The sequence below is a fragment of the Corythoichthys intestinalis genome, chromosome 21, assembly GCF_030265065.1.
Source record: "Corythoichthys intestinalis isolate RoL2023-P3 chromosome 21, ASM3026506v1, whole genome shotgun sequence".
NCBI lineage: Eukaryota > Metazoa > Chordata > Actinopteri > Syngnathiformes > Syngnathidae > Corythoichthys > Corythoichthys intestinalis.
In genome coordinates this window covers 36,189,270-36,324,232 of record NC_080415.1, presented here as the reverse complement: position 1 = coordinate 36,324,232, position 134,963 = coordinate 36,189,270, and the positions used below count along the sequence as shown (strand labels likewise).

At 39.1% G+C, this 134,963-nt stretch overlaps 1 protein-coding gene across 1 annotated transcript; it reads left to right on the top strand.

Moving 5' to 3' along the window:
* Positions 1 to 40,189: 40,189 nt before the first annotated feature.
* On the top strand, positions 40,190 to 132,126 carry LOC130909272 (glucagon-like peptide 2 receptor). The gene is made up of 12 exons (XM_057825530.1): positions 40,190 to 40,271; positions 113,252 to 113,356; positions 115,144 to 115,271; positions 115,767 to 115,873; positions 118,232 to 118,388; positions 119,687 to 119,846; positions 122,659 to 122,719; positions 122,806 to 122,872; positions 125,900 to 125,988; positions 126,443 to 126,581; positions 129,009 to 129,050; positions 131,055 to 132,126. The coding sequence occupies exons 1-12, from the start codon at positions 40,190 to 40,192 to the stop codon at positions 131,424 to 131,426; spliced, it is 1,509 nt and encodes a 502-aa protein (XP_057681513.1). The 3' UTR covers positions 131,427 to 132,126.
* The last annotated feature ends 2,837 nt before the right edge of the window (positions 132,127 to 134,963 follow it).

Genomic DNA, 134,963 nt, shown 5'->3' with positions numbered 1-134,963 from the left:
TACAGGTATATTTAGCCGTTTTTTTTTTTTTTTTTTTGTGGGAATATGTGTCTGAACCATTTGTTCAGAGCGTTGTAAAACAAAAAAAAAGTTTAGCATTTTATAGCATTTAAGCTAGCGGACCTTTTCTATGTAAGTTAGCCAATTGTTCTTTTGTTGTACATAGATCCTCATTTAGAAACAAAAAATTATACCGTTTGAGGCTCAGCTAAGGTATTTTAATTTTTCATGTTCGTTATCCGATTACTCGACTATTCGAACTAAATAGTCCATCGATTAATCGACTACTAAAATATTCGATAGCTGCAGCCCTATTTACTTCAAAATAATATTACTCAAGTAAAAGTAAAGGTAGTCATCCAAAAAATGTACTCAAGTACAAGTAAAAAAGTATTTGGTGAAAAGAATACTCAAGTAAAGAGTAACATTGTGAGTAAATGCTTACATTTTTGTTGGATTAAAAAAAATTTTTTAAACAAAGGTATTTTTTTTTTTAACCTCAAAACAAAGTTATCTATATGAACTGTTGTTATAATGATACTGTGCAATAACCCATTCCATAATCACATTAAGCCAAAGAAAAAAAGACATTTAATTCTTAATAAATAAAAATGACAGAAATGAAGCATTATTCGTCCAAAGAGCATGAGTGCCCACTAGTGGAGAAAATAGTTCCTAGTTTGAATCGTGAATAGTTCTTTCATAGTTACTATTATGAAATTAAAAGGATCATATCTCCAGTTTTCCGTGGTCAATCGGCACCACGTAAAAACTGGGAGGGAGGTTTAAATCCGCATTTTCGAGTCCTGTTGAGGGCAGCGCTCTAAGTCAAATATTTCATTTCTTACGGTGCTGTAAAGACATCACGTGGTTGAGGAGGCTGGCGTGATCATAGAACAGCAGTGATGCTTTGCATCCCAAAGGTTATTGATACGCTCACACTAAGAATCGAGATATCGTTACAAAAAAGGTGTCAATGTTTATCAAATTAAAAAAACACGCACAAAAAAATTAATGTTTCAACCAAAATCATAATGGTGCCTCAGTTAACTCTATGGCTGCCATTGACGGCGTTCAATGCCCAATCCATTAGGAGTGAGAAAGCATTTTTGTTTTATCGTTTCTTATTTGCATGCTAGGACGGTACGATTAACTCGCGCTAGCTTAGCCACTCCGGACCCCTGAAATTAATAAATGACGAACAAACTGCATGGAATTTGTTGCCACCTCGAAGATTACAGTGCCTATGACAGCAAAAATCATGTTTATTTCTTATTTCACGCAGTATTTTATGCTCCTGTATGAAATTGACTGCTTGGATCTGTGTGGATGCAATCAATATATTTCATTCAATTTTTTCGGGTTGCGAATGTGACGTCGGCGGTAGAGATTATCTTCACAATACAGCCATTACTACAGCATGCGGAAGGACTGCGGATTCAGCTGATTTTGTGGATAATTCGTTCATTTTTCCAGCTCAATGTGCTGCAGGCTTTTGTTGCTACACCAGGGAAAGTGATGTGGGACTTTTTGGATTTTGGACTTTTTGGAAAGATTGCGTTCATCACGAAGAATGGGCAAAACAAGTAATCTAGAGACCATTGGACGGTATACGAAGTGAGTAAATTACGTGTTTTATGTTGTGTCAAATACTGGGATCAATTCAATTCAATTCAATTCAATGTTATTTGTATAGCCTAATATCACAGGTGGCTTGCATTTTGTGGGTGACAATGCTCCCTATCCACCGAGAAGGCCACTCGGCCGACGACTGGCGGCTTGTCGCGCACGATGGTCGCCGGCCAATAAAGGCATGCCCGCCTACAAAGTGCTTTCCTCGGCTTGGCCCCGAGCAGACCCCCGATCTCATCTCCGGTTCTTGATTGTGTAGACTTCCACTCCCCTCGGTCCTCTTCGCGTGCCCTACAGACCACTTTCCTTGGCTTGGCCCCAAGAAGCCCACCGCTCCAACGTAGGCCAGTTTGTCCACCTAGAAGGCGCTATTTTCGGTGTTCAGTCCCCGCCGACGAGTACTGCCTGCTGGGGCCGCAGCAGAACGACGAGCCATAACTTGCTCGCCACCGGGGGCTGGCTGATCGGTGAAGACAATCAACTCCGCTACCGTGTGTGACATGAGTCGGGGTAGTTGTGTGTGATTTTTCTTTGTCGAAAAGCAAGAAAAGCCTTGTAATCGCTGCTCGGTTTGGGTTAGCATGTCGCCCAGCTGTCACGCCTGCTGTTTTGTTTATTGTTACTCTGCTGACATCATCACCCAGCTGGAGGCGCTAGAGCGTTATAATGGCAGGCGGGGCTAAACGGCAGATTGAAGGACTCATTTCTCATCATCTGCGCTTTGCCAAATTGTATGTAATCGAATCGTCTCGAAATTTTGATTTTAATTCACATAATAATGCTATTTAAGATTTTTTTTAAGCCTAATGTAAAAAATTCTGTACCTCTGCTTTTAGATCGCATTGCATCATGTTATTCATTTCCATCATGACACCCCTTCATAGTAAAATGTCTGTCAAAATGTCACCACCCCTATTTGTCTCAGGGCTGATTAATTGCTGACTTATGGTTGCCTGTTGGGTCCGACTTAGCCAATAAAGGGATCATACTTCATTTTGAACTTGCATAAACTTGCTTAAGTGATTATTCTTTACATAGATCTCATGACATTATGTGATTCATTTCCATCGTAACACATCATCTCATAGTAAATTGCCTGTAAAATGACACCATCTCTATTTGGGCTCCAGTCCAGCAAAGCAGTTTGTCACCTCAGTGGACCTATAAGGAACATTCTACTAAAGGCATTGTTGTCAGAAAGCTGTTTTTACTAGAATGTTAGTACACTCACAGCTGCATAATGTATGTGGTTTCAAAGACTGGCCTAGACAGAGAGAAGAAAGTAACAGCTCTCCATTGCACAGGACCTCCATTATTAATGACTCCATAAAATACTTTGAACAAATTAAAATCCAGTCTTTTCTATGCAGCGGCTAACGCCAACAAAGGCTAAGGAGATAAGTTCCTCAGAGCTGTGTGGATGAAAGTTCAAAAGAGGCGACAGAGTGCTGCTTCTCAGAAATCAGAAAGGCCATAAAAAGCTCAACCAAATGATACAATTCAGCATGGAACACATCCTGATCATTAATCTCGCACACTAAGCAAAAATTTTTTTTTTGTGTGTGTGCAGCTGTTCCATTATAATGAGACAGGATATCTTTATGCATGTTATTTTTGTTCTGGCAAGAAGGTTTGCTGCCATCTTTGTCAATTCTGTCAACCCCTTATTAATATGGCAGAAAACATACACAAGGCTGAAAAAACAGTTTCTGTCCTTGCACCCACCTTTTAAGTAAACTTCTGTACTTCAAGCTACATATATAGTATATACAATGGGGCAAATAAGTATTTAGTCAACCACTAATTGTTCAAGTTCTCCCACTTGAAAATATTAGAGAGGCCTGTAATTGTCAACATGGGTAAACCTCAACCATGACAGACAGAATGGGGGGGGAACAAATCACATTGTTTGATTTTTAAAGAATTTATTTGCAAATCATGGTGGAAAATAAGTATTTGTTCAATACCAAAAGTTCATCTCAATACTTTATTATGAACCCTTTTTTGGCAATCACGCCAAACGTTTTCTATAACTCTTTACAAGCTTTTCACACACTGTTGCTGGTATTTTGGTGCATTCCTCCATGCAGATCTCCTCTAGAGCAGTGATGTTTTGGGGCTGTCGTTGGGCAACACGGACTTTCAACTCCCTCCACAGATTTTCTATGGGGTTGAGATCTGGACACTGGCTAGGCCACTCCAGGACCTTGAAATGCTTCTTACAAAGCCACTCCTTTGTTGCCCAGGCTGTGTGTTTGGGACCATTGTCATGCTGAAAGACCCAGCCACGTCTCATCTTCAATGCCCTTGCTGATGGAAGGAGATTTACACTCAAAATCTCTCGATACATGGCCCCATTCATTCTTTCCTTTACACAGGTCAGTCGTCCTGGTCCCTTTGCAGAAAAACAGCCCCAAAGCATGATATTTCCACTCCCATGCTTCACAGTTGCTATGGTGTTCTTCGGATTCAGTATTGTTTCTCCTCCAAACATGAGAACCTGTGTTTCTACCAGAAAGTTCTATTTTGATTTCATCTGACCATAACACATTCTCCCAGTCCTCTTCTGGATCATCCACATGCTCTCTAGCAAACCGCAGACAAGCCTGGACGTGTACTGGCTTCAGCAGGGGGACACGTCTGACAGTGCAGGATTTGAGTCCCGGGCGGCGCATTGTGTTACTGATAGTAGCCTTTGTTACTGTGGTCCCAGCTCTCTGTAGGTCATTCACTAGGTCCCCCCGTGTGGTTCTGGGATTTTTGCTTACTGTTCTTGTTATCATTTTGACGCCACGGGGTGAGATCTTGCATGGAGCCCCAGATCGAGGGAGATTATCAGTGGTCTTGTATGTCTATCATTTTCTAATAATTGCTCCCATGGTTGATTTCTTTCCACCAAGCATTTTACCTATTGCAGATTCAGTCTTCCCAGCCTGGTGCAGGTCTACAATTTTGTCTCTTGTGTCCTTCGACAGCTCTTTGGTCTTGGCCATAGTGGAGTTTGGAGTGTGACTGACTGAGTTGTGGACAGGTGTCTTTTATTCCAATAATGAGTTAAAACAGGTGCCATTAATACAGGTAACAAGCGGAACCTCGTTAGACCTCGTTAGAAGAAGTTAGACCTCATTGACAGCCAGAAATCTTGCTTGTTTGGAGGTGACCAAATACTTATTTTCCACTCTAATTTGGAAATAAATTCTTTAAAAATCAAACAATGGGATTTTCAGTTTTTTTCCTCCACATTCTGTCTCTCATGGTTGAGGTTTACCCATGTTGACAATTACAGGCCTTTCTGATCTTTTCAAGTAGGAGAACTTGCACAATTGGTGGTTGACTAAATACTTATTTGCCCCACTCTATGCTATCTGGGTATTTACGTTTTGCCAAAAACAAAACAAGAATTAGAAACTGTTTGTTTTATTCCTATTAAAATTATAATGATTAATATTTAAATTTGCAAACAATTACCTAATGTTCTAATTTTCCTTGTGGGCCCCATGGGCATGGGCCCTTAGAATCAATATCACTTTTCAGCCCTATACGGGGTCCCTGCTGAGTGTTCAATCCCAAGGTTTAAATTTCTACACATTAATGCTACAATGAAAAAAGTCTAAATCACGTTTCACTAAGTGGCAAAAAACACTTGCAAAGAAAATTATCTTTCCAGCTCATTAAACAGGTAGGGGAAACCTCCTATCTGACCTGTAACAAGCTTGCTTTCAGACCCTCGTTAAATCATCTCAGCCATGCACTGATGATGATGATGCTCGTTCCGCTAGCTGGTCGTGAGTGACTAACGACCCACAGCTCTGATGTGTCTCATTTGATAAAATGGTCAGTTAGGCGGCAAGGTTACAAATGCAGTTAAGGCTTATTTGCGATGGTTTGTGGCGCATAAATCACAACAACAAAGTGAAATACTTTGCAGTATTATTCGCGGCTTTTAGTCACTCTCTCACTGTCATGGCTAAATGTCAGACATTAGCTTGCTGATAAAGTCACCTGAAGTGGAAACTAATTCTACCTTAAATGTGATTTATAGCCGACTTTGGCCAAGGTGCATCTCCAGCTTATTAGGTTGCATTGCGAGCAAATGGAGATGCTGAACAGGCTCTCGCCGATCCAGTTTGCGGGAGTCATTATTTCTTTATTCCCAGCGAAATTTAACACAACTCATGAATCAGTTCGAAAGAGACAAAGCCTGTAGGCTATCACAGTACAACGCTATTAACAAAGGAATCAAATACCCATTTGATGCGTTTATTGGACCAAGAAATCACACCTTAGAGGCAAACTAATATATTTTCCCGATAATTTACATGCATGTTTGAACAGTTTCATTTTTACTTTAAACCAGACCTGCCTGGTCAGATTATGGGTCGTGTACAAAATCCATAGTTTTTTACTAAAGATGTCCCGATCATGTCATTTTCAAAGTATCGGAATCGGCAAAAAAATATCGGACATGCCTTTTTTTGGTTATATATTTATAATTTTTTAGAAAATTAAATCTTTTTCTAATTGTATTTAACGTTACAGACAAAATGTCTTACACTCATCCAGAGTCTTTAGTTTTGGCTCGAAATAGGGCTATCAAATTTATCGCGTTAACGGCGGTAATTAATTTTTAAAAAATGCTCAAAGTAGGGCTATCAAATTTATCGCATTAACGGCGGTAATTAATTTTTAAAAAATTAATCACGTTTAAAATATTTAACGCAATTAACGCATGCGCTGCACGACCCACACACGCATTGTCGCGTTCATTCTATAATGGCGCCGTTTTACCTATATATAGAGCTAAAAGGCAGCGTAAAATGAGGAGAGAGAATTTCTTTGGAGCCACTTTTTAGTTGGCTAAAGCCTTAAAATCCCTCTCTCAACAATTTGAAATATCGTGGGAAGCAATGGGGGAAGAACGGTAGTGGTTGATCTTTTCCTTAACACCCTAGGTTACTTCCCAACGCAGAGAAGATTTAAAAATTGGTGCCACTACGCAGAGTCATGGTTGCACTTACCATCATGCATTTGGGCAGAACAGTTAAATGGCTACAGTATCATTTACTGAAAGCTCAACAAATACACTAGATGGCAATATTTAGTCACAATATACAAAGTCAAATTTATCCTTTAAGAATTACAAGTCTTTCTATCCGTGGATCCCTCTCACAGAAAGAACGTTAATAATGTAAATGGCATCTTGAGGATTTATTGTCATAATAAACAAATACAGTACTTATGTACTGTATGTTGAATATATATATTCGTCCGAGTTTTATTCATTTTTTTCTTAATGCATTGCCAAAATGTATATGATCGGGAAAAATGATCGGGAATGATTGGAATTGAATCGGGAGCAAAAAAACATGATCGGAACAACCCTAATTAATATGTGAACATTTCTTAATAAAGAACTGAATATTTAATGGGGTGTCCTAGTTTTTTCACATGACTAAGTCAGATCCAAGGCAAGCATTCTCTTAAACTCTCACTCTTTTGAATCTTGTCGTGGCATCCTGGCAGCTTTAATTAATTGAATATAATGTACTGTTCTAGCTGAGTGTGCATGATCATAAAAAGAAGCTCTGTGTTCGTTTAAGCAATTTTTTAAAATTCGTATTTCATAATCTACGTGCAAAAAAAAAGAGTATAACGGCCTAAAATATCGGCTTACAAAATCAGTTTTGGATATCTGCATCGGCATTTGAAAATCCCATATCGATCAACCTCTACTTACTTATAAACACGTTACTCCCTACACTTCATATGATTTTCTCCTTTCATTTAACACTCCTATCAGGAATCTTGTCGATAGCAATTCATCTCCTCTTTGTGTGATACACAGCAGTGTTTCTCAATAATCCCTGAGATTTTCCGACTTGATGCAGTGACTGCGCCTGACACAGCGTCAGGCTTGCAACGTAGTGTTAAAATTAAGATCGAGTGATGTGGTGTTTTGGGGTCAGGCCAGCGTCATCTCATTTTATCATTTTTAGCCTAAAATTCTGAGTGATTCTCATAGTGGTTTGAGGTGTGGGGGGAGCAGAGATAATGTACCAGCAAGCTTATTGCATGCTCACATACAAATACAGTGGTCCCTCGTTTTTCGTGGTTAATGGGGATATACAGGGATGGATAAGTGAAAAATTGCAAACTACTGCAGCCCCCAAAAAACAAAAAACAAAAAAAAAAAGTTATTTTTTTTTGTGTGTGTTCAATGGATTTGTTCAGATTTAGCATTGGAAAGAGATACATATAAGACATGTTTCTTCACTTTTTTTCCTCAAAGTATAATTTGAAAAAGTATGTATATGGCGGAAAACACAGACAAAGCTGAAAAAGCAGTTTCTGCTCTTGCAATCCTCTTTAAAAGAAACTGCTGTATTTTAAGCCAAAACAACTGTTGTGTTTGATAGAACAATATGTTTATATGCTGCCATAGCAGATTCATGGCGCATGAAGCCCCCGAACTATTTTTATTTTGTCCGTTTTACCCTGAAAACCCCCGTTTACAGACGTCGCGCAACCGTTTTTGTTTCAAACCAGCCTTAAAACGAAGGTAATTAATTATATTAATTATTCAAAATATCTGTCGTTTTTAGCTCAGAATCATTAATTGGTGTCTCATATTTCATAAAAAAAAATGACTTGAAAAAATTATTCACTCACATATTTTAAACTTTTAAACAAAAAATTATGTCACCATGAAAAAAATGGCGTCTGTAAAAAAAGTCACGGATATCTCCCTCATGACTATCGCTTAATTGTATTTTTTTTGTTACTGTCGCATTTTCTCCGATATGTTAGATGATAAAAAATCGATCCAAACAAAAAAAAAAAAAAAAGGGGGGAAAATGTTTAAAAGGGTAAATATATGAAAAAGACTCAACCACTCCTTGATGTCTGCGATTTCTGCATCGCGACCCTTGTTATATTACCATGTTTCACCCATAAAATCCCCCAAAAATCCAGGTGTGGCCATTCACAGCTGTGTCTTGACACTCAGTGATACATGCTACATGGAGTTTTTGGATCGAAACAAGGTAAGTACGCGATAATATCTCGCTAAAGTCGTGGCGTCTGTAATTCTGCTCTCGCGTGCTCTCACCTCCAGATAGGGTTTTGCTGTTTAAAAAAAAAAAAAATGTATTTTTAAAAATGCCCTCCTGTTCAAACTTTTCCTTCCCCCAGAAAATTGAGATTTTAAGCTTTCCAATGATGTATCACACAATGCTTATCGGACAATTTTGAAAGTAGGCTAAATTGGGGGTCTCGGAGCAGAACTTCAAGTCACCTGAGTGTTTTCTGCCATATGCAGTGGGGCAAATGTATTTAGTGAACCAATAATTGTGCAAGTTCTCCCACTTGAAAATATTAGAGAGGCCTGTAATTGTCAACATGGGTAAACCTCAACCATGAGAGACAGAATGTGGAAAAATCTCCAGAAAATCACATTGTTTGATTTTTAAAGAATTTATTTGCAACTCATGGTGGAAAATAAGTATTTGGTCAATACCAAAAGTTCATCTCAATACTTTCTTATGTTCCCTTTGTTGGCAATAACGGAGGCCAAACGTTTTCTCTAACTCTTCACAAGCTTTTCACACACTGTTGCTGGTATTTTGGCCCATTCCTCCATGCAGATATGTTCTAGAGCAGTGATGTTTTGGGGCTGTCTTTGGGCAACACGGACTTTCAACTCCCTCCACAGATTTTCTATGAGGTTGAGATCTGGAGACTAGCTAGGCCACTCCAGAACATTGAAATGCTTCTTACGAAGCCACTGCTTTGTTGCCCTGGCTGTGTGTTTGGGATCATTGTCACGCTGAAAGACCCAGCCACGTCTCATCTTCAATGCCCTTGCTGATGGAAGGAGATTTTCACACAAAATCTCTTGATACATGGCCCCATTCATTCTTTCCTTTACACAGATCAGTCGTCCTGGTCCCTTTGCAGAAAAACAGCCCCAAAGCATGACGTTTCCACCCCCATGCTTCACAGTTGGTATGGTGTTCTTCGGATGCAATTCAGTATTCTTTTTCCCCGAAACACGAGAAGCTGCGTTTCTACCAAAAAGTTCTATTTTGGTTTCATCTGACCATATACATTCTCCCAGTCCTCTTCTGGATCATCCAAATGCTCACTAGCGAACCGCAGACTGGTCTGGACGTGTACTTTCTTCAGCAGGGGGACACGTCTGGCAGTACAGGATTCTAGTTCCTGGCGGCGCATTGTGTTACTGATAGTAGCCTTTGTTACTGTGGTCCCAGCTCTCTGTAGGTCATTCACTAGGTTCCCCCCGTGTGGTTCTGGGATTTTTTCTCACCGTTCTTATCATTTTGAATCCACGGAGTGAGATCTTGCATGGAACCCTAGATCGAGAGAGATTATCAGTGGTCTTGTATGTCTTCCATTTTCTAATAATTGCTCCCACAGTTGATTTCTTTACACCAAGCGTTTTACCTATTGCAGATTCAGTCTTCACAGCCTGGTGCAGGTCTACAATTTTGTCTCGGGTGTCTTTCGACAGCTCTTTGGTCTTGACCATAGTGGAGTTTGGAGTGTGACTGACTGAGGTAGTGGACAGGTGTCATTTATACCGATAATGAGTTAAAACAGGTGCCATTAATACAGGTAACGTGTGGAGCCTCGTTAGAAGAAGTTAGACCTCTTTGACAGCCAGAAATCTTGCTTGTTTGTAGGTGACCAAATACTTATTTTCCACTCTAACTAATAGATTCGTTAAAAATCAAACAATGTGATTTTCTGTTTTTTTTCCACATTCTGTCTCTCATGGTTGAGGTCTACCCATGTTGACAATTACAGGCCTCTCTAATCTTTTCAAGTAGGAGAACTTGCACAATTGGTGGTTGACTAAATACTAATTTGCCCCACTGTATCTACAATACCAATTTTTTAAAATTTGACTGACTGAAAACAATGCATGTGTGTGTGCTGCACCCAAGATTACTAACACCACACACATCTACTAGTATTTTCAATAAACCGGATTTGTGTTTAGTACCTGTGAAAGTCATTTGTTCCTATAATTAAGGCTTTTGGTATTGTGAAAGTCAAATTATGTGCAGACTGGTGGTTTTGCGATTTCCAAACCCTGGGTGCGGAGCAATCTTTTGATGAATCGCTCTGTTTGAGGATGTCCACTCCTGTGACAGCTCACTATTCTCTGGTATCTCTCCCCGCAGACTTCAAATCTATCACTTCATCAGAAAGGAGTCTCTTGCTGGCTTGCTATCTTTCAAAGAAGTCCACGCAATCAATAGCTCTTTTGTAGCTGTAGTTCAACCTTTCAAACTTTCTTACTATGTACCGGGAACCTTCTAATGAACTTCTTTGGTTGCCAAAATGTACGCCTTCTCATTTGTCAAGTTCAAAAATAGATCCTTAGGTAGACATTGTAAAATTACCCAAAAATAAGGAGAGAAGACACTCAGTTTTCTTGGCCAAGGAGAGCAAAAGAGTGACTAGTGACAGTAACCAAAATTGATCTAAATAAAAAAATCCTCCTTGGTATTTTATTTAGGGGTTTGTCCTTATACAGAATGGATGCCGCCCTGAGGGAGGGGGATGCAAGCTGGAGACACCCATGTGATTTTGATTGGATATGTGTGTGCATGTAGGTGGAACTAAGTGAGTACACGTGTGTAAGCAAAGGCTCATGTAAACAATCATGTAAACAGTCAAAATGACCCAGACACTTCAGTTATGCAACGCTGCGGCCATGGAAAATGTCCTCGGATGGAAAATTGTCCTCGAAGGTCTAGACGAAAGTCCAGATGCCAGGTGCTGAAGATGTCTCGGAAGGTCTAGTTACGCAATGATGTGGCCATGAAGCAAGGCAGTTGTCATCCCGACCCTCTTTTACTCTTTGTAACACTTAAGCATTATACTACAACCTAGTATATAGCAAGCAATAATCATTTACTGGTTATATTAATAAGAAAAATATGGCAATATGTATTATTTATGGAATATATGAACACAAGCAAACATTCAATCAATCAATCAAGCAAATATTCAATCAATCAAACCTCGATAATTAACTCAACATCATTGATCAACCTTCTGCAAGAAAATTTCGACTTTGTTTTCAGTTGTTTGGATTCCTAGGTAGAGAATCTTAAGGGTTCCGTGACGGGTGTCGTGTATTTGTTTTTTTCTGAATCCCATCATCGCCATGCTGGTGGTCTGTTATTAAAGGGCGACTGAATCCATGGTGTCGAAACCGTTCTATTTAGAATATGTGTGTTTTGAAACAATTCTGATACTGCTTATGATCAATCACAGTATCAATGAAAATGAATAGTAGCGAGGCTGATACCCAGTCACCAGGCTACAACGAGTTAATTTGTCTGTTATATCCAATCAGACAAGCATTCTTTGAGTAGACACTGCTTATAATCAATTACAGTATCAAATAATATAATAGTCACAACTCATAATCAATTGCTATGACTTATTATTAACCTCAGGATCGCGGATCGTCGGCGACTTACATGGACAGCAAACAATAACACTTCACTGCGTTAAACAAGCGGCACATTTTATTTAACCCACAGTATAAAGTGTACAAGCAAGCAAACAACAATTGTATTTCAGCTCATAGACTACATGCAATAACATAAATCTCATTACCGTGTGCTGGAAGGACGGAGAGCCGGGCGTCCTCGGTAAAGCGAGCAAGGAAACACCAAAACTGGACGTCCGCGCGCGTGAACTCTCAGCAGACTCTAATGAGATTTATGTTATTGCATGTAGTCTATGAGCTGAAATACAATTGTTGTTTGCTTGCTTGTACACTTTATACTGTGGGTTAAATAAAATGTGCCGCTTGTTTAACGCAGTGAAGTGTTATTGTTTGCTGTCCATGTAAGTCGCCGACGATCCGCGATCCTGAGGTTAATAATAAGTCATAGCAATTGATTATGAGTTGTGACTATTATATTATTTGATACTGTAATTGATTATAAGCAGTGTCTACTCAAAGAATGCTTGTCTGATTGGATATAACAGACAAATTAACTCGTTGTAGCCTGGTGATTGGGTATCAGCCTCGCTACTATTCATTTTCATTGATACTGTGATTGATCATAAGCAGTATCAGAATTGTTTCAAAACAATTTTGGCGTCACGGACAGGATCAATAGTATTGATAAACTGATTAGTATTGATTGAAATTGGTCATTGTAATTAAGTAATACTGAGAATTTGTTGTTTGGTAAATTGACTTGAGTAATACTGGGATTGTGTTGTTTTGGGATTTACGTATTACTCGATAAATCGAGTGAACATTCCGGTATATTTTTGGTTTAGCGTTATCAGTAGCGCGGGAAGTGTCGTCGGCGCACGGGTTCGCGGCCCAGCCAAGCCAGAGAGGTGGGAGTGAATAGCGGGGCGACGCTGAACGACTATAAGACGTTCATGGTGACACTGAACGCTGTCGAACGCGTGAAACGGTATAGCGCGGGGACCGGAAGGGACCGGAAATTTCAAAGTAATACTGAGTGAGACGTAACAGAATAGCTATGTTTCAGAAATTGCGGCCATTTATTCATTTATTTGCAATTTCTAATTAATAAACATTGTCTATTAAGCAAAAGTGTGCCTGTTGCTTACTCACTGCGAACCTGGAAAATTTCAAAACAATGTGTTTATTTGAAAGATACACAAATAAACAGCTATTTTTCAGACAAAGTCGCACTTGACTATAAAAAATGCGCAATAAAGAGGAAAAATTATCCCCCGGTGACCAAAATTGTCATTGCATGTAATTGACTTTCCAATACATACATTTAAAATTAAGAATTTGCCAGTATAATGCTGTCAATAAAAGTTGTAAAGCAACTACAAAAATAACAACAAAAATGATTTTATAATGGGTGAAGGAATCTGACCTTTTAGCCAGACCGCCGGAATTGCGCCAGCCGAATTGCCGGACCCGCGCTGGCGCAGCTCCAACAACCCGGGCCCAAAAAACACCGTATATTCTTTAATACTAAGTTTAAAAACAAAAACAAAATGCCAATTCCTACCAAGCTTTGCCAAGAAGGAGGATTTTCTAAAAGTGCCACCACGAGCTCTAGCGTCTTACCGATGCTTCGTTCATGAAATTATGGCAGAACATGATAGAGTTTGTGAATGAATGTGCTGATGTCTGCTTTTCAGTGCTGCATAAAAGCAACTATAACACAGTTTTGCTCACATGGACAATCAATGATGTGTCTGTCAGACAAGCTGCAAATTGCTGAGCATCGACTATTTCCTCTCAAGAAGAGGCATTCATTTATTTTCTGTCATTGAGTATCTTTCTACACAGCACATTGATGCACAGTGGGATGGAAATAGTGTATCATATAGCACAGAGTGTTCTATGCAAAATTGTATTATCTCGATTTTGTTGATTATTTGATATAATGTTTGTCATATATGAGGTACTGACAGAACAGTGTTTTTCTACTTTTTCGGCACTACAGTTATTTTTAAATGTTTCATTGGATACCATTATAAACCAAATAAGGAGTGTTTTGTACTGTATGTACAGTACAGTATATTCGACTTAAAGCTAGCACACAAAGAATCCAGTTGTCATAGTTCAATCATTTTCGAGATTTGCAATTCAAAAGTGAAGCCATTCATTATTTTCATCTGTATTATTATCCCTAAAGGAAAGATGCAGCACGCTCAGCATAATTGATTTATCCGAGGAGCGAGATTGGTCTCAGCAGGGCCTATATGCTAGTTTCCAAGTGAACCATAACTAAAAGCTTATTGACCAGCTCTGGCTGCTATATTGGTTGATATCTCATGCACAGCGAGAGAGCAACTGTGTATTATGAAGCGTTTAAATTGACCACATGAACCTTTGATTAAAGGAGAAACATAATACAGAGAAAGACAAGGCAATGCAGACTGGAGAGAACCTATTTATCAATGCTATCAGCCCACTGGAGCTTACATTTTTTGATTCATTTCATCTTCATACTATTTCTTTGTAGGAGTAAGCAGTATCAAAACTTTAGCTTTAAAAATATTTCAGTGAAGACTGTCTAAATGTTTGATATTTTCTTTTTTCTAATATGCAACATTCCATTTAGCTCTCTTGAGCCCCTTTCACACATGCCGAAACACCATGAAAATCGCGGGATTTAAACGGGCAGCCCTTGTTAGTAAACGCAATTTCCCGGGTCGACTGACACGGAGATTACTGGGACATTTCACGGGTCGCGTCTTAGTATAGTTCCCGTGAAAGTTCCGGGCTGAGGCTTATGTGAAAGCAAGCGTTCAATTACCGTGTCACTGCACGTAAATATCATGGAGAGCCGATCGTCACTTCCTTTTTCTTCGCAGTAACAAGAAAACGGTAAACAAACATCGCAATTATCAACGTAGCAAGCTGGAAATAGCTAAATTGCTACTGGATCGTAGAGTCGAGGAAGAGTCCATTGTCCATCTTTGGAAATGTGTGGTTTATTTTGTTGCCGATGTTAGGGTCCGCAACTGCAGAAAACAACAGAGGGAACCGTCAAGGGTTTATTTAATGCAAACAAAAATACACACGATCGCGGAAAAGGGGTAATAACGCAATGGGTCCGTGACAGTAGGTCGACGGGGATCGATATTACTAACTTAAGCGGTAGGCAGAGAGCTGATAAGACAACAAAACAAATACACTCAAATACCAGCACAACGTAGGGGATTTCAAAACAAGGGCGGCAGAGGTGTCGAATGGCGCTCAGCAAGTTAATATCTCGGCACTCTTGTCTTGGATCGCCTGGGCTTAAATACAGTCTTGATGAGTTTGACTTGGTTGCAGTTACAAAGTTGGGAACGCTCCAACAAACGACTCTGTAAAAAAAACCTGATTTGACCAACATTGTGATGGCCGATGCCGACCAAAAAGGACGTAATATCCAGGTTATAAAATTGCGCCAGCAGCCGTCCACCCAAACTGTCAAATTTGGTTTGATTAAGTATGGACACAAGTGTTGTTTTCGTCAAGGATGACTACAACGAAATATTTCATCAACCAATACTTTTTTCATGACGATGATGAGATGATAACAAGCTAAAAACATTCAAACTAAAAAACAAACTAAAACATGATGAGTCTAATGCCAGTTTTCGTCTGATGAGAACGAGACGAAAATGCGCAATAGTTTCCGTCACATGTTTACAACGTGGGATAATTATATGTGTAATAAGCCTGCAACGTAGCAGTGTTTGGTTGTGTCACTTATGTGATGGTCCTGAGGGTCCTGCCATCAAAGCCATCTAGTCTAGCAGCCAGTCTTATTTAAGGGCCATGTTTCCAAGCCAGGGTGAGAAGCTCGGTCATCCAGGAGGGACTTGGTGTCAAGCTGCCACTCCTCCTCATTGAGAGGAGCCAGTTGAGGTTGCTCGGGCATCTGGTTCGGATGCTTTCTGGATACCTCCCTGGAAAGGTGTTCCGGGCATGTCCCACCGGCGGGAGGAGCCGGGGATGACCCAGGAGACACTGGGGCGACCATATCCCTCAGCTGGCCAGGGAATGCCTTGGGATCCCGCCGGAGGTGCTGGTTGAAGTGGCTGGGGAGACGGAAGTCTGGGCTTCCCTGCCAAAGCTGCTGCCCCCGCGACCTGACCCTGGATTAAGCGGCAGATGATGGATGATTTGATGGATGGATGGTTTCCGAACCATATGGCAGAATAGAAAGTACTTCAGAGTTGTAAATCCTTTGCTTTGTCTTGTGGGGGATTGTCTGGTGCTGCCAGAGTGGTTTCCAGAGACGCATAGCTGAGGCTACCAAGGCTCTTCTGCGGGTCATCTCTGGTTTTAGGTGATCGTTGTTGGACCCTAAATACACAAAGTTCTTGACTGCTTCTACAAAGTCATTGGCAAGCCAAAGGGGAGGTTGATCTGATCCATCAACAGCATGGAGGAACTTAGTTTTAGTTTCTGCCTTTTCACTGTATATGCCCATAGCATCTCTCAGCAGACTGTGGGAATTGCTGAGCATGATGGTGTCGTCAGCGTACTCCAGGTCAGTTAGATGGTTGCTGCCAAGGGACACTCCAGGGATCTGTTCACAGACCCTAAACATCAAATGGTCGATGATACAGTTGAAAAGATCAGAAGCAGCCATACAGCCCTGACGGACGACACTGGAGATGGAAAACCAGTCTTGGCTGTTCACACGGACACAGCTCTGTGCGTCGCTATAAAGCAGCGTTTTTAGGGCGATGATCTTAGATGATGTTTCAAGGGACTGCGGGATACTCTAGAGCGAGGAGGGGCAGACGGTGTCAAAGGCAGGCTTAAGATCTACAAATCTGCAGAAGAGATGGCGATCCTTTTGGATTTCGTAGGTCTTTTCTCTCAGCAGTCGAACGACAGATGTGTGGAGCGGTTTGGCATGGAGCCAGCCTGCTGGTGGCAGCGGCTGCTTCTAATCTTCTGATCCTGGTGAAGCGCTTGCCTGGGATGGAGAGTAAAGTACTACCCCTGTGATCACCACGGACAAGCCTGTCTCCCTTTCGTTTCCAGAAGGGCAGGATGACCCCTCTGGTCCAGTCGCTAGGAAGCCGCTCTGCTCCACACATTGACGAAGATGTGGGTCAGACATTCCACCATACTGTCCCCGCCTGACTTTAGCATCTCGGTGCTTATGGAATAGATGCCGAGGCTTTTGTGCTGTTGAGGGTCTTCAGGGCAGACTGTCTCAGGTGTGATCGGGTCAGTAAAGCAGGGGTTGTCAGCAGAATGGATGGTAGGATCGGTAGAGTGGTTTTGTGCCGCAACAAAAGACTAAAATGCTCTTTCCAGTGCCGGAGGCAGTCAACTTCTCTTGTCAAAAGATTGCCATCAGAATCTTTCACTTCAAACACTGGCAAGTCTAAATGTCAGTTAAGCCAAGCTGTCTTTAGTTTGTACAATCTATAGGTAAGCGATCTATGTAGACGTGTGTAGATATCTGTGGTGCACACAATAGCAGGCTTTGTCCGATCCGTCTGCTGACAATGCAGTCAGTCCGAGCCCCCTTAATTTGATTACCAGCTCTAAGAAGATGAGACAAAATAATTTATCACTCTCTCTCTGACATTTGACTCTCAATACCTCGGTCATTTTAATTAGGTAGCGTTTCTAGTCAAAGAAGAAATCATTAAGAATATCCTTTTTGTATCTTCCCAGATTGGTGCTTCTCTCCCTACTGATATTTTGCCAGTGTATATTTCAGATCCAAACTTCCTCTCCTGTCAGATCCGTTTGCCTTTGGCATACCTACTTTGTCACGGTGGAGGCTATATGGGATGTTTTTCTTTTCTCAATCTCGATGACTCTCCCCTTCTAGAACTCCCATCTTCAGTGTAATTGTTGAGTGCGCCTCGCCACCTGAGACCCACAATCACATTCCGAAAAACAAGAGTTGTTGATGAGATTTTTCACGCAAACATCTTGTTTTGAAAGTAGGTCACTGAACCTCATTCTGTGATCTCAAAGTAGAAATGTACGAAATTATTTTTCCTCAGTGTTACGATTAAGAGCGACATTACAAATAGGATTTGGTATGATGCGTGTAAGATTAAACACTGTAAGTCAATCTTCAATTCACCCAATCTCTATGGTCAAACACAGACATCATCTGTCCAACGCTTATCCTGATTCAGGGTCACCGGAAATCGGAGATCAACCCTGACTTCAGGTGACGTGGTATATACAGTAGCACTAGACCTTGAACTGGTTGCCAGTCCATCACATTTTGACAGGGTACTGTCTAACAGACGAACGCTAATGATAACACTGTTATTGAGTAGAAACTGGACTCACTTCTTCAGAGCAGTCAAGCCAGCAGACCTCAGTGAGTGCAAACCAACTACATGATCACAATTGATTATGGATACACAAACCATTGCTGAGCAATCACTCCAGAGTTGACCGCACACATTAAACTCATCCGAAAGACTGCTCTTGGCTAACTACTGAGTCAGTATTTGACAAAGGTGACTGCTTGAGCAGAAGCATTTCAGTGAGCCACCAGTTTAACTTATTGTGTGCCTGCTTTATAAATGCCTGTAAAGGAGGTGATTATGGATAAAACTAGTCTTCTGGAAGTGGTTTAATTCTAGTATTTTGTATTGGGAAAATTAATGTTTAAATTGATCTGATCAACCAAGTCCACCATGGTTCTCCTGTACTTTTATACCAGTAGAGGTGGTCCCCGGTTTACGAACGAGTTCCGTTTCTGGGCTGGCGATGTAATCCGGATATCCACGTAAATCGGAATTAACCCTTGAAGGGAATAGTATCTTTTCTCGTATTTACTTTTTGACTGTTGGTATTACTCTAACCCACCCAATATAAAATAAAAAGCATTTATATCATAGTTTAAAAAAACAAGCAGAACATACAGTGGGGCAAATAAGTATTTAGTCAACCACTAATTGTGCAAGTTCTCCCACTTGAAAATATTAGAGAGGCCTGTAATTGTCAACATAGGTAAATCTCAACCATGAGGGATTGAATGTGAAAAAACCCCCAGAAAATCACATTGTTTGATTTTTAAAGAATTTATTTGCAAATCATGGTGGTAAATAGGTATTTGGTCAATACCAAAAGTTCATCTCAACACTTTGTTATGTATCCTTCGTTGGCAATAACGGAGGCTGAACGTTTTCTGTAACTCTTCGCAAGCTTTTCACACACTGTTGCTGGTATTTTGACCCATACCTCCATGCGGATCTCTAGAGCAATGATGTTTTGGGGCTGTCATTGCAGAACACGGACTTTCAACTCCCTCCACAGATTTTCCATGGGGTTGAGATCTGGAGACTGGCTAGGCCACTCCAGGACCTTGAACTGCTTCTTACGAAGCCACTCCTTTGTTGCCCTGGCTGTGTGTTTGGGATCATTGTCATGCTGAAAGACCCAGCCACGTCTCATCTTAAATGTCCTTGTTGATGGAAGGAGATTTTCACTCAAAATCTCTTGATACATGGCCCCATTCATTCTTTCCTTTACACGGATCAGTCGTCCTGGTCCCTTTGCAGAAAAACAGCCCCAAAGCATGGTGTTTCCACCCCCATGCTTCACAGTGGGTATGGTGTTCTTCGGATGTAATTCAGTATTCTTTCTCCTCCAAACACGACAACCTGTGTTTCTACCTAAAAGTTCTATTTTGGTTTAATCTGACCATAACACATTCTCCCGGTACGCTTCTGGATCATCCAAATGCTCTCTAGCGAACCGCAGACGGGCCTGGACATGTACTGGCTTCAGCAGGGGGACACGTCAGTGCAGGATTTGAGTCCCTGGTGGCGCAATATGTTAATGATAGTAGCCTTTGTTACTGTGGTCCCAGCTCTCTTTAGGTCATTCACTAGGTCCCCCCGTGTGGTTCTGGGATTTTTGCTCACCAATCTTGTTATCATTTTGACGCCACGGGGTGAGATGTTGCATGGAGCCCCAGATCGAGGGAGATTATCAGTGGTCTTGTCAGTTGATTTTTTTTACACCAAGCGTTTTACCTATTGCAGATTCAGTCTTCCCAGCCTGGTGCAGGTCTACAATTTTGTCTCTGGTGTCCTTCGACAGCTCTTTGGTCTTGGCATAGTGGAGTTTGGCGTGTGACTGACTGAGGTTGTGGACAGGTGTCTTTTATACTGATAATGAGTTAAAACAGGTGTCGTTAATACAGGTAACGAGTGGAGCCTCGTTAGACCTCGTTAGAAGAAGTTAGACCTCTTTGACAGCCAGAAATCTTGCATGTTTGTAGGTGACCAAATACTTATTTTCCACTCTAATTTGGAAATAAATTCTTTAAAAATCAAACAATGTGATTTTCTGTTTTTTTTTTTTTTTTTTTTTTCACTTTCTATCTCTCGTGGTTGAGGTTTACCCATGTTGACAATTACAGGCCTCTCTAATCTTTTCAAGTAGGAGAACATGCACAATTGGTGGTTGATTAAATACTTATTTGCCCCACTGTATGTTCCAGTTTATGAACACCATCATAAATATAGCCAACTGCGGGCAAGGGACAATGAAATGGGCAAGAAAGCAGATATAAAAAAAGGGGGGAAAAAATAATCCTTTCCTCACTATGTCATAATTCAGTTCAAAATTGGCATTCCTATGTGCATGCGGCACAAAATGGGCAGACTTATGACTTGCCAGCACTGTTGAGGTGGTAAAGTCAATCATATTTTGCCATGTATGGGATTGGCATGGTTTATTATAGCTGCAATATCAGCTTGGCAGGCATAGCCATATTAGTTAGGTGGACGTGCCTTCATTCAGTTCCCGAGTGAATGACCAGCTTACTGAATGTGGCGCCTGGATGATTGCCTGACACCCTTCAATTGGCCGTTTTTTCACGCCTGCACCAGAATAGGATGTGGGGAGGCAAGCACAAACATGCCGCAAAGAAACCCACTTTCTTTCCACTGCTAGAACTTCTAAGGACTAACATAGTATTCCTTATTAAAGCCCTCAAAATATGTAGCGTGTCCCGGAGGAGAGGGATGAGCCGCATGTTTTGTTAAACACCCCTCATGCAAGTGAGGATTTTTTCTTTTTTTTCCAGCAGAATGGCATCGAACAGAGGGATGCGCGGCATGCTCCCATCGACCGTGGTGTGAAACAAAGATAGAGAGGCGTAAAGATCTTGGGAATTAGAATATGATCAGAGAGGCGCTCATACGTCCTGTAAGCATGGGAGCTGGAATGTTGTAACCCCGGGGTTCACTCAAGCGCTGACCTAGATAGCGTGCGGCGCTGGGGTAATCACTAAATAGAAGATTCCTGAGGCACAAACGCTTTAATTAGACATGAGCTTTTAACAGAAGAATGATAGGGGAGAAAATAGCATGAATAAAGAATGGGATGATGAACAACTGTTACAAGAAAGCTGTGTTCTATATTGTATACCTCTATTTTATAAAGAAAACTGGATATTTTTCACTTTCATTTTGCTCACTCTTCTATCTTTCTTCGGCGTCCTTTAACAAGCAACAAGTAGCTGTCAGCTCTAAGTAGGTCAAGATCTCTTTTCAGACTTTTTTTCCCATAGACAGGCTCTCATCTGTCATACTTTTGCGCTAGATGCTTTATCTTTTAATTTATTGAATGCAATTCTGTTTCAAAAATGAAAGATTGAGGATTATTTAACCAAAATGTTCACTCCGATCCAGGGGTGTCACTAGACCTAATATAGTACTGGGGCAAAGCAGGGCACTGGTGAACAGTGTTGTTTTGGTCAATGATGACCAGAGGTTAATTTGTGCCAGATCCTGCCGGAACAAGATCCAGCACTTGTTGATTTTGGCCTTCATGTGTTCCAGGACTTACAGTGGGGCAAACAAGTATTTAGTCAACCACTAATTGTGCAAATTCTCCCACTTGAAAATATTAGAGAGGCCTGTAATTGTCAACATGGGTAAACCTCAACCATGAGACAGGGACTCAAATCCTGCACTGCCAGACGTGTCCCCCTGCTGAAGAAAGTACACGTCCAGTTCCGTCTGCGGTTCGCTAGAGAGCATTTGGAGGATCTAGAAGAGGACTGGGAGAATGTGTTATGGTCAGATGAAATTAAAATAGAACTTTTTGGTAGAAACACAGGTTCTCTTATTTGGAGGAAAAAGAATACTGAATTGCACCATACCCACTGTGAAGCATGAGGGTGGAAACATCATGCTTTGGGGCTGTTTTTCTGCAAAGGGACCAGGACGACTGATCTGTGTAAAGGAAAGAATGAATGGGGCCATGTATCAAGAGATTTTGAGTAAAAAATCTCCTTCCATCAGCAAGGGACTTGAAGATGAGACGTGGCTGGGTCTTTCAGCATGACAATGATCCCAAACACACAGCCAGGGCAACAAAAGAGTGGCTTCGTAAGAAGCATTTCAAGGTCCTGGAGTGGCCTAGCCAGTCTCCAGGTCTCAACCCCATTGAAAATCTGCAGAGGCAGTTGAAAGTCCGTGTTGCCCAATGACAGCCCTAAAACATCACTGCTCTAGAGGAGATCTGCATGGAGGAATGGGCCAAAATACCATCAACAGTGTGTGAAAAGCTTGTAAAAAGTTACAGACAACGTTTGGCCTCCGTTATTGCCAACAAAGTGTACATAACAAAGTGTTGAGATAAGCATTTGGTGAATACCAAAAGTTCATTTTCCATCATGATTTGCAAATAAATTCTTTAAAAAAATCAAACAATGTGATTTTCTGTTTTTTTTTTTTTTTTTTTTTCACATTCTGTCTCTCATGGTTGAGGTTTACCCATGTTGACAATTACAGGCCTCTCTAATATTTTCAAGTAGGAGAACTTGCACAAATAGTGGTTGACTAAATACTTATTTGCCCCACTGTAATAACAGTTCGTATAGATAAATGTGATGAGAAAAAAAACAATGTTTGGGGGAGAAAAAAAAAAATCAAACATCTTAAGCAGTTACTCACAATGTTACTCATTGAGTATTTTTCTGAACAAATACTTTTTTTTTTTTACTTGTACTTGAGTACATTTTTGGATGACTACTTTTACTTGAGTAATATTATTTTGAAGTTACATAACTCTGACTGAAATACATTTTTTGGCTACTCTACCCACCTCTGCTTATAAGTTTATGAAACAGAGACAGAAACTAGTAGTTGGCCAATATAATTGTTTTTATTGGTATAGTTTTACGGTAAATTTCAACATAAAGTTTCATAAAACAAGTTAAAATCTTTCATAACAGCTTCTCCTTCCCTGCCAAAGTACTACTTTTTGTGAAGTGAGTTCATTGCCAGCATGTTTGCTTCTCACATATTTATTCATATGTAAAAGGAAAGTATATGATCAAAGGGCACATATATACAACAAAACAAACTCATAAGTCATCCATATTTTAGGGCTCCACAACACATGAAAGTAGTACTTTAACACTGTTAAGCTTTTATAATAACATGTTCATGGAGTTTGAAAGAACTGAAAACCAGGACAATATATATTTCTAAGAGAACAGGCAAACAGAATTTCTTCTTCTTCTTCTTCAGAAATTCCTTACAGCATTGCTGAAAATCAAAAAAGATTTATTTCTCGACTTTATTTGATCATGTTTTGCTAAGGTAAGTAAACAAAAGTAACAAAATTTTGGTATATTTAGAATGTTTTTATGCATCCTGAAAACAAATCTACACTACAGCAAGTCGATCAAAATTTTCGCTTTCCAAAGTTTTAGACCTAGGCATTTCTCTCTTTGGAATTCAGAGGGAGGACAAGTAAAAGTGGAGCACAGGTGTGAGCAGGTCTGCCGGAGGGGTTCAAACTTCCCCTCTCGGGCCTCATTCATCTCTTTCTGTCACGTCCAGCTGTGGCGCGCCGATACTCCCTCATTGTCATTCTGGAGGGATGTCTGTCCTCCAAACCTGCCGACAGAACTGCTCTGCTCTTAGACTGATTATAACGATCGTCTTGTCTGAGCAACCTGCTCCACACCGGACGAGGAGGTACACCTTTATACAAACGTCAAGCAAACTTTCATATGCCTGAAAATCTTTATTGGGTGCATATTTATGCAGGAACTGTGATACTTACAGACTTGGTGCTATGCTCGAATTTTCGGACTATAAGGCGCACCTGAATATAAGCCGCCACCCACCAAATTTGACACGAAAACAGCAATTGTTCATTGATAAGCCACATTTGACTAAAAGCCGCCGCTGTCCTCGCTATATTAAGCGATATACATACCAAGAGATATGAACCAGTAACACTATATTTGACAGCAGCATCATAAGACTATCATAGAACCAAATGAACCGTAATCAAGCTTTGATTCAATTGGCTGCAAACCTTCATTGCTTCAAGAAGCTTCATTTTGCCATCACTGCTCCCTTAGGGGAGACAGTCAACCTCTGCTCCCACCTGCTGTCAACACAGTTGTCGCCCAACATGCCTCCTAGCATGCATTGTAGCGCAACAGATTTAGATAACAATTAAAATTCATGATCTGTGCCAATTATTTCTTCAGTTACTGTTCCAGTTGTTTCATTAATTGCTAGTTATGGTATTTGGTAACACTTTATTTGACAGTGGCGCCATAAGACAATCATACTTTTGACTTGACAGTGTCATGAGCATTATGCTTATGGCAGATGTCATTTTGTGTCATCTAGAAAATTATCTCACTTTTTTTTAATGGATGTAAAGATCTGAGCTGGACATGAATGGAGTTACTGACATAATTTATAATGTCATTAATGCCGATGATAGTGTCATGTCTTGATTATGACGATCTTATGGCAGTCTTGAGACGCAGCTGTCGAAGAAAGTGTTACCTAAATCAACAAATAAGCCGCACTGAGGCTGATGCCACAGGATTCAAAATGATGGGAAAAAGTAGTGGCTTATACAGTGAGGCAAATAAGTATTTAGTCAACCACTAATTGCACACGTTCTCCCACTTGAAAATATTAGAGAGGCCTGTAATTGTCAACATGGGTAAACCTCAACCATGAGAGACAAAATGTGGCCTTTGTTACTTCGTAGCCTTTGTTACTGTGGTCCCAGCTCTCTGTAGGTCATTCACTAAGTCCACCCGTGTGGTTCTGGGATTTTTGCTCACCGTGCTTGTTATCATTTTGACGCCACGGGGTGAGATCTTGCGTGGAGCCCCAGATTGAGGGAGATTATCAGTGGCCTTGTATGTCTTCCTTTTTCTAATAATTGCTCCCACAGTTGTTTTCCTTACACCAAGTGTGTTACCTATTGCAGATTCAGTCTTCCCAGCCTGGTGCAGGTCTACAATTTTGTCTCCGGTGTCCTTCGACAGCTCTTTGGTCTTGGCCATAGTGGAGTTTGGAGTGTGACTGACTGAGGTTGTGGACAGGTGTCTTTTATACCGATAATGAGTTAAAACAGGTGCCATTAGTACAGGTAACGAGTGGAGCCTTGTTAGAAATCATTAGAAGAAGTCTAACGTGCCTCTGACAGCCAGAAATCTTGCTTGTTTGTAGGTGACCAAATACTTATTTTCCACTGTAATTTGGAAATAAATTCTTTAAAAATCAAACAATGTGATTTTCTGTTTTTTTTTTTTCATTTTCTGTCTCTCATGGTTGAGGTTTACCCATGTTGACAATTACAGGCCTCTCTAATATTTTATTTAATATTAATAATAATATTAAGTAGGAGAACTTGCACAGTTGGATGTTCACTAAATACTTTTTTGCTCTACTGTAGTCGAAAATTACAGTACCTACGTGAAGGCCCCCCATCAGACGCAAATTTATTCCAAAACAATGTCGATCGTTTGTGCTGTGCTTTTTATAGGTCAGTGTGAGGTCCACAAGTCCCCCCACTTTGATTAAAATTTGCTAAAAATTGTGCCAATCATTTATGCTGTTAGTTTTTTTTTTTTTTTTTTTAAATACTGACATATTAATTTCGAGTGACGACGTTAATCGCAGCCCCTCTGTCGTAGCTGAAAGAGCATACCAACTCTCTTAATAACAGAGGGGTGTCTTAACAACTAGCGCAAACGTGGCACAAAGTAATGGCACCCGTTTGGGTATATTTTGCAGTAAATGTGGTGCTGAAATTTCACCCTTATCCATATTTTGCTCCCAAAGCTTTTGTGGCGATGAATAAGCACTTTTACATTCAGTCACGCTATCAATATTATCCAGAGGTGCTAAATAAACAAGTGACTTTCTGAACATACATGTGCAACATGAATACGCCGTAAATAAATGCTTAATGGCACGGGGAAGACGTTAACAGTCAGAGATCGGCGTGCAGTCTAGTTGAACGCAGACACATAGTAGGATTTGTGTATGGAAACCTTTCCTTTGTAGGCGTCCATAACCAAACTGTAGTGGACCAAACATACACGAGGACACTGGTGTTTCAACTTAGATGAAAATTCAATTTAATTAAAGTCACAAAAGAAACAGTTTAACAACATATCTTGAGGCCAACGTAACATAGGGCTTCAACCAAACTTGACCTCCAGATACATCTCTGTGGCCGTTTAAATTAGGGCGGACTCAACTAACGACCACCTTGAAGGAGGTATGACAAATTAACCAAACATTTTCAACTTAATAAAATGACAACAGATGGAAAATATACATATATTCAAACAAACATTAACTAATGTACATTCAAACAAACAGTGAAAACTTTACTCCAAACAGTCATAATTAAATCAACTAAAATATCCTCCCTTCAGAATGGTAGGTGCCAGCTCTTCCACAGCTGTGGTCGTTACCTCAAATTGGCAAATAAAATCCAGTAAGCTTCAGACAAATATTAACTAAAGTGTGCACCCATTAGAAAATACATGTCCAAAAAAATATCACATAAATAATTAACTAAATCTTGAAACACTCAATTGTGGCAGGAGTGGTAGCCACCACACAAACGTAATTAGATATTTCTTTCTTTGTAGAAAGTTTGTTGTGTTTACTTTGGACCTGATGCATTCGTGGCCATTTGTGGCATTACACCCATAGGCAGAACCGTAAAGTTGCAATTTCTGATGGGGTGGAAAATCTGACAGAACACCAGTTGTCTGGAGGGGCCTGCAAAAAAAATTACACTTGCACCCCCAAGCCCCCCCATAACATAATAGGAAAATGTGCTAATATATGCACATACACAATTAAAATTTAACTGATATGTCGTCAGTGTGAAGTGGAATATGTCTGCTATTGCTTCCGCTGACCCAAATCAATGCTTTCCCTTCCCGCTTGCTTGACATAACCCGATAGATGTAATCAGCAAAATGGTGTCAGTGTCTAGTCAGCACTTTTTTGTTGCACTTGGGGATTTATTCTACATACACGTACTTTGCTCATCACAAATGCACAAACATTTTCATTACTCGCGGGACTATAAAGATGACATATTTCATCGCGTGAGAAACGTAGGCAAGCCGCTTTATTTCTTTCAGTTCCATGCAAGTAATTGCGAAGGAGGAAAAACAGTTACAAGCCCTTATACGGATCAATAAAGATGATTATTGCCGCAGTTGTTTTTTAACAAGCATCAAAATCATTTATTGTTACCCAGTTAGTGTTGTTTTCGTCAACGTTAACGAAAATATTTTGTCAACGAACACTTTTAAAGTCAGTTCAGTAGTTAAAGTCACTTCATGATGAGACGATAACGAGATACAAACGTATTTTGGGAGACTAAAACATAACGAGACGAGTGCCAGTTTCCGTCTGACGAGACGAGAACGAGACAAAAATGCGCTATAGTTTCCGTCACATGTCCACAATGTGTGACATTTTATGTGTAGTTCAGTTATGTGCATCATAGCACTGTCTGGTTGTGCCACTCATGTGACGTGCTGCACCCCCCAACTCGCCAGTGTCCTGTCCTCTCAAGGCTTGCACACATGGTAAGAAGTGGTTTCTTTCCTTGCCCAAAGAGAATATGCAATGTTGTTTTAACCATTAAAAGGTCTGTCCGGATTGATTATTACACATAGCATTCGCGTTAGCATCCTCTTAAACATTGCATTATCACCAAGTTGGCGTCATCCTTGTAGACGCTACAATATGTGTCCATCTGTCAATGTTCTTTCGAAAATGTTAGAAACCTTTAGTTATTCATATTTTTTTGGAGTAAAAATGTTTACTTTTACAGACAAAAACATTTTTAGTAAACGTTGACTAGACGAAGTTATTCTTGGGTTTTCGTCAACAAAAACTAAACGAAGACAAACACATGACTAAAATATGACTTTTTAGGGTTCTAAGTGAGCGGCGGACCCAACAGCAGAGAAGGCAGGCAAAGTGACATTGGTAACAATAGTTTATTGCATATTACGAGAGCAGTCTGTCCAAATGGTCAGGCGGAGCAATGCAGGATCTGTAAACAAAGACAAGGTATGCTGAATAGAAACAAAATAAATCTTGGATCAAAGTGAATGCTAGAGTCACAAACTTGTGGGGTAGAGTTGTTGATCTGGTGACGAAGTGAGGCCAGGGACTGGCTTAAGTAGGATGTTAACGATGATCGGCTGCGCCTGGTCCCAGGCCTCCCCCCTCATACACACACACACACACACACAAGGCTCAGGCAGTTGTGACCCTAACATGACTAAGGAGTCTGGCTCACTTTTCACTCTTCAGTTTTCTCCGTAACCACCCAGGTCATGCACATCACAACTAGATACAATCCTGGTGTAGTAACCCACCAATGGGAGCGTCGCATTGCCGTATCAAACGCACCAATAGGAGTGTCATGCTGACACATCAGTGAGGTGCCGACAGTAGTCCTAGTGACGCTACAGTACGTTTCTGTTAAACTTTGTGTGCTGCTTAGATTTTCTTGTGCGCTGAGTATGTGCAATTGCACACGTGCACAGTTTGGACGGAAAATCGATCCCAACATCAATATATTTACGTATCTATATCTACATTTACATCTTTTTTTTTTTTTTTTTTTAATTTTACAGACGAAAATATTTTAAGTAAACGTTAACTAAACGAAATTAGCCTTGGGTTTTCGCCAACAAAAACTAGATGAAGACAAAGACATTTTTTGATGACTAAAATATGACTAAAACTAACTAGTATTATCGTCCAAGACTGAGATGAAACTTAAAAGAGCTGCCAAAAACAGCACTGTGCCCAGCTAAATGCTGATGATGCTTTCTGACGCATCACTTCCCTGCCCTACCCATGACTTATGACGCATTATGAGTCACATTTTTCCCAGAAATTCCCTCTGGTGGTTTAAAAAAAAAAAAAAGAAAAAAGAAAAAAAAGGGAGGGCGTAAATTTTTACAGTTTCATGCTCCATCCACTGCCTTCGGCCATAACACCATATTTACTATATTTCCTACATCTTTATTACGGTTGTTAAATATGGTCTCATCACTGCTCTACAACCTACCTGCTAGCTCGGATCCGATAGAATAATACAACATCGGTCCAATATCATGAAGAAACAATATAAAATGAGGGTTTCGCATCATTTTAAAGTAGTCTGAAATTGCATTGGTGCATTTTAAGTTATTTAAGAGTGTCTGCAACTGCCTTTTTTTAAGCAGGTAATATTCTAACCTTTAACACATCTGATGCTGTAAGTCATTGATAAGTATTTTTTTATGCATCTGGATTTTTCAAGGTCATGTTTAAGATTACTATTACAACAAGTTCATCTGTCTACTACACTGTAGTGTAGGGAGTTATTTAGTGTCTGACAAGATGCTTGGAAGGGACTGCTGCTTGCTGTGTTATATAAAATAAATGGAAGTGATATGACAGGGATGTGTTGACAGGGGCTTTAAATCTATGTGTACTTTAAGCAATTGCTCTTTGGTGGTTACAGTGGGGCAAATAAGTATTTAGTCAACCACTAATTGTGCAAGTTCTCCTAACTGAAAATATTAGAGAGGCCTGTAATTGTCAACTGGGGTAAACCTCAACCATGAGAGACAGAATGTGGGAAAAAAACAGAAAATCACATTGTTTGATTTTTAAAGAATTTATTTGCAAATCATAGTGCAAAATAAGTATTTGGTCAATACCAAAAGTTCATCTCAATACTTTGTTATGTACCCAAACGTTTTCTGTAACTCTTCACAAGCTTTCACACACTGTTGCTGGTATTTTGGCTCATTCCTCCATGCAGATCTTCTCTAGAGCAGTGATGCTTCGGGGCTGTCGTTGGGCAGCACGGACTTTCAACTCCTTCCACAGATTTTCTATGGGGTTGAGATCTGGAGACTGGCTAGGCCACTCCAGGACCTTGAAATGCTTCTTACGAAGCCACTCCTTTGTTGCCCTGGTTGTGTGTTTGGGATCATTGTCATGCTGAAAGACCCAGCCACGTCTCATCTTCAATGCCCTTGCTGATGGAAGGAGATTTTCACTCAAAATCTCTCGATACATGGCACCATTCATTCTTTCCTTTACACAGATCAGTCGTCCTGGTCCCTTTGCAGAAAAACAGCCCCAAAGCATGATGTTTCCACCCCCATGCTTCACAGTGGGTATGGTGTTCTTCGGATGCAATTCAGTATTCTTTCTCCTCCAAACACGAGGACTTGTGTTTCTACCAAAAAGTTCTATTTTGGTTTCATCTGACCATAACACATTCTCCCTGTCCTCATCTGGATCATCCAAATGCTCTCTAGCGAACCGCAGACGGGCCTGGACGTGTACTGGCTTCAGCAGGGGGACACGTCTGGCAGTGCAGGATTTGAGTCCCTGGCAGCGCATTGTGTTACTGATAGTAGCCTTTGTTCCTGTGGTCCCAACTCTCTGTAGGTCATTCACTAGGTCCCCCCGTGTGGTTCTGGGACTTTTGTTTACCGTTCTTGTTATCATTTTGACGCCACGGGGTGAGATCTTGCATGGAGCCCCAAATCAAGGGAGCTTATCAGTGATCTTGTATGTCTTCTATTTTCTAATAATTGCTCCCACAGTGGATTTCTTTACACCAAGTGTTTTACCTATTGCAGATTCAGTCTTCCCAGCCTGGTACAGATCTACAATTTTGTCTCTGGTGTCCTTCAACAGCTGTTTGGTCTTGGTCATAGTGGAGTTTGGAGTGTGACTGACTGAGGTTGTGGAAAGGTGTCTTTTATACCAATAATGAGTTAAAACAGGTGCCATTAAAACAGGTAACGAGTGGAGCCTCGTTAGACCTCGTTAGACCTCTTTGACAGCCAGAAATCTTGCTTGTTTGTAGGTGACTAAATACTTATTTTCCACTTAAATTTGGAAAGAAATTCTTTAAAAATCAAACAATGTGATTTTCTGTTGTTGTTTTTTTCCACATTCTGTCTCTCATGGTTGAGGTTTACCCATGTTTACCCATGGTAATCTTTTCAAGTAGGAGAACTTGCACAATTGGTGGTTGACTAAATACTTATTCGCCCCACTGTACGTAAAGTACAATATATAGCTGTAGTAGTTGACATTTGTGGTTATATAATCTTGAGGGATGTTTAAATGAATTTTCGCAATTAATAACATGTTTTGTTCGTGCTAGATATTCTTACTCTTGACAAAGATGGGCGCTATTCTCTTAGCTCCCCTCCTGTTTTATCCTCTCTGCTTGCTGTCTTTGTTTTGTGCAGTCTTTGCCTACATACATACCAGGATGGATTTTGCTTGCATTGACTGGATTTTTCAACACGGATTCCATTTAGACAGGTCCATTCATACAAACGTCTTGAACACTCTCATTAAAGATTGGAATCTATTATGATGACGCCAAGGTTATAGGACGTTCGCTCACCATGTAAAATAGCCACGTCCAGCTCAGCTTTTCTCTACTTTGTCGAAAACTTTAGATGGGAATGCATGTTTATGTGAATGAGTACACATATAAAGGGAACATATTGCTTGAATAGTTATGAAAGAGCACAGTGCAGGCTCAATGAGGTGGAAAAACAATCCAAGAGTGTCAACTGCAGACTAGGCATCTGACGGTTAGCGGTTTCAAGGTTTACCGTGGTATGAAAACATCACGTTTTCAAAACCAGTAAAATTTTCGTCATACTGAGCTGTTTTTTTATGTCTCAAAAATACAGCAAAAAATGTGTGGCTTGGAGCGGCAACACTCACCCCTCCCGCTCCGGTTGTTGCTTGTCCTGTGTCTGTCGGTGACACTACTCTTTCACTGTGCTGTAGAGTAGACACAATGCGTGAATGTGGTGAAACTACACCTGAGATTTTTTTTCCCCCTCAAAAAAGACAAAGTCGCTAGTATGGGAGTACTTCAGCTACCGAAAAGAAACAGACGGCCACGGCTGAGAGGAGGAAGTGCAGCCGACGTGCAGACAAGCTTGCGGAGGGTGGTTGCCAGGGGAGGCAACACCTCCAACATGATTTCACATTTACGTGACCATCATCCGTCACTTTACACAAAATTTAAGTAAATGCTGTCATGAACGTTTCCCACCACATAGGAGTTCACTCCAGCGTGTTTAGTGTGTCTAGTGATGGTAAAACAATTGCTATAGCGTAAGATTGTTAATGAACTGCTGTTACCTTTTCTGTTGTAAAAAACAACTTTAGTGAGGCGGAAGTGTAAATAAATGACAGAATTAAGATTTGTTATTAATGAAAAAATTAAAAATCTTTGTATGCTGTCACTGAGTAGCATTTGCAATCGCCACACAAATTACCCCCAAGAACGGTCAGAGGCGTAAGGCAACCAGAGGATATAATATATAAGAAAGAAAGGGCATATGGTGGTAAAGGATAGATTGTTGAAAGAGGAGAATGTCATTGAAGTAAGGCAATGCACACAAGAAAAAGGTGTCGATAAAAAAGCTACCTCTGGATCAGGTCAGTTCTTTATCCCGTCTTTTTCAGCCCTCGACACTCAAGCCCTCTTTTGAATTGAACATTTGTATGATCTTCCACATCTTTCCCAGTGAATTTGGCACCAGGGACATGACTTTCGGACAGAATTGGTAGGTTTAGCTCTGTAAACATTTCGCTCATACACTATTTACATGCATTTTAGCACAGGGACAAACGTGGCACGGTGGCTGAGTGGTTAGCACATCTGCCTCACAGTTCTGAGATTAAGGGTTCAATCCCGGGCTTCGGCCTTCCTGTGTGGAGTTCGCATGTTCTCCCCGTGCCTGCATGGGTTTCCTCCCACATCCCAAAAACATGCATGGTAGGCTGATTGAACACTCTAAATTGTATGAGTGTGTGCGTGAATGGTTGTATGTCTCCTTGTGCCCTGCGATTGGCTGGCAACCAGTTCAGGGTGTCCCCTGCCTGCTGTCCGTAGTCAGCTGGGATAGGTTCCAGCACCTCCGCGATCCTCGTGAGGAAAAAGCGGCATGGAAAAATGAATGAATGAATGAACAAACGCAAGCTTGGCCCGCCTAGCAACAACTTAGCCAACGTCATCCAAAAATGGCGTGTTGCGTACGGTACGCCATTGTAAACAACTGTTCAAAATAACATTTTCATAATGGCCCCTGTGGTTTTTTTTCTCCCTGGCGACTTTCTGTGTTGAGAGAGAGAAGGTGTGAGTGTATCATGTGTAAATAATGATACAAGTCATACACACACACTGGTCTCCTGCTCTCATTCTCCATTAATATTCACTAATTACTATTAATTGTAGCAGTGGTATGTGTTTTACATGAAGTCCATTTCTATATTACCAAGGGTTCTTGTTCTAATGTTAAGCAACTTGAGCTGTAGCTGTGGGTTTAGTCTACAAGTTCTATTTATTTAAATCTTATTTATTTCAGGTATTTCTTTTTTGTTATTTTCATTTATTTCAACATTATATTCACATTGATGTTCCAATTTGCAAGTATGTTGTGGAAAAATAAAGCAAGTACGGGCATGATGAAAGAACATCAAGGAAGCCACCAACACACTACCGAATGTCTGAAGTTTGGGTGTTGCGCAGCAGCACTGGTCAAATATTCAGTGGCCAGATTCAACCGACATATTTGAGAGAAACACACGAAAAAAATAGCACAGCACATCAAAATCAAAACCTTATCCCAGTGTAGAGGGACAGCTTTATTATACTGCACACTAGATTTCTCCTTCAGTACATCAAAAAATCTTTCAGTTGCTGGCCGATTGATTTGGAGGTTCCAGTTCAATTCCTGAACAGACGTTGGAAAAAGACTGCACTCAAAGATGACCTCCATTTAGAATGTCAGCGCCATATTGGTTAAACGTAACTCAAGTCCCATCCCATCAAAAGATTCCTTGAAGTCTAATTGCACACAGTCTGCTTTTGATAACTGGGCTCTGATGAACTACAAATCAAAGGATATAGGAAAGAGTTGAAGAGTGCAAAGTGTCCAACTCTAGAGATGATTTCAGTCAATCAATACTTGCAGGGAGCCAGCGTGACAGTTCCGCAACACGCGAAATGAACGTCGTACCATGGTGGTAGTGCAACAGGAAGCTTGTTTTTCCAGACACTGCTGGAATGTGTGAATTCATGCTAGCTTTATTTGAAATAGAAGAACTCTTAACATTGGCGTAATCCTGTCTCGTGGTGTGAGAAGGCTCCTTCAAGCCGAATTTCACCAATCATTTTCTACACCAGGGACAGGCAATTCATTTTACAATGTGAGAAATTGGAACAGTACTTAAGAGCCCCAACATGCCAGCCTCGATTTAATTAATTGTCATATTTTCTTTTCCTTTAGGGACACACCTTTAGGAGTGTCCATGGAGAAGCTTTCTCATACAGGCTTTTCTACTGCAAGACAAGGCAAATTTGTATTCAACTCAATTTAAGTGTGCAGTGTCTAAGGGCGTATTCAAAGCAGGAAAGTCTATAGTTCACTTTCTTTGGTCCGCACCAAAACACATTTGGTCCAGACTTTCTGGATCCGGTTCCTTTTCACTTTGAATAGAATAGAACAGACATGTCCAAAGTCCGGCCCGGGGGCCAAATGCGGCCCGTGGTCAAATTTCATCCGGCCCCCAGCCTCTGTCATAAAATCAATAACGTCTGGCCCGAACACAGACTTGATGAATTCGTCAACAGTACTGCAACCAGCATATGAAGTAGCTTACACACAAAATGCTGCTCCTCATTTACCCACTAAAAGGCAGCAGCACTTTAACCCTTTATTGCCAAATGTATCACATTTCATACAACTAAAATTCCATGATTTTGAGACTTATTTAGAATTTTGACATTTCATTTTGGAAAAAAAAGAAAAAATGATGGATGCAGGTCAACACATCATCTGCAGGTTCCATGAGAAAAAAGACACATGATTTAGCATGGGTTATAGACATAGAGCGCTTATTACACATATTTATTTTGACTTTTCTTTTTACAAATTTGAAAAATAGGTTTCATTAGGACCTTATTTAGGGATTCTCTGATACTTGCTTCATGTTGGAGGTATTTAAGGGCTAAGCAACATTACTCCGTGTGACCCATTACTTCCATTTTCTAAAAAAGTGACAATCAACAAAAAAAAAGAAAGTTGACTGTGATGGCCAACGCTTCGAGGATAGGTGGAAATTGGACTATTTCTTCACTAAAATACGCAACAACTGTGTCTGCCTCATTTGCAAAGAGACAGTCGCTGTTTTTAAAGATTTCAATGTTAGCCGATATTACCAAACAAGACACGCTGACATGTACGGCAAGATTACAGGGAAGATTCGCAGCGAGAAATTGAAGCAACTTGAAGCTAGTTTAATATCACAGCAGCAGTATTTCGCAAGAGCCCGAGAGTCGAAAGAGAACGCCACAAAGGCTAGTTGTAAGATTGTTGAAATTATTCAATTTAAAAAAATTATGTGACACACTGAATGGCTTGCTAAAATTTGCTTAAATATATTGTTCTACATAAAGGACGTCAGCCAAGGTCGGCCCCCCACATTTTTACCGCATCAAATCTGGCCTCCTTTGCAAAAAGTTTGGACACCCCTGCTTTAGGGGCACACCTTTAGGAGTGTCCATGGAGAAGCTTTCTCATACAGGCTTTTCTACTGCAAGAAAAGGCAAATTTGTATTCAACTCAATTTAAGTGTGCAGTGTCTAAGGGCATATTCAAACCAGGAAAGTCTATAGTTCACTTTCTTGGTCCGCACCAAAACACATTTGGTCCAGACTTTTTTGATCCGGTTCCTTTTCACTTTGAATAGAATAGAACTTTATTGTCATTGTCAGCAAGAACGCTGTCAACAAAATTTGATGTAGCACTCCAGTACAAAAATATGTATAAAATTTTAAAAGAATAGAATAAATAATACAAAGATAGATACGTGAGTAATTATAACTTGCTTGAACTGAATACTGTCTGTGCAACACAGGAATAGTGCAATATGGTCCTGAAGTTAGCAGCGTCATTTGTGCAAAACAAGAATAAAATGTGTCTAAAAATTGCAATTTGAGTAAGCGACCCAGGATTTGACAACAAACTTACGCATGTGCAAAAATAACACGGGGTAACACACTAAAATAAAGAAGTAAACTATTACAGAGCTGTCGAGTACTTCAAATGAGCTTTTCTTTTAATTTTGAGAAAAACAGGTCAAACACTGTGAAGTTTAAAGGTTTTTTTGGGGACAATTGGCAGTAGCCCAATTCTTTACCCTAAACTTAACTAGACAGAGGGGTATTGCGGAGATTGCGATAACTAGATAACCTTTGCTATGTGTGGAAGTCTTTTATTGTTGTGAATCAACCGTTAAAGTGTTTCAAATTGCTCCCGTTATTGCATTAGTTCTCTTCTGTCCACTTTTGACATGTGTAAGTTTTAAAACTATTTCATCATTTAAAGATAGATTTTTGTCAAAATTTTGCCGATTGAGGAGCATTTTAGATAAAAAGTTACTTAGGTTCGCTAGGAAGGTCCTCTACAACAGAGCCTTCCTGAGAAGTCTACTGCTTTAAGATGGCGGCTGTTTACTAATGCATCTATTTCTTTATTATACATGTGACTAATGCAGCCGTGTCTGTCATTTGCATCTAGTTCTGTATATATGTGATATCTACTGAAGCATCATGTGGGCATAGTTTGGAGGCTATCGGCTACAGTCAGGTACTATTGGAGCCACTTAGCATATTAGCATCGCGTTTGGAACGGCGTCACTCTCCCTTGCCTCCTCCCCCCTCCTGCTCTGCTCGCTCGTCTCCGAGAGTCCGTCTTTCTCAGACTTTTCTCATGTCAGTCAACCAACATAGTAACGCACACCTTTCCCGCCTCAGTAACGGTAACGGCGTTGCCAAGAAAAGTAATTAATTAGATTACTCACTACTATATACTATAATGCCGTTATTAACAACACTGACGATGACACATTTTCATGTCGTTGTCGTCTCGTCAGACGTAAATTGGCAATCTTTTCGTCACGTTAGAGTCATCCAAGGCGCGTTTTTGGCGCGTCATCATGACGTCATCGTAATGAAAAACATGTTCGTAAACGAAATGTTTTCGTTGTCATTGTTGACGAAAACAACACTACTGGCGACCTTTGAGCGGATCAAATTTCCGGGGCGGGGCAAGCCACAGCAAACAGACAGCGGAGTGGACCAGTCAGCGATGGAGGGACGGGACGTTGGTAAAGCGACAAGAAACTAGCGCGAGCAGAGAATGGAGAAATTTATTCAGAATGGCTAGCGCGAGACAGACTGTTGTCAATGACCAGTGTCAATGTGTTTTTGGTAATTTAAACTAATTTTACTGCGGATTGGAACATAATCTCGGCTCTTCCTTTCGCCATCTGTGTTGTTGTGGAGACGACTTCCGATGCGCAAGAGTGACGTTGCTCCTTAAGAAGACGTCACGCAAATAATCGAATCTGATTGCACGGATGATTTCGTTCGGCTCGAGAGGCCGTTAAGGAGCTGGGTCCAAGACTATTCTCACAGTGTTTGAAAAATACAGGGAGAACAGTCTGGCCGTGCCAGGCAAACCTCACCCTGCTTCAAGTCAAAGCAGACTAAACTGTCTGACATTAATACATTGACATTCATGGTCTCCCATAGATTAGGGACTTTTGACAGGGATATGGATAAGAATACTGTCAACCAATTCCTGTAAGACATGGAAGGAGACACTGCAATAATCCTGGGAGTTCAACATAAAGTCTTTTACATTATACATTAAAAAAAAAAAAAAAAAAAAAAAAGTGCTGTCATTTTGACTTTGACATTTAGGTGATAGGTGTAGAATTCCTTATGTGAGAGAGCAGCGCAATTCTCCTTGGAGAACATGGTTGGTGCTTCTAACATGTCAGCTGTCACAGCGTTGCAGTGGTCAGGCTATTTCCACATTCCAGGGTATGATGTGCATGTTATGACGTGATGTATAGGTAGATGTACGGTGGGGCAAATAAGTATTTAGTCAACCCCCAATTGTGCTAGTTCTCCTACTTGAAAAGATTAGAGAGGCCTGTAATTGTCAACATGGGTAAACCTCAACCATGAGAGACAATGTGGGGGAAAAAAACTAACAGAAAATCACATTGTTTGATTTTTAAAGAATTTATTTCCAAATTAGAGTGGAAAATAAGTATTTGGTCACCTACAAACAAGCAAGATTTCTGGCTGTCAAAGAGGTCTAACTTCTTCTAACGAGGCTCCACTCGTTACCTGTATTAATGGCACCTGTTTTAACTAATTATTGGTATAAAAGAGACCTGTCCACAAACTCAGTCAGTCACACTCCAAACTCCACCATGGCCAAGACCAAAGAGATGTCGAAGGACACCAAGGACAAAATTTTAGACCTGCACCAGGCTGGGAAGACTGAATCTGAAATAGTTAAAACACTTGGTGTAAAGAAATCAACTGTAAGAGCAATTATTAGAAAATGGAAGACATACACGACCACTGATAATCTCCCTCGATCTGGTGCTCCATGCAAGATCTCACCTCGTGGCGTCAAAATGATAACAAGAACGGTGAGCAAAAATCCCAGAACCAGACGGGGGACCTAGTGAATGACCTACAGAGAGCTGAGACTACAGTAACAAAGGCTACTTACTATCAGTAACACAATGCGCTGCCAGGGACTCAAATCCTGCACTGCCAGACGTGTCCCCCTGCTGAAGCCAGTACACGTCCAGGCCCGTCTGCGGTTCGCTAGAGATGGGATGATGATCCAGAAGAGGACTGGGAGAATGTGTTATGGTCAGGTGAAACCAAAATAGAACTTTTTGTTAGAAACACAGGTTCTAGTGTTTGGAGGAGAAAGAATACTGAATTGCATCCGAAGAACACCATACCCACTGTGAAGCATGGGGGTGTAAACATCATGCTTTGGGGCTGTTTTTCTGCAAAGGGACCAGGACGACTGATCTGTGTAAAGGAAAGAATGAATGGGGCCATGTATCAAGAGATTTTGAGTGAAAATCTCCTTCCATCAGCAAGGGCATTGAAGATGAGACATGGCTGGGTTTTCAGCATGATAATGATCCCAAACACACAGCCAGGGCAACAAAGGAATGGCTTCGTAAGAAGCATTTGAAGGTCCTGGAGTGGCTTAGCCAGTGTCCAGATCTCCACCCCATAGAAAATCTGTGGAGTGAGTTGAAAGTCCTTGTTGCCCAACGACAGCCCCAAAACATCACTGCTCTAGAGGAGATCTGCATGGAGGAATGGGCCAAAATACCAGCAGCAGTGTGTGAAAAGCTTGTGAAGAGTTACAGAAAACGTTTGGCCTCCGTTTTTGCCATCAAAGGGTACATAACAAAGTATTGAGATGAATTTTTGGTATTGACCAAATACTTATTTTCCACCATGATTTGCAAATAAATTCTTTAAAAATCAAACAATGTGATTTTCTGGTTTTTTTTCTCCACATTCCATCGCTCATGGTTGAGGTTTACCCATGTTGACAATTACAGGCCTCTCTAATATTTTCAAGTGGGAGAACTTGCACAATTAGTGCTTGACTAAATACTTATTTGCCCGACTGTACTTCCAAATTTAACCATATCGAGCTACACAGCAAACAGGGACTTACTGTATGTGATTTTGACACGACAGCTATTACAAGCATTACAAATTGCTCGGGTCTGAACTAATCTTAGACACAATATGACCTGCTTGGCTTTGTGCCCACATTAAAATACAATTATGACCTTTGGCCTTGTGGCCATGAGAAGTCTGAAGCGGCGATCAGCCGCCGAGGAAATGGCCCCGTGTCAAGGAGACAGAGGTTCAGCAACAATGGCTGACGACAGCTCATTCATCATGACCGAACGATACGTTCCGCTGAATACGGCGCATTCTCCTCTGGCCAAGACTGCATCTGGCTCACTTAATTAAAAAGGGGAACACGGTAAACAACTTCAGTGTCTTCTATGCCTCGCAGCGTTAAGTACAGTTTTAGAAATTTAGCTCTGAATTTTGAGGACCTGCTTTGATTATTCTTTTTGTTCCAAGATTTGGGTTTTCAGTAAGGCACAGAGTAAAACTGATTGTGCATGAATCAGTGAGATCATACACTCTTGTTTTAAAATAAAGATATGGTTGAATATTTAAGTGTCTGATTTTCCTTGGAATAAATTGTCTTTGCGTCACAAGTGGCTCAAATTTTACTATTGTATAGAAAATTGGCTGAAGCTGAAACTGTATACGGCACAATAGAAAAAAGATATTCAGAAATCAGTTCATTCATTCATTTTCCATGCCGCGGAGGAGGTGGAGCCTTGAACCCTTGAGCTCAGGACTGTGAGGCGGATGCGCTAACCACTCAGCCACATAACTCATAGTACAGTACACAAAAAAATCTGACCAGCAGCAGAATGTGACAAAACCAAAAACACGAAAAAAACAAGGTAATGATGCAACTAACAACAAAGGGATCTACAAACTGTCAATGGAAGCAAGTCAATGTCTTGGCAAGCCGCCTAGGATCGGTTTAAAGACACTACGGATGAGCTGGAATTGGATGCAGGTACGACATCGGGAACTCATTCCACATCTCTGTAACAAAACAATCTGACCAGCAGCAGAATGTGACAAAAACATGCCAGTCGTCATACTGGCTTCGCTTGCTAGCTAGCACAGCTATTCTCCCAGTCCAGCCGACCACGTCATCACTGCCAGCGTGCATTACACACGTTAAACATGGCGCCCTCCGGAGGTCAAAACATGTACTTGTTTTCCGGATTTCCAGGTTCGCGGTGAATCAGTAACAGGCACACTTTTGCTCAATCGACGATGTTTATTGATAAGAAAATGCAGAATAAATGAGACAATCCCACAAGAGCAAGCAAACAAGTATCACAAACAAGTATAACAAATAGGGTTGTTCTGACCATGTTTTTTTGCTCCCGATCCGATCCCGATCGTTTTAGTTTGAATATCTGCCGATCCCGATATTTACCGATCCGATTGCTTTTTTTTGCTCCCTATTCAATTCCAGTCATTCCCGATAATTTTTCCCGATCATATACATTTTGGCATTGCATTAAGAAAAAAAATGAATAAAACTCGGACGAATATATACATTCAACATACAGTACATAAGTACTGTATTTGTTTATTATGACAATAAATCCTCAAGATGGCATTTACATTGTTAACATTCTTTGAGAGGGATCCACGGATAGAAAGACTTGTGACTTTGTATATTGTGACTAAATATTGCCATCTAGTGTATTTGTTGAGCTTTCAGTAAATGATACTGTAGCCTTGCCAAATGCATGATGGGAAGTGGAACCATGACTGTGCGTAGTGCTACCAATTGATATATCTTCTCTGCGTTGGGGAATAACATAAGGTGTTAAGAAAAAGATCAATTGCTACCTTGCTTCCCCACATTGCTTCCCATGATCTTTCTAATCATAGGGAGAGGGATTGTAAGGCTTTAGCTAATTAAAACAAGGCTTCAAAGGCTGCCAAACGTCACTCTACTCATTTTACGCTGCCTTTTATCTCTCTATATAGGTAAAACGGCGCAATTATAGATTGAGCGCGACAATGCGTGAGTGGGCTGTGCAGCGAATGCAGTAATTGCCATAAATATTTTAATGTGATACATTTTTTAAAAAATTAATTACCGCCGTCATCGGGATAAATATGATAACCCTACCTAAACCCTAAACTAAAGACTCTGGATGAGTGTAACATATTATGTCTGTAACGTTAAATACAATTAGAAAACTATTAAAAAAAATATATATATATATATATATTTATATATATATATATATATTAAAAAAAGGCATGGCCGATATTTTTTTGCTGATTCCGATACTTCGATCGATCAGGACATCTCTGATAACAAATGTCAACGATGACGCTAGATTTGAGTTTGTCAACCCCAGAATCCCCGCGTTCCCGTTACAGCAAAACAAAATGTCCCTTTAGCAATGAAAATCGCTTACCGTGACAAGTCAGTGGGAAGTCCGCTGGTGGATTAAGCGTACGGATCACCCAGCTTTGTCCTTTTGCCGCTTTACTGGAGTGTTGCTGGCTTCCGACTCACTTGTCACGGTAAGCGATTTTCATTGCTAAAGGGACATTTTGTTTTGCTGTAACGGGAACGCGGGGATTCAGGGGTTGACAAACTCAAATCTAGCGTCATCGTTGACATTTGTTATACTTGTTTGCTTTCTCTTGTGGGATTGTCTCATTTATTCTGCATTTTCTAATCAATAAACATCGTCTATTGAGCAAAAGTGTGCCTGTTACTGATTCACCGCAAACCTGGAAATTTTGGAAAACAGTACGAAATATTATACATTTTCAAAACAATGGCTATATTTTATGTGTTTCTAAAACATATTTGGGTAAAACAACAATTGCACCTTATTAGAGCCTAAAAGTATTTAAGACTGAGGTTTCCTTTCAAAATAAGTTTAACAATGGTTTGCAAATCTGATCAAAGGGACATCAAAAATCATTTCTCAAAAATATTTGAAACATGAGCTTTTTAAAAAAAAACATTACATTTGTGTTGACAGTATTAATATACATACCGGTAGTTTAAAAAGTTGCAGAGGTATTTGAATCAAGACAAGGCAGTGATCATTCAACTGTGCATTAATATTCTATTAATGTAATGAATAGGAATAATTAGGGTTTAAGCCGGGATATACACTTGCTCGATGCTGACTTGTCAAGAATTTTCAATACAGCAAACTACAAAAAAAATAGAAGCTACAAAGAAAAACATTATGCAAGTTCTTTAATTACTAAGAGGGGTTATTTGGGGTGAAGGAGGAACAATGTACAGAAAAAAAAAAACACGGCTGTTTCTGACCTAGTTAAAATTACAGCTAAAATAAGCCCCTGGTCATTAAGAAATAAAACCAGAATTTTACAGCAGACATTTCATATTGCATATTCTCCGTAATCACCAACCATTCCTAAATGTCTGTGTTGTAAAAATAAAACATTAATTGACTTGGAGTCACACTGCACTGGCAGTCCTGCCAGTACAAGATGGCTAGGTCAAAAACTCAGATGGCTTTTCAGTTTAGTCTGAAACGAAATGATTTTTTTCACTGTTGTTGTCGAATTCTCATTAACGTGAACTATCTCTTACATCGCACTCTTACAGTCTCTTAAGAAGAATTTCGTAAAGAGCAAAATTTTGGGTTCCAGCAATCATAAGTCATCCAGGTCCTGAATTTACAAAGCAGCCCCAGACCTTGACATTACCACCTTGGTTGATTTATTGGTAATTTTCATGGCTGTCAAACGATTAAATTTTTTTAATCAATTTAATTACAGCTAAAAAAATTAATTAATCGTAATTAATCGCAATTCAAACCATCTATTAAATATGCCATATTTTTCTGTAAATTATTGTTGGAATGAAAAGATAAGACACAAGACTGATATATACATTCAACATACAATACATAAGCACTGTATTTGTTCATTATAACAATAAATCAACAAGATGCCATTAACATTATTAACATTCTCTTAAAGCGATCCGTGGATAGAAAAACATGTAGTTCTTAAAAGATAAATGTTAATAAAAGTTATAGAAATTTTATATTAAAACCCCTCTTAATGTTTCCGTTTTATTAAAATGTGTAAAAATTTCAAATCAAAAAATAAACTAGTAGCTTGCCATTGTTGATGTCATTACACCATGCTCACTCCCCAAACCCATAAAATCATTTGGACCCAAGCGCCAGCAGAGGGCGCCAAACAACAAAAAACAGGTAACAAGTAACAAGCGGACATTACACTGCTGTCATTTTAATCTGAGCGGGGCATGTGCGTTAATTGCGTCAAATATTTTAACGTGATTAATTTTAAAAATTAATTACTGCCCGTTAACGCGATCATTTTGACAGCCCTAGTAATTTTCTTTTCATGAAATGTTGTGTAAGATTTCCGCTGTTTACACGTCAATGCCAACGGGGGGGACAATACAAACTTTTCCCGAGAGCCCCATCGTTTACACGGCGTCAGCGTTTTGTAAGGCTGAAAATGTTATTTGCGTTATTGCGTAAGATTGTTGTCGTGTAAATGGCCTCAAACAGATCCGTGAATTATCTTTTCCTGTAGTTTCCCAACATTTTTGGGAATTAGATGTTTAACCTTTATGTTTGATTTTTATGTCTGCTTTTTTTTTGTTTTGTTTTGTTATTTTGATTTATGTTGTGGGTTCAAAAATTCCAAAGTGTGAACTTTCTATAACCTAACATTCTATACCAGACTCAAGATAGCAGAGGCATAGCTTCAAGGTTTAATAATGATGGTCATTTTCTAATGATGGATTGTTTTCGTATTTTTTGATCTTCCACTTTCTCTTCCTCTGTGCTAAGTTTATAATTACTTTTCAGAAAAGTGCACTGCAGGGCTCCATGTTGCCTGACATGGCTTTGTTTTTTCCTGCCCACAAACCAATCTTTCTTTGATTTATTTCTTTTTGTTTGTCTCAATCCGTCTCTTCTTTTATGTTTCGTCTGTTCAGCAGCTCATCAGTGTTGTGTCTGCCCTTTGACAACTGAGCAGGGTAAGCCATGACTGCAATCCACATTTCTGTTAGTGAAGGAAAACTAGTTTCATCCTTTCCTCACTCCACTACTGACTTCCAAGGATGCCAACCTGACATCAAAGTTATTGCAGAAGTTATAAGATATCAAATCATTCTACAATATATTAGTGCTGCAACTATTAACTTGAGTAATTCGATTACAAAAAAAGCTTCGAATCAAATTTCGCTGCTTCGAGGATTCGTTTTGAGTGACGTTGTAATGGTTTGTTTTGAAAGTTGCATTTAAATTTATTGATTTGGGTGGATACACTGCCTTCTAGTGGCAACAGTGAATATGCCATAACTTGTCGAACATGGCTGAATCCAGCTGCTTCTAACATAAAGGTATAGAGATGTCCCGATCGATCATGTCATTTTCAAAGTATCGGAATCGGCAAAAAAATATCTGCCATGCCTTATTTTTTAATTAAAATTTTTATAATTGTATTTAACGTTTCAGACATAATATGTTACACTCATCCTGAGTCTTTAGTTTAGGCTTAAGCTAGGGTTATCAAATTTATCCCGATAACGGCGGTAATTTAAAAAAAAATGTATCACGTTAAAATATTTAACACAATTAACGCATGCGCTACACGACCCACTCACGCATTGTCGCACTCAATCTGTAACGGCACCGTTTTACTTATATAGAGACATAAAAGGCAGCGTAAAATGAGTACAGGGAATTTTGGCAGCCTTTGGAGCCTTTTTTTAATTGGCTAAAGCCTTACAATCCCTCTGCCTACAATTAGAAATATCATGGGAAGCAGTGTGGAGAAGCAAGGTAGCAATTGACCTTTTTCTTAACACCTTATGTTATTTCCCAACGCAGAGAAGATATATCAATTGGTAGCACTACGCACAGTCATGGTTCCACTTCCCATCATGCATTTGGGCATGGCTACAGTATCATTTACTGAGAGCTCAACAAATACACTAGATTGCAACATTTAGTCACAATATACAAAGTCACAAGTCTTTCTATCCGTGGATCCCTCTCACAGAAAGAATGTTAATAATGTAAATGCCATCTTGAGGATTTATTGTCATAATAAACAAATACAGTACTTATGTACTGTATGTTGAATGTATATATTCGTCGGAGTTTTATTCATTTTTTTCTTAATGCATTGCCAAAATGTATATGATCGGGAATGATTGGAATTGAATCGGGAGGGAAAAAAAAAAAAGCAATCGGATCGGGAAATATCGGGATCGGCCGATACTCAAACTAAAACGATCGGGATTGGATCGGGAGCAAAAAACATGATCGGAACAACCCTAGTTCTAAGCGTTTTAACTGGTTGTTCAGAGACACAATTTTATCAGGAAATGTAGAAGTAGACAGAAAATCTCATGATTAAAAAGTCAAAATCAATTTGAAGTGGATTATAGAAGTTACCGTCAGACAATAGCAATATGAATTTGGACGTGTGATTCATCCCTCCATAGTGAGAGTACATTAAATGGTTCCGCCAACCTGGTAAATGTTCAATTATAGCCTATCTGGGCGTTGAATGTAACCTCAGCGTCTGGTTCACCGAAGCTTCAGAAAACAAGCCCTGTGGCTGCATAGCAATTAACACCCATTGGCCTGTAAACAATTTGCTACTACTCTGATGTGCCTGTGAACTTGTGATAATTGTATTCAGTGTAGAATATATACATTCATCTCAAAAATAGTTAAAATGACAGTTTGGCTTCATTGGAGGTCAGTAGTTGAGTGAGGGGTGGATGAACCTAGTTTTCTTCCATTTCCAGAAATGAGGATTACTGCAAAACATTTGCTAGAAGTACTTGCTGCTATAGGAGGGTCAAACTGTTCTTTAACTTATCCTCCTTGTCTAGTGAATATGCACAAGTGATGCGCTATGTGATTATTTGCGTGCTATAGTTTAGCAGACTATTCTTATACAGTGGTATAAAAAAAGTATCGGAACCTTTTGGAATTTCTCACATTTCTGCATAAAATCACCATCAAATGTGATCTGATCTTTGTCAAAATCTCACAGATGAAAATACAGTGTCTGTTTTAACTAAAACCACCCAAACATTTATGGGTTTTTCATATTTTAATGAGGAAAGCATCCAAACAATGATAGAAGGGGGAAAAATAAGTACGTGAACCCTCTGCCTAAGAAGACTTAAAGAGCTACTGAAACCAATTTTTACCAAACAGTTTAAGTCAGGTGTGTGCCCAATCACTGATGAGTGGTTTAAAGCTGCCCTGCCCACTATAAAACACACACCTGGTAGGAAATATCTTGATGAAAACCATTGTTGGAAGTGCATCATGGCTCAGTCAAAAGAGCTGACTGAAGACCTGCGATTGTTGATTTGTATAAAGCTAAGAAAGGATACAAAACCATCTCTAAAAGTCGTGATGTTTATCAATTGACAGTCAGAGAAGTTGTCTACAAATGGAGAGAGTTTGGCACTATTGCTTCTCTCCCAAGGAGTGGCCGTCCACCAAAGATGATGCCAAGAGTTCAGCGCAGAATACGCAGAGAGGTAAAAAAGAACCCTAGAGTGTCTGCTAAAGACTTACAGAAATCTCCGGCACAGTCTAATATCTCAATTATATGTAGAATTATGGACAAGAATGGTGTTCATGGGAGGACTCCGCGGAGGAAGCCACTGCAGTCTAAAAAAACATTGCTGCTCGTTTAATGTTCGCAAAAAGGCACTTGGACACTCCACAGATGTTTTGGCAAAATAATTTGTGGACTGCAAACCAAAGTTGAATTGTTTGGGAGTAACACACAATGTTATGTGTGGAGGAAAAAAGGAACAGCTCACCATCATCAACTCCTCATTCCCACTGTGAAGCATGGTGGGGGGAGCATCATGATTTGGGGCTGTTTTGCTGCCTCAGGGCCTGGACAACTTGCAATCATTAATGGAAGAATGAATTCAAAAGTTTATCAGGACGTTTTGCAGGAAAACCTGAGGCTGTCTATCAGACAGTTGAAGCTAAAAAGTGGATGGATGCTGCAACAAGACAGAGGAACAAAATACACGATCTGGAGTGGCCAAGTCAAAGTCCAGACTTGAACCGTATTGAGATGCTGTGGCATGACCTAAAGACAGCGATTCATGCCAGATATCCCAGGAATCTGACTGAACTACAGCAAAAATGTAGAGAAGAATGGGCCAAAATTAGTCCTGATCGATTTGCAACTACAAGAAACGACTGGTTGAAGTCATTGCTGCCAAAGGGGGGGCCCTAAAATATTAAACGTGATGATTCACTTACTTATTTTTCCCCCTTCTGTCATTTTTTTGTATACTATCCTCATTAAAATATGAAAACTTATCAATGTTTAGGTGGTTTTAGTTAAAGCAGACAGTTTTTTTCATCTGTGTGATTTTGACAAAGATCAGATCACATTTGATGATTTTATGCAGAAATATGAGAAATTTCAAAAGGTTCAGATACTTTTTCATACCATTGTATTCATGTGATTTGAATGAAGAGTAGAGAATAATTTCTGATCACATCATATTTTCGACCATTTTAGCCGAGTTTCCAATATATCACTCTTGCGTTAATGTTCTAAGCAAAAATAATAGGGATTTTAAATTATTTTTTTATTAAAACGTGGCAGATGTTTAATTGTGCTCTTTATTCTGCGGCAAACGTCTCATCTTCTCTCTTCAGCTCTTTGACAAAAGTGACACTTCTCAACTCCATCTTAAGTGGGCACCTGACAGGCGCCATGAAAGGCAGCTGGCCGGGCAACAATTGAAGAAGGGAGTGAATAATTTATCCAAGCATCTGTGCCTGTCCCTCATTCATTCTAAGATGCACTCATCTTCCACATCTCACCCAGCCCCATCTGCCTTTCGCCCTCCACCCACTCACTCACTGTTATCAACAAGTTTGGATTCGAGAAATATCAGACTCTTCTGTCTTGCTCGCTTCCAATTGTCTACTCTCTCCACAACGCACTCATTATTTTGTTGGCTGATATTGTCAAAACGAAAAATTGCAACAAGTAAATTCAACAAGACAAGGGTGAAACTAGTGATGATTGCAAGAAGAAGGCATAAGAATACAAACAGGGAATGACGATTAGCAAGGTAATAACTCAGCACCCTTCTCATGGCTCTCCTGCATCTAAATACCCTGCTAACGAGATGGGACGCAGGTGCGCCGCAGGAGACTCCGCCCACCATCACATACCTGGGTTGCGCAACACAAGGAAAAACTAACGGGCCACTGTTACAGATGGGGTGTAATTTCTGCTTTTGATAGGTTTACTTTTAGTTTATGTTGGGTTCATCTGTATTTTTCCTTTGATGTAGTTTCCAACTGTGTGATCAGAGAGGGCCTTCACAGCTGGAGCCACTTCATCAATCAATCCAATCATCTGTCTTTTCATCGGCTTATACAGTGGGGCAAAAAAGTATTTAGTCAACCACTAATTGTGCAAGTTCTCCCACTTGAAAATATTAGAGAGACTTGTAATTGTCAACATGGGTAAACCTCAACCATGAGAGACAGAATGTGGAAAAAAGAACAGAAAATCCCATTGTTTGATTTTTAAAAAAATTATTTGCAAATCATGGTGGAAAATAAATATTTGGTCAATACCAAAAGTTCATCTCAATACTACTGTTATTAGGGCTGTCAAAATTATCGCGGTAACGGGCAGTAATTAATTTTTAAAATTAATCACGTTAAAATATTTGACGCAATTAACGCACATGCCCCGCTCAAACAGATTAAAATCACAGCACAGTGTCATGTCCACCTGTTACTTGTGTTTTTTGGTGTTTTGTCGCCCTCTGCTGGTGCTTGGGTGTGACTGATTTTATGGGTTTCAGCACCATGAGCATTGTGTAATTATTGACATCAACAATGGCGAGCTACTAGTTTATTTTTTTAACTGAAAATTTTACTAATTTTAATAAAACGAAAACATTAAGAGAGGTTTTTATATAAAATTTCTATAACTTTTACTAACATTTATCTTTTAAGAACTACAAGTCTTTCTATCCATGGATCGCTTTAAGAGAATGTTAATAATGTTAATGCCATCTTGTTGATTTATTGTTATAATCAACAAAAACAGTACGTATGTACCGTGTTTTGAATGTATATATCCGTCTTGTGTCTTATCTTTTCATTCCAACAATAATTTACAGAAAAATATGGCATATTTTATAGATGGTTTGAATTGCGATTAATTACGATTAATTAATTTTTAAGCTGTAATTAACTCGATTAAAAATTTTAATCGTTTGACAGCCCTAGTTGTTATGTACCCTTTGTTGGCAATAACGGAGGCCAAACGTTTTCTGTAACTCTTCACAAGCTTTTCACACAGTGTTGCTGGTATTTTGGCCCATTCCTCCATGCAGATCTCCTCTAGAGCAGTGATATTTTGGGGCAGAGAGCAAACTTCAATCACAAATGTAACTTAAGTAAATAAAAACATGACAGGTTAAATGTATCAACACAACAAAAAATAGAGAGCTGCCATCACCTGTTGTGAACAAAACTATTCCACTTACAGAGGGGCAAACAAGTATTTAGTCAACCACCAATTAGAATAGAATAGAATAGAATAGAATAGAATAGAATAGAATAGAATAGAATAGAATAGAACGCCTTTATTGTCATTATACAAAGCGTTATGACTTCAAAAGATTAGAGAGGCCTGTAATTGTCAACATGGGTAAACCTGAACCATGAGAGACAGAATGTGGAGGGGAAAAAAAACAGAAAATTTATTTCCAAATTAGAGTGGAAAATAAGTATTTTGTCACCTATAAACAAGCAAGATTTCTGGCTGTCAAAGAGGTCTAACTCCTTCTAACGAGGTCTAACGAAGCTCCACTCGTTACCTGTATTAATGGCACCTGTTTGAACTCATTAACAGTATAAAAGACACCTGTCCATAATCTCAGTCAGTCACACTCCAAACTCCACTATGGCCAAGACCAAAGAGCTGTCGAAGGACACCAGAGACAAAATTGTAGACCTGCACCAGGCTGGGAAGACTGAATCTGCAATAGGTGAAACGCTTGGTACAGCGAAATCAACTGTGGGAGCAATTATTAGAAAATGGAAGACATACAAGACCACTGATAATCTCCCTCAATCTGGGGCTCCATGCAAGATCTCACCCCGTGGCGTCAAAATGATAACAAGAACGGTGTGCAAAAATCCCAGAACCTCACGGGGGGACCTAGTGAATGACCTACAGGGAGCTGGGACCACAGTAAAAAAGGCTACTATCAGTAACACAATGTGCCACCAGGGACTCAAATCCTGCACTGCCAGACGTGTCCCCCTGCTGAAGAAAGTACACGTCCAGCCCGTCTGTGGTTCGCTAGAGAGCATTTGAATGATCCAGAAGAGGACTGGGAGAATGTGTAATGGTCAGATGAAAGCAAAATTGAACTTTTTGGTAGAAACACAAGTTCTCGTGTTTGGAGGAGAAAGAGTACTGAATTGCATCCGAAGAACACCATACCCACTGTGAAGCATGAGGGTGGAAACGTCATGCTTTGGGGCTGTTTTTCTGCAAAGGGACCAGGACGACTGATCTGTGTAAAGAAAAGAATGAATGGGGCCATGTACCGAGAGATTTTGAGTGAAAATCTTCCATCAGCAAAGATGAGACGTGGCTGGGTCTTTCAGCATGACAATGATCCCAAACACACAGCCAGGGCAATGAAGGAGTGGCTTCGTAAAAAGCATTTCAAGTTCCTGGAGTGGCATAGCCAGTCTCAAGATGTCAACCCCATAGAAAATCTGTGGAGGGAGTTAAAGGTTTGTGTTGCCCAACGACAGCCCCAAAACATCACTGCTCTAGAGGAGATCTGCATGGAGGAATGGGCGAAAATACCAGCAATAGTGTGTGAAAAGCTTGTGAAGAGTTACAGAAAACGTTTGGCCTCCGTTATTGCCAACAAAGGGTACACAACAAAGTACTGAGATGAACTTTTGGTATTGACCAAATAGTTATTTTCCACCATGATTTGCAAATAAATACTTTAAAAATCAAACAATGTGATTGTCTGTTTTTTTTTCCACATTCTCTCATGGTTGAGGTTTACCCATGTTTACAATTACAGGCCTCTCTAATATTTTCAAGTGGGAGAACTTGCACAATTAGTGGTTGACTAAATACTTATCTGCCCCACTGTATATTAGCTGAAACAACTTACAGCCTTATGTGTGCCAAACCACAGCGTAGCTGTCCTTTATAAATTTCAGTCCGGCATGATTCACTTTTAAATAGTTTTGTGTTTGCTCATATGGTACTTGTTAGGATTTGATCAATTCCTCCCTTTTGACTTTGTGCTCTCCTCTTCCTGTCCCCATGTTTATCCTCAGTTTGCCTTTGTCTCGTGTTTGTGCTACGTGCGCGTGCCTGTGTGTTTTCGACCTGCACACCTGCTCCCACGCAGCTGTCCAATAACAATCTCTGGCTCAGATTGTTCAGTCTACTGTGAAGTATAAATGTCAGGCCTAATTATCGATGTTGTTAATCATACCTGCTTTCTCGAACACTTTAGCTGTAGGTGTCTCCGACAACTGCTACCTTTTTATACAAAATTATACATCTCGCCCCGGTTCCTAGGGGGTAAATTGGAAATATATTTGTTCTCTACTATGCAAATGTCATTGAGATGGCTTGCATTCATTAATTTGTTTCTATCACAAGTGCGACATTCTAATTTTCCAACACATGGGTGCTATTGTATGTGGATTGGTGCCATTGTGAATGATGAGCCAGCAGAAGCAGAGTAAACAGAAGCACCTACGCTGCCAGTAGACAAGGCTCATTAAATAGGGGCCTTGGCTGAAAGCTTAGCCATGAAGAAAAGCCTAGTTGGATTTGCTTTGTGACAGGCAGTGCTCCGTAGCTATTAATCAACAGGCTAAGAAATGGAAAGAACACAAAGACATTAACAAAACAATTTGCCTCACCGTGAGGAATCATATTTCTCTGTGCCGTGGTTTACAGCATCATCAAAGCCACTTGGAGTCATTTTGCAGAACGGCCTTTTTTCACCTGCGCAACATAGCCAAATTAGAAATATTTTATCTAAAAGCGATGCAGAAAAATTAATTCATGTGTTCATTACATTGAGATTTGATTACTGTACCTCCCTACTTGCAGCTTGTCCTAAAAGTTCTCTAAAAGGTCTTCAGCTTGTCCAAAACGCAGCAGCAAGACTTTTAACAGGAACCAATAGATGAGAGCACATCACCCCTGTGCTCCAGGCCCATCAATGGCTTCCAGTCAAGTTTAGAATTAAATTTATAATCCTCCTTCTTACATTTAAGACCATTAATGGGTTGGGGCCATCTTATCTCACCGATGCTCTGGTTCCATGCCGCTCCAACAGAACACTCCGCTCTCAGAATGCAGGTCTACTGGTAGTTCCCAGGGTTTCTAAAAGTACTGTCGGAGCTAGAGCCTTTAGCCACCAAGCCCCTGTTTTATGGAATCAGCTTCCAGCTAATATTAAAGAAGCCGAGACAGTCTGCACATTTAAGATTAGATTAAAAACGTTCCTATTCAACAAAGCTTATGGTCAGGCTAGTTGAAGTCGGAGTAGACTCACAGTTTAGTCTAAGCTGCACTAGAAGCTATAAAGCTGGGGGAAGTACAGCCACTGAGTTCTATCTCCCTTTTCTCACTCTACCTACCACTTAATTTACTTTATTTCTATTTTCCAATGTTAATATCTAGTTGTCTAGTCTCTTCATCACTAGTCACCCGGTGTCCCCTTTCCCCCCTCTCCTCTGGGGAGGGGCTATTTTTCAGCTGCAGCCTCCTGACTGTCCGGACCCCTGGCTGGATGGACGTCCTCGTTGCTACCCCCGTCTCATCTGGCTAGATGGACCTCTTCTTGTTCCTTTACTCCATTGCATCTTTACGGACTGTAACTTCGCCTGCTAATTCCCATTAGCAGTCCTGGGGCTTCCTGTCTATCCGTCCTGGGAGTGGATCTCTCCTGACTGTGGTACTCCCCAAGGTTTCTCATTTTCTCCCAAAAGACTCTGGAGTTTTTGGAGTTTTTCCTTGCCGACATGGAGGGTCTAAGGATGGGGGATACCCAGGACTTGAATTTATTTATTCATCTTTGTTGCATCATTTGCTGTTTCTGATTGTGTATCATATTGCCTCTGCAAAGCCCTTTGAGACAACGTTGTTGTGATCCAGGGCTATCCAAATAAAACTGAATTGAATTTTTTTTTCAAACTTGACTTTTTCTCTGCATACTCCGGAAAGAGGGTGTCTCTCACAGAACAGTATAGGAAGCAAGTGAATTTAGTGGCAATCTCTATAATGACCCATTTTAATGTTTCATCAAGCGACTTCTGCTTTATCACTTCAGATTGCGTATTCATTTCAAGTCCTTCATTTGCTAAGAGATTAGATCAAGGGTCTGCAAGTCCGGTCCTCGTGAGTCGCTGTCCATCTTGTTTTCCATGTCTCCCTCCTTTAACACACCTCAATCAAATGATCAGCGTCCCAGCAAGCTCTGCATGAGCCTGATAACCATCCTGATTATGTGATTTAGGTGTGTTAAAGGACAGTGACACCAGCAAAAAATGCGCAATGAAGAGGAAAAAACATACAGTGGGGCAAGTGGACGTGTACTTTCTTCAGCAGGGGGACACGTCTGGCAGTGCAGGATTTGAGTCCCTGGCGGCGCATTGTGTTACTGATAGTAGCCTTTTTTACTGTGGTCTCAGCTCCCTGTAGGTCATTTACTAGGTCCCCCCGTGTGGTTCTGGGATTTTTGCACACCGTTCTTATCATTTTAATGCCACGGGGTGAGATCTTGCATGGAGCCCCAGATCGAGGGAGATAATCAGTTGTCTTGTTTGTCTTCCATTTTCTAATACTTGTTCCCACAGTTGATTTCTTTATACCAAGTGTTTTACCTATTGCAGATTCAGTCTTCCCAGCCTGGTGCATGTCTACAATTTTGTCTCTGGTGTCCTTCGACAGCTCTTGGCCATAGTGGAGTTTGAGGTGTGACTGACTGAGATTGTGGTGCCATTAATACAGGTAATGAGTGGAGCCTAGTTAGACCTCGTTAGAGAAGTTAGACCTCTTTGACAGCCAGAAATCTTGCTTTTTTTGTAGGTGACCAAATACTTATTTTCCACTCAAATTTGGAAATAAATTCTTTAAAAATCAAACAATGTGATTTTCTGTTGTTTTTTTTCACATTCTGTCTCTCATGGTTGAGGTTTACCCATGTTGACAATTACAGGCCTCTCTAATCTTTTCAAGTAGGAGAACTTGCACAATTGGTGGTTGACTAAATACTGATTTGCCCCACTGTACAAGTTTACAGCTACAGTTTGTGTGTTACGTTACGTGTGAGCGATTTGCTATGAGAATTGTAAATATGTTAGCATTCGTAGCATTTAAACTGGCGGACTTTTGTTAGGCTAATTTAATCTACCAAAATTACATATTGATCAGACTACAGAGATGTTTGAACACCAATTGTTTTCTGTCAAGTGTTTTATTGTTAAAATGTGTGTCGTTTTGATTTGGCCACTCCAGAACGTGTGTTTTGTTCTTCTGAAGCCATTCTGAAGTTGATTTACTTCTGTGTTTTGGGTCATTGTCTTGTTGCAGCATCCTTCCTCGTTTTACCTTCAACAGTCTGACAGATGGCCTCAGGTTTTTCCTGCAAAACATCCTGATAAACTTTTGAATTTATTCTTTCATTAATGATTGCAAGTTGTCCAGGCCCAGAGGCAGCAAAACAGCCCCAAATCATGATGTTCCCTTCACCATGCTTCACGTTGGGGATGAGGTGATGATGTTGGTGAGCTCCATTTTTCCTCCACACATGACGTTGTGTGTTAGTCCCAAACAATTAAACTTTGGTTACATCAGTCCACAAAATATTTAGCCGAAACTTTTGTGGAGTGTCCAAGTGCCTTTTTGCGAACATTAAATGAGCAACAATGTTTTTTTTTTCTTTTCTTTTTTTTTAGACAACAGCAGCTTCCTCCATGGTGTTCTCCCATGAACACCATTCTTGGCCATAGTTTTACATATAGTTGATGTGTGCACAGACATATTGGACTTTGCCAGTGATTTCTGTAAGTCTTTAGCAGACACTCTAGAATTCTTTTTTTTTTACCTCTCTGAGTATTCTGCGCTGAACTCTTGGCGTCACCTTTGGTGGACGGCCACTCCTTGGGAGAGAAGCAACAGTGCCAAACTCTCTCCATTTGTAGACAACTTCTCTGACTGTCAGTTGATGAACATCCAGACTTTTAGGGATAGTTTTGTATGCTTTCCCAGCTTTCTACAAATCAACAATCCTTGATCGCAGGTCTTCAGACAGCTTTTTTTACCGAGCCATGATGCATATCGGAGAGGCTTGTCATCAAGACTAATCTTACCAGGTGTGTGTTTTATAGTGGGCAGGGCAGCTGTAAACCATTCATCAGTGATTGGGAACACACCTGACATAAATTGTTTGGTAAAAAATGGTTTCAATTGCTCTTTCAGTCTCTTTAGGCAGATGGTTCACTTAATTGTCCCCCCCCCCCCCCCCCCTCCTGCCATTGTCTGCATGCTATCCTAATTAAGATATGATAACCGATAAATGTTTGGGTGGTTTTACATAAAGCAGGCACTTTTTTTTTTACATCTGTGTGATTTTGACAAATATCAGATCACATGTTATGGTGATTCTATGCAGAAATGTGAGAAATTCCAAAAGGTTCAGATACTTTTTCATACCACTGTATTTCAACTTTGAATGCTCCCTTCTATTGCTGAACGCAATATGTGAAAAGGTTTCTTACAGAAGACACAGTTTGCAGTTGGGACTAATTCAAGAGAAACACAATAGGTGTGGTGTCAACACTTTATTACTAAACTGCCACTGATTACTTTCGGCTGAGTCGACTTACTTGCTGGCGGATTGCAAACAATTGTTTTTCCCCTTGACAACAAAATGGGAAAAGCGCCATGATTGATTGCAGTAAAATATAGCCACTTGCTAGATTGAACGGACTGTCATGCACAAATAAACTCCTTTTACAAACTGGAATGGGAAAACCATTGAACAAATAACAGGCTTAGAAAAGAACAACAAAAGAAATAGGGATAAAGTTGTCATTCTCTTAAGGAAAACGTATGGGCCCACACCCCGCCCAACCCCCACGAGGACTGCCATGGAATTGCATACAGTGGTATAAAAAAGTATCTGAACCTTTTGGAATTTCTCACATTTCTGCATAAAACCAGCATCAAATGTAATCTGATCTTTGTCAAAATCACACAGATGAAAGTACAGTGTCTGCTTTAACTAAAACCACCCAAACATTTATAGGTTTTCATATTTTAATGAGGATGGCATGCAAACAATGACAGGGGGAAAATAAGTAAGTGAACCCTCTGCCCTAGGAGACTAAGGCCATGTCCACACGTAGCAGTTTTTTTTTCTTCTTTTTTTAAAACGAGGATTCTGCCCTAATACGTCGGAGAAAAATAATTGCGTCGACACCTGCACGTTTGTGTAGAAAAAAAAAAAAACTTCCACAGCCAACCGCTTTCATTCATTTTTAAGAACATTCAAAACAATAAAATAATTGTCCAAAATACCCATTATTCAATAAGAAGCACAGCAAGAGTGTGTAAAAAAAAATGGAAGCAAAAAAGCACCTATTTAATATACTCCAAATGTAAAAATTGGTCTCATGTGTGACGTAAGGACAAAATTTGTCGCAGCCAGTGACGTAAATCTTCGGTTATCAGTGTCCACATGATGGAGCCACAAACGCAGAATTCACAAATCTTCACCTTCCCCGTCGTCTTTAAGAACCCTGGTTTAAATCTGCGTGCACGTGTGGATGATAGGTCAATCCGTAGAAAAATATCTTCTTTTTGCCAAATACCCTGCTTCGTGTGGACATGGCCTTAAAGAGCAATTGAAACCAATTTTTACCAAATATTTCAAGTCAAGTGTGTGCACAATCAATGATGAGTGGTTTAAAGCGGCCCTGCCCACTATAGAACACACACCTGGTAAGAATTGTCTTGATGAGAAGCATTGTCTGATATGCATCATGGATCAGTCGAAAGAGCTGTCTGAAGACCTGTGATCAAGGATTGCTGATTTGTATAAAACTGGGAAAGGATACAAAACCATCTGTAAAAGTGTTCATCAAACGATAGTCGGAGAAGTTGTCTACAAATGGAGAGAGTTTGCTACTGCTGCTTCTCTCCCAAGGAGTGGCCATCCACCAAAGCTGAAGCTGAGAGTTCAGCGCAGAATACTCAGAGAGGTTAAAAAGAACCCTAGAGTGTCTGCTAAAGAATTACAAAAATCACTGGCACAGTCCAATATCCATGTGCACACATCAACTATATGTAAAACTATGGCCAAGAATGATGTTCATAGGAGGACTCAGCGGAAGAAGCCACTGCTGTCTACAAAATTGCTCATTGTTGCTCGTTTAATGTTCGCAAAAAGGCACTTGGACACTCCACAGAAGTTTTGGCAAAATATTTTGTGGACTGATGAAACCAAAGTTGAATTGTTTGGGAGTAACACACAACGTCATGTGTGGAGGAACAATGGAACAGCTCACCAACATCAACACCTTATTCCCGCCATAAGGCATGGTGGAGGGAGCATCATGATTTGGGGCTGTTTTGCTTCCTCAGGGCCTGGACAACTTGCAATCATTAATGGAAGAATGAATTCAAAAAATTTATCAGGATGTTTTGCAGGAAAACCTGAAGCCATCTGTCAGACAGTTGAAGCTAAAAAGAGGATAGATGCTGCAACAAGACAATGATCCAAAGCACAGACTAAATCAACTTCAGAATTGTTTCAGAAAAACAAAATACACGTTCTGGAGTGCCCAAGTCAACGTCCAGACTTGAACCCCATTGAGATGCTGTGGCATGACGTAAAGACAGCGAATCATGTCAGACATCCCAGAAATCTGACTGAACTACAGCAGTTTTGTCGACAAGAATGGGCCAAGATTAGTCCTGATTGATGTGCCAGACTGATCTGCAGCTACAGGAAGCGTCTGGTTGAAGTTACTGCTGCCAAAGGGGGGGCATAGAATATTAAATATGACGGTTTACTTACTTATTTGTCGCTCTTATGTCATTGTTTGCATACTATCCTCATTAAAATATGAAAACCTATAAATGTTTAGGTGGTTTAAATAAAAGCAGACACTGTTTTTTCATCTGTGTGATTTTGATAAAGATCAAATTTGATGGTGATTTCATGCATAAATGTGAGAAATTCCAAAAGGTTCAGATACTTTTTCATACCACTGTATACTCAGACTATTGCTTCAAACCTATTTGATGTTGCTCCTTTCCCAGCATATTGTCAGGTATTGAATATTTTCATCTTGGTAACAGTGTTTCACTTCACGTGAGTAATTTGTCATGGAGCTCTTACAAATTGAATTGGTTTGCAGAGCAGTGTTCCATGTTATCAGCATGCATAAACCAGACCCATGTTCGTATGGGAGTCTATAGAAATTTGCTCAGACCGTTCAGTCTTAATACTGAAACTCTTGTATTGTGTTTAATGTGATTAAGGCTACAGTGGTCTTGGGAACATATGTTTATTAATAACAAATGGGGAAAACTAGTCTGCACGGATATTGTAGTCAAGATTCACAATCATAAATTTAATGAAGCAGGTTGCAAGCAGGACAATGCATTGCCTCAATAACCTGTGCATCCTAATGAGCGTCAAAATGTCACATGGCCCGACAGTGGATGGAAAGCTGAAAAACACAGTCGCTGCAGCCATACAATATATTTAGTATGCATCAGATGTTCTCCCACTGGAACGGGGACCCTTCTCCTTCCAGTGAAGGAGAAGGAACTGTAAATAGGGTGCACCTATTTCCACAAGGAAAATGACAGCCCCGGGTGAAGCAGAAAATAAAAATCTTTTTGCTCGTAGAGTAAGAAGTTCACTCTGTGTGTTGTTGCCACATGACTAAACTAATAATACTCACGGTGTTAAAGTGGAAACAATTTTTTCAGAGAAATTAAGAAGCGTGTTGTAGTTATTTGCAAGGCCGGCCCAGGCCATTTGGGGGCCCTAAGCAAAATAATGCCAAGGGGCCCATATTTTTGGCTAACTATTTCGTCACAGTGTACTGTGAAACCCATACATGCAATCCAACCCATATGTCCATATTTTGTATATTAATCATATTTTGTTGCACTGCATAATTCAAACTTCTCACCCCAAATGACATGTAATGACAAGAAAATGGATGTTTTCATGGATAAATGGCAATGCGCGCCACATTATTGACGATGCTGTATTAACAACGTATAAAATGAGGTTGCCAGATTAGGGGCCCCCAAGTGGTCAGGGGCCCTAAGCAGCTGCATAGTCTGTGTATAGGCTGGGCCGGCCTTTATTGTTTGTTTTGAAAGTGTTTTCATTTTTTTTTCTTGATTTGGGTGGTTACACTGCCCTTTAGTCGCAACAGTGAATATGACATAACTTATATAACATGGCTGAATCCAGCTACTCCCTGTTAAGACCAACATAAGATACGTTTTTGTTTGTGCTAATCTGTTTGTTTAATGCATTCGTAATTAAGTTTATAGGTATATTTAGCAATTTTTTTGTGGGAATGTGTGTTTGAACGATTTGTTATGAACATTGTCAAAAAAAAAAGTTTGCATTTTATAGCATTTAAGCTAGCGGACATAACTCATAACTCATTTAATTTTGCTGAATCCAGCTGCTCCCTGTTAAGACCGACATGAGGTGATTTTTCATTTGAGCTAATATGGTTGTTTAATGCATTCGTAATTTAGTTAATAGGTATATTTAGCCGTTTTTGTGGGAATGTATGTTTGAATGATTTGTTAAGAGCATAGTTAAAAAAATAGTTAGCATTTTATAGCATTTAAGCTAGCGGACATAACTCATAACTCATTTAATTTTGCTGAATCCAGCTGCACCCTGTTAAGACTGAAGAAATAGTTTCTTTTCACGTATTTACTGTTTGACTGTATTAACCTAACACACTTAATATAAACAGGGAATAACATCTTTTCTCTTATTTACTGTTTGAATTCCTCTAACCCACCCAATATAAAATAAATAGCATTCATATCATATATATATTAAAACAAGCAGAATATATTTGATATTATAAACAGTTTTACTTGGAATGATTACAGCTTGCACGCAAGCCCAACGCGTGCGTCATGCAGCTGACTGAGCTTGAGATTGACGCTGACTACCATGTGATAGGCAAGAGATCTACAAGCCCACGTCTGCAACTTCAGGACAGTTCAGAACAAATGGCGGGACGTCCTGCACTACCACTAACCCAATAACAAAAAGAACTCCCAAGTTTGATAGCTCAACGTCTCTCAGACGGTGAGGCGCGCCGAACCTCCCACATCAGTTACCTCATTAACAATGTCCCAGCAATGGTGATATATGAACTTGACCACCCGAATCTGCAACAGAAAAGGACCCAAACACACCCCTCTTCCTGCCCACGGCCCGCCCCGGGAGAACCTTGAAAAAGTCTGAATGTTTAACTAATTGTTATCATTTTTCTCTGGAACCTTTTGCTGACTTGTGATAAGGTGACCCCGGAACGAGTCTGCCTCCTCGCCTGGGTCTGTTGCTGTTTTCCCTTGCTGTTTGATTGACCTGAATAAATTTTCAACTTGTGTGTCGAAGTCTTTTTCTAGCTTTCAAAATGGAGTTAGTTCAAGGTGTTAAGACTAAGGTGAACGCCTGTGTTTTTTCCTTTTTGCCGGGTTGTTGGAGATCGCGCCGGCCCGGGTTGTTGGAGATGCGCCAGCGTAGGTCGGGCGGTTCGGCCGGCGTGATTCCGTGAATCTGGCTAAAAGCTCAGATTCCTTCAAGACCAATATAAGTTAAGTTTTTGTTTGAGCTAATACGTCTGTTAAATGCATTCGTAATTTAGTTTATCCCTATATTGCCAAATGTACCACATATGATTCACCTAAAATGTCATGATTTTGAGACTAATTCAGAATTTTGACATTTTTTTGGTGGGGGGGGGGGGGGGTGATGGATGCAAGTCAACACATGCATCTGCAGGTTCTATGAAAAAAACCAAACAGGATTTAGCAAGAGTTATAGATATCTGAGCGCTTATTACACATATTCATTTTGACTTTTCATTCATTCATTCATTTTCCATGCCGCTTTTCCTCACGAGGGTAAAAGGTTTCATTAGGACCGTATTTTTCAAATTTTGGAATTCTCTGATGATTGCTTCATATTGCTGGCATTAAAGGGTTAAATGTATATTTAGCTGTTTTTTGTGGGAATGTGTTTGAACGATTTGTTGAGAGCATTGTCAAAAAAAAAAAGTTAGCAATTTATAGCATTTAAGGTAGCAGACATAACTCATAACTCATTTTACATGGTTGAATCCAGCTGCTCCCTGTTAAGACAAACATTAATTAAGTTTTTGTTTGAGCTAATTTGTGTAATGCATTCATAATTCAGTTTATCGGTATATTTTGCCGTTTTTGTGGGAATGTGTGTTCGAACGATTTGTTAAGAGCATTGTTAAAAAAACAAGTTCGCATTTTATAGCATTTAAGCTAGCGGACTTCTGCTATGTTCTTTTGTTGTACTCAGATCCTGATTTATTTATTTATTTATTTATTTATTTTTTAAGCCATTTGAGGCTAAGCTAAGATATTTTATATTTTTATGTTCCTAAACCGATTACTCAGTTATTCGAACTACTAGTTCATTGATTAATCGACTACTAAAATAATTGATAGCTGCAGCCTTATAGCTTCAAGTAAATTTTACTCACTTAAATTTCTTGAAATAGGAGAAATAGAGAGCTAAAAACCTGCTTCAGATTTATTTTAATCAATAAATTAAAATATTTAGTCTTAAAAAAAGCTTTGAAATGTCAGAAATGCTCTTAATTCATGAATAAATATTGTTCAAAACAATATTTGAAAGCAAATTTTTCTTGATTTAGGTAAAAAAATGACCAACTTTTAGATGTATGGGCTTCATAAGGACAAATAGTAATATTTACTTAAAGTAAGTGGAATAATCTGGCACATTAATCTGTTAACCAGACACACAAAACACGATGGAGAAAATTACTTGACTAGATTTAAGAAAAAGTATCTTATTAAGACGCCATAAATTTGCAGTGAGGGTATATTGTCGTCTCTTCCTGTTTTATTTTGAAGACTCGCCCTCCTGTGACACCCACCATTCACCCTTCCTGCTGTCTCACCTGTCTCTGATTGCGATTACCAATTGTTCCCACCTGTGTCCCGTTCCTCATGTGCTTAAATTGTTTGTTGCTCCCTAGTCTCATGCCAAAAGTGTCTTTGCCCTTTCTTTCCATTACAGAAACAATAGTTATAGATATTCTACACTGTAAATTTGTTTCTTATGTTCTGCCTCTCTTGTTTTTTGTGCTTTTTGCCTTGTTCTTTGTTTTAGTGACCAACTCCAGTGCATTTCGCCTGGCTTCTTTGTTTCTCATTTGTATAATTTTGCGTGTTATTTCCTCCTTCTGGAGCGCCCTCAGTTTGTCCTCGCCTCTGAGCATCTTTGTTAATAACAGAACCGAATTCTGCATCTTAGTCCGCTCCACTTTGTATAAGTGTGATGATAACAAGGTTACAGTAATGAGAACCTGAGGACTGGTGCTAGAATTGAGTTCTTTTGACCTTGCTCACCAGCTTCTGTTGGGATGATAAATCATGTACATGTTCAGCATAAAAGTGCACTGAAGATATACAGATCAAAAGCCACAGAAGAAGAATGATTAACTATACCAATGTGTTCCCAGATCATAAATTGGAAATAAAAATACAGTATGTATGCAAAAATATAGTACTTTGGTGCGCATATTGCATTAATATTTTAAGTATATGAATTTATTCTGTTATGATGAGCTGTGCAGCTTTCATGGAAAATGCTTCATTTATGAAGCAGTACACCCACAACCATATTAAAGGGAACCACGGATAGAAAGACTTGTGGTTGTTAAAAGATAAATGTTAGTATGAGTTGAAATAATTTGGTATTAAAAACCCCTTTTGATGGTTTCGTTTTTATACAATTTGTAAAATTAGTTGGTCGCCATTGTTGTTGACGTCACTGGACTATGCTGCTGGGCTTCCAGACTATGGCTAGCGATATAAGGCGGAAAACACTCGGGTGACTTGAAGTTCCGCTCTGAGGCCTCCAATTTGGCCAAATTTCAAAATTGTCCAATATGCACGTGTGATATATAATTGGAAAGCTTAAAATCTCAATTTTCTGGGGGAAGAACATTTTTGAACAGGAGGGCATTTAAAAATATATATTTTAAACAGCAAAACCCTAACTGGACGCGAGAGCAGAATTAAAGACGCCACGATTTTAACGAGATATCACCGCGTACATACCATGTTTCGATCCAAAAACTCCATGTAGCATGTATCACCGAGTGTCAAGACACAGCTGTAAATGGCCACAGCCAGATTTTGGGGGGATTTTATGGGTGAAACATGGTAATATAACAAGGGTTGCGATGCAGAAATTGCAGACAACAAGGAGTGGTTGAGATTTTCTTTTTCATATAGTTACCCTTTTAAACTTTTTTTTTCAAAGATTTTTTTGTTTGGATCGATTATTTATCATCTAACATATCGGGGAAAATGCAACAGTAACAAAAAAAAAAAAAAAAATACAATTAAGCGATAATTATGAGGTAGATATCTTTGACTTTTTTACAGACGCCAAATTTTTCATTTTGACGTCATTTGTTCAAAAAGTTTAAAATATATGAGTGAATAATTTATTAATTTATTAATTATTAAATATAATTACTTACCTTCTTTTCATGGCTAGGTTGAAACAAAAGCGGTTGCGCGACGTCTGTAAACGGAGGTTTTCAGGGTAAAACAGACTAATTAAAAATACTTCGGGGGCTTAATGCTCCATGAATCTGCTATGGCATCATATAGACATATTGTTATATCAAACACAACAGTTCTTTTGGCTTAAAATACAGCAGTTTTTAAAATTTTAAAGAGGGGTGCAAGAGCAGAAACTGCTTTTTTATTCTTGTCTGTGTTTTCCGCCATAAACATGTTCAGCCCTTTCAATTTGAACCCGAGGGGAACATGAATGAGCAGGACAGCACTGTCAATATTTTACAAAACGAGCACCAAAAGCAAAGTAAACAGGAAAGACGGGATAAGATGAGAAGAGATTAGACAAAACTGTTGTTATGCCAAAATGTGCTACACCAGCTACAAGAGGTGAATTTGACACCCATTTGTCAGAGGATCGGAATTGGATGTAAAGGATCGGGTTTTTAATTTAAAAACTATATACATATTTCTGATTCATGCTTGTACATGACCACACCCTCCTCCTTGCTCAGCAGTGCAGCCAAACTGTCCAGCATGTGTTTGGTGTTGACAGGTTTAAAGCTTTTATCTTGCCAGAGAAGCTTGGTAGCTCTCCCATCAAAGGAACAAATGTGTCAATCATCATTAAATTTGCATTAGTGTGCTGTGGTATTGCTGTAGTGAGAGGCTGTTCTCAGCAGCATTAGCGGATTTGAATGGACTAACTCAATGAAGCATGTAACAAAGACAAGCATTTTTCTACGTTATTCTTGTTTAGAAACAATTCACATTATAAAGGCGGCACGTTTTGACAAGAATATGTTTGGAACTAATTAAAAAAAGATTTTTTCAGTATCAGATCAGGAATTTATATCAGCAGATTCTCAAAATTAGGTAACTTGGACTTGTGTGCGAAAACATGCGATCATCATCAACATCCCTTGTACCAGTGTTGCTTTTGGCAGCCATTTAAATTTTCGTGATAGTCTTTTGGACAAAAATTCATATTTTAGTAATTTCAAAATGTGTTCGTCAGTCCTAATGCTAAAGCTAACACTATGCTAAGGCTACAAGTTAGTTAAGTGTGTGATGATCACTCAGCACAGACCTTTTAAAGGCTAAAGGAACATGGAATTTCTAGCCAAGATAAGAAAGCAAAACCTACCTTAGCAGACCAACATTGAATAAACGTTGACTTTCCATCAAAATCATCAGTATGGTTGACATTAGTGCTGCAACGATTAATCGATTAACTCGAGTATTCGATTACAAAAAAAGATTCGGATTAAATTTTGCTGCTTTGAGTATTTGTTTAGTTAAAGTGGCGTTGTAATGGTTTGTTTTGAAAGTGTTTGCATTTAGTTTTATTGATTTGGGTGGATACACTGCCCTTTAGTCTGCCTCATTTCACGTGGCTGAATCCAGCTGCTCCCTGTCAAGACCAACATAAGTTTTTGTTTGAGCTAATGTTTTTTTTTTTTTTTTTTTTTTTTAATGCATTCGTGATTTAGTTTATAGGTATATTTAGCCATTTTATTGTGGGAATATGTGTCTAAACCATTTGTTAGAAGCATTGTAAAAAAAATAAAAATAAAAAAAAATTATTAACATTTTATAGCATTTAAGCTTGGAGACTTATGCTATGTAAGTTAGCTAAATGTTCTTTTGCTGTACATTGATCCTCATTTATTTATTTTTTTATACCGTTTGAGGCTCAGCTCAGGTATTTTTATTTTTTATGTTCCTTATCCGATTACTCGATTATTCGAACCAACAAGTTTACCAATTAATCGACTTACTAAAATAATCGATAGCTGCGGCCCTAGTTGACATCGAAATTTTCGACCTCAAGTGACGCTGAAACAACGTTGTACGATGGTATGTCAGGCGATGGTTTGGTTAACATTGTTTTATAGTTGATGAGCTAATGTTGACAAATAGTTGATTTATGATTGATCGGGAAATACGATTGAAAAGTCATTGAATTATGGATGAGCAGGCGTTTTGGTGGAAAACATAATATTGATTCAGCATTGTTCCAATATTATTAATAATCGAAATGACGTTTAGGTTTTGTAAGGATTTCATCTTTGAAACAACATTAATTGAGGGTGCAAAAGTGACGTTGATTCAACGTAATAAAATCGACAGTGGAATGTTGAGGTTTGGGAGGAATCTTGGGTGTGGGGTGGGGGCGGGCTGGCGCAGCACGTCACATGAGTAACACGACCAAACACTGCTAAATGCATGCTAACTACACATAAAATAAGAAAATATCACACATTGTGAGTTTATGACAGAAATTATGGCAAATTTTCATCTCGTTCTCGTGTAGTCGGACAACTGGCATCCATCTCGTTATGTTTTAGTATCCCAAGACAGGTTTTCAGTGTGTCATCGTGACGCCATCATCATGAAAAAATTGTTCGTTGACAAAATGTTTTCGTTATCGTCATCATTGACAAAAACAACCCTGCCTGTACTTATACGTCAAAATGAACAAATTCTCTGTCAGCGACTGAAGTCCACCTGAGTTCTTTTGTCAAATATAGCCATACAGGGTCCTAAGTTCAGAATGAGTTTATATTCTGAAATTTATTTGGTAGGCAGTCTACATAACCCTGTTTGACTGAAGGCTGCGTTGATAGTCATTGGGTTTGATATGAAAAACTGAATGGCAAATGAATAAATGGCCCATTCTGCAGTTGAACCCCTGCATGTCGCTCTCTTTGTCTCGCTGCCTGGAGCACAATGCGATCTGATTTCATTTCCTCCATTTATCCCGGCGCGGTTTGATTGAAAGGCTGATGGAGGAGACTCATATAATGAGGAATGATTTTTTTAAGCACAGGAAATGAATTTTTGACAGGATTTATTTTCCCAAGTATGCATTGTATCATCAAAAATCCCGGACTCTTAAAATGACTGGGTGCCCGTGGAAAAATGTTTTTTTTCTGAATGTTTTGTTTCATAAAAGAACGTGATTCAATGAAATCTATCCATCGAAAGGCTTTCTTTCTGTCAAATCTACCTGCGATAATCAAGTTTTGGAGAGTCTGTTCTTGATCAACTGCAAATTTTGCACCCGTTCTAAATGTACAGTACCATAATTTTCGGACTATAAGCCGCTACTTTTTTCCTTCATGATGAATCCAGCGGCTAATAGTCCAGTGCGGCTTATTTGTTGACTTATTTGAGTTAATATGTAACACTTTATTTGACAGCGGCCTCATAGACTGTCATAAGACCGTCATAACTATGACATGACACTATCATGAGCATTACTGAAGGCTTATGACAGATGTCATTAAGTGTCATCTGGCAAATTATGTCACTAACTCCATTTATGTCCAGCTCAGATCTTTTACATCCATTCAAAAGGGAGATAATTTGCGGGATAACGCTAAATGACATCTGTTATGAGCATTCATTAATGCTCATGACAGTATCATGTCATAATTATGATTGTCAGATGACAGTCTTATGGTGCTACTGTCAAATAAAGTGTTACCAAATACCATAACAAGCAATTAGTGAAACAACTGGAACATTAACTGAAGAAATAATTAGCACGAAACGTGAATTTAGATGTAGCAATGCAATGTAGACTTACAGTCATGGCCAAATGAAGCTTCTTGAAGCAATGCTTCATGGTGGTTCATTTGGTCTTAGTGTTCTACCAATGCTTTATTTATATTTGTTAACTTGTCTTATGATGTCGCTGTCAAATAAAGTGTTACCAGTTAATATCTTTTGGTATGAATATCCAATAATATAGTGAGGACAGCTGCGGCTTATAGTCCAGTGCGGCTTGTCTATGAACAAATGCCATTTTCATATTATATTTGGTGGGTGGCGGCTTATAGTCAGGTGTGCCTTATAGTGCGAAAATTACGGTAGATTATAATTCTCAAGGTTTTAATACTCATATTGACATTACTCTGATACATTTACTTGAGTAAGTTTTTTTTTTTTTTGAGAAAAATGTACTTCTAAGAGTAGTTTTTTAAGTTTACTTGAGGTAGATTTGTGAACAAGAAACACTACTCTTACTTGCTACCGTAATTTCCCAAATATAAAGCGCACTTTTTTCCCCCCAAAATCAACTTTTAAAATCATGGTGCGCATTATAAACGGGTACATGGATGGAGACAGAAATATATATATATATATATATATATTACATATATATATATAAACCGATTTTTTTTTTTTATTGACATGGCCACGTTGTGTTGAAGAAAAGTATGCGGCGACTCGTTGCCGACCATTACGGTACGTGACGTCACTATTTTGTTTCGGTAATACTTCACTCTAATCGGCCGAATGATTTCGTCTGTGTTAAATTCTGCTTTTTTCACTCTTCATAAAGCACAGAATTTAGTTTCTTGAACTCATTTGAGGCGACTTTTATTGCAGCTCCGCAACTCGGACCATAACAAACGTAAGCACACAGACTTCCTGTGTCCGCCAACTATATCTGTCCCTCGTGTTGACATCGATGAGCTCTCACGGATTTCCGACTTAAGTTCTCACTTTCATTTTACCGTATCAATCCATTAAAGAAACATTTATTCATCATGATGAAATGAGCAAGTTATACAGCCGCCTTTAAAAGAAAAGTCACATCTGTTTTGTTTTCTCCTAGATTCTGGTAAGTTGGAGAAGTTGTCAAATCATATTATTACCGTAAATATTGTCAGTTTATGGTATTGTTTTGAACTACCAATATGCTATGCTTGTGCTGTGTTTCACCAGTCAGTAAAATGACATTTCTGTATCTGTACACAAGCTCTGTTTTCTTGTATTCTTCTATTTATTGATGCTAAAATTAGGATGCGCGTTATAAACGGGTACAATAAAATTCCCTAGATTTTACAAGTAAATTTGGGGTGCGCATTATACATGGGTGTGCCTTATATTCAGGAAATTACGGTAATTTGCATTTCCGCAGATATTTAAGTATATCTTTTCATGGGACAACACTGACAAAATGACACTTTGACACAATGAAAAGTAGTCTGTGTGCAGCTTATATAATATTTTTTCCCCCCTCAAAATAACTCAATATAGCCATTAATATCTTAAACCCCTTGCAACAAAAGTGAGTACAAGTACACCCCATAGAAACTACGTACATCCCTAAATGTCCAAATTGAGTACTGCTTGACATGTTCCCTCCAAAATGTCATGTGACTCATTACAAGAGTGCTGTCAGCGTTGCTGCAGAATTTGAAGAGGTGGAGGGTCAGCCTGTTAGTGCTCAGACCATACGCTGTACGCTACATCAAATTGATGTGCATGGCTGTCACGCCAGGAGGAAGCCTCTTCTGATGACGGTACACAAGAAAGCCCACAAACAGTTTGCTGAGGACATGTCAACAAAGCACATGGATTACTGGAACCATGTCCAATGGTCTGATGAGATGGTCGGGCTTTCTTGTGTACCGTCTTCAGAAGAGGCTTCCTCCTGACAGCCATGCACACCAATTTGATGTAGAGTGAGGTGTATGGTCTGAGCACCAACAGGCTGACCCCTGTACTCACTTTTGTGATACTCTGCACTACAAACTTTAGCCTACACTAGAACTGTTTAAATTTTCCCCTCTTTATTCTTCATATTAGATTTGACTTTATTTTTGCCAGAGATGCCTATAGTGGCTCTACCAGCTTCACCTATGACTCCATCATACCATTCAGACGTAACAATACAGTCACATGACCACACATTTTCAAGCTTACAGTTGAAAGTCCTATGATCATGCTGGTGTGTTCAATTACGTAGCATCTTTAAAACGCTGTGAAAATTTTGCCATAGAGCGCTGCTGTCAACATTACTCGAAAGCACGGATTTCAACCTCTTTCTCGGTTTTTATTTGGCACCGACATACCATAGAAAATTGGTGATAGCTTTAATGTCATTGTAGCTAATATGTTTCTCCACTAGAGGACACTCATGCTCTTTGGACAGGTGATGTTTCATTTCTCTAGATTTTTCGAGTCGGAATTAGATAATTTTTGTGTATATCTTTTGGCCTAACGTCATGTAATAGGTTATAGCAATTATAATAATAACAGAACATATAGATAACGTGCTGAGGAAAAAAATATAACAAAAAAGAAATATTGTAAGCAGCTACTCATTACTTGAGTATACTTTTTACCTGTACTTGAGTACATTTTTTGGATGACTGCTTCTACTTGAGTAATATTACTTTGAGGTAACCCTACACTTACATCATTAAATTCTTTGGTTACTCTACCACCTCTGCATAAGAGTTGACAAACATCGTATGCTTAAATTTTGCAATAATACTTAGTATTGCAGGATTTCAGAGTCAGAAGTCCACCCTTTTTTGGTGCTTTTGAGTAGGAAATTTCATAAACGTTCTGTATTAACATAAGAACGTGTACACATTTTATGCTGACAGCATCAACCCCTAAACCAACACTTACAAGCAGTATGCCCATCATAACTTTTATTATCCCAGTAGCTATCCAGATATCATTTTATTAGACATGTGGGCATATTGCTGACGCTTGCTGCCCCATAAAATAACAAGTCGGCCTCATTATAGGTGGTAATCACGAGGCCACCGCATGACAATCACTCGACACATTTCAAATCCCCAAACACATGTGTCTTGTCATCAAAGCATAATGATTCAAGTGCATCCGTCTACCTAATACCGTTAGCATATTTACTGCATCACTGCATCTATTTTAAGGGGCAATTAAGACGTGTGACTCTAATTGTAATTGCTGCAATTAATAGCAGCGCTCTGTTGATTTGGTAAACTTAGTCTGTGAGTGATGATTTCTATTTGTTAACTTTCTCAACAAATTGCTCATTAAAGTGGCTGATTTAGGCATCAAGTTGGGGTAATTTAGGGAATTAAATTGGTTCATATTGCGAAGCAATTGCAACGATTCTTTTAGAGCTGAATTTGATTGCAGAACACAAAAACAAAGGACAACACTGCCCCCGTCAGGCCATATAAGACCAGACCTGACATTTAGAGTTGTTTTCATTGCATCTTTTCAGTCGTTTATCTTGCAGCAAGAGAAAAAGGTACTCTGACCGGTCAGTAGATAAATTGAATGTCTCTGTGTGTGGTCACTCTAAATGTAGTGACTCCAGACTACATTCATTCTGTTTTGTTAGTGGCTTCTTTAGGGATTACCTTTTGTGGTTTACCCTCTTTGTGAAGGGTGTTGATGACTTTCCCCTGGACATTTTTCTATTCTGAAGCAGAGGTGGGTAGAGTAGCCAAAAAATGTACTCAAGTAATGTATATGATCGGGAAAAATTATCGGGAATGGTTGGAATTGAATCGGGAGGAAAAGCAATCGGATCGGGAAATATCGGGATCGGCAGATACTCAAACTAAAACGATCGGATCAGGAGCAAAAAAACATGATCGGAACAACCCTACTGGTATTGCCTTGCACGGCCAGACTGTTCTCCCTGTATTTTTCAAACACCATGAGAAGAGTCAGGGACCCAGCTCCTAAACCAAATCATCCGTGCAATCAGATTCGTTTATTTGCGTGACGTGTTCTTAACGAGCAATGTCACTCTTGCCCGTCGGAAGTCATCTCCACAACAACAAAGATGGCGAACGGGAGAGCCGAGAATATGTTCCACTCCGCGGTAAATTCAGTTTTAAATGACCAAAACATATCGAGTTGCTAAAACCAACAGTCTGTCTCGCGCTAGCCATGTTGAATAAACCTCTCCGCTTTCCTCGTGTGTTTATTTTGACGCGGCAGAGTTTCTTGTCGCTTTACCAATGTCAAGTCTGCCCGTCGCTGATTGGTCCACTCCGCAGTCTGTTTACTGTGGCTTGCTCTGCCCTGGAAATTTGAACCTAAATTATCACAAAAGCAATTCGGCGCCCCCGCCACTAAATTGCGCCTTAGGCAACCACCTAGCTCGCCTATGCCCAAGGCCGCCCCCTGCTTACTGTTGGTTTGGTGTCACTTCCTGTTTGTTTTCGGGGAATTTTAGGGTCACTTGTTAACTTAACACAGTAGTGCACACACTATATCGCACAAATCTATGGTTTTATGTTGTCAGTGTCAAAAGCATGTGATTTTAATATGTACAGTATGAATGAGTTTGGAATTTCACTATCTGTCAACACTAAACATCAGAATTAGAAGTCACAAAGGCATCAATTTTTTTTTAAGAAAAATACATGTGGAGTAGGCTAACGTCTTATATTGTGACATTATTATCTGCTAAAGATAGAGGAAAACGTTTTTGGGGCATTTACAGTGGTGTAAAAAAGTATCTGAACCTTTTGGTATTTCTCACATTTCTGCATAAAATCACCATCAAATGTGATCTGATCTTTGTAGAAAATCACATAGATAATAATAAAGTGTCTGCTTTAACTAAAACCACCCAAACATTTATAGGTTTTAATATTTTAATGACGATAGTATGCAAACAATGACAGAAGGGGGTAAGTAACTACTGAACCCTCTGCCTAAGGAAACTTAAAGGGCAATTGAAACCAATTTTTACCAGACAATTAAAGTCAGGTGTGTGCCCAATCACTGATGAATGGTTTAAAGCTGCCCTGCCCACTATAAAATACACACCTGGTAAAAAAAAAAATGTCTTGTGAATAATGGCTTGGTTAAAAGAGCTGTCTGAAGACCTGCGATCAACAATTGTTGATTTGTATAAAGTTGGGAAAGGATACAAAACAATTTCTAAAAGTCTGGATGTTCATCAATGGACAGTCAGAGAAGTTGTCTACAAATGAAGAGAGTTTGGCACTCTTGCTTCTCTCCCAAGGAGCAGCCGTCCACCAATGATGACGCCAACAGTTCAGCACAGAATACTCAGAGAGGTAAAAAAAGAACCCTGGAGTGTCTGCTAAAGACTTACAGAAATCACTGGCACAGTCCAATATCTCTGTGCACACATCAACGATATGTAAAACTGGCCAAGAATGGTGTTCATGGGAGGACACTTTGACACGCCACTAAAGTTTTGGCAAAATATTTTGTGGACTGATGACACCAAAGTTGTTTTGGAAGTAACGCACAAGGTCATGTATGGAGGAAACATGTATCAAAGCCTCATCCCCAGTGTGAAGCATGGTGGAGGGAGCATCATGATTTGGGGCTGTTTTGCTGCCTCGGGGCCTGGACAACTTGCAATCATTAATGGAAGAATGAATTAAAAAAGTGTTTTTTTTCCCCACATTCTGTCTCTTATGGTAGAGGTTTATCCATGTTGACAATTACAGGCCTCTCTAATCTTTTCAAGTAGGAGAACTTGCACAATTGGTGGTTGACTAAATACTTATTTGCCCCACTGTATATCAATGTGCACACATCAACTATAGGTAAAACTATGGCCAACAATGGTGTTCATTGGAGGACTCCATAGAGGAAGCCACTGCCGTCTAAACAAAACATTGTTGCTCGTTTAATGTTCGCAAAAAGGCACTTGGACATGTCACAGAAGTTTTGGCAAAATATTTTTTGGACTGATGACACCAAAATTGATTTGTTTGGGAGTAACACACAACTTCATATATGGAGGAAACATGGAACAGCTCACCAAAATCAACACCTGATCCCTAGCGTGAAGCATGGTGGAGGGAACATCATGATTTGGGGCTGTTTTGCTGCCTCAGGGACTGGAAAACTTGCAATCATTTATGGAAGAATGAATTCAAAAAGTTTATCAAGATGTTTTGCAGGAAAACCTGAGGTCGTCTGTCAGACAGTTGAAGCTAAAAAGAGGATGGATGCTGCAACAAGACAATGATCCAAAACACAGAAGTAAATCAACTTCTGAATGGTTTCAAAAGAACAAAATACATTTTCTGGAGTGGCCAAGTCAAAGTCCAGACTTGAACTCCATTGAGATGCTTTGGCATGACCTAAAGACAGCGATTCATGCCAGACATCCCAGGAATCTGACTGACCTACAGCAGTCTTGTAGGGAAGAATGAGCCAATATTAGTCCTGATCGATATGCCGGACAGATCTGCAGCTAAAGGAAGTGTTTGGTTGAAGGCACAAAATATTAATTGTGATGGTTCATTTAATTATTTTTTTCCCCCTTCTGTCATTGTTTCCATACGATCCTCGTCAAAATATGAAAACATAAATGTTTGGGTGGTTTTAGTTGAAGCAGACAGTTTTTTTTCATCTGTGTGATTTTGATAAGATCAGATCACATTTGATGATTTTTATGCAGAAATTTGAGAAATTCCAAAAATACTTTTTCATACCACTGTACATGAGTAGTACACAAATAAGGGCGATGCTGTGTTTTGCCGCACTAAGTAAACGGGTCATATCCATCTGACCTTTAAGTGATTCCGTGGGAGCGTCATCTGGTTGGCTGTGGAGCGTTAACAGCTCACTGTCAAATTTATGTTTGGAATCAGCAGTGCTCCACTTAAACAACAATGTGAGGAAAAACAAGAGCATGTGTAACACGCAGCGTGACCTTCTGCCAAATGAACACGGTGGCGATGCGGGATGATGCAGCACAGCGCAGAGTGTCTGTTTGGAAGGCTTCGACATTGCTGACATTAGACACCAATGCAGGTCTGCGCATCGTCCTTTTTTGGCGTGGGATCTTATCTTCTTTTGGAAGGAGAAGAATCTTGCCATTATGTAATGGGGAAAAGGACCCTTGAGTGGATCTTCAGTTTGTAATCCCTCATTTTTAAAGAATGTGGAGTCGGCTAGAGCTCAGATCCACCTTTCTAAATGTCGAAATGAAGGATTCCTGTGAGGAAACGTGCTGTTTGTCAAGCACTTTTTGTATCGAAGTGTAAAAGGATAAGAGAGATCACGTAGCTCAATCTGATTGGGAAAGAAAAAGAGCGCAAAGTGTTTGGACCACAGCCTGCAAACAGACAAAATTTATAGCGTTTATATACAGTAGAGGAATTTTGAGGGGATTTGGAAAATATGTAGTTTTTTTCCCCCCATAAATTTTCCTGAATCAATCCCAATTGGAACATTTAGAATAGTAACAAACAAAAGCAAAACTCCTCAGTATCTTCTCTTTACTGCAACAGACTAATGAAACACCACTGTACTTTGCACTGTTTTGCTGACCCTCTCAACGGTGATAATACAATATACCAGTGGTCCCCAAACACAGGGCCGGGGACCAGTACCGGTCCATGGCGCACATGCTACCGGGCCGCACAGAAATAATAAATATTTTATGAACAAACACATTCTGGCCTGTGCCTGACACACCAATCTGCCTGCATATTCTATTAATTAATCCAAGTGCAGGTACTGTATGTGGACGTTGTCCTCTAGTATATAGAGTACATACAGTGGGGAGAATAAGTATTTGATACACTGCCAATGGGTTTTCCCACTGTATAGTATCTAGGCTATATTTCAATCTACCTGCTTTTTATTCCTCTTGTGCTTATCTCCATTGCTGATTTCAATTATTATTAGGAGTAGTAGTTTTTGTTTTATTTTTATTTATCTATTTTTATTCTATTTGTGATTAAATGCGATCTTTTGTCTTTGTTTTTACGTTGTATTGATTTAAATGTGATTTTTATGATCTTCATGTGATGTAAAGCACTTTGAATTGCCTTGTGTTGAATTGTGCTATATAAATAAATTTGCTTTGCCTTGCCTTGCCTAGTAGTAGCCACCATTGCTGGGGTGTTGACACACCTCAGTAGCAGCCCAGCGTCAGTCAATGTAAACTGTAACGTTAACTGCCTGTGTGCTGCGGGCGACACTACACACCTCAGCAATTGATTCGTCAATAGATATAATAATAAAACTGTATACGCAGGGGTTAATTTGTGCCGGATCCTGCCGGAACAAGATCCGACACCTCTTGATTTTGGCCTCCCTGTGACTTATTTGGGCAGATCTCGCACCTAGAAAATAATAATTTTGACAGCCCTAGTTTCATATTATCGCGTTGACGGGTAGTAATTAATTTTTTAGATTAATCACGTTAAAATATTTGATGCATTTAATGCACATGCCCCGCTCAAACAGATTAAAATGACTGCACAGTGTCATGTCCACTTGTTACTTGTGTTTTGTCGCCCTCTGCTGGTGCTTGGGTGCGACTGATTTTGTGGGTTTCAGCACCATGAGCATTGTGTAATTATTGACATAAACAATGGCGAGCTACTAGTTTATTTTTTGATTTGAAAATTTTACAAATTTTATTAAAACGAAAACATTAAGAGGGGTTTTAATATAAAATTTCTATAACTTGTACTAACATTTATCTTTTAAGAACTACAAGTCTTTCTATCCATGGATCGCTTTAACAGAATAAATATAATAAATAATAATAAATACAGTACTTATGTACAGTATGTTGATATTTTATAGATGGTTTGAAATGCGATTAATTACAATTAATTTTTAAGCTGTGATTAACTCGATTAAAAATTTTAATCGTTTGACAGCCCTAATAAAAACGTTTTTAAAAAATGTATTGTAATAGCCCCGAATAGGAGGAAGAAGGAGATGAGTCATTGATGGCTTTCTCCACTTTATTGTGGCAACAATAGAAAACAATAAACAAAATAACAGCAGACTGCCGCCACATTCGACCACTAACTTTTGCTTCTAGCCCGTCTCCCCCTCGCTTCCTACTACCCCACTGCTCACCAGTCCCAGCGTCTCTTAAAGGGTCCGTGCATAGTTACGGACATTACAGTATAAAATAGAATAATAATATTTATAAATTAATTTACAGAACTGATTCCAAGAATTACATGTTGTTTATAAGAATTTAACGTCATTTGAAAGTTGGAGATTTGTTGATGCACTGAAAAGCTGGACCAACAAATCACGGCCATGACATAAAAAAATTTTGGGGAAATTTGTTGTATCTGGGGAGCAAGCAGCATGACCCAAACATTATTTCAACATGCCAAAAAGCCAGTTGCATTTACAGTCTTTTTTCAAAAAGAAGGAAGATGGTTCATAAGAGTCAGAAAAGCAACAAGAGGTGATGAGGGCAGCTGCAGCTATCATGCTAGCGGGCAGAACACCGGGTGCAGTAGGAGGCTAGCGCCGCAGCAGCTAGCCGGGTACACGGACAACCAGCCAAGCCGGGGCAGGAGGCTGCTACCGTGGCAGCAGCTGGTCAGGTTCAGCGCCACCCGGAGTGCGTCCTTGTGTGTATTTTCACCTTTTGATTTTTCAGAGAAGCTTTTACCGCAAACCGAGCAGGCAAAAGGTTTTTCTCCACTGTATGTTCTTGCATGCCAGGCAGCAGTCATCCAGGTGGACCACCAACAGCCGAAGCAACAGACCAGTACCCTTATGGGAAATCCGGGTTTGGGCTGCACAATTTGTAAGGGATTTGGAACTTTGGGGCCAGAGATGATGGGGGGGGGGGGGGGGGGGCGGGGGGGGGGTACTCACAAAAGAATGGCTTTGTGTTATCTATTGTATTCTCTGATTTTTTAAATTTTTTAAAAGTTGAACAAGTTATACTTTACGTTACTCTAAGTCCCACCTGTGGTTATGTGGGCAATTACCCGTGCTGTGCAGAGTATATCCTAAATAATTGTAAATTGTTGTCATAAAGTTTATACCAATGATTTTATCTGAAATTGAGATTTGTAAGTCCCACAGCATGGCAAGTGGGCATGTGCGTGTTTTTTTAGCACCATTTTCTGGGTATGTTCCGGGACCTGTGCCCATCTCGTTATCCCTGCGCCGTCATATGTACTTTGCGTTCCGGCACTTTATGATTTACAAATTAAGCACTGCCCTTTTGAGATCAGTATTGCAATATACCACCCTTTCGAGCAGTTACCTATTAATAATAAATAAATTATTAGCATTTAATTTCCTAAACAACATGTGCATGTCATTCTAGGCAACCGTGGATCATATAAAGCTGTTTCCTTGTGATAAAAATAAACACGTCTTCAGATATTCGTTTATGTGGTCGACCGGCAGCAGTAGTACACAATGTTCACAGGGCCCCAGCAGATGGTTCCATGCTGATGATTAAAAGCATCCCAGACAGACAGTTGGCATAAAACTGTTGCAGTCGCTTTTGACAATGAGTGTGACCAGAAGAGGTTCAGTAGCCTCAACTTCAAGAAGGGTGGGGGTGCTTACAGAGGTTTGGCAGCTTTTCCAAAGGCTATTATCCATCAAACCAAAGTGATTGAGTACTGTCTGCTAGTGATAAACTCATTCCAATTCACAGCAGAAGGATTAAAAGAGCTTAGCCATGTATCGATAATTGTTGTATCGCACATCATGAGATAATCGTTATTGGGCTCGAGCGTTTACGTCACAGCAGCACGGGATCGTGCGATATTTGCGACAACGCAGCCATCGCGGAAGCACGTCTGCATCACGGGACATTTAAACTTAACGGCAAATATAATTGAACTACGAGTGCCAAAGATGGAAAAATGTAGGGAAAACTTGCCAGTTCGATACAGAGACAAACTTGTTACCACGGCGAAGGACATGATGAAGGATGTGAGCAATTTTAAGGATGTGAACAATGTTGACCCTCACGAGCAAGCCGAACACAAATGGAATAAAGATGTCGACAAGCTTCCACCACTACGCGAAATGGACATCATGCTGTATTTAGTGTTTGGTGTATGTTGCTACACTCATCAGCAATTCCGAAACTACAAATCGCTACAAAGCTACGAACAATTTTGCTGCGGATGGGTGCAGGATCTTCACATTATGACCATAGCAAACGGCAACACCATCTTTCTAGCAAAGGTAGGCAATGTGTGTTTACATTAGTCTGTGACCACGGATGTACAAATTTTTTGTTGCAGAAAATGTAGCCTGTGTACAAATTCTTTGCCACTCTCTCACGTCAAAATATTACAGCTTTTTCATTTAGCAACGACAGGAATTATGTCTTATGAAGACAATGCACATGTATGCATGCTAGTTGTTTAGCTGTAGCTATAGCTAACAACAGGCCGACTTAGGGTGTAAAGTTACTGAAATTTGCGTAAACAAACGAAATTAACTTACCGGAGTGGAAGTGCATAGAGCAAACTCAGTGTGTAACTGGAGAATCAAACGTTATGCCCTTCCTTCTGATCGAGGCCACCCATGCCATTCTTCGACGTTTGGTAAGTTCAGATATGAGCTTTCCCTCGCCTTTTCTCCATGTAGGGATCCAGAAGAAACTCAATGGTGTTCCGTCGAGCTGTACATTCTCCTTTCTATTCGATCGGTTGTTGCAATTCTTTACCGCACAATAATTTCCAACTGTGTTGAAATGCCTCAGTTTATGTGTCTCGCTTCCACAATGGCGATAGCGGCGGAAACTGTCACATGTGGTGAGGTTTGTCGTGTCATGGTTATTTCCTGCTTTATTTTGAAAGTCTTTCCCTCCTTGTTTCAGAGCACTTGCCCTTCCTCATGTGCTCCCTAATCACCAATTGGTTCCACCTGTTCCCCATTACCTTCTGTGTGTATATATAGTCAGTCTCCCCTTTGTTTTGTGCCAGAGTGTCTTCGTCCGCTGACGTGTCATTCCAGCCTGCTATCGTCCACAGCCAAAGCCACCACGTGAACCTAGTCCTGAAGAATTTAGTAAGGCTTTTGAGTTTGTTGCTGCTTTGTTTTTGATAGTATTTTTGCCTTCCTTGTGAAGTGAATTTTTGTTGAAGAACCTGCCTTTTGATTGCGAATATTTTGTAAGCATTTCTGAGTTCATTTGTTACTTTGTGTTTATGATAAGAATTTTGCCTCCCACAGTGGAGTGACCTTTTGTTGTGCCATATTGTAAAATAAATACATTTTTGTTAAACAAGAAAACTCTGCATTTGAGTCCTGCCTCGAGTCCAGTCCTGACAGAAACCTCGCGAGTGCCACGTCATACGCTCGAGCCTAATTGTGAGCCTTGTAGTCAGGGGTGAAAGTGGGCGGGAACGGTCAGGAACGCAGTTCCGGTATAAGATTCAGGGCCGGAACGCTGTTCCGGTATACGGTGCTTTGATTCCGAAAATATGGCAGCAACTGTCAAAACGCTATGCAAAAAAAAAAAAAATAATACAAAGCTGCCACACATGCATTTCATCTCCAAGAAGAAAACAATCTACCAACATCAGATTTACATACACAAGTGTTAACAACAAGCATAACAAAGTGTTTGTGTTGGTAATCCGTTTCCACCAATATTTATTATTTATTTTATTCCACGGACGGCATGGCGGTTTCCCCAGCTTCTACAGTTATCTGAGTCTGACGAGGACGAGTCACGTCAATGTGCGAATGCACCCAGCAAAGCAAAACGCCTGGACTCATTTATGCATTCAATTGGCTGACATACTGACATGTGATCACCAGAGATAGTTAGCCCTGATTGGTTCAAATGTGCATGTTTTCTGAAACAGCGGGAAAAAAAGGGCGATGCAGGCAAAAGGTGGGTTATTTATCATATTTAGTTGTATTTGAACATATATTAGAACATCTTAGCTGTCAATGTGCACTTTGGACTTATATTTGTTCATTTATTTTAGGCTACTTATTCATTTCCTTATGATTAAAAAAGTCAATGTTTGTGTAATCTTCAAAATATATTCCATTTCACTCTGCATAATATAAGTCATTTGTACTTATTTTCCTGAATGTATGTTACTTATATCTTCATCATTAAAAAACACAACAAAAAGTAAATGTTTACATAATCTTCAATTTTAATATACATCTTACGTTCTAAAGTTATTAAAATTGAGATTTGGCATTTAGTATGTGAGGGAATGGGGGGAAATAAAAATTAGGACATGGAGTTTGGGGTTATAGCTGTTTTTGTTAACTTTTATTTTGCAAATCATTGAAAAAATACAATTTTGAATGAAAATCAGTTTTTGTATGTATTATAGAAATAACTGACCAAAACAGTTTTCTTTGCATTTCAGTAGTTTTGACTGCCCCGCCAAATAAATAAAATTTCTGGCTCCGTGGCGACCTTCACGTCGGGGAGTTACAGCAAGAAATTCTAACCACTTTCACCCCTGCTTGTAGTACAAATTATCTTATCGTATCGCGAGCTACCCAGACCTTCCCACCCCTAATGTTTAATGCCAAACATGTCACACCTGTATTGCAAAATAATTCAATTATTATGCTTTTTATTTATATGCACAGCAAACCTATACCTTAGGCTTAACTATAGGGTTTCTAATATATGCTATAGAGTAAATACCTCAATTACAATGTCGATTTCATAGACGAAAGGGGTTAGCCTGGAGGTTATGTACAGGTAAAGATTCATCCCTTCCTGCATTAAGAACAAATGGAGCCGTTAGAAAGAATGAAGAGGGTTGAGTCTTGTGTCACAGTCTTGTTAATGTCCTCAACAGCTGTTTTATGACCTGCCGCAGGTCCCCTAACCATATATGACGAGGGATGTAAGAAAGTCCATTTGGAAAAAGCTGTCCACGGGTAAAACGAAAACAAAGACGTTGTATAGTCTTGATTCTGACAAAAGACTTTGACTGCAGATGCTTTTGTATGTTTACAATCATGAATCAGCCTCCATCAATCAGGATCTTGTGTATTTAGTGTTGCTATTGAGTCAGACAAGGAAACACTGTGTCGTGGATACCTGAGTCAAGGATGGGTTTTTTCCCCCCTTTGTGTGTCCAATGCCTTTATTACAAATCCCCGTAACTAAACAATAACCATTTAATTAGGTCAAACAGTAATGCGAGCACACACAGAGAATACCAATGTCTCTCAGCAGTCTATATTAACCGCAAAGATGACAAGTCCTAAGTGAATGAAAATGGTGTAACTTCATCCTGGTACACTCCCATTGGCTGATGTTTCATGTTAATTGAGATATTCAAACATCTGATAAACTTATGGACACTTGCTGTACTGAATTTCGACACATTATACTCCACACGGTCCTTATATAGGCTTGTAAAGAAGCTACACATTGTTTGGATCTTGGTCAACAGAACTGCATCTGGTCTTACACACACAAAAATGACACAAAACTGGAGCACCCAGAGGTGGATAGTAACGCATTCCATTTACCCCCGTTACATTTACAGTACTTGGGTAACTTTTTGAGAAAAACGTACGTCTTAAAGTAGTTTTACCACAAAATAATTACTTTTTGAATACTCCTCGTACAAACAAATATACTGTACATGTATACAACATATTGGCTTTAAAGTTTATTAAAACAAAAACACCAAAAATTTGGTCAAGCCTGTCTTTTGCATTCATGTCTTTCCATGCTTGAAAGAGAGGAACCAGTGATTTGATCTTTGCACAACTTTGGCCCTCAGGGTTGTACCTCTCCTTGATGTCGCTCCGATGCCATTGTTTGGCGACCAAGCAACGTGACGCCCGGAGCTTTATGTTGTGTTGACCCAAGCGCAAAGTTCCTGAGCCTCCACGGGCTCTGTTCCTTCCAGTCACCTGTTTGTTTTTCCGACTGAGTGCTGCCAACCATCACTCCGCTCATGACAGAATACAGTTGTAAGAAAATGTATGACTATTACAAATTTACCAGGATGATTTAAATCATGCACAAATGTGAGTTTATCCTCATCAAAGACATGACAATAGATACACTGCAAATTCATAATTTCTTAGAAAGATTATTTTTCTTAAATCTAGTCAAATAATTTTCTCCATCTTGTTTTGCGTGTTAAAGATTAGTTAAGAGATTGTGTGAGATTATTCCACTTACTTTAAGTAAATATGTTCTAATTAAGCCATACATCTAAAAAGTGGTCATTTTGCACATAAATCAAGAAAAATTTGCTTTGAAATGATGTTTTGAGCAATATCAATTCTAGAAATAAGAACATCTTTGACATTTCATAGCTTTTTTAAATAAAAATTAAATATACCAATTTAATGCTTAAAATAAGTCTGTTAAGCTTATTTTGAGCTAGCTAGTTTTATTATTTCAAGAAAACTGTCGGTAAAATTTACTTGAAGCAGAAGCAGATAATTTTACTTATTTCTAATAAATTTACACTGAAAACAAGGGAATATAACCAGTTTTAAGGAGGTGTGTTTTTGCAGTGTACATACTTTATATCTAGTGCTGTGAGAAAGTACTTGACCACTTCTCAAAATTCCCTTTTTTTTCTTCATTGTTTCTCCAGTTTACCATTTAAAGCAACACTTGGTAGCTTCTCAGTTTTGGTCAATTTTAGTGATGAATGCAACTGACTGAGCAAGATTGACGCTGACAAGCCCACGTCTGCACCACCAACTCGCGCAATCAGTTCTCCCAGACAGTCCAGAACAAATGGCAGGATGCCCTGTCTCAACACAAGGAACCCGGGAGAATGCCCGATATCCAACTGATAGCGCGACTGATAAGACTCCAAGAGCCCTTTTGATGCTGAGGTGGCAAAATCCACAACCCTCGTTGCCCTGACAACAGTAACTCCCGAATCCTCCTGTCCAATCCACAAACACACAATAATCCTAAACAACATTCAAACACACCCTTCTTCTTCCCACATCCTGCCCCGCCAGAACCTTCAAAAAGACCTAATGTTTAACTAATCATTGTCATTTTTTCTCGGGAACCTTTTGTTGACTTGTGATATGGTGACTCCTCACCTTGGTCCCTATATGTATGATCGCTGTCAACTTGTTCTTTGAAGCCTTTCTCCAGTCCATACAAGGGGTTAGGACAAGTGTTGGGCATCGAGAATCAAGCGTCGATGGGAACCAGTTCTAACACTCCGATGCTCCCGGAATCGTTCGAATTTTAAAATTTCGATTCCTTGTTTCGATGCCCTGACCGCCGAGCGGAAAAAATTTCTCGAGTTCAAAGACTGATATTTATATACAGTTAAAATTAGCCCTGTAAGAAGTTCATTTAATTCAAAAAATCATCGAGAAGTTAAGATTTTAATATAAACTATGCTATTTTTTTTTACCCTGCCTCTTGAAAGAATCGAAATCGAGAATTGTTTGGAACCGGAATCAAAACGTGGAGTCTGAATCAGAACCGGTATCGCTAAATTTCAAACGATGCCCAACCCTAATTAGGACTAAGGTGAACGCGCGGAGTTTGGCCTTTTGGCCGGGTTTCGCCGGCCCGGGTCGTTAGAGATGCGCCAGCAAGGGTCCGGTGGTTCAGCTGGCGTGATTCCAGCAGTCTGACTAAAGGGTCAGATTCCTTCACTCCCAAGATACGTTTTTAGCTCATCACCGTCACGTCATCATCAGGAAAATATTGTTCGTTGACGAAATATTTTTGTTATCGTCATCGTTAACGAAAACAACACAGCGCTTGAATTTGTGGAGTGGGATAATACTTTGACAACAGCAACTCCCGAATCCTCCTGTCCAATCCACAAACAGACAATAATCCTAAACAACGCTCAGACACACCCTTTTTCTGCCCACAGCCCGCCCCGCGAGAACCTTCAAAAAGATCTAATGTTTAGCTAATCGTTGTCATTTTTCTTGGGAACCTTTTGTTGACTTATGACATGGTGACCCTGAATCCTCACCTGGGTCCCTATATGTATGATCGATGTCGACTTCAATAAATTGTCAACTTGTTCTTTGAAGCCTTTTTCCAGCTATAAAAATGGAGTCCGTACAAGGAGTTAAGACTAAGGTGAACGTGCGGAGTTCGGCCTTTTGCCCGGGTTGTCGGAGTTTCGCCGGCCCGAGTCGTTAGAGATGCGCCAGCACGGGTCCAGCGGTTCGGCTGGCGTGATTCCGGCAGTCTGGCTAAAGGGTCAGATTCCTTCACTCCCAAGATACATTTTTAGCTCATCATTATTACGTCATCATTGTTCGTTGACGAAATATTTTCGTTATCGTCATCGTTAACGAAAACAACACAGCGCTTGAATTTGTGAAGTGGGCAAATACTTTGACAACAGTAACTCCCGAATCCTCCTGTCCAATCCACAAACAGACAATAATCCTAAACAACGCTCAAACACACCCTTTTTCTGCCCACAGCCCGCCCCGCAAGAACCTTCAAAAAGACCTAATGTTTAGCTAATCGTTGTCATTGTTTTTCTTGGGAACCTTTTGTTGACTATGACATGGTAACCCTGGATCCTCGCCTTGGTCCCTCTGTCCCGTATGATCGCTGTCGACATGAATAAATTGTCAACTTGTTCTTCGAAGCCTTTCTCCTGCTATTAAAATGGAGTACGTACAAGGGGTTAGGACTAAGGTGAACGCGAGGAGTTTGGCCTTTTGGCCGTGTTGTCTGAGTCTTGCCAGCCCGGGTCTCCCAAGATACGTTTTTAGCTCATCATCTTCACATCATCATCAGGAAAATATTGTTCGTTGACCAAATATTTTCGTTATCGTCATCGTTAACGCAAACAACACAGCGCTTGAATTTGTGAAGAGGGCAAATACTTTTTTCATGGCACTGTAGGTTTTATACACCAATACCACACAAGAAACAGCTGCTTATTTCAGCTCACAGGCAGAAAAAACTTGGTTTATCGGTGGTTATGGAAATCAGAAAGCACAGAACAAGTCAGTTCTAGACATATTTTCAGTAATAACAAAGGTTTACTTGGTCATTTAAATAACATTGAGTCAATGGGGAGGTACTCCAGAAACACAAATATTTGTAGACAAACAGTTTTGCTGTCATTTATCACAAATTTCAGGTCACCTTTTATACCTAAGTATCAAACATTTGCTCTCTTCATTCCACAAATCCAGATTGACATACCTCCGGGCATGTGAGGGTCAAACAGTTTATGCACCAGTAGTACAACGTGTTTAGCCTTGCACATAGCACACGGATGGTCTGCTAAACATTTCCTACTGCATTTGCAAAAGATGGTAAACACTCGCAGCTGCGTGTATCGCTTAAACGCCAGTCTACGTGAGATAAAAATTAATAAAGGAAACACATATGGCATGTTAATGATGTGGATCCTCTCAACATTTACTCCAATTTCACTGCCTGAATTCATGACTATTTGTGAATTTTATGTAACATCTTCAAAATTTAAAACAGCATCTCGTAAGAACGGAACGTACACTCACATCCTAAATTGCTCGATGCGAGTACTGCATACTTGGACTACGCAACATGTATACACACAAATATACACAGCAATAAATCATTAGCCCAATAGCAATTTTTGCTTCAGGTGAAGTATTGTGCGGTGCTAGCACTAATTTTTAAGCCATCAAACGTCTAGGGCTATTTAGGTAGTTGATTAATCTATCGATTAGTTAGTGACAGTGCCATGGGCTTTACACTTATTGATGACACTGCGCACAGTAGACCCAGGAACATTCAGGTCTTTGGAAATGGACTTGTAGCTTAGATATTGCCCATGCTTCCTCACAATTTTGCTTCTCAAGTCTTAAAGTGATCCTCTAACTTAAATACATGTAGGCTCTAATAAACCACAATTGTTCTATTGTACTAAAATATGTTGCTAGAAACACATAAAATGTTAAATCAATGGCAATATTTTATAATATTTAGAACATATTTTGACCGTTAGTTGGCGCCATGGTTTGCGGGCTCGCAGTGATGACGTAATTGGTATCTTTCCAAATGTGTAGCGTGTTCAACAATTGCTTATTGCTGCCTAAACTCGTGAAGTAAAATGCCACGCTGTGCTGCTTTTGGATGCAATTTCCAGTCAAATGGAAACAAGGGGAGTGAAGTGAGTGGTCAAGGTGGAATTATTATTTTTAGTGAATAAATGTGCATAAGTGGAAGCTTCTCCCCCTTTTTGGTCCCTGTATGCACGTATCCTACCCACCACGCGTTACAACTGGCGCCCGAACATTTTTCCTGGATCCTCAGTCAAGTAAGGTCTGCAATAGAGTCTACCCACGTACCACGTGTTCGCGTAGGGTTCCGCCCACTTGTCCGTCAAAACATAGTGTTAACCTATTACGGCTACGTACATTTCTCCTATTTACGGCGTGTTTTTCTGCTCCTTAACATTAATAATCAAAATGGTGAAGGCGTGTGTGGCTGTTGGTTGCACTAACAGAGAAGATGGAAGGAGAGACTTGAAATTTTACCGTATTCCGAGGGATCCAAATAGAAGAGCGAAATGGACGGCTGCAATTCGACGTGAAAATTGGACACCAAAAAATCACCACAGACTATGTAGTAGTCATTTTATATCCGGTAAGATGCATTTAATATATATTTAGAGGGTTTTGGCCTGAGAACCACAATTAAGATCATTGCTAGGCTAATCGCCGACAACATACGACGTAGTACGGCATAGTTTCAAATTCAAGATGTTTGTGACTTCCCTTTCTTCCACCATCGTTATTTTTTGAATAATATTTAGCTGGTACCAAGTGAGGGAAACTGGCCTCGTCTACGGGGCTGACAAATAACCACAATTAAGATAATTGCTAGGCTAATCGCCGACAACATACACGTATGTATGTAGTGCGTGCTATCGCTAAACCATATAAACATTAAAAGCCTTAACTCCATTGACAAACGACATGAAATACATTAGACTTGACAGTGGATGTTAGCAATAACAAAAGAATTCGAATTGAAAATTTCGTAACTCACCTTTCCAAGCACAAGATAGATTTCTGCCAAACGAGGACCTGTTTCACCCAACCAGCAACGAAGTATTTATAAGCGTCCAAGCTCTTGAAGTTTTTCGTGAGAATAGGCTGATTTTGTGTGGACAAGATCATTTTAAATATCAGCGTAGCAGATGTCAGGCAGACAGGGCGAAGACAGTGGGTCGAAAAACATCGGTTTGGGCATCAAATATGGATCTGGCGACTGTATAGAACGAAGCTTTTCCTCATAACGCCTTTTATGCAACAGATCCAGTGAGTTTGCGGCATCAGAAAGCACCGGGTCTTCCATGAAATGCATTTTAAATTCCTCGATCAATTGAAACCAATGCAAATACAGAGTCAAAATGACGGACAAGTGGGCGGAACCCTACAGCGAACACGTGGTGCGTGGGTAGACTCTATATTGGTTTAGGATCTGTCCATTGTTTAATTCGTCGGTCCCACCGCGGCTTTTCGGATCAGTCTATTTTGTGGAATCGACTGCCTGATCGCGGCTGGAACATTACCATGGGATCGGTCTAATTCCTGTATCTTCGAGTGAGTAAAAAACGCGGATTTTGATTACTATTGCTATCTTTTTTTTGTTGACTATTCTTCGTGGGAGTTTTCCCCAAATCATACTAAATAATTAAAGCACTATGGCACGCTACAGGGACTCTGACGTGGACCTTACAACAATGTTGGAGTTCGTCAGGGAACACGGGTTTGCGTACTGCTGAGCTCCCCAGTGAAGAGTGGTCAAGGTGGAAGCATTATTTTTGTGAATAAATGTGCATAAGTGGACGCTTCTCCCCTTTTTGGTACTTATATTCACGTATCCTACCTACCACGCATTACAATGTACAAGACATGGATTACCCAAGGTGTGCTCTTTGGCCTGTACTGTATGTAAAGCACACGACAGCTCTGGATGCTAACAATCTACATGATTATATGGGATAAGTTTGAAAACGCAATGTGCTTACCTTGAATATCTGCTAATAAAACCGGAGTTCCCAACACTCTCACTCCCAACCCGAGTTCCCAATAGTATTCTGTGTTAGGTTTTGTGTTGGTTTTCTCCTAGTGTGACTTGTCCCTGTGATTGCCCATTGATTTCGCCTGTTGTGCCTCCTAGTGTGTCCTCCAACATGCATCCTCCTGTTCCTGTGCTCACCTGTTCCTCGTTGTGTTGTTACCCCTTGTCTGTGTGTGTGCATGTAAACTCCCAGTTTCTTTTCACTCCTTGTTGCGTCATTGTCTATGTCAACGTCGATGTCGAAGTCCTGTCCAAGCCCTCGTGTATTAGTTCCTCTGATAAAGTAATTTTTGTTTGAACCTTGCATTTTTGATCCACAGTACTTTTGGTCGTACTTTGTGCTTTTGTTAGTTATTATTAAAACGTTTTTTGAGTTCACCGCCACCTGCCTTGCTGCCTTTTGTTTCCCTGCATTTGGGCCCACACCACCTGCCTGCCCGGTTTCCCTGACACTCTGTCGCCATTGAGACAGCGAGTGCATCACCAGTTTTGCCCAGCTTTTGTCTGATCAGGTATTTGCTGCACGCATTTTTCCCTGAAGCTCGTCTCGTGAACGACCGACATTGCTGTCCTGCTCTTCACTTTTCAGATCTGGTTCAAATAGGAAGGGTAGAACTGATGACATGTTGGGAAAGCTAACTAGTGACACGCTGGAATTTCTGCATCGGGACCAGTCACGTCACGCACTGCGACGTAACAAGAATGGCGACCTATCACTAAAATAATTTTACAAACTTTATTAAAACAAAAACATTAAGAGGGGTTTTAATATCAAATTATTATAACTCATACCAACAACTATCTTTTAATAATTACTTGTCTTAAAAATAGAGGATCCCTTTAAGATCTTTTTCTCCATACTCAATGTGGTAAACAAGGGCACAGGACAGAGGCTGAGTCAACTTTAATCCATTTTAAATGTCTGCAAGTGTGATTTAGTTATTTCCACCGCCTGTTATGTGCCACAGGTAACAGGTGCTGTTAATTACACAAATTAGAGAAGCATCACATGATTTTTCAAAGGGTGCAATACTTTTGTACGGCCCATTTTTGGAGGTTTGTGTATAATGATCATTATTTAATTTTTTTTTTTTTTTCTTCTTTTTGTTGTTTTTTCATTGCAAGGAAAATAAATGAAGATAGGGTGCAAATATTTTTGTCTGGCCCATTTTTGGAGTTTTGTGTAAAATGATCATGATTTAATTTTTTTTTTCTTTCATTTTCTTCTCTGTTTTTTCATTGCAAGCAAAATAAATGAAGATATTACTACCAAGGCATTTACAATTGCAATCATTTTCTGGGAGAAATTGAGCATTATCTGACAGAATTGCAGGGGTGACAATATTTTTGGCCAGTACTGTATAGTAGTAGTAAGCCAACTGGAATACTACCAATATTTATGAGGCTTTGCATCCCGAGGTCATTAAAAACAAGATATTTACAACAGGCTATTGCGTTTGTCGAAACACTTTCTTGGAAAGTAAAGTAAATCAGCAATGTTGTCGTGACGTCTAGAATTAAAAGTAATCTTCTGGTATGCACCTGTGCATAACTTTGTGGAACTATCTGAGAGTGGATTTTGTTTTCAACATGCAAGAGAAATCAATCCTCTATCCATGAACTTACCATGCCACAGGCAACGGAATTAGCAGAATTCTCAATTCGTTACATTCCGGACTTGGTACCTGCCTGACAGGCGCGCTGTAGCTCATTCATACTGCACGTACAAAATCACATGCTTTTATTTTGACATTATTGCTGTAAAACCGTAGATTGACAAAAATAGACCTCCAATTCAGTCAATGGCAGCCTTATTTGGCTCCACAAAAATGTCTTCCAAAGTGAGCTTTTGATGATCTTCCAGCATAATGTTTCATGTTGCATAATGGCTTGTGAGAAGAGGCAGGCTCATTCTCCAAAGAGTGTGCAAGATATAGAAATCGACTCAAGCGTTCTAGTGTTAAACTTTGTTTTGGGTGTGTTGAGCTTAAAGTCACCAGTCATTAATTGATTTGTTGCGGCAGACTTCAATCAAAGGTAAACAATTTCAGCAGGATCTAACGATGGCGAAAAATCCTGCCTTGTAAATCCTCATCATTTACAGAAATGTTTCCACAAGAGAACACCTGTTTATCTAAATCCGTTTGTTAATAAACACTGTAAAATGTAACAAATAAGAGGGCAGAAAGAGGAATAATGCATAGTCCTCTGGGAGATGTAAATTTCCATGCTTGTGTAAACATATTGCAAAAATCCAACTTGTTTGTACATTGTTTAAATTCCAAAGGAGCTGTTGATAGGCTAAAGTAAAAGATGACATCGGTATTTGGTATTATTAGTAAGTTGCATTTATGGACTTTTTGCACGTAAACATCATCCTCAAACACTGCTGAGCCTTTTCCGCTTGCCAAACAATGGCATTTTTCCAAATTCCTTGTGTTTATAGGACTTGCCTAAACTAACTATCAAATACTGTACATACGGATGGGCGTACAGTGGGGCAAATAAGTATTTAGTCAACCACCAATTGTGCAAGTTCTCCTCCTTGAAAAGATTAGAGAGACCTGTCAACATGGGTAAACCTCAACCATGAGAGACAGAATGTGGAATCATGTCATCATGAAAATTCTGGTTCGGTCAAAGTCAAATCTAAGCTGAATCAACCACTAGTATTTTTGACCTACAGGTGTTCAAAAACTCATACGTTGAAAGATGATATATTATCGGTTATCGTATCGGTATCGGCCTTGAGGAGCAGTAAGTTATCGATACCGGTATCAGTTCCAAAAAATAGTTATCGTGCACCCAGAGGTTGCGCTAGACTTTTTCGTTGTCTGTCATTTTGACTGACAGGGTCATAAAAATCCGGTCATAATCTATTTTTACCCGTCACTTAAATTTTTAAAATGATGATAATGACATTGTGGTGACCCTTTGTTTAGCATAATTCACCTTCCGTACTTGTGTGTCCATTTGGCCGAGCGCGTTACCAGTGTAGGTTCAAGCGCCTACACCAGCTACGACAGTCACGTGACAGAGACACTTAAGAGCCGCGCGCGGTCCCCTCACTATCCACTCGCTCTCGCTATATGATTGGCCGAAGAGTCGAAATGCTCTCCCGCGAAATGCCTGTTTAAAAATGTTCCCGTTGTTACTTCTTGCGTTCGCTTATAAGTGTCCATTTAAAAAGGAAAAGCGATGGATGATACTACACACAGAGCGTATTATTAACAAATGTTAAAGTTGTATAATCATATAGCGAGAATAAGAAACGTCACTGAGGCCCCAGTAGGTAGGTAGCCTACCATATGTACCATATGGAACAATGAAATTAACAGTTCACCTGCTGTGGCCTGAACGTAGTCTCACACTTTCCTCCTGGTGCGCATGGACTTGAATTGCGTGCCCGCTTGTGCAGTCCCTGTTTTTTCACCTCTTTTATCGACACCATCGTCGTTTGGGGGCTTTTTGAAGAAACTTCGGACACTCAGTTGCCTTGACATTTTTTCAGAGTAAGGCCAACGACGTCATGCATCAAGAGAGACAATAGCTAATTAATATGCTCACTCGCCACCCTGTGGTCTGGGGTGTGAATTGCAACCGGTCAAAATGACGGATGGACTTGAGTTTTTTCCGTCACCGTTTAAAAAAATCGGTCAACGACGGAAAATATTCGGTTAACGCGACCCCTGCGTGCACCCCTAATTTGTACTGTCACAAAGTAGGAACCTAAGCCGTGATTGAAGCATTACACTGCCTGTGACTAATTGGGAATCACCAGTCCAGAAGCTCTTACCCCTTGAGGTCTTATCTATTGCCAACAGCTTTAGATCATCCCGCAAGAAAATCCAATCAATTTGATGTATGCGTTTTGCTCTGCTCTAATCGTTGCTTTTAATGTCTCTTATGAGAAGCGCTATGTGGATATATGACTCTATCACAGCCGTATAATGTTATGCTTATAGAGCCAGCAGCAATTGAGTTTCAGCCGTTCATTCATGCATCACAGTTACAAATATAATGTAGTTGGTGCACTAGGTATGGCTACAAAATCATAATAATTCATTTACGGTGAAGTCTGTCACATTTATACTGCAAAGATATTTACAAAATCCAATATCATATACAGTAATAGAAAGGTTAGCTCTTTACTGGCAAGCTTGAAGAGGCTTCATTTTCCTTCCGTTTTGTTTTCTGTGTCAATTTAAATCTTCAGTTAATAAATTCAACCAATTCCTAATAAAATTATAAGTTAATGGTACATCAACTTAACGGAGTGCAGTGTAACAGGAGCATACAGGATGCATGACAAGTCAGTTTTGTATTCTGTGGTGTGCACTTGATTTCAAAATCGATGCGAGAGGAAGTGTATTTATGGAATTTAATATGGAGGCTAAGGCAGGTCTCAGTCGTCACGCTTTTGAGGCACATTCGAGGATTTTGTGCTACTGGAGTAGACATTTTCTTGATCTGGCATTTTCCGTTTCTTTGTACTATTGCTTGCCCGTGCCTGTCATTTGTTTTGCCAAACAGTGTTGACCTTCAAGTTGGATTTTTTTTTTTGGGGGGGTGGGGTCAAACTTTTCACACTGCATGAAAAAAATCTGATTCTGATAGGAATTTATCTGCAGTGTGAAACAGTGTTTTCTTCAACAATGAAAATATTTTGGCATTGAACACTTGTTTCATGAAGATGATGAGATGATAACGAGCTAAAAAGGTGTTTCGGGACTAAAACGATGAGACGAATGCCAGTGTTCGTCTGACGAGACGAGAATGAGACGAAAATGCGCAAGTTTCCGTCACACGTTCACAATGTGTGACATTTTATGTGTAGTTAGCCTGCATTGTACCAATTTCTGGTTGTGTCACTCGTGACGTGGTGCACCCCTCCTTCACTACTACTCCATGCAGGCTTGCACACACGGTATGATTTATTATCTCGGCCAGAGAACATATACATTGTTGCTTTAGCCTTTAAAAGTCTGGGCTGAGTGATCATCACACACTAAATGTAACTCATGGCAGTAGCATAGCATTCTCGTTCGCATTAGCATTCGGCTAATGCTAAAGGGTGAGCGTCCTCTTAAACTCTGTAAAAGTTCGTGGTGTCAGGTGGGTATAATTAATTGTAAATAATGTACCATTTTCCTGCTGAGTGTCTATTATCACCAAGGTAGCGTTGACCTTGTAGATAGACGCAAAAATATGTGCTTGTCTGTCAATATTCATTCGAAATAGTTGGAAACCTTTATTTTAGGGCTGTCAAACGATTAAAATTTTTAATCGAATTAATTACAGCTTAAAAATTAATTAATCGTAATTAATCGCAATTAATCGCAATTCAAACCATCTATAAAATATGCCATATTTTTCTGTAAATTATATATATATTCTGTAAAATAAATTGTTGGAATGGAAAGATAAGACACAATATGGATATATACATTCAACATACGGTACTTAAGGACTGTAGTGGGCATTTCACTCTACTGTCATTTAAATCTGTCTATGCTGTCCTCACTCCGAAGCGTCTACTTTTTCCAAAGCTAGACAGCTAGTGAAGGACGCCTTAATAATCAGACTTCTTCCTTTTTCATCTGATTTATTAATAAAATGGCCTCAAACCATTGTCCTCTTTAGACTGTCATAAAACTACAAAAAAAAGTACACAAGCATTGCATTAGCAACAATGTTAGCTTAGCACGCTATACAGGTTCACTAAACATAAACAAAAAGCGTCTCATACAAAAAACCATACTTACGGACAAATCTTGTCCAAGGATCATACAAGCACAACATTACAACGTAGGCGTCAGCCCGAGACGTCGTGCAGCCATATTGAACTGGCAAAAAAAAAAAATTAAAAATCATGTCGCAAAGCGACCACAAGAGTTCGCTGTTAGACAGCACAAAAAGCCTTGCTGTAAAACTTACCAAAAGGCGGAATACTGTCTGAGCTGGACATGTGCGTTAATTGCGTCAAATATTTTAACGTGATTAATCAAAAAAATTCATTACTGCCCGTTAACGCGATAATTTTGACAGCCCTATTTTATTTATTTGTTTTTCGGTGTATTTTTTTATTTTATTTTTTAAATTTTGACGAAAACATTTTGAGTAAACGTCGACTAAAACTCGACAAAATTAGCCTTGGGTTTTCCCTAAACAAAAATTAGACACAAACACATTTTGAGATGAATAAATTATGACTAAGATTAATAAGTATTCTCGTACAAAAGAGTAAGACGAAATTTAAAAGGGCTGCTAAAAACTGCTAAAATTGTGTGAACGTAGCATAAAACAATGACAGTAATTCAGATAATATACTCATGATAATTAACATGATCTTGCAGCACAATGGAAAGCAGTGAAGGAATCTGACCTTTAAGCCAGACAGCTGGAATCGCCCCTGCCGGACCAGCGCTGGCGCAGCTCCAACGACCCGGGCCGGCAAGACTCCGACATCCCGGCCAAAGGGCCAAACTCCACACGTTCACCTTAGTCTTAACCCGTTGTACTGACTCCATTTGAAAGCTGAAAAAAAGCTTTGACGCACAAGTTGACAATTTATTCAGGTCGACAGCGATCAAACGGCAAGGCGAAACAGAAACAGACTCAGGCGGAGAGGCAAGGTCACCCTGTCACACGTCAACAAAAGGTTTCCGGGAAAAATGACAACTCTTAGTTGAACCTTGGGCAGGAAGAAGGGTGTGTTCGGGTGTGGTTTAGGATTATTGTCTCTTTGTGGATTGGACAGGAGGATTCGGGAGTTACTGTTGTAAGGGCAATAAGGGTTGTGGATTTTGCCACCTCAGCGTCAAAGGGGCTCAGTCAGTTGTGTTATCAGTTGGATATGGGGCGCTCTCCGGTGTTCCTTGTGTTAGGACAGGCCGTCCCGCCATTTGTTTTGAACTGTCCGGGAGAACTGATTGTGAGTGTTGGTGGTGTAGAGGTGGGCTTGTCAGCGTCAATCTTGCTCTGTCAGTTGCATGACGCACACGTTGGGCTCCTGTGATAAGCAGGTGTCATGTATCTCTTATGCCCTATATTTTGCTTGTTTTCATTAAACTATGGTATAAGTGCTATTTATATTTCGTGTGTTAGAGTAATACAAACAGTCGATCGGTAAATACAAGAAACTATACTATTCCCTGATTGATTACTAGTATATTAAGTGTGTTAGTTGTACAAAGTCTTCAGCAGTTAGCATGTTTGCTTCACAATTACGAGATTGTTGGTGCTGCCGATTGTAAATCAGCTTGAAGACCAGGTGCTTGTAATCAAAATAAAAAAAAGTGCAACACAAAATATCAACCTAACCAAGACCACAAGTCCACAACATTCTGAAACCTGATCTTACGAGTATTTAGTGTTATACAGGGTGACCCAAAAAAAAGTTTACACTCAGTTGACTGCTTGTTTAAAAGCCACTGAAACATATCTAAATAGGTTGTCATGCTTAAGTGATTCATTAAGGTCACTCAATGCCCCTGGTAATCTCTCGTCTCTACAATTCCTGTGCTTCTGCTGAAAATGAAGAAAACTTTAGCTGTACCTGAATTGCTGCGTGCCGGTCTGACACCTACTGAGATTGCAGCAAATCTGAGAATATCCAGATGTGCAGTCTACAAAGTTAAAAAGAAGCTGAAAGATACTGGAACAGCCTCACGAAAACCTGGGTCTGGAAGTGCCGATCTGTGCAGACCAAAAAGTTGATTGACAAGGTGATATGTGGCCACCCCAGAGTCCAGATCTCAATCCCCTGGATTATAGCGTGGAGGACAGTGCCTGTAAGAAGCCACAAACTTCTGTGGCAGCCTTGGAGAGGTCCATTGTTAGATCTTGGGAAAAGATGACAGCATCCTACATAAAGAAGACCTGTCAAGCGTTCCGCAGGCGCCTGGAGGCTGTTGTGACACTTAAGGGAGGACACATTGAAAAATAGAGTGTACTGTACATGTTCTTTACAATAATGTATAATTTGTGATTAAATTCTAATTCTAAGATGAATAAACATGGCATTTAAGTTGTATTATGGCAGTGTAAACTTTTTTTTTTGGGTCACCCTGTATACCCTTCGATTTTTCTAGAAAATACAGCATTTTTCAAAAAAATTAATGCAATTACAAATGTTTTCAGTATGAATGTGTTTATTTCTTGGATGTGCATTGGAAGAACACAAAACAGCTGAGGAAAAAAGTGAAAATTGACACAATTTTAGACAAAACTCCAAAAAACAGGCTAGACAAAATTTGTATTGTCAAAGGGGCTCTTGGAGTCTTGTCAGTCGTGTTATCAGTTGGATATCGGGCGATCTCCGGTGTTCCTTGTGTCGGGACTCGGCGTACCGCCATTTGTTCTGGACTGAGAACTTTTTGCGAGAGATGGTGGTGTAGAGGTGGGCTTGTCAGCGTCAGTCTTGCTCAGGCAGTTGCATGATGCACACGTTGGTCTTCCGTGATAAGGAGGCGTCATGTATCTCTTATGCCCTATATTTTGCCTGTTTTCATTAAACTATGGTAAAAGTGCTATTTATTTTATATTTGGTGTGTTAGAGTAATACAAACAGTCGATAGGTAAATACGAGAAATGATACTATTCCCTGATTGATTATATTAAGTGTGTAGAATAATGCAAAACAAGCCGGTCGACGGGGGGGGGGGGGGGGGGGGCAACCGGGTATGTTGTCCCGGGCATCAGGACCATAGGGGCTCCTGAAAGACCCTTAATTTATTTTACTTTACAGTCACATATTTCATTTTTATTTAAATCATTATCTGATTATATTGATTAGAACATAATATTTTTACATATAAAAGTTAACATATTACAAATTAAAAAAAATTTTTTTTTCATTTGTTTGCACAAGGCCCCTGTCTTAGCAGAGAATGGTTTACCCCTTTCTGGCACACTCAAGCTTACATTACGTACGTGCCCTGAAGCGGGTCAGCTACATATGAGATTAACATCAACCAAGAATTCGCCGTACTCTGGAGATTCCAGAAAATGACCACTGAAAGCATTAAATCGGCATGCACAAAACTGTCAGAAAAATACAAAAATGACTTTTCAGAGTCACGCAAAGGACCAGGTTTGTCACCTTAAAAAAATATATACTGCAACATTTGAGGAGGACCTGGGACCACTAGACCTGCTTAATGCCATCTATAGCATGGTTCTACAAAGTATTTATGTTGATCTCTGCACACTGCTACGCATTTTCTTGTCTTTGCCAGTGAATGCAGCTGGAGGAGAGCGAGCCTTCAGTAAAATGCTAATAATAAAAAAAGACTACCTACGCTCCACCATATCACAGGGCAGGCTTAACAACATAGCCATGCTCTCCATTGAGCGTGAGCTTGTTCCAAAACTGATTTCACTGATGTTATAAATGACTTTGCTGTCAAAAAATCTAGGCACATCACTGTTTGAGGGCTTGATAACCCCAAGGATGTGGACGGGGTAGGCACAGGATGTTCAGTTATACTGTTTTGTTGCTTTGGAGGGAGGCATAGCACTCTCAGTTGTATGGAATTGTAGCCTACATGGGACAATAGATTGTCCCATGTAGGCTACAAGTCTGTTGACAGCCCTGATGCAAACAGTTAGACGGCGCCTACTAGAAAAGGTACTATCTCCTTCAGTGTGTAATATAAGGCCACAGAAGCATTGTTCGTTCACTAGAAACTTTGAACAGCATGTCGCTCACATAGTTTGCAGGTGAAACTGTGGATCTGTGACTTGTCACGTGTCATTTGGCTTTCGTCGTGTTGGTTTACTCTATCTCCCCATTAGTGTCAGAAATGTTTTTTACTCCGTGAAAAGGGAGGAGTTCTGGCCCTCTATTTTTTCACGTCAGTGCAGGCTAATTTTGAGATGTGTGACATTATATATTATCAAATCGGTCTTTATAGGCTTACATATAGGATATCAAAGTGTGTGCCCAGCAGGCGTATTTGCTCCTTCCGCATCATTTTTTTCAGGAAAACAAGGTTAGTCCCTGGGCCTTTTCCTGATTGGTCGGTCAGAAGAGGATGGGCTGGGAGAGGTGATCTGTTTGCTTGGATCAACGTGCACTTTCTCAGCGGAACACGAACTATATGTCGGACATTTGACAGACGTCTGGAAGAATGGATTTTAAAAGTGGAGTTTTGACTTTTTCCAGTTCAGCCGACCCAATCATTGGAATTTTAACAACATTTCTGTTTTGCAAATACTTCAGTAGCTTCATAGAATTCCAATTCAACACCGTGGTGTAACTTCATATTAAGTGCACCTGTGTGGTGGAGAGAGCCATGCTGAAGTTTCAAGGAGATGAGCGACAAACCTAAATGATTTCCAAGTACTAATGTAATAAGATACTTTAAATGTAAGCACTTATCGCTATGTCATCGATACTGTCGATGCCGAACAGAAAGACCAGGACAACTTTGCAAGGGAGGATCCTTTTCCTCCTTTTAATAATCTCTAATCATCAGGTAAGTGAAAATCTAATTACCATGCACAAACACGATGTGATTAAAAAAACAACAACAAACACATTTCATCTCTGTCAAACACAATCAGATAATCATTCTCTTCAAAACGCAGCTTAATCCCCAAAATTTACTCGGTGTCTCACTCAAATAAAAAAAAAAAAAATTATTATTGAATGTTAACTCTACATCTGCATATTTTTACTTTATCATTCAGTGCACGTACATTGTAGCACTTGCATACTGTATATACTGTATATGGCTCTGAGACCCCCCAATTTGGCCAAATTTCAAATTGGTCCTATATGCATGTGTGATGCATCATTGGAAAGCTTAAAATCTCAATTTTCTGGGGGAAGGAACAGGAAGGCAAAAATAAATAAATAAATAAATAAACCCCTAAACCTTTACTTGAGGTGAGGGCATCAAGGGGGATTTTATGCGTGAAACACGGTAATATAAGAAGGGTCGCGATGCAGAAATCGCAGACATCAAGGAGTGGTCGAGATGTTCTTTTTCAAATATTTACCCTTTTTCACGTTTCTTTTTTAAAATTTATTTATTTATTTGTCTGGATGGATTATTTATCATCTAAAATATCAGGGAAAATGCGACAGTAACCAAAATAAAATCAAGCGATAGTTATGAGGTAAATATCTGTGAGCTATTTACAGACAAAATTTTTTTCATTGTGATGTACAGTGGGGCAAATAAGTATTTAGTCAACCACCAATTGTGCAAGTTCTCCTACTTGAAAAGATTAGAGAGGTCTGTAATTGTCAACATGGGTAAACCTCAACCATGAGAGACAGAATGTGAAAAAAAAAACAGAAAATCGCATTGTTTGATTTTTGAAGAATTTATTCCCACATTATTCCCCACAAGCACGATTTCTGGCTGTCAAAGAGGTCTAACTTCTTCTAACGAGGCTCCACTCGTTATCTGTATTAATGGCACTTGTTTTAACTCATTATCGGTATAAAAGACACCTGTCCACAATCTCAGTCAGTCAGTCACACTCCAAACTCCACTATGGCTAAGACCAAAGAGCTGTCGAAGGACACCAGAGACAAAATTGTAGACCTGCACCAGGCTGAGAAGACTGAATCTGCAATAGGTAAAACATTTGGTGTAAAGAAATCAACTATGGGAGCAATTATTAGAAAATGGAAGATGTACAAGACCACTGATAATCTTCCTCGTTCTGGGGCGCCATGCAAGATCTCACCCCGTGGCGTCAAAATGATAACAAGAACGGTGAGCAAAAATCCCAGAACCACACGGGGGGGACATAGTGAATGACCTACAGAGAGCTGGGACCACAGTAACACTACTATCAGTCACACAATGCGCCGCCAGGGACTCAAATCCTGCACTGCCAGACGTGTCCCCCTGCTGAAACCAGTACACATCCAGGCCCGTCTTCGGTTCACTAGAGAGCATTTGGATGATCCAGAAGAGGACTGGGAGAATGTGTTATGGTCAGATGAAACCAAAATAGATCTTTTTGGTAGAAACACAGCTTCTCGTTTTTGGAGGAGAAAGAATACTGAATTGCAACCAAAGAACACCATACCCACTGTGACGCATAGGGGTGGAAACATCCTGCTTTGGGGCTGTTTTTCTGCAAAGGGACCAGAACGACTGATCCGTGTAAAGGAAAGAATGAATGGGGCCATGTATCGAGAGATTTTGAGTGAAAATCTCCTTCCATCAGCAAGGGCATTGAAGATGAGACGTGGCTGGGTCTTTCAGCATGACAATGATCCCAAACACACAGCCAGGGCAACAAAGGAGTGGCTTTTTAAGAAGCATTTCAAGGTCCTGGAGTGGCCTAGCCAGTCTCCAGATCTCAACCCCATAGAAAATCTGTGGAGGGAGTTGAAAGTCCATGTTGCCCAACGATAGCCCCAAAACATCACTGCTCTAGAGGAGATCTGCATGGAGGAATGGGCCAAAATACCAGCAACAGTGTGTGAAAAGCTTGTGAAGAATTACAGAAAACGTTTTGCCTCCGTTATTGTCAACAAAGGGTACAGAACAAAGTGTTGAGATGAACTTTTGGTATTGACCAAATACTTATTTTCCACCATGATTTGCAAATAAATTCTTTAAAAATCAAACAATGCGATTTTCTGTTGTTTTCCCCACATTCTGTCTCTCATGGTTGAGGTTTACCCATGTTGACAATAACAGGCCTCTCTTATCTTTTCAAGTAGGAGAACTTGCACAATTGGTGGTTGACTAAATACTTTTTTGCCCCACTGTATATTGCTATCCATTAGGTAATAGGTAAGGGGCCATACAGTTATAATGTACTACCAAGTGGTCAGTGGTGCGGGAAGGTGGGAGCTGGGGGTCCTGCAGCTTTGCCTGTCGTTAGGGAGAAAAAAGTGCTTTGGTAGATTTTTTGGGGGGGGTTAAAAAGACGGGGTTTTTTGCGTTGATCCCATTCATATAAGCCAATTTGACTTGTGGGTTCGCCAGTGTTAAATATTTCCTAAAAAGATGTGGTCAACTTAAGATACTTTTTAACATATTTGGAAGGAGGATATTTGATGCAGCATCACCTGATCAAACTAACTGACAACCTTCGTTGGGATCCACAGAACATGAGTTACGTCAAAGTTATACTTAGCTCTGGGATGTTATGATGGACTCCTGGATCCAGCTGGATGGCTTCTTGTGTGCGTGGACAGGCTATGGGAAAACCCGAAGCAGAAGAATTTGTGTATATGTTAGGGACAATGAGTCTGTGCACAAGTTGAGCGCATCCGCAGAATCATCGTCGGTATTATGACACGTGTTGTTCAACCACTTATTTTTTGCACCGCTATGCGTTTCCTAGTAAAACCGAATTCATTCCAAATGATGCAATCTGCATTGATTATTTTTCCCTACGAAAGGGTATCATTTGACACATTTAGGCCCCTTTTCAAAGCAATGTTGTTGTCATAGCTTGCTTGACATAGCTTGAAACTGACCACATTAATTGTTCAAAGAGTTCATGGCTCTCGTCCAGTGTTGTTTTCATCAACGATGACGATAACGAAACTATTTCGTCAACGAACACTTTTTTATCATGACCATGACGCGGAGAAAAAAAAAACTGGAGGAAAAAACAGCAGACGCGACAGGCTTCGTAAAGATGAAATCATGTAAGTCGAGTACATCATAACCCGGAGACCTGTAAATAAAAACAAACATTTTGAAATAAATACTAGGGTTGTTCCGATAAGGTTTTTTTGCTCCCGATCCGATCGTTTTAGTTTGCTCCCGATTCAATTCCAATCATTCCCGATAATTTTTCCCGATCATATACATTTTGGCAATGTATTAAGAAAAAAATGAATAAAACTCGGACGAATATATACATTCAACATACAGTACATAAGTACTGTATTTGTTTATTATGACAATAAATCCTCAAGATGGCATTTACATTACTAACATTCTTTCTGTGAGAGGGATCCACGGATAGAAAGACTTGTGACTTTGTATACTGTGACTAAATATTGCCATCTAGTGTATTTATTGAGCTTTCGGTAAATGATACTGTAGCCATGCCCAAATGCATGATGGGAAGTGGAACCATGACTGTGCGTAGTGCTACCAATTGATATATCTTCTCTGCGTTGGGAAATAACATAAGGTGTTAAGAAAAAGATCAATTGCTACCTTGCTTCCTCACATTGCTTCCCATGATATTTCTAATCATAGGGAGAGGGATTGCAAGGCTTTAGCCAATTAAAAAAAAGCTCCAAAGGCTGCTAAAATTCACCCTACTCATTTTATGCTGCCTTTTATCTCTCTATATAGATAAAACGGCGCCATTACAGATTGAGCGCGATAATGCGTGAGTGGGTCGTGCAGCGCACGCGTTAATTGCGTTAAATATTTTAACGTGATACATTTTTTAAAAAATTAATTACCACCGTTATCGGGATAAATTTGATAACCCTACCTTAAGCCTAAACTAAAGACTCTGGATGAGTGTAGCATATTATGTCTGTAAGGTTAAATACAATTAGAAAACGATTTAATTAAAATATATATATATATTAAAAAAAGGCATGGCCGATATTTTTTTGCCGATTCCGATACTTTGAAAATGACGTGATCGGAACCGATCAATCGGGATGACGATCGATCGGGACATCTCTCATAAATACCATTTTGATAAATAACAAATGATGTAATATGGCCCTTATATTACAGAATAGAATAGAATAGCCCTTTATTGTCATTATACTGTTCTAAAATGAAATTGTGGAGTATCTCCCTTTCCAGTGCAGGACAAGTATAAATCTCAAAGTGACTTGCAAGTATAAAAGTATAAAATCTAAATAAATGTAAAATCTGGAAGAGGTAGTCCTATGTTCAAGCAGTACAAATGATCGAAGTGAAGTAGCAGCAGTTGACAGTGTAGGCATTTGAATATTGCACGTTAATATTGCATGTAAATAGTATTGCACATAGAACATGTATAAATAGAAGTGAAGTAGCAGCAGTTGACAGTGTAGGCATTTGAATATTGCACGTTAATATTGCATGTAAATAGTATTGCACATAGAACATGTATAAATAGAAGTGAAGTAGCAGCAGTTAGGCAGTGAAGGCACTGAATATTGTCCGTTAATATTGCACCATAGATGTCATAATATATTGACGGGACATGAGGCGCGGAGCCGATTAATAAGGGGCCTATCTCCGTCAAAGCTAACTGAGTGGAAACACAAAGAGGTTTTTCGTTGAAAATTCTTGTGAATAAATGCTTAAATCCCTGAATTCTTTATAGATATGGATGTAAAATAGTCTCGATTTTTGGTTAAAAGCATAAAAAAACAGGCAGTTACCATTTATTTAACCTAAATATGTCAAATGTGCTGCTTATGTCGAATGTGCTGCTAGTCTTTAAGCCACTATGTTGCCGCCTTATCACCACAAAGAGCTTTTTACATTGAAAATTCTTGTAAATAAATGCCTAAATCCCTGAAATCTTTATAGATATGGACGTCAAACGGTCTTGGTTGAAAGCAAAACGGGCAGTTAGCATTTATTTTCCGTAAATATGTCGAATGTGCTTGCTAGTCTTTAAGCCACTGTGGTGCCGCCTTATCACCACAAACAGCTTTTTACGTTGAAAATTCTAGTGAATAAATACGTAAATACCTGAATTCTTTATAGATATGGTGTAAAACAGACTCGATTCTTGGTTAATAGAGCAAAGACACGGGCAGTTAGCATTTATTCTACGTAAATATATCGAATGTGCTGCTAGTCTTTAAACCACTGTAGCGCCGCCATATCACTACAAAGAGCTTTTTACGTTGAAAATTCTAGTGAATAAATACGTAAATACCTGAATTCTTTATAGATATGAACGTAAAACAGTCTCGGTTCTTGGTTAAAGGCAAAAAACCGGGCAGTTAGCATTTATTTTACATAAATATTGCGAATTATGACGCCAATGCCGTAGCGGTTAATTTCTCCCATTGATTGTATTTCATTATGTTTCAAAATGCATGCACGGTACAAAAAAAATATAATAATTACCTTGAATCCTCGAAATCACTCCTGAGACAATCCTTCCTGTTTGTATGCGGTACAACTTTCGTACTTTTTCAACCTAAATCTGGCGTTGGATCGCTGCATGTGTTTGAGAATAACTGCGACTGATTTCGACCGACTGAAGCGGAGTGTGGGACAGCCCCCTACTTGAAGGCGTGGCGCAGTGTCTGTGGAGTGTGACCCGTCAATATCATTATGAAGTCTATGATTGCACGTAGTAAGTATTGCACATAGATTATTGCATGTAAATGAAAATTGGAAATTGGGTGATGTGGTATTACATATGGTAGTTCAGGGTGGCGATGGCTTTAGCAAAGAAACTGTTCCTCAGTCTGTTTGTTTTTGTTTTCAAGCACCTATAGCGTCAACTGGTGCCCAACTGAGCCCCGAAACCTGAGGGGAGCAGTTCAATCAGCTGGAAATCAGGATATGAGCAGTCTTTGAGGATGTTTAGAGTTCTGCTGAGGCACTGAGAGGAGAAATAAAGTAATATTATTATTATTGTGTTGTATCATCTAGGAGGGCACCTTGGGAAGCCAATCAGATTCCTGGGGAGGCCAGTGATCCCTTAAGGCCCCCCTGTAAATCTGCCCCTGGTACTAGGTGGAAGCTGAGCATCAACTTCACAGTGATGGGACTCAGAATAATGGAGAATAATTTATCAGGAACTAAGTTAAAAACCTGTGCTGGTACAGAACAACCTGTGACTGAACAAGTAGATGATGAATGAGATGATCATCGACTTCTATGGTTCACTTCTTGATAAACGACCGCTCAGGTTTTTAGGTCAAGTTCTGAGCAAGTCACCGGTAAAGACTAGAATTTACCACTAGAGGACACCAAATAACCAAGAAATATACTATACAAAATACACCCTAGCGATCACAGTACACCTAAGTACATTAGAGCTTTCAGGTCATGCTGCCTATGATTTGGATGTGTTGTGAATGCATTTTATATTATGCATTCATGTTAATCCAAAACGCGGTTGCTTTTTTGGATTAATTTATTCAGTCCAAGTGTGTGTTTCCTTTCAGAATCGACAGACTTAACATCAAGGGTGTAGTTTGGTCTTAATATTGGTAGGGACCATAAAACAGCATAACCTACATGTACGCTTTTTGCTGGGGGCGGGACATTAATAAGAAAGACCAAACATATTCGGTGAATGGGGGTCAGGGCTACATTTCTCACCAATATGAACCTAATTAATTGATAGGCTAAATTATTAATGCAAAATAAATCTGTATTGACCTATACTAACGTTTACACTGCATATCTATAACGTCTTAATCCGATAATTTTCTCTCGCTTTTGAGTGTTAAAGACTAGTTAACAGATGAATGCGTCAGATTCTTCTACTTACTTTAAGTAAATATTACTATTAGCTCGTATTGAGCCCATACATCTAAAAGTTGGTCATTTTTCACCTAAATAAAAAAAAAACATTTCTTTCGAATGTTTTGAACAATATTCTTGGATTAATAACATTTCTGACAAACAGGTTTTTCTTTTAAGATTAAATATACATACTTTTTGCTTAAAATAAGTCTGTTAAGCTTATTTTCATGCAAATATAAGCGAGTAAAATCGACTTGAAGCACTGTAGCAGTAGCAAAATTAGTGGAGTGTTCCCCACCTCCACAACATTGACGTCTTTTTACATTACTTACAGTGGCAGCTGCTGGTGGAAAAAAAACTTCTAATATCCCTCGTCTTAGCATGTTGTATTTCTGTCGGGCAGTGAATTCAGTGAGGGAAAAGGTCAGTGTACATAAGGGGTCTGAACATAATGAAAGTACTGTAATTCACTTAATAATGGTTGGATCACTTCTATCCTTACAACATAGAGGAAGGCAATATAAATGACATATGTATCTGAAGTCATTATTATGGGGCGCCGTTTGTAAAGCAGCATATGCTGAAAATTACGACAACATTTTCTCACATTTAGCGCCACACAGTGTTTAAAACGTGGTGTAAATTTCTAGTCACTTTTTTTTCTTTTTTTGCACATTTACAACATTATTTAGCAACTTAAATATTCATTTTTAAATAAGTTTTGTACCTGAATGTTTAAATCCAGAACTAAATATATAATTTAAATCTTAAATGTAAATCCTACATGCTAAATCTGGAAACGGTTGGAACTAAATATTTAGCTTAATATGCAAATTCACATGACTGGAGACCGGAAGTAACAAAATAAAAGCTGGAGCACACAAAATACTCTTTAAATAGTTTCTCCTAAATATGTATTTTAGCTATATATTGTTATTACCACAATGACTCATCTCTAAGAGCAGACTGCCACTGTTGAGTAGGTTTTATTCATTTTCAAGCAACGTAAACAGAAAGTCTGAGCTGCTCCACCAGCTTTTATTTTGTTACTTCCGGTCTCCAGTCATGTGAATTTGCATATTAAGCTAAATATTTAGTTCGGACCGTTTTCTGATTCAACATTTACGATATACGATATAAATATAAGATTTAAATTAAGTATTTGGTTCATGATTTAAAGAATCAGGTCAAAAACTTCATATTAAAAAATGAATATTTAAGTTGCTAAATAATGTTGTAAATGTGCAAAAAAAAAAAAAAAAAAAGTGACTCTAAAAATTTCACACCATTTTAAACACTGTGTGGCGCTAAATGTGAGAAAATGTTGTCGTAATTTTCAGCATGTGCTGCTTTACAAATGGCGCCCCATACATTATATAATGCAAATAAGGTTGCTTAAAAGTTGGTGGGGATAATTTGAGCATCCTGAAAAGTTGGTAGTGTTGTATCCCTAACGTCCCTATGCAAACCTACGCCCTTGCTTCCCATACAGTCAGGCGTAAAACATTCATTTTCACAATCCCATGACCACAAAGCAGTGCCCTGTCCAATGGCCTTTAAAAGTCAGCAGCTGCCTACTTGGAAACTAATCTGTCCTCAAAATGCACTTGATTTATTGTAACATCCTAAATCCAAACTCCAGTAGAATAGTATTTTTTCCCATGCGTAGTTTCTCCATATATGGGTAGGAATACAACACAGTATTTGCTATTTAGTTATAAACATTTGAAGATTGCTCTTAATATAAGCCAATGTTTCCATATAATTTCTGTTCTGGGTAACAAGTATGTTAAAATTTCTAGCTATTTTTATACATAGGTGGAGTTTGACTTTTGGGGTGGGGGGGGGCACAACATGTTGATGACCCTGAAACGCAGTTTCAGCAATAAAATTAAGTTGCAAGAATATTTATAATAATAAGTTGAAAATGAGGTTGTTGTTTTTTTGTTTCCCATGATCCCATCATTCTTGAGGCGAATTCTAAATCAGGCTGCTGGCAGGACAGCTATACTTTTCACCAAGATCATCATCCATTGAATATGGTACGCCCGCCGGTGTCGTGCCAGTGTAGTTACCCCAGTCAAAAATTGTATCCCCTGGGCGGAGCCATACGGAGGAAGATTTGTGTCTTTATTCGATCAAAAAAAAAGTTGCTACAATCAAAATAAATATAAAATGTGTTTGAAGATCATCATCCATTGAATATGGTACGCGTGCCGGTGTCGTGCCAATGTAGTTACCTCTGTCAGAAATTGTATCCCCTGGGCGGAGCCATACGGAGGTAGATTTGTGTCTTTATTCGATCAAAAAAAAGTTGCTTCAATCAAAATAGATATAAAATGTGTTTGAATGCAAAAATAAATTTTAAATTTAAAAAAATGCATTTGAAAGCTATTTTTAATGTTTTTTTTATTTTTATTGAAGTTATTTTTTTATTGAAGCAACTTTTTTGATTGAAGTAATGTGGTTTTGTGTTCGGGCCACATTTTGGCTAGGACATTTGTGTCATTATTAATCAATCAAAAAAAAGTTGCTTCATACAAAAAAATATATTTTTTCAAAAGAAAAATCACTTCAATCAAAAAAAAGAAACATTTTAATCATAGAAAAAAAAGTTATTTTTTCAAAAAATATTTGAGACTCAAAAATTTGCATTTGAGCACTTAAATTTTTCTTTGATTTTAGCATCCTTTTGTGTTTTGGCCATATTATAGGTAGGGCATTTGTGTCTAAATCATTCAATCCCCAAAATGTTGCTTCAATCTTAAAAAAAATATATTCAGTCAAAGAAAAAAATCATTTAGAAAAAATAGAATTGCCCTCCCCATTTTTTTTTTTTTTTGGAAAATAATATGCAAAGTAAATGAGGTGCTAGTCATTTGATCTGTTCGAAAAATCATTTTGACCCATAAGAAAAAATATATATATATTTTTTTGTTCATTTCATTCATTTTTGTTGTTTGTTTTCTTTCTTTACAACTTTTATATATTATAGGAAAGTCAATTACATGCGATGACACTTTTCGGCCACCGGGGGGGGGCTGGCCTACCTGGCCCCCCCTTAAACTCCGTTTATGTTTTTCTACTAGTTCATTTTATAATGCAGCATGGTGGGGGGGGGGGGGATAGCCCCCCTGGTGGCCGAAATATCATTGCATGTAATTGACTTTCTGATATATGAATTTCAAATTAAGAGTGTCGGTTAAATTTTGTCTATAAAAGTTGTAAAGCAATGAAACAAACAACATAAATGAATGAAAAGAAAAAAAAAATATTATAATGGGTCAAAATTAGTTTTTCGAACAGATCATGTGACAATCACCTTAGAAACGATCATTTGCTATGCTTAGCCTTAATTTTTTCAAACCTAATCTTTCAAAAGCCACTACAACTGAGCGAGAACCAAGGATTAAAGATTTGTACCATAAAATGTTGGAGAGCTCTGCCAAAAATGATGAACGGCGTTTCAATTTGCCCCACTAAAGATGCCACCAATAGGCATATCATATTCAATGGACGACGATCAAGCGGTTTGATTTAGAATTCCCCTCAAAAATGATGGGAAAATAACTAAACCAAATTGCTCATTTACAACGTAGTTTTATAAATATTCCTGGCTTCCTTCTCCACTGTATAAGACAAAAAAAGAAAAAACGCGCTCACACACCCACGCACACGCACACAGCTGGGATTCCTGTATGTACGAGCATAGGCTAATGCTGACACTGCATTTTAGGATAATCAACATGATTTGCCCCCCTGCCAAAAAACTCAAACTCTGTCTAAGTGTATTAGCCCTTCGTTTGGCTTACAACTGTCATGAACTGCAGTACAGTTCGTGTCTAATTTTTGTCTTTTTCTGACTCTATATAAAAGATGAGATGCTCCGTGCTTGAAAGTCTGATCTCAAAGCGCACTGACTACTGGGAGGTCTGCAATAGAAGTCTCAAAAGTGCAAGCATCAAAACTGGTAAGCTTGATTTAGTCTCCATAAAGGGCATAAGTTTGGTCTCAAAATTGGTTGGGGCGATATAACAGCATAACCTGTATGTACACTTTTTGCCTTGAACATTAATATGACCAAACAGATTACTGTACAGGGGGTCAGGGCTACATTACTCACCAATATGAACCTATTGAATTGATAGGCCAAATAATCAATGCAAAATACATCTGTATTGACTTATACTAACTTTAATTTGTATTAGTTCAGGTGATACAGCGTTCGATTCAAACCTTTGTTTTCAAAAACTACAAAAGAAACAATTTGAAAACTTCCAGAATGAATGTCTGGATTTCATTAGCAAATGCATTTTTCAATATTTGAACATAACTCAAATTATATTAAAATGCACAATATATACAAACTTGTTAATAATCTCTTAACTATCCTGGAATGCAAATAAAAATACCATTTGTCTTAAGAACACAAAACATTGTTGAGAAATATATATATATATATATATATATTAGGGCTGTCAAAATTATCACGTTAACGGGCGGTAAATATTTTTTTTAATTAATCACGTTAAAATATTTGACGCAATTGACGCACATGTTCCGCTCAGACAGATTTAAATGACAGTAGAGTGAAATGCCCACTTGTTAATTGTGTTTTATGGAGTTTTACTGCCCTCATTTCATTTTTTTCATTTCATTTCATTCGTTTATTTCAGGCCATTATTCCTTGTCAAGACAACAAATATATACAGCTCATATAGTCAAATAACAAAAAAGAGCAGCAAAGCTAAGTAACATTGCAACATCAACTACATGCCTGAAAAGGAGTGGGAATAAGAAAATTTATTTAATCCCAGCCCTATTAAATAAGTTGGCGCTGCTGGCGCTCGGGTGCGACTGATTTTATAGGCTTCAGCACCCATGAGCATTTTGTAAGTAATTATTGACATCAACAATGGCGGGCTAATAGTTTATTTTTTGATTGAAAATTTTACAAATTTTATCAAAATGAAAACATTAAGAGGGGTTTTAATATTAAATTTCTATAACTTGTACTAACATTTATCTTTTAACAGAATGTTAATAATGTTAATGCCATCTTGTTGATTTATTGTTATAATAAACAAATACAGTCCTTATGTACCGTATGTTGAATGTATATATCCATCTTGTGTCTTATCTTTCCATTCCAACAATTTATTTTACAGAATATATACATAATTTACAGAAAAATATGGCGTATTTTATAGATGGTTTGAATTGCGATTAATTACGATTAATTAATTTTTAAGCTGTAATTAACTCAATTAAAAATTTTAATCGTTTGACAGCCCTAATATATATATATATAAATTTTATATTCATAAATATAAATTAAACATAAGTGAAAAGAAACCTCTTAGTCGGGGAATAACAAAAATAAATAAAAATTCAGCCTTCCATCAGGTAAAACACTAATGCTTTTGTCCACAAGCACAGCCAAACTCAACAAATAAAGAAGGCTGCTTTAAAGCTACATAAATAAAATAAAAATTGGGGAAAAAGGGATAAATCTCAGTTCACTACATTTCTCACAGTTTAATTAATGTTAACAGTAGAAAACGAGGACACTTCTAAGCATCTTCTGCCTCAAGTTTTGCAGGTTAGCATAACATTAAACTGTGTGAATTTGCTAACGCTGATACAGGTCGGACTTTCAGTAGCAAAACTAGTGGTGTGTTCCCCACCTCCACAACATTAACGTCTTTTTACATTACTTGGAGCGGCTGCAGCTGCTGTTGGCAGAAAAAAACTACCTTTTAATATCCCTCCTCTTCGAAGGGGGCGGAGGAGGAGGCATGGGGCTGTGAGTGCATGTGTGTGTTTGCTGTCAGGTCATCACCCAATCAAACGTGCATTTAAAGGGGAAAAATGGACTGGCACATTCAGCAATGAAAAGGGGTAAATGTAAGTTTGAACATAATGAAAATAATTCACATAATAATGGTAGGCTCAATTCTATCCTTAAAACATATTGGGAGACAATCTAAACTACCTATATACAGTAACTGAAGTCATTATATAATACAAATAAGGGTGCTTAAAGTTGGTGGGCACAATTTGAGCATCCTGAAAAGTTGCTAGTATCCCTACTGTCCCTATGCAAACCTACGCCCTTGGTCTCCATTGTTGAATTGAATGCGTTCCACTCACTTTTATGAAAACTCATACACATGAAAAAATATATAAATTGCACAAATGTAACATAATAATTGGACAATACAAATGACAAAACACTTTACATTTGATTACAAGCAATAGGTTCCACTGTATGGCAAATAAATTGCTGTAACCTACAGTATATGAGAAATCTGAGATGCTACTGTTACCTTGCAGGAATCTACTGTAAAGGAACTTTTGACACATTTGTGTGTTGGCCCGATTCACCTCCTGGAAACGTGTCCGTCCCTTGTCCTCCTTACCTACCCTGGATCAGTAAGGGTAAGGTTTTTACTTTTCACCAACTATAGTGCTGTTAGCTGAAAAATCATGTCACCATATGTTTTCTTGCCAGTCACAAGATCAGGGATCTAATTCACAAAATGGTATAATACAAAGCCTGTGCTGTGCTCATTTACTTGCTTTATCTCTAGGACAGCAATATTTAGGACCGAAGGAATCTGATCATTAACTCATTTGCTCCCAAAAACGTGAAAAATACATTCTATTTTCAATTTTTTCAGTGTCCCAGAAACGTATTTATATGTCTTTTTTCCACAAGAGACATCCCTAGGTTCTGATGCAACTTCGCTCCAAAGCACAATGCTGAAAATGCATTTTAAAGCAATAAAACTGGCCACTGGAGGGCAGTAGTGCATTTGGTAAGACCCGCAACCCGATCCAACGGAACGAACGGCCGGGTCGCACAGCGGAAGACAACCGAATGGACGACCAGGAGGACGTCCAGTACGCCAGGAGACGAATGACCAAGTACGACGACCAGGAGGACGTCCAGGATGCCAGGCGCTGGACGACCGAGCAGAACGACCAGGACCACCAGTGCAGCGGACGATGCCGTTGAGTCCGTGCTGCTTGCCGAGGAGAGCCCGCGCCACCGTGCTCGGCCGCTCGCGTCCCCCGCGACCCTCCAGTGTCCCGCGACTCAGCCGGAAATGTGCACAGCCAAACCAGTTTCCCCCCAGGAACACAACATGCCCCACACAAGTTCCCCATGCGAAAGAAAGACTCAAAAAAATCCATTTTGATGAGACAGGCGGCGATGAGGGCAAAGTTTACCCTGGCTGTCGCTGCCACAACAGCGTCATCTCTCAGTTCAATAGTTTAGTTATGTGTAAATAAATTGTTACTTTGCTATCAAAAGCTCTATTTGTCTTGTTGTTTATGTTATATTGTAGAAGGAAAACATTAGTCAGATGTTCGGGATGTCACAAAAGCAAAAAATAGCTGTGTTAAAGTCAAAGTTATGTTTCAAATGTATGCTTTGCAAAAAGCTCAATTCGTCTGTTTTTTTCATCAGAAATTGGAAAATTACTCAAACTAAGCTATTTTCTAATGCTCATTTCTAAAGAATGGAAAAAGATATAAACTAACTTTTTTTTCCTGCTGAAAGAAGAGTCCAATCTTTCTTTTGGTGGGTTCCATGTTTATATAGCAATAGAACAATTTTCTGTGGGCCTTGCAAAATCAGTCAAAATCCAATAAAACGGCCAGGAGCGAAGGGGGTTGCACCGGTGAAAATGGCTGGGAGTGAATGAGTTAAATGGATCAAGCAAGCAATAAAGCAAAGAACGAATGCTAAGTAATACTTAAAAATGTGTTTTTGTATGTAAAGGTTAACCACAGTCTCTTCAGATATTTATTGATCGCTGGGAGAGCAGTGAAAAATAAACATTATGTTGTCATTGGCACTGAGTTGTAGACTTCAACCATAGTACAAAGTGCAGTGCGCTCCTTCAATTGCTGATGTTTTAGTCTTTGTGTGTTTCCTGATAGAACTGTAATAAAGAGGCTGATATTTTTACGATCATTGAAGTTCCGCTAATAAAAGTCCAGTTTATTTACATAGCCCTTAATCAAAAGCAATGTCTCTTTTACAGGCCTGCAATTGACAAAATAATAGGTCATCCCCAATCTAAAGCACACAATTACAATATTAAAATGTAGTAAAAAGAAACGGTGTTGTAGAGATTTAGCTCCCAATTTTATGCTCTTTGTCCTTCCACTTATTTTTATTTTTTTTAAACTAATCTAATGTGAATTTACAATAGCTGCCGAAAACTCAAGAAAGGCGCACCGAGAATGCTTGGAAAACGGAAAGTGGCGGCAGAAGGTAAACTCCTCAGAGCCGTGGAGGGATGATTCCGAATGTCAGGAGCACCATTATTTCAAAGACAAGGTGAGGAAGAAAGATAAATTTGATGAAAAATGGATGCAAAAATGCGGAACCGGGTTGTCCCACAAAAGGCTATTATAAAAGCTAATATACAAACAGAGATAAAAGTAGACATATATTAAGAAAATACAATATAGGCTATAGCGTAATAAATGTATTTTAGAATAATGAGTTGCATATAAATCAAAAAGTTTCTTGTAATGTCTTCCTACCCATCTACTCACCAACCCTGTGAAAGTTTTTCATAGTAGCTGCTTGTAGAAATACTTTTGCAAACTAAAGAACCATATTTTGATGATCCTAAATTCTCATTTGTTTATGATGATTTTATTCAAGATGTGAAAAGACCAGATCCATCTTTCTTCTCTCTCAACCACTAATACAGAAATTAACTTTGAAAGCTTATCAGTATTATAGACAATAAACATACTATCTGCATCATGTGGGGACTGTATGTGCTCATTATGTCTGTTGTTTTGTGCATTCCGGTGGGTACAGGAAGAGCAAATGCATCGACAGACAGCCCTCCGGGTCATCTCTATTATCGGCTATTCGCTCTCCCTTGCTTCCCTCATGTTAGCGACGCTCCTTATGGGCATGCTGAGGTCAGTGGCTATGACGTACATAACTCGACATCACTGTTTTTTTTTTGTGTGTGTGTGTGTTCCTTAATCAAAACAAATTCCATAAATGTAAAGATGTCCCTTTATTCACAATGGCAATTATTATTTTCAATCAGCAGAGGAAGCTCAATGAGGTCTTATAACTTTCACAAACACTTAAGTGGTATGAAAAAGTATCTGAACCTTTTGGAATTTCTCACATTTCTGCATAAAATCACCATCAAATATGATCTGACCTTTGTCAAAATCACACAGATGTAAAAACAAGACTACAGTTACAGTTAGACTTCACTTTGATAGTTAATGCAGTTATTGCAATTTTGTTTTATCACAATAGATTGGTTTATTTACATTTCAAAAACCAGAAGCCATTCATACACGAATGTGTTTGCACTTTACATATTTAAATGTTCAGATATTAAGATTTGAATGAGGCAAAATAATATGCTTTTTCTCTCAAATATATTGTTATAATCATTTGTTTCGGATGTGCTGTAATTATTTTCTGTATAAAAATTAATTTGGTTATCAAAACGTCTTTTTTCTAACTTGAATCTTGAAAAAGAGGGGGTCGTCTTATATTCGGGCCAATACGGTAAATAATTTGTGATTGTATATAGAAAATGCAAATTTTGCTTTTGTTGAGTAAAACAAAGATGATTCTGCATGCTTTCCTCAAGTATTAAGTTTCTGATGTGAAAATTAAGTCATTTATTAGCTGTTGAAAACTCTAAAATATAAAGTTTCTATTTCTGGCAAAAACTTATATGTTAAATATTGCTATTGATCCTGAAAGTATAGGTAATTATCTCTGCATTTGTTGATTTTTATGCATCTAGCGTAAAATCTGAGAATTTTATAGCCATTTTAAGTTTTGTTATACTTGTATAAAAAAAAAATATTAATCAGGATTTAATTATGAATTACCCATTCATGACGCCAGATATCCTTGAAGCAATGTTCTGTCATGATAAATCTCAGCTACTCTCAAGTTTAACCAGTTTGCATTATTTTATTGCAATGTTTTTCCTTATTCAGATTTGTTTCAAGACTACAGTTACAGTTAGACTTCACTTTGATGGTTAATGCAGTTATTGCAATTTTGTTGTTTTATCACAGATTGGTTTATTTACATTTCAAAAACCAGAAGCCATTCATTTACAAATGTGATTGCACTTTACATATTTAAATGTTCAGATATTAAGATTTGAATGAGGCAAAATAACATGCTTTTTCTCTCAAATATATTATCATATCATATTATAATCATTTGTTTCGGATGTGCTGTAATTATTTTCAGTATAAAAATGAATTTGGTGTTCAAAAAGTCTTTTTTCAAACTTGAGTCTTGGAAAAGAGGGGGCCGTCTTATATTCGGGCCAATACGGTACCTTGAATCCTCGACCAAATCACTCTTGAGACACTCCTGTAAATCCTTAGTTCTGTTTCCACCTAAATCCGGCGTTGGAACGCAGCATGTGTTTGAGTTTATCACAGTGAAAGCCAACTACGCGTGGCGTATCTGTGGGAGCTGTCTCGTCAACTGATGGAGGAGTCTATGAACAAACCTTGGGCCGCAGATTCAGTCGGCCGGCTCATCAATGGAAGTGTGGAACATGGTCTACTCAAACTCAATGTCCCCTACCTCTTCTTGGACGTGGGCGAAATTCTGCCTGGTTGTAAGTGAAGCTATTTCCAACAGGGGATCTAGCAGAACATCACAAAACATTTGTATCTGCCAGGCCAGACAGATGTCTGCCCCATCATTGGAGCCAAATCTATAGCCTGCCTTTGCCTTGAAGTCAGCTGAGATGGGCTTTAGCATCCTGACCCTAAACAGGATAAGCAGAGTACAGAATACAATTGACGGATAGTTGAACAAATGAAAAAGAATGCAACTGTAATTGTTGTGCTATATACTACCACTCGATTGATGTATTTAGTGCAGTCTGACGATATCACACTCACGTTGGCAAACTATCCTTTTAAGTTGCAGATATCAAGTACCATCTAATTTGCATCCCTATTTGAAAGAGGCCTGATGCAAGCATACCCAATTCTGATTTCACGCACTCTTTTCTCTTTACGCTGCCGGGATATCAAAGTGGAGCCAGTTAGGCGAAAAGAAAACCTACGCAATGCAAGCGGCCAGTGATAAACACTCGAATATGGAGTGACAGTTCCCAGCATATTTTTTTGTTTTAGTCACTTATTTACTATGTTTTTTATTTCATTTTTTTTTTAGCTGACAAAAGAATGATGAGCATTTATCTTGTGTAGTGATTTCACAGTTACAGTACATAACAATTCTGGCTGATAGTTTCCTCTTCTGTTTTCCAGGAAGCTCCATTGTACCAGGAACTACATTCACATGAATTTATTCGTCTCATTCATCCTGAGAGCTGTTGCAGTCATTTCTAAGGAAATTGTATTATACATCATGTATTCCAACCTACCCAAGGATGACCCTGGTTGGAACTCATATTCAAGTTCTCCGGTAGTCCCCGTTTCTATATACTTGTATATGGATTTTTAACATTTTAAACTTTTTTTTTTTTTTTAATGTGAGATATAAGTACAAAGTAAATAATCTAGAAATACAGTGGTAGGAAAAAGTATCGGAACGTTTTGGGAATTTCTCACATTTCTGCATAAAATCACCATCAAATGTGATCTTTGTCAAAATCACACAGATGAAAAAACAGTGTCTGCTTTAACTAAAACCACACAAACATTTATAGGTTTTCACATTTTAATAGGGATAGTATGCAAACAATTACAGAAGGGGGAAAATAAGTAAGTGAACGATCACATTTGATATTTTGTCCCTCCCTTTGGCAGCAATAACTTCAAGCAACAACAACATTAGACTAATTTTTTTGTGTATGTCGCCCTCGAGTGGTTGTTCTGGGGGGGTTGAGAGAAATGTTGGGAGAATATTTTGTATTCATAAATGTGTCCTCAGTTGATGTTGAAATAATGTTCCTATTGCTTGTTATTATTGACATATTATCTTTTCGCCACAAGATGGCAGGATGGGACTTAATTGTCTAAAGTGCTACTTTTATTATTTCTTTGTGTTCGACTTTGATTACTTTGATTTGTGGGATTGCCTGTGAAGACAGCAATGAGAGAGGATGTATCCGCATGTCGATGGAAATTAAACACGCCGAGTTTTGGCTAAAAGACAAATTATTCTCCATCAATTCTTCCTACGAATGCAACAGTTGCAACCACCTCAGCAGCAATTACTTCAAGCAACAACAACATTAGACTAATCAGAGTAGAGATTTATGTATGTCGCCCTCTACTGGTTGTTCTGATTAGCCTGAAATTTTGGCTTTGACTGCAAAAACGGAGGTATAATGTATTTAGAATCCTGCATTTAAGCATGTTTGGACTAAAGCAGGTTTGCACTAAAAAAAAGAAACTGTTATAATGAAATCCATATGTTGTTCAAACGTAAACAAAAGCATATTTACTTGAGTAACGGATGAGGTTTCAGGATTAAATTGATATAAATTTTCATTTCGTCCATTTGGATTTGTTTTTTCCAAAGTGATATACTCACATCGCAGTACGTTATCGTCTTCAAGTGTAGTATCGGGATAAATCGGGATCGAATTGAATCATAACCTGTGAATCCCTCGTACCCCAGATATAAGGCAATACACACCCCTATTATTATCATCATCAAGTTTGATTTTTTTGGGGATAATATTTAGTTATATTATCACTATCTCTGAGCAAAATATTTATTCCATGACCATAACCATCCTTTTTTCCCCTCAACAGATTGTTCTGATGTGCAGATTTTCAAAAGTAGCCATGGAGTATTTTGTGACCTGTAATTATTTCTGGCTTTTGGTGGAAGCTATATTTCTTCACGCACTCCTCTTCTCTGCTGTATTGACCAAGCGACACCTACTGAAGAATTACATGCTGTTAGGATGGGGTACGTCTATTTTATGAATGAAAATATCAGGAAAAACTGTTTTTACAATCATAATTGATGACAATTCCTGAAGAATTACAGTATACAGTTGGATGGACTATGTGCATTTTTTCTTTTCATTTAAATACAAAAAACACCAAGACCAACTGTTGGTCTGGCTTGTATAATGCAAGCACTGCAAACATACAGTGTATCACAAAAATAAGTACACCCCTCGCATTTCTGCAGATATTTAAGTATATCTTTTCATTGGACAACACTGACAAAATAACACTTTGACACAATGAAAAGTAGTCTGTGTGCAGCCTATATAATAGTTAATTTATTTCTCCATCAAAATAACTCAAAATATAGCCATTAATATCTAAACCCCCGGCAACAAAAGTGAGTATACCGCATGGGAACTACAGTTATTGGCACCCCTGAAAAAGATGTGTTTTTTAGGCTCTAATATATATATATATATTTTTTTTTTCAAATATGGGAGCTTAATGGAAAAAAAGAGAAAAATCCAACCTTCAATACAAGTGCATTCATTCAGTGGGGAAAAAAATCCCACATAAAGAAAAAATTATTTGACATCAAATAATGTGTGTCACAATTATTAGCACCCCTGGTGTTAATACTTTGTACAACCCCCTTTTGCCTACAAAACAAGGTCTGGGGACTGAGATGGCCATGGGAGGAGCTTGATTTTGTGTCTAGTGAACCATGTCTGTGTAGATTTGGCCATATGTTTAGGGTCATTGTCTTGCTGAAAGACCCAGTGATGACCCATCTTCAGCTTTCGGGCAGAGGGCAACAGATTTTGATTTAAAATATCCTGGTATTTTAAAGCATTCATGATGCCATGCACCCTAACAAGGTTCCCAGGGCCTTTGGAAGCGAAACACCCCCACAGCATTACTGACCCACCCCCCATACTTCACAGTGGGTATGAGGTGCTTTTCAGCATGCGCATCTTTCGTGGCACGCCAGACCCACTTAGAGTGTTTGTTGCCAAAAAGCTCAATCTTGATCTCACACAAAAATACACACGGTCACAGGCTTCAACTTTGTGCTTTGGTCAGATGAGCCAATATTGAGCTTTTGAGCTTGATTGAGCTGGATTTTTGGGGGATTTTATGGGTGAAATACGGTAATATAACAAGGGTCGCGATGCAGAAATCGCAGACATCAAGGATGTTCCTTTTCATATATTTCTCCTTTTATTTTTCAAATTTTCTTCGTTTGGATCGATTATTTGTCATCTAACATATCGGAGAAAATGCGACAGTAACAAAAAAAAAATACAATTAAGCGATAGTTATGAGGTAGATATCCGTGACCTATTTACAGACACTATTTTTTTCATTGTAACATAATTTGTTTAAAAGTTTAAAATATGTGAATGAATAATTTTATAATAATAATAATTATAAATAAAAAATAATCATAATAATAAATAATTATAAATAAAAATATAATAATAATATAATAATAATATAAATATAATAATTTTTATAATATATATATAATTTTTTTTCTAAGCTAAACATTAGACCTCAATGAATGATTCTAAGCTAGAAATGATTGACTTTTCGAATAATAAATACATTTGCTTACCTTCTTTTTATGGCTAGGTTGAAACAAAAGTGGTTGCGCGGCGTCTGTAAACAGGGGTCTCCAGGGTAAAACAAACAAATTAAAAATAATTCGGGAGCTTAATGTGCCATGAATCTGCTATGCCAGCATATAGACATATTGTTTTATCAAACAGAACAATTGTTTTGGCTTAAAATACAGCAGTTTCTTTTAAAGAGGAGTGCAAGAGCAGAAACTGCTTTTTCGGTCTTGTCTGTTTTTTGCGGTATATATATATAATATATATATATATTAGAGATGTCCCGATCAGAATCGGCAAAAAAATATCAGACATGCCTTTTTTTAATATATATATATATATTTTTTTTTTAAATTAAATCCTTTTCTGAATACAATATTTAACGCATGCGCTGCACGACCCACTCACGCATTGTCGCGTTCAATCTATAATGGCGCCGTTTTACCCATACAGTATATAGAGCTAAAAGGCAGCGTAAAATGATTAGAGTGAATTTTGGCAGCCTTTGGAGCTTTTTTTTAAATGGCTAAAGCTTACAATCCCTCTTCCAATGATTAGAATAATCGTGGGAAGCAATGTGGGGAAGAAAGGTAGTAGTTGATCTTTTTCTTAACACCCTATGTTATTTCCCAACGCAGAGAAGATATATCAATTAGTACCACTCTGCACAGTCATGGTTGCACTTCCCATCATGCATTTGGGCAGAACAGTTAAATGGCTACAGTATCATTGACTGAAAGCTCAACAAATACACTAGATAGCAATATTTAGTCACAATATACAAAGTCACATTTATCCTTTAAGAATTACAAGTCTTTCTATCCGTGGATCCCTCTCACAGAAAGAATGTTAATAATGTAAATGCCATCTTGAGGATTTATTGTCACAATAAACAAATACAGAACTTATGTGCTGTATGTTGAATGTATATAGTCGTCCGAGTTTTATTCATTTTTTTCTTAATGCATTGCCAAAATGTATATGATCGGGAAAAATTATAGGGAATGATTGGAACTGAATCGTGAGCAAAAAAAAAAAAGCAATCGGATCGGGAAATATCGGGATCGGCAGATACTCAAACTAAAACGATCGGGATTGGATCGGGAGCAAAAAAACTTGATCGGAACAACCCTAATACATATATATATATATATATATAATTCGTTCAGTCACTTATTAAAAGTCTTAATGCTTTTTTTTCTCTCTTAGGAATGCCTGTCTTTTTTGTGACACCATGGACCATTGTTAAAATTTTATATGAAAACACAGAGTAAGTTAATGACCATCTTTACTTTAATTCATGAATGAATAATTTCACATTGTCTTTCTTAAATATTGTCAATGCTTATTCTGAAGGTGCTGGTCAATTGTCAACAGATGGTTCTGGTGGATAATAAAGGGTCCAATAACGTTGGCGCTGATGGTAAGTGCTAGCTAGGTGAAATGCAATGGGTGTCCAATGTATGGGTGTGCGTGCCAAATAATATTTGACGGAATAGTTGAAACGAATACAAATGGCAGCATGGGCAGCACAGTGGAATTTTCTTAGCACAACGCCTCACAGTTCTAACAACAAGTTTTCAATCCCAAGAAAAACTAGCTATCTTCATTTTCCTGCTCATTGGAATGCGTTTATCACAAGTAGACATCCAATCCGTTTGAACTGGGAGGGTGGCAGCGAATCATTCGCTGCCATCCTTCCCACTTCAAACGGATTGCACGTCTCTGGTGTTCAAGTTCACGTTAAATTTTGGGGCATTTCAGGTCATTTGCTGTTAATTTTCAGTCACTTGCTGTTGATTTTGGGGCATTTTTGGGTCACTTCCAGTTGATTTTGGGGCAGTTTTGTGTCACCCCCTGTTGATTTTTAATTACGGAACAGGAAGTGACCCGGGAATCTCCCCAAATGAATAGGCAGTGACTCAAACTCAACAGGAAGTGACCTGCAAATGTCCCAAAAATGGGAAAAATCTGTAACAAAACAATCTGACCAGTGACCACCAGAACTTTTACCTATGGTATTGATGGGAGACGGGGCGCGTGGCCGTTTAGTAGGGGGGCCTATTTCCATCAAAGCTGACGGAGTGGAAACACAGATAAAGAGCTTTTACGTTGAAAATTCTTGTGAATAAATGCTTAAATCCCTGAATTCTTTATAGATATTGATGTAAAACAGTCTTGATTCTTGGTTAAAGCAAAAAATAATAATAATGAGAAGTTAGCATTTATTTTACGTAAATGTCGAATGTGCTGCTAGTCTTTAAGTCACTGTGGAGCTGCCTTATCACAACAAAGAGCTTTTTACGTTGAAAATCTCGTGAATAAATGCTTAAATCCCTGAATTATTTATAGATATGGACGTAAAACAGTCTCGATTCTTCGTAAAAGCAAAAAAACGGGCAGTTAGCATTTATTTTACGGAAATATGTCAAATGCGATGCTTGTCTGTTAGCCAATGTGGCAGCCCCCTTAGTACAACAAAGAGCTTTTTCCCTTGAAAATTCTTGTAAATAAATGCTTAAATCCCTTAATTCTTTATAGATATGGACGTAAAACGGTCTCGATTATTGGTTAAAAGCCAAAAAACCTTGCAGTTAGCATTTAAATATATTTCAAACTATGACGCCAGTGCTATAGCGGCTAATTTCCCCCATTGATTTTTTTTCACGTTTCAAAACACATGCATGATATGAAAAATAAAATAGTTACCTTGAATCCTCGGACAAATCACTCCTGAGACAATCCTTCCTGTTTGTATGCCGTACAGCTTTTGTACTTTTTCAACCTAAATCCGGCGTTAGATTACTGCGTGCATGTGTTTGAGAATAACTCTGCTTGATGTGGGCAGGCCCCTAATTTGAAGGCGTGGCGCAGTGTATGACGGATGTGACCTGTCAATAGACCCTACTCACGTGACATCACAGCCACGCCCCCGCGCCATGTTGTCCGGATACTAGTCATGTTAATGCATTAGCGCTTCGTAAATTCCTCCTATTATGGCGTGTTTTTCTGCTCGTTAACATTAATAATCAAAATGGTGAAGTCGTGTGTGGCGGTCGGTTGCAAAAACAGAGAAGATAGACGGAGAGACTTGAATTTTTACCGTATTCCGAGAGAGCCGAAGAGGAGACCGAGATTGACTGCTGCAATTCGACGAGAAAACTGGGCTCCAAACGACTACCACAGATTATGTAGTAGTCATTTTATATCTGGTAAGATGCATTTAATATATATTTAGAGGGTTTTGGGCTGACAACCACAATTAAGATCATTGCTAGGCTAATCGCCGACAACATACACTCAGACGTTGTGAATGAACTACCTGAAAATATATAATTATAAGAGGATAATCAGACAGTTGTCATACAATTAATTTACAATTTCACTATTGAGGTCAAAAGCCAAAAAATAAATTCAACTAGGGACAATTTGGAGTAGTGCTATCGCACTTCATATTTATTACGTATTATATATGTATATAGTGAGAGTGCTATCGCTAAACCATATAAACATTAAAAGCCCTAGCTCCATTGACAAATGATATGAAATACATTAGAATTGACAGTGGATGTTAGCAAGAACAAAAGATTTTGAATTGAAAATTTCGTAACTCACCTTCCAAGCACAAGATTCCTGCCGAATTTTCGTGTACGAGGACCTGTTTCACCCAACCAGCAACGTAGCATTTATAAGCCTCCACGCTCTTAAAGTTTTTCAAACTTTCGTGAGAATAGGCTGATTTTGTGTGGACAAGATAGTTGTAAATATCAGGATATCAGATGTCAGGCGAAGCCAGCAGGTCGAAAAACATCGATTTAGGCATCAAATACGGATCTGGCGAATGGATAAACTGAAGCTTTTCCACGTAACGCCTTTTATGCAACGGATCCAATGAGTTTACAGCGTCAGATAACACCGGGGTTTCCATGAATTGCTCTATAACTTGCTCGACTAATTGAAAACAATGAGAATAGGTCTAAAAAAGAGGTACAATATGGCGGCCGGAAACAGCGACACGCCCATTGTGTGACGTAGGTGAGTAGGGTCTATATCATTATGAAGTCTATGAGCAGAAAGTGACAAAATCATGCCAGTCGTCACACTAGCTACGCTTGCTAGCTAGCACAGCTATTCTCCCAGTCAAGTCCAACTGCATCAACACCCCCAGCATGCATTGCGCCTGTAAAACTAGCGCCCTCCTTAGGTAAAAAACGTACTAAATATTATAGATTTTTAACCAATGACAATAATATATCTGTTTCTAATAACATATTTTATAGTAAAAGAGAACAGTGGTGTTATATTAGAGCCTGTAAGTCTTTAAGTTCAAGGTTCTCTTTAAAATGTGTTGGGTGTTTTCTTGTTCTCGCTGTCAAAAAGTTTCCCAACCCTTGTTTTAGAACATATTTTGCTCACATAATATTCACACGACATTCACTTCATGTTGCAGATCATTTTTTTCATATTCATCAAGATTCTACTGCTGCTGCTGTCCAAGCTCAAAGCGGATCAAGTGAAATTCACTGACTACAGATACAGGTATTACCAGGCAGTTGAACTCCGAACTAAAGTCATATTAGGACACCAACCCTGATCAGCACAAGACTTTTTCCTTCTTACTCCCACCATTCGCAGCACTGTATGATACTGTTTACAGATGTTTTATCATTCCCGAGGGAAATTCCGCTTATTTAGGGTAACCACCATTCATTTGTGCCTCTTAAAATCACCACAAGCGACACAATCCAGGGACTGTTGAGTTTAGTATTTATCCAGGCACTGTGCCCAGAGACCTTTTTAGATGAAAATTAATTTAATACACATTATTCTCAGCAATTGCATATAAATAAAATCTCATAAGACCTGTCATCACATTTTCGGTCATGTCTGTACTCCAAATGTTGATATTGTGGCCTGTGGTAGACAAAATGTGACATCAATGTACTTTATGTGGATGCTAGAATGCATGCTAGTGTGTTTTGATTCATTCCAGTTTAGCCAAGGCAACACTGGTGCTGATTCCCCTGCTGGGGATCCATGAAGTGGTCTTCACATTGCTCGTCGATGAATGTATGGAGGAAAGCAGTCGCTACGCTCGGGACTTTATTAATCTCACAATCAGCTCTTTTCAGGTCAGACTGATAATATTTTAATTTGATTAAACGTGCCCTGAAGCGGTTTTGTTTAGAGTATTTTTCATAACATTTCATTGTGAATGATTTTGCCATATTTGCATGACCTTTTGCTCTGAAAGTGAACAAGAATGTTATTTTTCAAGCTATTGATCAAAATTTTAGCTGTTTTGTTGAGCTGCAAAAGTGTCAACACATTACCAAAAGAATTACACACAAATTTAAATACAGTAAATACTTTATTTACAGTATAAGTGTAATGATAAAACATAATGGGAAATTTCACTGACAGGTTAACAAAAATTTGCGTTGTGGTCGTGGCGGAACATTTTTTTGGGTGGGGGGTTGCGACCGCACCTGGTTTACGGGCGTAAAGTGGCCGTGGTTGCATGATGGGAGGGTCAAACAGAAAGGTATGACAGTGATCCCTTGTTTTTCATGGTTAATGGGGACCAGAACCCCCTGCGATAAGTAAAAAACTGCGAAGTAGCCCAACCTCCCCCCAAAAATTTTGCTCACACAAAAGTGCGTTTGTGTTCAATGTATTGTTCAGATTTAGCATTGGCCAAGAAATCCAATGAAACAAGTTTTTTCGCTTTTTTCTGTAATGCGCAAAGCTTTAATTTAATGTTTAACCCTATACACTGAGCAGTTTTTGTGAAATTAAGGGTTCATTTGTCATTGTTTACATGGGCAATAACATAAGATGTTATTTATTTAGCAGTGAAGGTCACTCTGTTCGAGGTACAGTGGGGGAAATAAGTATTTAGTCAACCACCAATTGTGCAAGTTTTCCTACTTGAAAAGATTATAGATGCCTGTAATTGTCAACATGGGTCAACCTCAACCATGAGAGACAGAATGGAGGGGGGAAAAAAAGAAAATCACATTGTTTGATTTTTTTTAAAGAATTTATCTGCAAATTAGAGTGGAAAATAAGTATTTGGTCACCTACAAACAAGCAATATTTCTGGCTGTCAAAGAGGTCTAACTTCTTCTATCGAGGTCTAATGAGGCTCCATTCGTTACCTGTAATAATGGCACCTGTTTTAACTCATTATCGGTATAAAAGACACCAGTTCACAATCTCAGTCAGTCACACTCCAAACTCCACTATGACCAAGACCAAAGAGCTGTCGAAGGACACCAGAGACAAAATTGTAGACCTGCACCAGGCTGCGAAGACTGAATCTGCAATAGGTAAAACGCTTTATGTAAAGAAATCAACTGTGGGAGCAATTATTAGAAAATGGAAGACATACAAGACCACTGATAATCTCCCTCGGTCTGGGGCTCCATGCAAGATCTCACCCAGTGGCGTCAAAATGATAACAAGAACGGTGAGCAAAAATCCCAGAACCACACGGGGGGACCTAGTGAATGACCTACAAAGAGCTGGGACCACAGTAACAAAGGCTACTATCAGTAACACAATGCGCCGCCAGGGACTCAAATCCTGCACTGCCAGACGTGTCCCCCTGCTGAAGCCAGTACACGTCCAGGCCCATCTGCGGTTCGCTAGAGAGCATTTGGATGATCCAGAAGAGGACTGGGAGAATGTGTTATGGTCAGATGAAACCAAAATAGAACTTTTTGGTAGAAACACAGGTTCTCGTTTTTGGAGGAGAAAGAATACTGAATTGCATCCGAAGAACACCATACCCACTGTGAAGCATGGGGGTGAAAACATCATGCTTTGGGGCTGTTTTTCTGCAAAGGGACCAGTACGACTGATCGGTGTAAAGGAAAGAATGAATGGGGCCATGTATCGAGAGATTTTGAGTCAAAATCTCCTTCAATCAGCAAGGCCATTGAAGATGGTGGTGGTTGGATCTTTCAGCATGACAATGATCCCAAACACAAGCCAGGGCAACAAAGGGGTGGCTTCGTCAGAAGCATTTCAAGGTCCTGGAGTGGCCTAGCCAGTCTCCAGATATCAACCCCATAGAAATTCTGTGGAGGAAGTTGAAAGCCCGTGTTGCCCAACGACAGCCCCCAAACATCACTGCTCTAGAGGAGATCTGCATGGAGGAATGGGCCAAAATACCAGCAACAGTGTTTGAAAAGCTTGCGGAGAGTTACAGAAAACGTTTGGCCTCCGTTATTTCCAACAAAGGGTACATAACAAAGTATTGAGATGAACTTTTGGTATTGACCAAATACTTATTTTCCACCATGATTTGTAAATAAATTCTTTAAAAATCAAACAATGTGATTTTCTGTTTTTTTTTTTTTCACATTCTGTATCATGGTTGAGGTTTACCCATGTTGACAATTACAGGCCTCTAATATTTTCAAGTGGGAGAACTTGCACAATTAGTGGTTGACTAAATTCTTATTTGCCCCACTGTATGTTGTTTACCTATTGGTTGTTGCAGCCATGATGTTTTTAATTTTCACTCGTAACAATGTTCTTCACTTTTACAGGGGTTCTTGGTTGGAGTCTTGTATTGCTTCGCTAATGGAGAGGTATGCTTTAATTTCTTGTCCGTAAAAGGATTTTTAAACTATTTCATTTATTATAAAATGATATTGTCTATATAGCTAAAAATAGAATATGAATGAATAGAGAATGAAATGAGGAATGTTGCCCTAGGACGTGAAACTTACCTCACTCTGGTTAGCGGAGAATTTAAATTATGTTTATTCCTATGTTAACGACTAACAAGAACAGTCTGCAGTATGCACGGAGAAAACCTTTCCTCACTCACAATCATAAACGCAAATGTCTGGAGTTCGCCAAGCGGTATTGGGGCTTCAACTGGGACCGTGTGCTTTGGTCAGATGCAGTGTTGTTAATCTTACTGAAAAAAGTAATTAATTATAGTTACAAATTACTTCTCCCAAAAAGTAATTGTGTTAGTACCTGAATGTAAGAGTAATTAGTTACTTGGCAAAGTAATTGGTAATAATTACTTTTTTTTTTCCCCTCAATAAAAAAAAAAAAAAAAAAAAAAACATTGGCCACACTATGTGAAGTTTTTTGGTACAATTGGCCCGAGCCCAATTCTTTACCCTAATTTATTCTTTACCCTGAATCAACTGTTAAAAGTTGTTAGAATTGCTCCCATTATTGCATTAGTTCCCTTCTCTCTACTTTCGACATATGAAAGTTTTAAAACTGTTTCATCATTTAAAGTTAGATTCGAGTCAAGATTTTGCCGATTTAGAAGTATTTTATATAAAAAGTTACTTAGGTTCGCTAGGAAGGTTCTCTACAACAGAGCCGTCCTAAAAAGTCTACTGCTTCAAGATGGCGGCTGTCTACTAACGCATTTAGTGCCATGTCTGTCATTTTGCATCTAGTTATATCTATATACAGTACATGTGATATCTACCATATCTACCATAACATGCGGGCGTAGTTTGTAGGCTATCGGCTACAACATGTATTATTGGAGCTACCTAGCATCGCGTTTGCTCGGCGTCACAACTTTCTTGCGTCCTCCCAACTCCTGCTCTGCTCTGTCGTCTCGGTGAGTCCGTCTCCCTCAGACTTTTCGACCAATATAATAACGCATAGTAACGCATGCGTTGCCAAGATGAGAAAAGTAATTAATTAGATTACCCACTACTGAAAAAAATAACGCCGTTAGTAACGCCGTTATATTGTAACGCCGTTATTAACAACACTGGTCAGATGAGACCAAGATTGAGCTTTTTGGCAACAAACACTCTAAGTGGGTCTGGCGTGCCACGAAAGATGCACATGCTGAAAAGCACCTCATACCCACTGTGAAGTATGGGGGTGGGTCAGTGATGCTGTGGGGCTGTTTCGCTTCCAAAGGCCCTGGGACCTTAAACATGACCCTAAACATATGGCCAAATCTACACAGATATGGTTCACCAGACACAAAATCAAGCTCCTCCCATGGCCATCTCAGTCCCCAGACCTTGTTTTGTTGGCAAAAGGGGGTTGCACAAAGTATTAACACCAGGGGTGCTAATAATTGTGACACACATTATTTGATGTCAAATAATTTTTTCTTTATGTGGGATTTTTTTCCCCACTGAATGAATGCACTTTTATTGAAGGTTGGATTTTTCTATTTTTTTCCATTAAGGTCACATATTATTTGAATTAAAAAATATATATATTAGAAGCTAAAAAATACATCTTTTTCAGGGGTGCCAATAATTATGGAGGGCACTGTATCAAGTCTGTGTGCGGGCCAGACGTTATTAATTTTATGACAGAGGCTGGGGGCCGGATGAAATTTGACCACGGGCTGCATTTGGCCCCCGGGCCAGACTTTGGACATGTTTGCCTTAGACAAAACAGTTTTTGATATCGGGCTCTGAGGACCGTTGCATAGGAATTAATTTAAATTCTCCCAGCATGAGACTTTTTTTTGAAGGCTGACGGCCATGTTGTTCTTGTGGACACCAACTTTGAAGTCTTACTCCTATATCATTTGTGAACTAATCATTTTGATTTTTTGTTGTTGTCATTTTCTGTTTCTCTGTCATTAGGTTAAAGCTGAACTGAAGAAGCGCTGGCAAATTTTTCTGTTCAACCACAACTTTCAATTCAGGAGCTGTTTCCAGGGTGCACCGCTCAAGCAACTGTGGAAGTGCACAAGAAAGCACCATCCACATTGCCAGAAAAGAAACTCCTGTGATGAGGGACCCACTTCTACATTGACTGTACACCCACACCTGCTGCAGGTGACTCACCATGGAGGCGGTAGAGTCAATGGACAAAGGGTGTATAACGGTCAGGACCTAAAAGGATGTGACGCAGCAAGTCTGGACTTTCTGACCAGGAAGAGTCTGTCTAGTAGCGATGGAGAAATGACGCTTGGAGAGACCATGGAGGAGATTTTGGAGGAGAGCGAGTTTTGAATCCACTTCTTCCTCTCCTTTCAGCTTTTAGAACTCTCATGCATTCTGACGATTAGTCGGACAACTGCTTTCAATGAATTGGTGTTCACTTGGAGAAGCCAGAACCAGGGTTCATAGCTCTCACACATGGAGCGTGTCACACGCATTCCAGGCCACTCTCACAGCTTATATTTCTCCCCCTACAACAAAAGAATTATTGGTTAACTTGCATAGCGAAAGTCCACTAGCATAAATGCTATAAAATGCTAACATTTTTTTTTTTACAACGATCTTAACAAATCCTTCAAACACTATTCCCGCAAAAAAAAAAAACCAGCTGGATTTAACGATGTTAAATGTGTTATGTCATATTCACCCAAATGCAAACACTTTCAAAACAAACCATTACCATGCCACTCTAATGAAACGAATACTTGAGGCAGCAAAATTGGATTTGAAGCTTTTTTCTAATTTAATTACTCGAGTTATAAAGTAGGGGGGGAAAATGATAAATTTACGCATCAATCATTTACAACTAGCTGTTTTTTTGATACCCTTGTGCATCACACAAAGATGTCATTAATTAAATCAGTATTATTACAGTTTACTGTACAGCACTCCTTAAACACAGCACCTAATAATATCTATATGCCAATACAAATGGGTTGGGAATATTCTTTAAATATATTTTTTGTTCTAAATGTAAATATTGCAGTACTAACAATAAATGGAAAGTGAATATTGATCAGATATTTCATGTACTGTTCATGTATTTAGTTTTGGTATGAATATGAATAAATAAACGTATCAAAAAGAAAACAACTTTAGAGTATTATTTCGCGGCAAATCCATAGCATATTAAATTCTATGTTTATTTGTTTAAGAAAATGATATGAATGTGCTTGTGTTACTATATGAAAAAAATGCAACAAGTGCTATAAGGCTCATTTGCTATTCATTTTTATTTCGAAATAATAGCTTTCCCATAGTTGTTTGGGCTGTAAAATGTGAAAATACAATATCTAAAAAATATACAATATTTAAAAATATATACTGTATATTGTAGAGATGTGACCGAAAAGTCAGCCAAAAATAGCTAAAAATGCACCTTCGGTTTTCGGTTCTAAAGACCAAAAGTTAACCACCAAATAGTACAATATTTAAAAATATATTTACTGTATATTGTAGAGATGTGATCGAAAATTCAGCCAAAAATAGCTAAAAATGTACTTTCAGTTTTTGATTTTAAAGACCGAAAGTTCACCACCAAATAGTCTCAAGAAGGCAAGGCAAGGCAAATTTATTTATATTGCACAATTCAACACAAGGTAATTCAAAGTGCTTTACATCACATGAAGATCATAAAAATCACATTTAAATCAAAACAACGTAAAAACCAAGACAATCAAAATGGGAAATAAGATTGCCGGTATATATAAAAATCGCATTTACCGGTAATCACAAATTCACGCATTGCAGCAAACAGCCTACAATGGCGCCGTTTTACTTATATACAGAGATAAGAGGCAGAGTGGAGTAGATACAAGCATTCATTTGGGCCGTGCTTTTAATTGGCAAAAGCTTTTTCATCTCTCCCACAGCACCGATAAATATTATGGGAAGCGACGTGGGGAAAAATGATAGGAGTTGATCTTTTTCTTAACACCCTGAAGTGTACCCAATTCAGAGAAGATATAGCATTTGCAGCCACCCCACACAGTCATGGTTGCACCACTTCCCATCATGCATTTGGGCAGAACAGTTAAGTTGCTACAGTATCATTTACTGAAAGTTCAACAGATACATTAGATGGCAATATTTAGTCACAATATACAAACTCACATTTATCCTTTAAGAATTACAAGTCTTTCTATCCGTGGATCCCTTTCACAGAAAGAATGTAAATGTAATGCCATTTTGTGGATTTATTGTTACAATAAACAAATACAGTACTTATGTACAGGATGTTGAATGTATATATCCGTCTTATCTTTCCATTCTAACAATAATTTACAGAAAAATATGGCATATTTTAGAGATGGTTTGAATTGCGATTAATTACGATTAATTAATTTTTAAGCTGTGATTAACTCGATTAAAAATTTTAATCATTTGACAGCCCTAGTTAAATGTACAACTTATGCCTAATATATACATAACACAATAAAACAGAACTGTTGTGGAACTCAAAATGTTGACTGGACAGTAATGGACTAGGCACATTAAATCATTAGTAACATCAAATATTACACTATACACCAAAGTATATCAGTAGCCGTGTCCTTAAGTCTTTCTTAAGTTTTCCCCTGACCTTTTTACTGCGACAATATAATGAAAACCTGAAATTATGGCTTTTAGTTTTGGCCACCCCAAGATTTTAAGTGGCCCCATCTGGCCACCCCTATGAAAAATTTCTGGAGGCGCCACTGCCCCCCCCACCTTTGTGTTCATTATACTGCGTGAGTATGTATGTGTGTCACGTGACTCAGAGTGAGAGTGGGCAGCGATCTGGCCTTTTTTTAATTGGCAAAATGAAGAGAAGTTATCCTTCTGGAAGCCAAAAAAGAAAGGGAAAAAAAAGAACGTAGTAATAGCACTGCAGACTAGTAGTAGTATTTTTATGTCCTAAACCAATTAACTGCCTTGACTTGTTGTAACTAGCTTGTTAGCATTTGCTAACAGCATTGCAGCATGCTAGCGTTTCTTCATACATAAAGATGTTACCTAGAACATAAAATCAGTGTTTAGAATCAACATACACACTGATCAGCCAAACTGATAAGATGTTACATGATTCACTTCTGGGCCAGAATGTTATCCTTACTAAGTAAAAGCAATATAACTTACCATCTAATCAGTATACTACGGTATGTGTAAAGCCTTTACACATACACATGTGCAAGTAAGGGGGACAGTTGGATTTGGAGCAATTTTCTCCAAGTCCAACTGTTCCCCTTACCTGCACACGCTTGAAGGGCCCCATGTTGCTTGTTGCCTGGGGCCCCCGGGGACCCTTGCTACGCCTCTGGGTACATTCAATGACTGAACAAAGCTGTGTGGAAAAAAATGTACGCCGGACAGAGAGCTCAGCGTTGCTTAAATACTATACTTAAAAGGAGGTGTGTCTGTTTGGTGATTAATTGATCATGCAAAAATATGTCATGAGCCTTGCTAGTTGGCAGTTAAAAGTCCATGATTATCTGAGGCAAAACTATCAGCAGTTTCAGTGGAAAACAACTGGTCATGCTTGCAAGCATATCAGAAGATTGAATTAGGCGAGACTGACGTCAACAGTTATGGATATGCAGTGCTAAACAAAAGTGTTTTTAGCCCTGATTTAAAGGAGCTAACAGTTTGAGCATACTTCAGACGTTCAGGAAGTTTGTTCCAGAGGGGAGGAGCATAATAACTAAATGCTGCCTCACCCTGCTTGGTTCTTGTTCTTGGAACATGCAGGAGACCGGTTCCAGACGACCTTAGGGGTCCAGATGTCTCATAGGAGTCTAACAAATCAAACATGTATTTTGGTCCAAGGCCATTAAGTGTTTTGTAGACGAG

What these genes read in the sequence shown, in the direction of transcription:
- LOC130909272 (XM_057825530.1), top strand. Translation starts at nt 40,190, where the DNA reads ATGACCTTTGGCCTTGTGGCCATGAGAAGTCTGAAGCGGCGATCAGCC. An exon ending in ACTCATATTCAAGTTCTCCG is followed by an intron (nt 118,389 to 119,686) that starts GTAGTCCCCGTT and finishes TCCCCTCAACAG; the next exon opens with ATTGTTCTGATGTGCAGATT. An exon ending in CAATAACGTTGGCGCTGATG is followed by an intron (nt 122,873 to 125,899) that starts GTAAGTGCTAGC and finishes TTCATGTTGCAG; the next exon opens with ATCATTTTTTTCATATTCAT.